Genomic DNA, 144,179 nt, shown 5'->3' on the forward strand with positions numbered 1-144,179 from the left:
ATATGACACAGGGAATAGTGAAAACAGAAGATGCTATAAGCATAGGAGAAGTCAGTAATGCTAGCCACTGAAGCTCTCCTCAGCCACCTCTTTAGGAATTATTAAATAAATCTATGGTAAATAGTAATCATTTGGTCAAATCCATTAAGTGAATAGAGAAGCAAACACTAGACTTTAAACAGTTAAATAAAATGTCAAGGAGAAAAATGGCCATAGAGATTGTACTCAAGGCTTATTCCTAATAGTATGGAGTTTTGAAGGAGCCTTCCAAAGGGCACTTTCTTGAGCTTAAAAGCAAGTATTATTTCTATGACAGCCACATCCACTCTTCCAGTGACATCCTGAGACACAAAAAGGTGACAAATATTCTGGATAGCTGCTCTCTTTCTGCTGACCCTGGTGTAAGGAGTCGAAGTATAAAATGCCAGAAACCTTTACCTCTTATGCCGAGATGCTGCATGTGCTCAGATGAAAAATAAACTCTGATTGCATTATGTCAGTAAACCATTGTTTCTTGTCATCAGAACATACACTCTATACTGATTCTAATATTTAGTTCTGCTGCCAGGACCTGTGATAGCTGAGACTCTCTACTATATGAGATGTTTATGTCACTGTATTAGAATGTCAGGGGCTTGTATAGCACCAGTGAAATAACAGGGCCAAGTAAGAAGCTTTCTAAGTTTTTTTTTGTTTGTTTGTTTGTTTTTTGGTTTTGTTTTTTTTTTTTTTTTTTGCAAAAAAACAAAGAATCAGTAAGAGAGATAGTACACTCATGCATTCCTTTACCCTTTTAAAATTTCAGTTTTTACACAAATAGCATTTAGCAAATTTAAATGACTTGCTCTTAGCCTTTGAGATCCCACTTATGTATGAGCTTGTTTGGTAAATTAATTAATTTTTATTTTGTCATTGAATTATCACATAACTCCTAAATATTAAGATCTAAAATAACATATTTAAATACATTTTAGCTCATGTTTCTAGTTCTGAGCATAATGACTGCAAACTTAGGACCCAGATTTTCTTGTGGTGTTTTTTTTTCCAAGTGCTAAATAGAGTTGAAGACTTAAACATGTACTGACCTGTTTAAGAAAAACTGGCACATCCCAAGTGCCATTAGAAAACTTTCTAATCTCATTTAGTCCTTTTCTTTTTTGATTTTCATTTCAAAGGTCTGATACCAATAAAACACTGTCATTTTAATTTCCATGATTCAAGGTTACTTGGTTTTCAAATCATCTATTTCCTTGTGCTCTATATAAAGTATTAATGAAGTCCCCTTCTATTTTTTTACGAACTATATGTTATATTCACAACATATCCTTAAAAGAGGTAGTTCTCGTTTCAATTTCCACTGGGAGTTAAATTTCAGTGGAAAAAGGAGATCTTGAATGTTAAAACCATATAGGGTTCAGTTATTTATAAAGATACATAATACTAATATGTATCTGATGATTGGCTTTGTGTCTGTGTTGATCTCAAATTGTGATCCTTGTTAGAAGTGTTGCTATTGTTGGGACTTCATTAAAATTGACTGTAGTCAAACACCATAGTCTGTGTGAACTGGGCAAAGTTTCTAAGCAAATTGCAGCTTCCTATCCACAGTAGTGGTCCAGACATCGAATACAATTACAGCATTACCATCAGAACTATTTACCTGAGTCATCCACAACCTGTATTCGGAAGCAAAAGAATAGATTCAACCTGCTATACATAGCAGGTTCCTTCCTTCTTATAGCTCTACCTAGGATCCTGTAACTACACTTTCTAAACACACCCCACAGAGCCAGACAGACTTGTGTTCAAATTTGGTAGAAGGAGGAAAAAGAAAGCATAGATTTACATGGTTAAGGGTTTAGGAAACCAGCGAAGCTGAAGGCCCTGGTACTAGCTAGCATCAGAAAGTCCCCCAGCAGGTATTTTTCTCAGTGAATGGAATCTCCACATGAGGCTGATGATATTTTAAAATGTACTTAGCATTTGGGTTTTGCTGTGGGGGAGGTTAGTTTGTTTTTGCAACTTGGTTAGTTTATGAAAAACTTGAATGTCCTTTCAACAGAGAGGGTCATCTGGTCTCAAGGCACACTGTGAAATATATTGCCCTTTGCATTTTTCTCATGCATTTCCAAAGCAACAGTGACTCCTATAGATACTGGGCATGTTTCTCTCTTCCTCCTGCCTCTTTCAGGTGCTCCTCTGCTAGTAACAACTTTTGCAGCTGTATGTTTCCTGTTACTTATTGTGTTCTATGTGTACTTCTGCCAGCTCCTATAGCCATGCTATCCTAACTTGAGAGCTTTATATTTTATTTTTTTCAGGAAAGGCTATCACTCACAAAATACTAAGTCTCCAATGTCATTGCATTTCTTATATCAGACAAATGAGGTAATACCAGTACTCTATGTTGGGTTCTTTTTGATTTTTAGAAACTCTATTATTTAGAAATTTAGAAACTCTGCTGAAGTCATGTGCCTCATTTAGCCAGAATATATATCTCTTTCCTTCTTTGGAGTTTTAGAATGATTCTACAATTTTAAGCTACTAAATTATTTTCCAGTGTTATTTAGATTGCAAATATAAGGTTAAATCCAAAATGCATGTGCTATTTTAAACATAGTTCTTCTGCCAGCTGACTGCAAGCTTTCTATTAGTTGGTAGTTCAACTTGCCCCAATCTGTGTTGAGGAATGTGATATGGGTTTGAAAATTATGCATTCAAATGTAAGCACTGGGCAGTGGTGGTGGTCTTTTATACCCAGCACTTGGGAGGTAGAGGCAGACAGATCTTTATAAGAATAAGACCAGACTAATGTACAAATCTAGTTCCAGGATAGCCAGGGCTGTTACATAGGGAAACTCTGTCTCACAAAAGCAAAACAAAACAAACAAGCAAACAAACAAAAAACTAAAAAACAAAAAATAAATTTAAAAAAAGTCAATGAGACAGAGGAAATTTCAAAAATTAGAGGCTTAATCAACAAGGATGCTGACAATCTGTGACTGATGTAATCAATAGGAAGTGGCTGGATTCCTTGACATGTGATTCTCAATATTTACTTGTTTTTAGTTGATAGTGGCTGTGATGGTTTGAATAAGAATGCTCAACTTGGCTGCCTGCTCCCATGGTATTTTGTCACTACAATAGAAAATAAATTAAGATATAAGTTGGTACCAGGAAGGTTGCCCATTTCTATGATTAAAAACAAGGCAACAAATAAAAAAAAAAAGAATTTAATTTAGGACTCAATTTCAGAGGGTGCGAGTTGATGACAATCACAGTTTGGACACATGATAGCAAGCAGGCAGGCAGGTTGTTGGAGTAATAAATGAGAGTTTGAATCCTGATCTATAAACAAGAGACAGAACAACAGAGCATGCTCACTGAGAATGCCAGGGATTTCAGAAACCTGAAAGTTTACCTGCAATGCCATATCTTTTCCAATAACACTATACCTTGTAATCCTTTCCAAACAATTCCACCAACTGTGGCCCAAGTATTTAAATATATGAGCCCATGAGGGCCATTGTGATTCAAACTGCCACAGTTATTACAGTATAGAAAAAATATTTTAGCCAGACAAAGTATAGGGAGAGTTCATTAAGGTTGTGGTATAGAAAGGCAACTTGGAAAGAGAAATTCTTACAATGTACTAGGTAACACAGATATCAGAGCCATGCTGGGAAGCACAACAGAAAAGAAAACAAAACAAACTTCATTTCTTCATAATCACTATTACAGAGTGGAATGTTTACCACACTCATTGGTCATGAAGCAGATTTGTCATAAGATCTGCACATTGCAATTTCGTGGTATATTTGTATATTGTGTGAAGATGAATTGCTGTGATTGGTGTAATAAAAATGTGGAATGGGCAATAGATAGGCAGGAAATATGTATTGTACTTCAGGGGAGAGAGAGAAATTTGGGAGGAAAAAGTAGGAGTCACCAACTAGACATAGAGAAAGTAACATGAGCAGTATGGAGATAAGAAGTAATGAGACACACAACAGAATAGATCAAGATAAATGGGGTAATTTAAGTCATAAAAGATAGAGATGAACACACCTAAGTAATAAGCTGAATTTTCATCATTCATTTGGCCCTCAAACCTTGAAAATGAAATGCTTGATACTGTTCTGTACTCTAGTGTGGCCTAAATTTATACCAGAAGATGAAAAACAAAAATGGCCTCTGGAGGGAAATATCCTCTTTATGCAGAAGGAGCAATGTAGATTTGTTAAGTTTTTAAGGTTGCCTGCTTCCAATTATAGTTGTAAGCTAAATGGCTGTGGCACAGTCCTTCAAATATCTGGTACCTCCTACTCTATTCAAAAAAGATTTCAAAATTGATATGGGTTATTTCAGATATGCAGATCAGATTGATCTTACTGTACCATAGATACTGAATTTTATGTACAATATATTAAAGGTATTAGTAAATTACTCTTCAAAACCATACATGCCATCTCTGAATATTCTGAGGAAATGACAAAATACTGTTCTCCCCCCAATATCTCTCTCCAATATATGATTCCACTAGTCTGAACAAAGCTATAAAGTTTTTAAGGAGAAAGATATTTTTTCTTCTTCCAGTCTGTTTTCAATTAACTCAACAATAAGTCTACAATTACACAGATAAATTTACATATTAATGCTGTTATTTCATGATAAAGAAACTTCTGCCTACACTAGATGGGAACAAATAGAGTGAATCACACTTGGACAATGTGCAGAGTGTGAGCGATCTTGGAACACTCAATCCTAAATAGGCTGTCTCCATCAAATCCCTCCTCTAGAGCTGAGGAAGCCCTACTAAAGAGAAAAGGAAAAAAAGTTATCAGTGTCAGAGTGTCTAGAGGACACCAAGTAATCAAAGCTTTCTAAACAGAACAGAACTGGCACACATGAACTCACAGAGACTATGACAGCATCGACAAGGCCTATGTGGGTTTGCATAGCAGGCAGGGCCTCAGCATTGAGAGAAGAAGAGGACACAAGTTCTAATTCCTCACCCAGATAACCACAATGCATGAAAATTACTTTTCTCCAGTGGAATCTCAGTGGGCATATAAACCAGTCTTAAGGGCAGACTCCAGGTGCAGCAGTGGATGACTAACAGGAAACAAATTTAATGGCATTTTTGGAGGTTCATTGTCTCATGATGGTTGTCAAAATTTTACCATTTTTTAAAACGTTGTATCTCTGCATCTACATTATTTTCTTGTGCTCTTTGTTTGGCTCTTTTTCTTGTCTTTAATTTTATAATATTATTTTATTAACATTATTCTAGATCTCTTTTTGTATTCTAATGAGAGACAGGAAGAAAGTGTATATACTTGGGTGGAGATATGGTGAAGATTTAGGAAGACTTGGAGGAAGGATACTCATAATCAGAATATAATCTAAAATATGCCTATTTTTAATAAAAAGAATACACCAGACACACATTACTAAAAGAGGAAAAAGGAAACCAAGAGAGTTAATACAAAATGGAACAACTAAAATGACAATATGCTTGTTTATATGGATGTAAATATGACTATATCTTAGATAAAATGTGGTAACTCTTGTTCTAAGAGAATTACAAGTCCCTAAAATTTTAATGGTTAAAAATCATTATGTTCAGAATAAATGTCTGTTTAAATAAATAGGTTCTCTTAGGTAATTGGTCTACTATTGGTAACATTTATAATGTTATATATAACATTATATATGGAACAAAAATTATATATCTCATCATATTAACTGCTTTTGATAATAAATCTTATCAAAATTAACATTTATTAAAAAGTATTTGGGTTTTACCTAATCTTTAAGTGCGTGTTTCATAAATACTGAAAATACCAGACTAGTGTAAGTATGCTTCAGGATATGCAATAAAGTAACTTGTAGTTCTGTGCCATGTTGATAGAGGACCCTTTCTTTTGAGATCAGTCATGTTCCAGTGCACTATGAGATATCTTGCAAAGGATGATGCAACTCTTTGGCAAGGTATATTCTTCCTGATCAGAAAGGCTATGGAAACTCATAAGTTAGACTGTAGTATTTATTTTAAATAGTCAAGATGAAAAGTTTTCAACATAGACAAAACATTTTGTAAAGAGGTAAAAGATACTTAAGGGCCAGAACCCCAGCTGTCTTTAGCAATAATCATAAAATGTTAGTCTTGGCCACATGTATGGTCTTAAACATCCAACGGTAAAGAATTGCCAGAGGTGTAAAGAATTGTCTTACCTTTATATTGCATCCATAGGAGATGTTTAATTAGTCTTTTCTCAGTAGGGATAGGGATATTCTTGATTCAAGACATTTCCACTTTGACTCAATTTCAACACATCAGTGCCCGCATTGACCTGTAGCCAAGATCCATTTTTTTTTATAATCCATCATTTTTCTAACCTAGAAGATATTTTTTTTCTCTTTAAGATCCATCTTGAAGAGACCTCATTCACACAGTGTTTCTAGACACTTCACAAATATCATAATACCTAACAAGAATCTTCGGTTTATCACTCAGGTGAAGCCTGAAATGCACAAAGAGAGATAGACTGGGGTAGGGGAAAGGAAGCCTGAGAAATCACACATATATGTATGCTCCTGTGAGCATATCAATGCATTCTACTGGGCTGTGATTCTTTGTTCCTAGTTGTTCTGGTCCTCTGCCTAGCTTGTATAATGATGAGCTTTTGTTTGAATTCTTGTCTGCTCCTGATGGAATGAAATAATTCCCTTTATCCAAATGGCTCCAATTCTACTCCTCCCTAAAGGTTATCTTACATTTTCTCCTTTCCCCTCATGTCTCTATGCAAGTGTCAGTCAAACTCATTTTGTTTTTTACTACACTTCAAATATAAGCAGCAATGCACTATTAAAGAACCTTTAGATAGACCCACTTGGGGATACACCAGTTGTCACAATGAATGACTCCACTGAGTCCAATGAAACCATGTAGATCACTCATTTATAGTGTCCTCTTCAGAATGGTGGATACATGATGAGAAAAATGATAAATTGGATAGTTTAGGGAAAGACTTTGAAAGAATTTTTCTTTGGCTAAAATTGTGTTTCACTTTGTCTTGACTGGATATCAAGAATAACAGATAAAAGCCCTGATTCCTGCATTGTCTCCTTGCTGTCTTTTCTTGTACACCATCTGGAAAAATACCACTGCAAAGAAGCTTTAAATGAGGATGTGATTGTAATTGATTAAGACCTTCAAAACCTTATTGGTGGATTAAATGACTTGACCAACTCACTTCCCTTTGTCTTCCTCAGTTTTCTATAAAATGTCCATCTAACAATATTACAGGATCACTTTTGGGTTATCTTGTCCTCTTGTACAAGAGTTCAACCTTCTCATTTTTCTTTAAGTTTTTACCAGAAATATATAACAGTAATTTCCAAAACTCTTCTCTTTGTCACTGACATCCATTCCTGAGACAGGAAATTGGAGCCACCGAATCAGGTGAACGTTGTGTGACTGTTTGCTTCTGGAACTCCCAATCCAGAGTCAAAGCCTACCTGAAGCAGGGAAGACTTTGGGACACCCAGAGAAAGATTGCTTCCCCTGGGTCAAAATGAATTATCTGACAAGTCTTACAAAGTGTAGCAAAGATTCTTCCTTACTTTTCTACAAGGGGCTTGCTACAAAAGTTAAGCTGATAGCATGTATGATATATTAGTGAAATAGCTATGAAATTGTTACCAGATTATAGGTTATTGCTTAGTCTTCTGTCTACTGATTCTGTAATGTGGGAATTCAGTTAGATAAATGTTATAAGATCTATTTTATGAGATTTGGCAGTAACATGCAAAAAAAAAAAAAAAAAAAAAAAAAAAAGTATCCTGAAGCCAGCCAGACCTTACGAAAGCACATAAAATAAAATGATGGATCTTTATTCAAAGAAACTCTGTTGCCTATGGGCAGTGGAAATGAATGAGTAATATCCAAACACCTTCAGATTCATTGATTTGGAAAAAGGCAAATTCTGTGTATTTTTGAACAAACTTTACTTTAGAGAACACGGAGTGAAAAATATGTGGTAAACAATAAAATCAGATGTGAGGAAATAGAGCGAGATGAGAGGAGTTGGGAGGAAAAGGGGAAGTTATTTGTAGAGTTCAAACTGCTGGCAGAAAGATTCCAGAAAAATATTCAACTTAGAGATTTTTAATGTGGTCAGGAGCAATGGCTCAGTAGGTAAAGCTATCCACTCAAGCATGTGAGCTGACTTCAGATCCCTAGAGCTAATGCCAAGCAACAGGCTGTTGCAGTTACACATATCTGTAACATTAACATGTGAGGTACAGAACTAAATAGAGATTTCTTAATAGAGAAATCTTAAATGACTGAAAGACACGTTAAAAAATGTTCAACATCTGTAGCCACCAGGGAAATGCAAATCAAAACAACTCTGAGATACCATCTTACACATACCAGAATGACTTAAATAAATACATAAATAAATAAATAAACAAATGGCAGTATATGTTTGAGAGGATGTTGGTGGTGGGAGTGCAAACGTGTAAAACCAGTTTGAAAATCAGTATGGCAGTTTCTCAGCAGAATGGGAATCAGTCTACCTCAAGATCCAGATTTTCCACTCTTGGACATATACCCAAAGGATACACATTCATACAACAGGGACATATCCTAACAGTTTTGTTTGTAATAGCCAGAACCTGGAAGCAACCTAGATGCCCCACAACTGAAGAATGGATAAAGAAAATGTGGTACATTTACACATTGGAGCATTACTTAGAGGGAAAAAAATGAAATCTAGAAATTAGCAGGCAAATGGATGGAACTGGAAAAAAACATCTTGAGTGAAGAAACACAATCACAGACAGACAAGCATGGTATGTAATCACTCATATATGGGCATTAAAAATAGATCAAAGTACTAACAGCCTACAATCTACACCACCAGAGAAATTAGGAAACAAAGAGAACCCTAAGAGAGAAATATCTGATCCTCCAGAGAAGTGGAAAGGGACAAGAACTCTTGAGAAAATTGAGAGCACAGGATGGGGGAGAGGGAAGGGAGGCAGGGTAACAAGAAGAGGAGGAGGGGGGAGATCATGAAGGATCAGGAAGACTGAATTGAGGAAGGAATAGAGGAGTGCAATAAAAGAAGTACCTTAATAAATGAAGCCATTGTAGGTTAAAAGTGAAATTTTGCACTAGGGAAATGTTGAGAGATCCACAAAGAAGACCCCAACTAAGAGTCTAGGACGTAGAGGAAAGGCTGCCTTAAATGTCCTTCCCCTATAACGAGATTGATGACTACTTTAATTGTCTTCCTAGACCCTTCATCCAGTAGCAAATGGAAGTAGAAGCAAGGCATCCACACCTAAGCAATGAGCCATAATCCTGGAATTCAGTTGTAGAGAGTAGGAGCGATGAGCACATGGGTCAAGATCATACTGGAGAAACTACAGAACAGCTGAATCAATCAATTGGGAGCACACAGACCCTGGTCGTAAAACTGAGAAACCAACATTGGACAAAACCAGGCCTTCTTAATGTGGGTGCCAGTTAGTAGTCCTGGTCAGATTATGGGACCTCTGACAGTGGAACCAATATTTGTCCCTAGTGAACAAATGTACTTCAAGAGTCTATTCCCCATAAAGGGATTCTCTCTCAGCCCAGATACACAGAGGAGGGCCTAGGCCCTTCTCCAAATGATGTGACAGACTTTCATGATCCCTCGAAGAGAGGACTCACTATCCTTGGGGACTGGGTAGGTGGTAGGATAGGATGGGAGCTCAGGGGGGCATGGAAGGATGTTTAGGAAAGGGAATAAGATTGATATGTAAAATAAAATTGTTTCTAAATTAAATGAATTTAAAAAGGAAGTAACCAAAGAATAGAAATATTAATGAACTACTTTCATTTCAACACTGTAACAATTTTTGTTTGACAGGCTTCATTAAAAAGTGATCTATTTAGTTAGAAATATTGTATCTTGCAGAAAGATAAACTAATAATCTTTAATATCACCATTGTGTAGACAGAACCCCAGTAGTCATTGTAGAAAATCGTTTATACCATACATTTGAATGAGATTTTGATCACCACATCAGACAAAGAAATTGGGTGTTGATGATAGCCATTCTTAAATATATGTCTGTATTATAATTATAGAAAAGCCTCAGATGTGTCTGGAAACATCTCATTGTTTTTGTATTTATATAAAATATTTATGTTTATAATGAATTAATCTTGAGGAAACAATTAAAGTGCTTATGTGCTCAAAAATATTTAATTGGCAAATATAATATTTCTAATAGTAGATTACTATAAGAAAACTTATAATAATAAAAATTAATAGTTTCTACTTTTAAATTAGAAGTAAATATCTATTTTTCAGAATAGAGATGGTCTTTAGAATGCAAATGTATGGTGTGAGCTGAGAGAGACACAAGGATTCCAAGGGGTATTGACCACCTGATTAGTATGTGATGTAGTATTAACTATAGAAAGCAGGGAACTGATAAATGACTCTTGTCAAGAAATGAAGTATAGAAGGAATGACATGATCATGGAGAGTCTGCTTGCTAAATTGTGAAATTCACTCTTTCTTCATTATTCAATTTCTAAAGTAAACATACTCAAATCCATCTCAGTGAATCATTTTCTTCTTCATGTAAAACTATTTTTTTTAAAGAAACTTAGGATTGATTTAAGAAATGCCCTTTCTACCTCACATATACTTAATGAAGCCAGCACACTGCAGTAGTAATAGTCCCTCACAATTAGAAGGGTCTTGTCCTTTCATTAGTACTGAAGACCATTAAAAGGTAATTGGAAGGTTCAGTATGACTTCCTTTTTGATTGCTTCACTCCAATTAATAGTAATTTGCATTAGTTATTTGGAATATTACTTTTATTAACCCTACTTGTGTTAAATTCTCAAACAGAGAATAACTATGTAGACAAGTATTAAAGTTTATTAGGCTACAATATGTTTGGCTATAGGAAAGCATTTTACATTGTACATTTTAAAGTAAAGGATAATTGTCGTACAATTCACAGACTAAGTAACAAGGAATGTCCATGGGTAAGGGAGCATGAATGTATCTCCCTAGGAAGAGGAAATGGGATAGATTTTGCAGGTGAACTGGGCATGAGCACAGGAGCATATCAAAGGGGCAGAGCGGAGAGAGAGAGTACTGCAAGAGACAACTAGAGTGCAGGAAACATTTGGGGGGCTATTGCAGAGTAAACTCCCTGGAATTTATGACAGTGGTCCTAGAAAAGACACTGGGAAATGGGGGATATGAGTCCTGAACCAGACATCTTTTACATCAAGACTCTCTACAGTGGAACTGGGAAATCAACCGAGCTACAAAACCTTCAACATACAAATTGTCCTGCCTGCAAGATGTGCTTGGGTTATATTAGCATAAAACTTATGAGTATGGCCAACTAACGACTTGTCCAACTTGAGGCTCAAAGCATAAGAAGGAGCTCATACCTGACACTTCTGGATAACCAGGAACCAGAGGCTGGACAGCCCAGAGTCCCAGAATAAAAGCAAACATCACTGGAAAATGGTCAATGACATGATGCTTAATGATATTCTGCTATCGTCATAAATTGGTGCCTAGTTCACTTGTCATTATGAGTTTATCTAGTAAGTGACTGAAGTCTAAAGAGAGACCCAGAGTCAAACACTAGGTGGATCCAGAGGAGGCACACAGAAAGGGGAAGGGTTATAGAAGACAAAATGAATAAGGATACCATGAGAATATGGCCCAAAGAATCAATTAGACAAGACCCATAGGGCTCACAGCAACTGAAGCAACAATCATGGTTCCTGTGTAGGTCTGAGCTAGGCCCTCTGCATATACATTACCATTGTGTAGCATTCTGTTTTTGTGAGAGTCTTAACATTAGGAGTGGGGTGGGTGTGACTCTTTTGCCTGCTCTTGGACTCTTTTTATCCTCTTACTAGGGTGCCTTGTCCAGCCTTGATATGAGGGTTTGTGTCTAATCTTATTACAATTTGTTATGCCATGTTTGGTTGATATTCCTGGGAGGCCAGCTCTCTATTTATTTTTTAGAAGGGAAAATGAGGAGTGGCATATCTGTGAGTGATAGGAGGTTGTGGGGTGGGAGCTGGGAGGAGTGGAGTTGTGTTGTCATTTTAATTAGATGTTATAGAGCTTTTAAATAAATATTTTAAAATATTCACAGGGAAGAATAACTCAGTTTGATTTTGTGTAAAAGACAATTTTGACTACTCTACTGGATCTGTCTTGTATAACATCTCATCTTTTGAAGCCAACCTTATACTTTGTAAAGCTCTTGCAACCATTTGCATATTTTCTGACCCCATCATGTTATGAGGAAAGTTCTCTATAGGTTTTTAGAAGATCCATACATGATTGTTTGAAGTTGTCTCTAGAGATAACCCTTGAAATATATTCTGATATTAAAATAATATTCTTGGATCTTTCAACATTTTCAGTCACATATTTTAATTTCTTGAGAAAAATTCCAAACTTTAGCACATTCTCAATCATCTCTCTATCGATCTATCTGTATTCTGGCTATTTATCTTGTAAATCTGTAATTTCACAAGAGGGTCTGTGTTTTAAAATCATTGTGAATGGTAGCTTGTTTTGTAAAATGTTGCTTGGACATATGTTCTTTTCTCTGTACATTCTATCAGTTTTAATAAATACTGTGAGATGCTCACACAAGCACCAAATGGAAAAGTATAAAATTGCCTTCAAGGCTTGTGAAATTGTAAAAATTGTCTAGGATTTAATAAGGGTAAATAACAATGGAGATACTTCTTATTCCTGACAAACATCTGTGTTCTTTAAGTAAATGTTATTTCCATTTACAGTAAACAGGTAACTAGGTTTGGGTTATCTCTACATAACCCCTTTATTAAGGGCTATGTGTGAAGAAAGTTGGTGGAAAAATGCAGAAATTTGAGGCAGTGTTCTCAGTGGAATACTGACTCTTTAGTTTCTTCATATCTATGGATGATTAATGTTATTTTGCTTGCCTTTTTGGATAACATTTTGGAGAAAGACAAAAATAAAACCAGAATGAGATATAAAGACATCTGTGAAGAGTGAGTACATCTGCTCTTCCTGCTTCAGTCAGGATGGTAAAGAAGTACTTCATGATGTTCACACAGTGCCCAAGGGAAACCAGACCTGACAACTAGCCATCAGTTTTGAAAATGATACAGTAACTGTACCAAGGAACAAACCAGACTACTAACCATGGTAAAAGTCTTCACTTGTTTGGTGCAGCTAGGACTTTCTATCCTTTTTGTAGAGGAACTCATGTCAGAAACACAACTATCTCTATCAAGAATGACAGAGCAATAGACTATGACATGGAAAGCATACATATTTTAAGATTTACTTATTGTTCCCTAACATTCAAGGGTCTATAGAGATGTAGATTCTTTCTTTTAGTCTTTGTAAACCATTTTCTGCCATCTATTATGGTACAGTTCATTTTGCTGGTTAGTCAGTGGCCATGCTTTTGTAACTCATTCTTCCCTGGTGCATGTTCTGTGATGTTTTTCCAGAAGGAAGTCTAAGAATATCTTTGAGAAACAGATCTTTTCTGAGTTATGATTATCTCTAAATTGTCACATACTTTTTATACATTGTCAACCTTTGGACATTCATCTTACAAACAGTGAGATGCATTTTTATGTTCTTTAACATAAAGACCAGGCTTCATGACTAATCATAGATTGTCCACATGTCTTGCTTGGAATGTCCTCAAATTCTTAGGATGTAGTCAAGGAAAACCACATACTCATTTTATTTCAATTTAAAAACTCCTGCTTCACATTTAAAAATCATAATTTTCTAGTCAACTGACAAATATATTGATGTGAGGCAACAATTTTTATTGGAAAGTTTTGTTAAATGGTATATAGTATAAGAATGGAAAAATACAGCTTAACTCTCCACTGACCACAAGAAGCTAAAAGTTTAAACCTTACATTCCAGACCCTGCCCCCAGCCAGTAAATAGGCAAAAGGTCACATTCTTTGTGGTTTAAGGCAGGACCTGCGAAAAGATGGACCTCTGGGGATGTAGGAATCTGATTGGTCTATGGGACTCCGGTTTGGATGGTTTAAATTAATTGTTCCACACCGCGTGGGCTCTGGATGCTATAAGATGATTGGTTTATGATGTGTGGGCTTTGTTGTAACCCTATAAAAACTGCCTTAATTCTGCCCTCGTGGTCCTTGGTCTCTAACCCTGTGTGGTACATGACTGCAGACTCCAGTGCACTTGGAATATAAAATTCCTCATGTTTTTACATCAAGACAGCTTCACGTGAGTGATTTGGGGGCAGGGGAAGCCTTTCCTGAGTTGGGGCGTGAGGGTTCATGCTCCACACTCTGAGGGTCTTTCATTAGATGAAAATAATTATAAAGTAGAAATAACTTCTTAGATATTTTGATAAAAGTGCAAGGATATAATTTAATGCTAAGAACACAGCAATGACCAATATGCATTTAGTTTCTAATAGAAGATTTTTGAGTATCACTGATCAAGATCATCTCTTGGTTACTGTTAGTAGAACACCTTCTGTTGTATGTTGTAAATGAATAGTTATTGTATAACTGCTGAGATGCTGACATATAAATGTGAGTTTATGTTTAATGGAAAATGAAATTATGTCTTTGGCTTCTATAAGTTTTTAATTTGAAGAATAAGCTTTTAATTTGAAGAATACTTGCTTCATAAATATGTATGCACATATGAACATGCACATGCTTCTGCGGATGATCCCTTACTACTTAATAGTATCATGAAAGAATCATCAAAGAAAACATACATGAGCAGGTTATATAAATGTTTTAAAGGGTAGACTTGGTGACTTGGCTTCAATCATTTTGAATGTCTTATGTGGTTTCCCTGAGTATCAAAATCAAAAACATCTTCTATTTAAGTGTCTATGCTGCACAATTACATATTGCATGTTTTATAATGGAACTAGGCCTCCTGTAACCCCACTTCCCGGAGGATTCCCCACCTAACATGGATATAGCATATCCTTGCAAGCTTCCAACCCCTGTCAGGCCTCATGAAGATTAACTGGTAAAGGATGAGGCACATGCTTTGGGTCCATCATGGTACTAAATGGTGGATGAACCCCTCATTTTTAGTGAGGGTGTAGGATCTATAAGATACTGTGAACCAATCAAGAGTAATTTCTTCACATATATAAACAATGTTATGAAATACTCCATTGTAATAAGTTTTAATCTGACAAGATAAAGTTAAAACAATCAAGATATTTAATTTGCTATGTGCCTGAATATGTATGTTTTCTTTCCTTATAGTATTCACATCACCCATTTTTTTTTATTTCCTTTGTAACCTTTTGTTATTAAGATAGCCTCCTTTTGAAATTGTGTTTGCAAATTGCATTTTGTTGCATGAAATGTAATAAAAAGAGATAGTAATTTTAGTCCCAAGAATAACAACAGTTATTTCAGATTAAAGAACTCATTATCAGGAATTGCTGTGTTTCTTACTCTATTCAATCTAGCTTTTTCAAATGATCACAAAAGTTTCATTTAATAAAATATTGATGAAAAGGCCATCAATTGAGACTTAAAATTTCCATTCATAGAAGAAGTTAATGAGACAGTAAAGTATTCAGAAATTACTGTGAAATCACCCATCCACTACTTCTATTGAATTGATTATTTTAATGGAATGTTGCTTAATACTTTTTATTACTGGACTTTCAGAAATAAACACAAATTTTTTAAGAAGACATATAATGGCAAGAGCACACCTAACAATACTTTGTGCAAAATGGGTTGCTGTAAAGGGAAGATATCCATGACATAGTTTTATTTATTTGAAAATAAGTAGAAATTTGGTGGGGGTGTTCGATAAACATTTTTAAATTTTAATTACGGTAACTTGAGTATATTTAGCTGTCAATTGGATGTGGGTAAATATGTGCATGTGTTTGTGTGTTTTGTTTGTCCGTTTTGCCTTTCCACTATGGGTTAAACACTACACGAGTTAGTGTTGACTGTCACCTTGCTTTAAAGAAAAAGGCCTTTGTAATACATGTGAGGGACTGCTTCATTTGCATTAATTGTTGTGGGAAAACCAATATTAATGGTACTATAATTATTTCCTACAAATGTAAAATTGGACTGTATAAAAGTGGAAAAGCAATCCAGACATAAGTAGCCACTGCTTTCTTATTGTTGCAGATGTGATGTGACCAGCTGTTTCAATATCCACTGCCTTGACTTCCCCTCCATGTTAGACTGCACATGGATCTACAAAATAAATTTTATTTTCCTTAATCAAAGTACTTTGTCATAGCAACAGGAAAAGAACTGAGAAACTGTACACTTATCCTTATTCTATATATCATAATTCTGCAATGCCAGAAGGATAAAATCGTAAGTTTGATGATACACAGATTTTGTACATATTCTTTCCAATTAAAGTCCATTCATTTTTGGTTATTTGTCTCATGATAACATTAAGATAAATTATGGATCATTGAATAATTAAATCATATTTGCAAAACCTCACATGAGAGTATAATCTGTTATAAGTAATAACTGACATATAATTTTGTTTGATTAAAAATAAAACTTTTGTTTTCTTTTGTTCCGGTGTGCATCATGCTTGAGTATGTTTTAACTTTGCTAAAAATAACATTAATAAAAACTTCAGTTTTAATCGTTTTATTTATAATTGTTATAACTAAGTCTTTAAAATTATTTCATTATCAAAGTCTACAATAACTGGATTTGGTCTACCAATAACCTTCTAACCTAACTTATGTCTTAAAAGTTAAAGCTAACTTTCAAAAGTCAGAAGTTCAGTAAAATGAAGTAGAATTATGGGAATTTTCAGAGGTATATCTGTGAGTTGGTATCAACACACTAATTTTGATTGAGCGTATGATACTGAGTCAAGCTTCAGAATGGAGAATGTATAGCAAGGAAATCCGTATGAAAGGCATCCCATTTCATACAAATTTCTCTTGAAATACACATTGCTGTTGAAGAGGATCTAAACTCTGATCCCAACACCCAAACCTGGTGCTTTATCTCCAGCTCCAAGAGAAGTTGTCACTTCTGCCCTCTGCATTCACCTGCGTGCACGACATACCCTGACATACATATAATTCAAAATAGTAACAAAAATAAATCTTTTTTGAAAAAATAAAAACAGTGATAAGGCTGGTGTTGCTACAAAGACCAGTGCTGAAATTTCCTTTATTTAACTCCTGATATATGTAGAATAACAATGAGAAATCAAAGGAAAAACTGGAAGAACTGCACAGATGCTGAAAGCAGATGGAAAACTTTATTTGAAAGCAGGTTAATACCACTACAGTCGGTGATTAAGATGTCTTAGTATCTAATCAGACAACTGCATCTGGTCCATTGCAATTCAGAAGCATTTTTTTAAAACTACAATATAATTTAATAATAAAATTTAAATTAGCCAAGGTAGACAGTGAGGAGAAATTCAAAAGACCCCATCAGAGTTTTTCCCCACATTTTATAACAAGAAAAGGGGCAATAAAATTTGACTTTTAATAATTAGATTCTGTATATTGTAAACTTTATGGTGGATAAAAGCTTAGTCAAATACACTGAAAGTGCAATAAGAAAATGATTACATGAATAATAAAATATACCTGAACTCCTTCCAAATTATATATGGACAAAGTAATGACAAAGTATACCTCAGGAATAATTAGAAGAAGTATATAACATTAAAGTGTTTTGAATTTGTTTACTTCGATAAGAAATATAAGGCATTATGAGTTAGTGGCTCATTAATTTTCAACATTAAGAAAATAATCATATAAGAATATTTTACTTCATAAAATTAAAAAGCGATGACATTAAATAATATTTTATACTCCACTTATAAATGACAATGTCCAACAAATTTATCTATTATAGTCTTGTAATAGGTTCAAAGTGTATGTCCAAAGATTTAAGTTTCATAAGAAAGCCTTGTTCTCAAGACATCGACCACTGTCACATTCAGGATGTGCTAAATTGTTATAATCTTGCAAATTCACCATCCTCTTCCAATTCCTTTATTCCTTTATTTATTTATTCATTAATTTATTAATTTACTCATTTATTATGTATACAATGTTCTGCCTGGATGTACACCTGCAGGCCAGAAGAGAGCATAGATCCCATTATAGATTACAGATGGTAGAGAGCCACCATGTGGTTACTGGGAATTGAACTCAGATTCTTAACCTCTTTATCCATGACTTCTAAATTTCTTTAGTATCCATCTGTTTCATGTCTCTGATGCACAACACAAATATAGTCCCCATGAATATCAAAGATTCATTAATGCCTCATTGTGTATTACATCCCTTTTCTGTCACTTATCAAGCAATCATTGATAGTGTTTGCTTAAATGCATATTACTACTGAGAAATTTCTACTATCCTTTGAACTTAAAACTTTACTTATAAAATCTTGTTTCAAAATATAATCTACAACCTGGCTTTTACCAAGCTTTCAATGGATGTCTTAAAACTGGTTTAGTTAATGATCAAATCAGCTCCACATCCTTCTCAGATAATGAGACAAAAATATATTTCAACTCACTATTTACTTGTAGAAAACAAAGTCGTGCATTGGCAATCAGTACATATTTTCAAATGTGTGTTTCCAACATATATTCCTGTGTCTAATTTAGTCTCAATTGCCTTGACTCATTTGTAGAGAAACACTATAAACTGCCCATCCTGCCATTATTCACATACTTATTATTTTTACAATGTAGTGATCTCTGCTACCACCGTGACCAGCAGAGTTGCAATGCACAGGAAGCAAAAAGGTAGTTGGGTTCAAACCTAAGTAGCCAGTGGTGGTTCAAACTTGGGAGATTGAAAACAAGTAATTTATGTATTGATATATTATTTATGATTTTTAAAGCTTTCCTGAAGATCAAAAAAGCAAAGTAATGGGCCACTAGCTCTGGCCATTACCTTAGGCATAAACGGCAGATTCTGATGACTCTCTTTAGCAAGGCTGGAGAATCTTGAGCCTTCACTGTCTTCTTATCCTGCTTAATACTGAGCCTTCCTATCTTCAATGTGACAAGGGAATCAATGTCCCCTACTGTATACTGAAGACCCTGTTTCTATCTTTTGTACCCTTTTAGTTCTGGGATTAAAAGCATGTGATCAGTTAATCTTTATATAGATTAAATTTCATATATCCCAGGGTAGCTTTGAACTGAGAGAGTTCTCTCTGCCTTTTAATTCTGAGTCCTGGGATTAAAGGTGTGTACCACCACTTCCTAGTTCCTGGCTGCTGAGATTAAATGTATGTGCTTCATTTTTGTAGCTGTGGCTGACTTTGATTTCTGGATCCTCTGCAAGTTTTAATAAATCATAAACAATGTATCACTACAGTTTATTTTTAGATATATATTAAGCACAATACAATTTTGTGAAAATGTTCATGGTTATAATTAACTCAATCTTTTGTGCACAATTAAGCTTAATTCACAACTATACTAGAATTCTTTGTACAGTATATAAGGAATCTTCCATAATGAAGGTTCTATAAATTTACAATAATTCCATGGGGTCTCTCCCACATATGGTGCAAAGATCACCAGTATATTAACCATGTCTGTTCCTGCCCCTCTGTGTTGTTAACTCATTATGCATCACTTATTTGAAGGAACAACCTTGTGTGTTTAATATTTTAGTTTCCTCTAGGGTTTATCTGTGAGCAGACAGACCTCTGTATCTCATACAGTATGATATATCTCAGGAAATAGACAAGAAAGGTAAAGTGCATATACATAATAGAAAATAAAAGTGTGAACAAAATAACAGGATGCAGGTATACATAAAAATATGACAAATACAAAAACAAGAACTCTGTAACAACAGTAAAGTTGACCTGTGCTAATACGCAAGCTGTCAATGTTTAAAAGCCACAATTCTCAGAAAATCCATAAACTCTCCTGAAATGATCAGAAATGAACCCAAGTGTACAGAACAAAACTCAATAAAAAAATTCACATGTTACATATAAAAATTTAAAATTATAAACAATACTATTAACTCTAAAATTGAAATGTTTTTCCATAAAATGACCAAGAATATCTACTAAGGTCATATGAAGAAAACGAATGCAAGAATTAACAATGTAAGTAATAAGAAATTTTGTTCACATGATTAGAAAGGTTTTTCAATTTTACTGAAATATTATATATATATATATATATATATATATATATAATATTTCATCAAAACATAAAAACTTAATCACATACTTAGGAGATTTTAACAGACTAATTAAAGTGTTTATATAGAAATTAAAAAATATAATTTTTAAAAAATTTCAAGTGTGGAGATTAATTTATTCTAAGATGTATAATTTAACTACAGCAAAGAATTCATTGATCCTAGCAAGAATATAGAAAATGGATCAGCACAATATACAAGGATAAAAGAACCAAAGATACAGAATTTATATTTCTTCAAAAACACAAATCCAAGTCAAACTAATAGAGAAATTTGAAAATGATATCAAACAAAGTGAGAAAAAAAATGGATAACTGCATAAAAATAAATCTTCACACTTTGAGAAAAGTAGGCAGAAACATGATAAAAACCAAATATAAGCCTTAGAGTATAAATCCTGTGTGAAACTGACACAACATGTTTGCATTAGGGGAAAGGAAAGGACTTAGATAATGAACATAAAGCAAAAATGAAAAAAGAAACAGATGAACCTGTTTGGTTAAATTTAAAAACTTCTGTTCTCTGTAGAAAAAAAAAAAAAAAAAAAAAAACAGTCCCAGGACTGTGAGAAAATAATTCAAATCACATATTTATACTAGAGTATAAACATTTGTATATTCACAATATTCATATTACAGTAACAGAAATTTAAAAATTCAACAAGAAAACTAACATCTCAAAAGAAATAATCAAATGATCTAAATGAATGAAAATTTTGCAGAGGTTTTGAGAGAAAGAAATAAGCAGTATACTCAATAATATTAATCAATCAGAAAATAAAATCATTGATTTACTCATTAAACAAATATCTGGTAGAGATCACTTGTTACATGTCAACACTATGTGATAGGTGAGAGGTGAGATAATCCCCCAAACTTGACAGTAGGAGCACTGGTTTAGTACTTGTGTACAAATAATAGTGATAAAAAGAATGATGTATAAAATACATACAATGATGCATGTAAACCAACAGATGAACTCAATATATAAATGAAAAGTTCTAAATATTAATGGAAGAAAATGTACTCTAAGAAGACCAGTATGTATTGAAAGACTATTTTAGAGCCATTTTAGTTTCCTGGGAACTTAGTAGTCAATGTTTTCATTTTCCTATAAATCAATAAAGCAGAAATTAATTTCTTGGATTTTAACAATAAATTTAATTATAAAATTTACATTGCTCAAATTTATAAACTATCTCAAATTTCTCTCTATGGTATTCCATTGAACTGTAAAAATAATTTTTAGTTCAAAATCACCCATCTATATCATTATTTAAGTTTATGTCAATTTGTTTATCTACTTGTATGTTAATTATTTAAAGACATATATTATTTAAAGAAGTAAATCCTAACATATTAAATTAATTATCTTCTATTCCATGTAACTTGTGAACATTAATAATGTTATTATCTATTTTATATAATATGGTATCTTATACACAACAATTTCCATAAATTTACAATTATTGCTTAACATTATATATATATGTAAATATACAAATAAATGTGTATATGTGACTATGTAAATATATGTATATTTATATAAAGTATATATTTGATATAAGCTTTAAGTCATACCCTTGGATAAATTTTTTTTCCTAATATTGGTATATAATTTTTTTGAATTATCTGTATCAAAACTTCCTGTTTAAATGTCTTAAATGTTCTTTTCCCCCCTTTTTTTATTTAAATTTGAAACAAGGTTGTTTTTCATGTCAATTCCTGTTTCCTTACCTTTCCATTCTCCCCTATCATCCCCACCAAACCTCAGAACATCCCCTTTCTGCTCCCCAAGGAGAGTGAGGCCCTCCATGGGGAGTCTTCAAAGTCTGTCATATCACATGGGGTAGGGCCTAGGCCCTTCATCATGTGTCTAGGCTGAGAAAGTATCCCTCAATGTAGGATGGACTCCCAAAGTCCATTAGTATAATAGGGATAGATTCGGTTCACTACAAGAGGCCCCATAGACTGCCCAGTCTGCCTAACTAACACCCTCATTCAGGGGGACTGTGTTGGTCCTATGCTGGTTTCCTAGCCAGCATAGGACTGGAGTTCATTAGCTTCCCCTTGTTCATGTCTGCTGCTTCTGTGGGTTTTTCCAGCCTGTGCTCATCATTCCTCCCTCTCTGTAACTGGATTCCAGGAGTTCGACTAGTGTTTAGCTGTGGATGTCTGTTTCTATTTCCACCACCTACTAGATGAAAGCTCTAGGATGGCATATAAGGTAATTGTCAATCTCATTATTGGGGAAAGACAATTAAGGCAGCCTCTCTACTATTGCTTAGATCGTTAGTTGGGTTCATCCTTGTAGATCTCTGGGCCTTTCCTTAGTGCCAGATTTCAACTTAAATCTATAATGGCTCCCTTTAATTGTACCTCTTTTCTTGTCCTCCCTGACTCAATCTTCCTGTTCCCTCATGTCCACCTCTCCCCTCCTCTATTTCTCTTTCTCCTAACTCTCTCTCCTCTCCCTCCATGCTCCCAATTTGATCAGGAGATCTTACCCCTTTCCCCTTATCCAGGGAACCATCTACGTCCCTCTTAGGGTCCTCCTTGTTTCCTAACTTTTCTGTGATGTGAATTATAGGCTGGTAATTCTTTGCTGTATGTCTACAATCCATATATGACTGAGTACATACCATGTTTGTCTTTTTGTGGTTATGCTACCTCACTCAAGATGGTTTCATCTGGTTCCATCCAGTTGTCTGAGAAATTCAAGATTCCATTGTGATTTTTTTCCACTGAATAGTACTCCATTGTGTAAGCATACCACATTTTCTCAATCCATTCTTCAGTTGAAGAGCGTCTAGTTAGTTTCCAGCCTCTGGCTATTAAATAATTCTGCTATCAACATAGTTAAACAGATGTCCATGTTGTATGAATGTGCATCTTTTGGGTACATGCCTAAGAGTAGAATGGCTGGATTTTGAGGTATACTGATTCCCATTTTCCTGAGGAACTACCATACTGTTTTCCAAAGTGGCTGTACTAGTTTGCACTCCCAGCGGCAGTAGAGAAGTGTGCCCCTTTCTGCACATCCTCTCCAGAGTAAACTGTCTTTGGTGTTTTTAATTTTAGCAATTCTGACAGGAGTAAGATTGTATCTCAGAGTTGTTTGTTCTTTACATTTATTTGCTTAGAAAAATATTATCTTTAGAGTATGTATGTATGTATGTGTGTGTATGGTATGTACACATAAGTAAACATTTACTATAGTTCATGTAAAGTCAGAGAATAACTGATTCTCTTATTCCACAGTGACAAACTCAAGTTGTCAGCCTTGCTCATCTTTTAAGAGGCTTTTTATTTTGTATTTATTTTTTAAGAGAGTCTCATTAAGTCCAAGCCAACCTCAAACATGATGTGTAGGTAAAGGCTATCTTGAATGCCTGACTTGGTACCTTCACCTCTTGGTTGTACCACCACATCCAGAAAATCTTCTCATAAAATGATTCCCAAAACATTATTTAAGAAAAGCCAGACCTATAACTTCTCATGCGAGAAAAACTGCAAAAACTAGTATATTGAATTTCCCTAATATGATCATCTTTCTAATATTCAAAGATGAGTGTTAATGTGTTTCATAGTCTAATAAGTTTCATTTTGATGAGGTTCCAGTTTGTTTTTCTGTTACTGTGATTAAAACCTTAATAAAAATCAACATTGAAGAAGAATTTATTTGACTTACACTTCCAGATCATAATACTTGAATGAAGATAGTCATGGCAGGAACCCAATGGAAAACCACAATGACAGGATATCTTTCTTATTTTGTCCACTTACATACTTAGGGATAGTGCCACCTACACTGGGCTGTGTTCTCTTCCATCAGTTAACAAGACAGGCCCAAATACCAATCTGACAAAAGCAATTCTTCAACTAAGTTCCCTCTCCCAAATATTCAAGATTCTGCCAGGTTGACAATAAATATAAACTAGGACACTCCATTACACTTTAATATAACCTTACTTGTTTGTCCCCAAGAACTTTGTAAATCTTATCATGTAAAATAAAGCACCATTTCTAATTATTTCATAATCTTTTGAAAATTCAAGACTTTAAAGTATGAATTCTCTTTAAAAATGCATTCTTTATTTGAGGGTTCCTGTAGAGAACAAATGAAATTAAATATTTCTTATTCCATACAGGAATTCCTAGCCCTTTCATGTCCTACATGAAATAAAAAAAAATCATCAAAGAGAAACCACAAATCCATCAGTATAAATCAAATCCCATAGCCCAATGAGCTCAATATTTAGCCTCTCCCAAGATTCCTTTTATGATCTTTTGGTGCCCAGGAAGCCCAGTCTTCAAGCTCTTCCATCTGTACCACAAAGAGGTGGTTTCCTAGGGTAAGGATAGTTCTACCTCATATATGCCATTGTATTTGTGGACATCTCACAGTACTGGCATTTCAAAGACTGTGAAGTCTCCACTTCATCTGAGACCACATCTCCAAACATGAAGTTTTCAGGGACTCACTTCAAGAACTTTGGACCTGCCATACAGTACCAAGTGGTAGACATTTCCATCACCATTATTGTGTAGTTCATGTTATCAAAACCAGTATTGTGTGAGTAACTCTTATATTTTGAAAATTTGACAGCTAGTTTAGTATGCATGCAGCCTTGCCATACCTAGATGTGAACCCTGTAGACTAAAATGACAGGCCTAGTGGAAATGATCATGGATGGAAAGGTTTAACAAATGTTATATGGATAACTACTCACTCCTGAAGAAGAATGTATTCTTGGTATTTCAAGTCTGCTCAAATACCCATGATTGAGGAACTCATAATCACCAGGGAGAGCTGTATTTTGCTAAATGGAAACAATATCAAACTTTCTTCTAAATATTGACTCTATATCCAAAAGTTAGTATAACTGTCAGTCTTCATCAGAAAAAAATGTCTTTGTACTAAAGAGATCAGTTAAAACAATGTATCATAACTGCTCAAATGGCATAGAAAAAATAAATGTCTAGCACGCTCATCCAAAAAGAGAGGATATCTATTTTATTTTCCTTATCTGAAGTCTCAGGGAACCTCAGACAGTGGAGCCAGGATGTATCCCTGGTGCACAAAAGGACTTTGGGAACACATCTCCCATGGAGGGATAACTGCCTTAATCTAGAGACAGGAGAGAAGCCCTAATCCCTACTTCACATGACCTGTCAGATCTACATGACCCAACTGGATGGCATTCCCCTACATATGGAATTAGGGTGGGGGGATGGGAGGGGAGGGTGGTTAGAGTGCATGGGAGAGCCAGAGAGGGTAAAAGGGAGGGAGGGAGGGAAGAAGGGAGGGAGGGAGAGTGAACTGGGATCCACATGTAAAATAATAAATTAAATTAAAAAAAAAAAAAAAAAAGCTTTGACTCCAAAATTTAAGTTCAAGGACAAGTTACTGGGAAAAAAGGATTTCTATTTTTGTTTCCACAGAAAATGAAAAGATGTGGATTCCTTCCAGACTAATGTGGTTTGATCAAGCCAGACCGCCTGAAACAGAGTTAGAGGTGATCCTTCATTCAAAACAACTGGACAAAGCAGCCTTACAGACTACAGCCAGGATTTCTGAATCTTCTTCCAAACCCCCAAGACAGCGCCCCTTACCAGCAGGAAGCAGTTTGGAAAGAACAACGCCCACATTCCGAAATATTGTCAATAAATGTTTGTTTTTATTTAAATGGACTTTGTTATATAAAATAAATTTTAAAAAAATTAAAAAAATGAAAAAAGAAAATTCAAAAAAAAAAAGAAAGAAAGAAAAGAAAAGAAAGTTGGGGCAGAAATACAGTAAAAGCCAGGGGTCAGGGAAGACTTGAGCAAACCATTTCTTTGGACATAACAGGAGCTTTGCAATTATGAACTCAGAAAAGCAGTGTTTGCCTAATCAGACTTGCCTAAAATCAAAACAGTCACTGTTCTAGTATAGACAGCAGAGGAATCTAGGAAGCCTTATTTTAGCTTCAGCTCTAGTTTTAGTTGATTACAGTGGGGGAAATCAGTTGTGTCTGGAAGTGTGCAAATGAATAACACTAGTTTGGACCTCCAGGATTACACAAAACTAAGAAATAGTGTGGTTTGGGGTACAGTATGGGAAAGAGCCATGTCGCAGTTAAAAATGAAGTGAAGAGGTTAATAGGTTAAATAACACACACACACATACAAATATATATATATATATATATATATATATATATATGTATGTATATATATATATATGTATGTATGTATGTATGTATGCGTGTATGAAATTCTCAAGGAATAAATAAGAATTGCTACATAATGAAAATAAAATACTAAATACTAAAAATTGGAACTCACAGCTGTAATCTTAGTACCTGCCATACTGAGGGAGGAGGATTTTTATAATTTTAAGATCTGCTTAGTTTACTTGAGTTTCAGACTGTTCTAGCCAATAGCATATAACCTTGTCTGGAAAACAAATACATATACATCATATTCACTTACACATACATACATACATTCATATACATACATTCACATATATATATATTCTTATATCATATATCATATATCATAAATCACACATATACAATATTCATATACTTATGCATTCCATCACATACATAGGCTCAGTTCTGTACCTCAAACATATGAAAAGCTGAGGCAGAATTACAAACTTAAGGCCTAATTGAACTACATAGAGGGTTCAAGGCCAGTGCAGGCATCTTAGAGATCACAGCTCAAAAGAAGATTCCAGAAAATGGAAAGATCTCCCATGCTATTGGATAGGTAGGATGAACAGTAAAAATGACAATATTGCCAAAAGCAATCTACAGATTCAATGCAAACCCCATTAAAATCCCACTACAATTCTTCACTGACCATGAAAGGATAATAATCAACATTATATTGAAAAACAAAAGACCCAGGATAGCCAAAACAACCCTATACAATAAAAGAACTTTGGGAGGCATCACCATTCCTGACTTTAAGCTCTACTACAGAGCTATAATTCTGAAAACAGCCTGGTATTGGCACAAAAATAGACAGGTACACCAATGGAATCGAATTGAAAATCATGATATTAACCCACACACCTATGAACACCTGATGTTCCACAAAACAGCTAAAATTATACAATGGAGCGAAGGCAGCATCTTCAACAAATAGTACTGGCACAATTGGATGAGGGTGTGTAGAATACTACAGACAGACACATGTCTGTTGCCATGCACAAAGATGAAGTCCAAATGGATCAAAGACCTCAACATCAATTCAGCCACAATGAACCTCTTAGAAGAGAAAGTAGGAGGTACCCTTGAACAAATTGGTATAGGAGACTGCTTCCTGAACATAACTCCAGGGGCACAGACACTGAGAGAAACAATTAATAAATAGGACCTCTTCAAACTGAAAGCTCCTGTAAGGCAAAGGACACAGTGGACAAGACAAAGAGGCAACCCAAACTAGGAAAAGATTTTCACTAATCCTACAATCAACAAAGGGCTGATCTCCAAAATATACAAAGAACTCGAGAAACTAGTCAACAAAACACCAAATAACCCTATTTGAAAAATGGGGTATAGAACTGAAGAAATAATTCTCAATAGAAGAAATCAAAAAGGCTGAAAGACACTTAAGAAAGTGCTCAACATCCTTAGCTATCAGGGAAATGCAAATCAAAACAACTTAGAGATAAAATCCCTACTTCTCTCTCCATTCACAGCCCTCCCCATGTTCCTCTTTTTGTGACTGGGTTACCTCATTAAGGATGGTTTCTTCAAGTGCCATCCACTTGCTTGGGAATTTCAAGGTACCATTATTTTTTTCCTGCAGTAGAATTCAATTGTGTAGATATGCCACATCTTTGTTTTCCATTCTTCAATGGAGGGGATTCTAGGTTGCTTCCAGGTTCTTGTTATTACATATAATGCTGCAATGAACATAGTTGAACAGATGTCTGTGTTACATGCATGTGGATCAGTTGGGTATATGCCTAAGAGGGGGATTACCAGGTCCTGTGGTAAACTAATTCCCATTTTCCTGAGGAACTGCCATAATGATCTCCAAAATGGCTGTATGAGTTTGCACTCCCACCAGCAGTGGAGGAGTGTTCCCCTTTCTCCACATCCTCTCCATCATGAGTTGTCATTGGTGTTTCTAATTTTAGCCATTCTGGTAACCCAGTCACAAAAAGAGGAACATGGCATGTACTCACTCAAATTTGATTTTAGACCTAGAGCAAAGGATGTCCAGCTTATAAATGACACCACCAGAAAACTAGGATACAAGGTGTATTCTAAGAGATTCATATAAAGTCTCTTACAAAACTGGGAATGGACAAGTCCCCCAGAGCTCAGGGGAAATGGGGAGGGCTGTGAATGGAGAGAGAAGTAGGAGAAAGAGAGGGGAGGAGAGGAAAAGAAGTGCGACTAAGAAGATTGAGTCTGGGTAGGATTAGAAGACTGGAGAGAGTGAGAGAGAGAAGGGAGGGAGGGAGAGACAGAGACAGACAGGGAGGGAGGGAGGGAGAAAGAGAACATAAAAGAAGGATCCAATATTGTCTAGAAGAGAAAACTGAACCTAAAGAATGTCTAGAGACCTACAAGACTGCCACCAACTAACAATTTGAGCAACCCTGGAAAGGCTACCATAAATGCCCTTCCCGGATAGTGAGATAAACAAAATACTTATCCATGGAGCCCTCAACTAATGCCTGTTGGAAACAGAAGCAAACTCCCATACCTAATCACTGCTTCAAACTAGAATCCAGACGCAGAGAGAGAGGACAAGACCAGGCTGCAGAAACACATACAGAGAACTGACCTGAACAAGGAGGAGCTAACAGGGTCCAGACTGATATCTAGGAATCCAGCATGGGACTGACTCAGGTCTCCCTGAATATGGGTCTCAGCCAGAAGGACTGAGCAGTCTAAGGGACCTCACAGTGGAACTAGGGTGTATCTCTGGTGCACAAAAGGATCTTGGGGACACATCCTGCATGGAGGGATAACTGCCTTAGCCTAGAGACAGAAAAAAACCCCTAGTCCCTACTTCAAATGTCAGATCTACATGACCCTAACTGGAGGGCATTGCTCTACATATGGAATTGTGGTGGGGGGATGGGAGAGGAGGGTGGTTAATATGCATGTGAGAGGTCAGAGAGGGTAACAGTGAGTGAGGGAGGAAAGGAGGGAAAGAGGGAGGGAAGAATGGAGGAAGGGAGGGAGAGGGAACTGGGATCGACATGTAAAATAATAAATTAAATAAAAAAAAAACCCAAAAATACAGTAACTAGACAACTGAGATATAGTACTCTAGTTAGATATAATAATAGTTATAATAGATTTCAAAGTAGAGATACCTTTGCTTACTAAATACAAGGCTCTTTAATCTCTAGTCCTGGAATAAAACCTTTTATTAGAATTTGCATTTAACTTAGGAACAGAAAAAAATAAATGACTACTTGTGTTGAAGCTATGGTTATTATCTGCAACTTCTCAATTTTTGTCTAACCAGGGATATTTTTGGAGCTATAATTTATTTCAGACCATTAGAAAAATTATTGATTTTCATTTCTACACCAGCCATCTGCTTATAATTTCATTTTCATTAAAAATTATTTATCTGTGGGGCTATGAAGCCCAGGAGGTAAGTGTACTATGATATCTATGAAATGTTTCTAGAGATTTCATTTTTAACTATATATATTGTCAAAGACCTCACAGTTGTACAAAGGCTAATTTCTTTAAAATGATTGTTACATCATTAATGAGATGCAAGCAATATGCTGCAAATGTTAATATACAAGTGTGTTCTCCTTCTAATTTTCAAGAATTGCTGTTATTTAATAGAAAGCTAGATTCCATGTTCCAGTTTTCCACTCTTACTAAGCTTTATTTCTCAGCTTTCCATGTTGATTGGGCTTGTGTGACAATTAATGTTCGGTATACACACACACACACATTTTGCAAATGGAAGTTTTGTAAGTGAAGTTGGAAGTATTTTCCATATAAATATAAAACTTCACTTTTGCTAACAAGTAGAAAATTTTCAAACACCAACACTTAACCACAGATATAACTGTTATTATTTTGACTATCAGATATTAAAATTTTAGACCTGTAAAAAATATTCCATGTTTGTGATTAGAATTATGATGATCTGTTTATTTATATTTAGTTCTTCATAATGAACAAGGTATTATTACAAATTTTTAGATATTTATTTTTATTGATATTTTATAGTTTTTGGCATATATATGTTCTATACATAATAATTTTAAATGTATGTCTATGAATCTATATCTAACATTATTTAGAAAACCTTTATTTAACATTTTTTCCTACAGATTTTATAAATTTCCTAGTCAGAAAAATTTTTTCTAATTTTCTCTATATATAATCATGCCATCTATAAGGAAGAATGGTTTAACTTAAAATGTTATCCTACCTATACATTTTTTCTTTCTGTAATATTTTACATTTTCTATAATTTTAAAAACATTTAATGACTAAATTAAGATACATAAACATTTTCAATATTTTGTTCTTAATTGTAGAGGAAATTAATATGTCATATTAAGTATAAAATTATCTTTGTGATTTTCATTTTCTTTGTTTCCTGGTTGCTAATGCTAGAATTCCAGTACTAGGCTGGGTAGAAGAGGTAAAAAGAAACACATTTTTCTTGTTTAAGCATTGAGGTATAGTGTCAAGTATTTCAGCATTATCTACTGTGTTATGTGTTCACTGTTGAGAAATGAATTTTGGTAGGCAAGGGAACACTTTTTCTTATATGGAATGTTAACCGAATCATTGGAGTATCTCAAAACGCATTCCTCAGTGTCTCTTGCTTTGATAATGTTTATTTTTCATTATTACATTTATATATTATAAGATAAATTTATGAGTGTTTTAACAGCATTTTAGAAAGAAACTATTTCATTTTTATATATGTGAATTTGTGTGTTTCTTTATGTTTATGTGTGTGTGTGTGTGTGTGTGTGTGTGTGTGTGTACTGGTGACTACAGAAACCGGAACACAGCTTTGGATACCCTAGATCTGAAGTTGCAGGTAGTTGAAGGGTCCCTGACTTGGATGCTCAGAAATGCTTGTAACTGCTCAGCCAACTCTACCCCTCAGAACCTTTCTGTCCTTCATATAATCTCACTAATCATGATACATGCTTTATAATACCTTGATAAATTAAATTATTTAAAATATTGTTGAGGATATCCCATGATACTCATACATTTATAGTTTTTTTATAATACTTTGATCTTTTTTTTTTTTGTGTGTGTGTGTGTGTGTGTGTGCATTTTCACCTATTTGATTGAAAGATTGATTGATTTTTGAGCCAGACAACTTCACAGAATCCTCAAACTCATGATCTATATGCCTAGTCCTCCCACATACTTGGACTGTAGAAATGTTTTACTACTTACAGCTTCTATTAGTTTGAAATCAGGATAAAGTTGACATATAAAATTAATTGAAAAATAGTCCCTCTTTTTCTTTTTTTTTTAGAGTCCTAAAGAATTGACCTCAGTTGTTTGGCAGTATCTATCATAGCATATACTGGTCTTGCTCTACATATCATCTTGTTAATTGTGTGCTTATTATTTAAAATATGTTACTGGTTGTGATCCATTGATATTTGAGAATTGATATGTAGATATGTTTGTTTTATCTTTCTTGTAATCTGTCTCACAAATGCAAACTTATTGACATAAATTTGCACAGTTTTTCTATATGAAGTAGAAAGTCTTTTAATTCCTTCATTTCACTCAATTTTCAGCCTCTTTTAATAAACAAAATTTGTTAGGCAATATTTATCTCATATTCCCATGTGTTAAATTGACTTAGAGAAAGAATTTTGTCCTATACTTGTGTTGAATACACTCCAGTTCATCCCATTACTTGACACAGAGACAGGTTATCAGGGCCACCACTCGGGTTAAGTCCAACACAGTTAAAATGTACACCATAGACCTCCAAAGGCCTCAAGGTTGGTTACTCTAGCTCTCAGTCAACAAGTGCATTGAAGATTTCTAGGAGCTATCCATATTCCTTGAGCCACTTCTTCCTGAAAAGTAGCTTGCCAAGGTTAACATCAGTACACATGTCAAATATAACTTCCTATATTCTTGGATAAAGAATTGTTTATTATGCTTACACCTCAAGACAAATACAGAAAGACTCTAGACCTGGCCTACCACCTGGAGACTACAGGGCCTCAGAACATAGCATGTGTAGATTTTTGTTCCAGCAAGTCCTCATGTGATAGTTTTCTCAGTGTGATTTTTTTTTTCATAGAAGATTGTTGAAGGCAAGGCCCTAAAGACATTGCAGAGTGCAAAGCAACAGTGCCTTGGGCAACAGCTGTGTATATTATTTTGGGGGAAACTTAGATGTTCCCTATCTCCTCTCACAGCAAGTTCAGGAGGATCAGCCATCTTCCAGAAAGATGAAATCACAGTTTTCAACTAATCTTTTTATAGTGTTGAGAATGGAAATGAAATCTACTTGGAAATCCCCATTCCAAGAAGCAACTAATCATATTGTTTCATTATAAAATTAAAATATGGTGTAGCTACATTATGTTCTAAAAAATTGGTGAAAAACTATTAAAATGTAGTAGAATATTATGACATTTCCATGCAGATCGCTGTTTCATTCATATTATTCACTATCATGCTATTTTGTTCCTTCATCTCTTAACAACAGTATATATATATATATATATATATATATATATATATATATCCTTACATATATATCTACACATATATATCCTTACATATAACAGAAGCTGTGGGACATTACACCATTTATCTTTATACCCACCCCCATAGCCACTCTTGCTGTACTATTCTTCCTTGTAAAACTCCTTCCTTTCCCACATGTGAGTCTTTCTACTCAATCTTTAAGTATGTTTGGCATTCTATCTTTACATAATTTTTTACGACACTGAAGTAGAATTTATTTTTTATTATGTATTTTAAGAAAATTCTAATATAAAGGTTACTTATGACTTGCAACAAAAGTATTATTTTACTAAAATTGTATTTTCTAATGGTTATAAATATTTGGTATATTTTCTCTGCCCTATATTTCTATTGTTGACCACTTATTGATTTATTTAGGATAAAGACTTAGATAATTAATTTAAAATTTTGTGCCATTTATTTACATAACCTATCTAGGATCACTGTGTGGAAGAATACAACATAGTAGAAGTAATAGTTGATTGTCACTCACTGAATTAACTTAACAGCGGTTTAACAGGTCATATTATTTATAGAGAACAGAATAATGACTATTTAGATCATGGTAGAAAAATGAATGTTGTATAAATAATAGCATTTTCTTGAATATTTCAAAGACATGTATATCAAAAATGGAAATTGACCTTTAAATTTGATCAGATGTAGTTTATGTATATGATGAAATGATTATATTTATTTATGATTAAATAAAATGAAAATATGTACCTGCTCCTGTGTAATAGAGAGTTCTTGAGGGAGAGGTTAGTAGGTAAGAACACTTGTACTGCCAGCATGACAGTTTCTGTTCAAATCGCCACAGAAAAAGCCATGTCCAGCTGTGTGAACTCCTAACCCGAGCCCTGGGGATAATCCCACACAGAGTTGCATCACACTGGGAGTTACCCAACACTGGGAGATGTCCAGCCTTGAGAGTAGCACAGCAAATTCAGGAAAAGATGGATACATAGCGCTTGATGCCTAGCATTTTCATTGGTAAAAATTCATTTAAGAAGCTGCTTCATATATTTGCCAATCTTTCAGCCTCAGCTTTGTCAAAGCATTCTTTAAACCATCTACACTGGAACAAAGACCTCAAAATCAATTCGGCCACACTGAACCTCTTACAAGTGAAAGTAGGAGGTACCCTTGAACAAATTATTATAGGAGACCTCTTCCTGAACATAACTCCAGGGGCACAGACACTGAGAGCATCAATTAATAAGTGGGACCTCTTCAAATGTAGAAGCTTCTGTAAAGCAAAAGACACAGTGGACAAGACAAAACGGCAGCCCACAGACTGGGAAAAGATCTTTACCAATCCTATTTCTGACAAAGGGATGAGCTCCAAAATATACAAAGAACTCGAGAAACTAGTCAACAAAACACCAAATAACCCTATTTAAAAAATGGTGTATAGAACTGAAGAAAGAATTCTCAATAGAGGAAATCAAAAAGGCTGAAAGACACTTAAGAAAGTGCTCAACATCCTTAGCTATCAGGGAAATGCAAATCAAAACTATTTTGAGATACCATCTTACTCCTGCCAGAATGGTTAAAATTAGAAACACCAATGACAACTCATGCTGGAGAGGATGTGGAGATAGGGGAACACTCCTCCACTGCTGGTGGGAGTGCAAACTCATACAGCCATTTTGAAGATCAGTATGGCGGTTCCTCAGGAAAATGGGAATTAGTTTATCACAGGACCCAGTAATCCCCCTCTTAGGCATATACCCAAATGATCGACATCCATGCAACAAAAACATGTGCTCAACTATGTTCATATCAGCATTATTTGTAATAGCAAGAACCTGGAAGCAACCTAGAATCCCCTCAACTGAAGAATGGATAAAGAAGATGCAGCACATCTATACAATGGAATACTACTCTGCAGAAAAAAATAATGGAATTTTGAAATTGGCAGGCAAGTAGATGGCACTTGAAGAAACAATCCTTAACAAGGTAACAAAGTCACAAAAGAGGAACATGGCATGTACTCACTCATATATGGATTTTAGACCTAGAACAAATGATCACCAGGTTATAATTGACACCACCAGAAGAACTAGGATACAAGGTTTATTCTAAGAGATTCATATAAAGTCCCTCATAGAACGGAGAAGTAACAAGTCCCCCAGAGCACAGGGGAAGTGGGGTGGGGCAGTGAATGGAGAGAGAAGTAGGAGAAAGAGAACGAGAAAAAGGAAAGCTAATAGGACTAGGAAAATTGAATCAGGGTAGGAATAGAAGATAGGACAGTGAGAGAGAGAGAGAAAAAACATAAAACAGGGAGCCAATATTGGTTTGAAGAGAAAACTGAACCTAAAGAATGTCTAGAGACCTACAAGACTGCCACCAACTAACAATTTGAGCAACCCTGGAAAGGCTACCATAAATGTCCTTCCTGGATAGTGAGATAAACAAAATACTTATCCATGGAGCCCTCATCTAATACCTATTGGAAACAGAAGCAAACACCCATACTTAAACACTGCTTCAAACTAGAATCCAGATGCAGAGGGAGAGGACAAGACCAGGCTGCAGAAACACATAGAGAGAACTGACCTGACAAGGAGGGGCTAATGGGGCCCAGACTGATATCTGGGAATCCAGCATGGGACTGACTCAGGTCTCCCTGAATATGGTTCTCAGCTAGAAGGACTGAGCAGTCTAAGGGACCTCAGACAGTGGAACCAGTGTGTATCTCTGGTGCACAAAAGGATCTTATGAACACATCCCCCATGGAGGGATAACTACCTTAACCTAGAGATACGTGAGAAGTCCTAGTCCCTACTACAAATGACTTGACAGATTTACATGACCCCACCTGGATGGCATTGCCCTACACATGGAATTGGGGTGGGAGGATGTTAGAGGAGGGTGGTCAGGGTGCATGTGAGGGGGCAGAGAGGGTAAAAGTGAGGGATGTAGGGAGGGAGGGAGGGAGAGGGAACTGGGATCGACATGTAAAATAATAACTTAAATAAAAGAAATTAAATTAAAAAATATTTCAAGTAATGTTGACCGTTAATGTAAAATAGGATTTTATGCAACCTTTACAAAATCTGAATGCAGGAAGAATTTAATGACATCATATAAAATTCGTATTTTATACATTGACATGAAAATATAATGCTACATGAGGAAGAACAAACTTGACTTCTCTTACCTGAAATTGTGATTATGAACATGTGAATGAATAAAACAGTAAGCCAGGAGACTTTATTATTTCTGAATTTGTCAATGAATTTTACATATATAAAACAATTTACTTTGTCCTGAAGTGTCTCTTTCAGAATGTGTCTAACTAAATTATTAGTTTTAGTGTAACTAAAATATTTAGTCAGAAGAGTATTGTTAAATAATTAAACATTATTTTATTGTTTCAAATAATTTTTGATAGACATTGAGACTTAGAAAGAAAAGATTTATTTATTTAGTATTTATACAGCTTTCTGCCTCCATGTGTCCATGCAAGCCAGAAGAGGGTATCAGATCTCATTACATGTGGTTGTGAGCCACCATATGGTTGCTGGGAATTAATGTTCAGGACCTTATTAAGAGCAATTTGTGCTCTTAACCTCTGAGTTAGCTCTCCAGCTCCTATTGTGGCTTTTTGTTAAATAATCTTCAGACCAGTGACAGTGGCATTAATAAATGCTGCTTTTGTTTGTCTGTTATGCTAGGGCTGAATCTATTCAGTCTTGTGAAATTAACCTTTTTGTAACACACTACCAGTGACTATTTGAAGAGGGAATTAGAAGAAATAGTTTGCTAGGAATTAGTATCATCCTGTGGATAAAATTCAAAATCATAAGGGTACAAAACTTGCATCAGTATGTCTTTAATATTATTTATTCTATTAATTTAGTTATGTTTCCTAGTAAGCTGCTACTATCATTGTGTTTCTCCCTGCTGTTGATTTGGAAGTTTTATTGCTAATCATGTTTGACTAATTTTACCATTGCTATTATTGAATTTGCTATGTTGGAGAGTCTAGTAAAACTGCTTTGTTATTGATGTGGCATTATCACAATTTACATGGCTGCAAATTTGACTTTTGCAAAGGCAAATGCTTTCAGAATATGGAATGACAAGTAGCAAAAAGTGACTCATGACAATTCAAAATTTGAAATGAAGCTCTTAAAAATATAATCTGGATTTTAATGATTGCTTTCTTGTTATCTTGTCCATTTCATAGTTTTTCATTAGTTCAGCACCAAAGGTGATCCATGATGTTTAAAATTTATGTCACTTCATTTTCATAGTAGGAGCTCATTTCAATTCCACAACCAGAAGAGTTTGAATGAACAGAAATGTTCTCAGTGAAAAAGAACAATGCTTAACAAATTAGAGCTGACAGTCAAACCACAACAAAGAAGTTTCTAAGATTATCATTTTCTGACCAAAGAATTATATGCATTGAGGTTCAATTATCTACAATGAAGAAAAACTGTTAGTTCAATTACAAATGGAAAAAATAAAATTCTTCCCTTGCTTCTTTAATGACATGGAAAGCTCATTGATGCACATGCTTAATGTGATGTCCTGTGCAAATCTTGTACATTTTAAGAGTTGAAACTGACATCCATTTAATTGTAGCCCAATGAGTATTTAAACACAAAGAGACACCCTCAAGGCCAGAAATTCCTGAATAGATGTTCTACAAGTATTAAGAGAACACAGATTGCAGCCTAGGCTACTATATCCTGCAAAACTCACAATCATTATAGATGGAGAAAACAAGATATTTAATGACAAAACCAGATTTTCCCAATATGTATCTACAAATCTAGTCCTACAGAAAGTATTGGAAAGAAAACTCCAATCCAAGAAAGGTACCTATGCCCACAAAAATGTAGGCAACAGATAATCCAACTACACCAGAAACCAAGGGTAAAGCAGAAGTAATATATTCACAATACCTCTGTCAACAACAAACCTAAATTAAACAAGCATCAACAAACAATGGTCCTTACTCACCCTTAACATTAATGGACTTAACTCATCTACAAAAAGATACAGACTAACAGAATGGATACGAAGAGTGAATCCATCCTTCTGCTGCATTCAAGAAACACATTTAAGCTTCAAAGATAGACATTACCTCAGGGTAAAGGGTTGGGAAAAGATTTTCCAATCAAATGGAACTAAATAGCAAGCAGGCGTGGCTATCCTAATATCTAACATGGTAGACCTCAAACCAAAATTAATCAAAAGAGATGAAGACTGTCATATTCATATTCATCTCAGGAGAAATCCATCAACACAAAGTCTCAGTTCTGAACATCTACGCCCCTAATACAAAGGCACCCACATTCGTAAAAGAAACACTACTAAAATTCAAAGCTCATATAAAACCTCACACATTTATAGTGGGAGACTTCAATACACCACTCTCAACACTAGACAGGACCACAAATCAGAAACTCAACAAAGAAACAAAAAAACTAACAGACGTTATGTCTCAACTGGGGTTAACAGACATCTATAGAACATTCAATCCAAAGACAAACGAATATACCTTCATTTTTGATCCACATGGAACCCTCTCTAAAATCGAACACATACTAGGTGGAATAACAAACCTCAACAGATACAAGAGAATAGGAATAGTACCCTGTATCTTATCAGACCACCATGCTTTAAAATTGGAATTCAACAACAACACAAATATCAGAAAAACTGCAAACTCATGGAAACTGAACAACATGCAATTGCACCACACCTGGGTCAAAGAAGAAATAAAGAAAGAAATTAAGGACTTTCTAATATTCAATGAGAATGAGGACACAACATACCCGAACTTATGGGACACCTTGAAAGCAGTGCTATGAGGGAAGTTCATTGCATTAAGTTCCCATATGAAGAAATCAGAGAATAGTCACATAAAAGAAATAACAGAGAAACTGAAAGCCTTAGAACAGAGGAAGCGAACTCACCCCTTAGGAGTAGACAGCAGGAAAAAATAAACTTGAGGGCTGAAATCAACAAAATAGAAACCAGGAAAACAATACAAAAAAATCAATGCAATGAAGAGTTGCTTTTTCTGGGAAAATCAACAAGATAAACAAACCTTTATCTAAATTAACAAAGAAGCAGAGAGTGAACATTAAAATTAACAAAATCAGAAACAAAAAGGGGAAATAACAATGGACACAGAGGAAATCCAGACAATTTTCAGGTCATACTTTGAAAATCTGTATTCCACAATAATTGAAAATTCAAAGGAAATGGACAAATTTCTAGAGAACTATCTCTTACTAAAATTAAATCAGGAACAAAAAAACAACTTAAATAGACCTACAACCCACAATGAAATATAAGCAGGCATCGAAAGCAGTCCAACCAAAAAAAGCCCAGAGCCAGTTGGCTTCAGTGCAGAATTCTACCAGAAATTCAAGGCAGAACTAATACCAATACTCCTCAAATTTTTCCACAAATAGAAACAGAAGGTTCCATATCACACTCTTTCTATGAGGCCACAATAATCTTGGTATGCAAGCCTCACAAAGACACAACTAAGAAAGAAAACTACTGACCAATATCCCTGACAAACATTGATGCAAAAAATACTCAATAAAATACTGGAAAACAGAATCCAAGAATACATTAGAGAAATCATCCAACATGATGAAGTAGCTTTCATCCCTGGATTTCAGGGATGGTTTAATCTAATACCATGATCCACCATATAAACAAACTGAAAAAGAAAAAATCATATGATCATCTCCCTAAATTCGGAAAAAGCCTTCGACAAAATTCAACACCCTTTCAGGATCAAGGTCTTGGACAGATCAGGGATAACAGGAACATTCCTAAACATAATAAGAACAATATACAGGAAACCAACAGCCAATATCAAACTAAATTGAGAAAAACTTAATGTGATTCCTCTAAAATCAGGAACAAGACAAGGCTGCCCTCTCTCTTGGTATCTCTTCAATATTGTACTTGAAGTTCTAGCTAAATATATAAGACAAAAAAAGGAGACAAAGGGGATCCAAATTGGAAAGGAAGAAGTCAAACGGTCTCTATTTGTAGATGAGAAGACAGTTTAATGACTCTACCAGGTCACTCCTACAGGTGATAACACATTCAGCAAACTAGCAGGATACAAAATAAACTAAAGAAAAAAAAATCAGTAGTCCTACTTTTTTCAGAAGACAAAGAGACAGAGAAACAAATCAGAGAAACATCACCCTTTACAAAGGCCACAAGCAACATAAAACATCTTGGTGTAATGCTTACCAAACAAGTAAAAGACCTATATAATAAGAACTTTGTGGCTCTAAAGAAAGAAATTAAAGAACATACCAGAAAATGGAAAGTTATCCCATGCTCTTGGATAGGTAGGATAAACATAATAAAAATGGCAATCTTGACAAAAGCAATCTACAGATTCAATGCACTCCCCATTTAAATCCCACCACAATTCCTCACTGACCTGGAAAGGATAATAATCAACTTTATATGGAAAAACAAAAGACCCAGGAGAGCCAAAACAACCCTGTGCAATAAAAGAACTTCAGGAAGCTTCCAGATACAGAGAGAGAGTATAAGACTAGGTTGCAGAAACACATGAAGACCTCTGTCCTGAACAAGGAGGAGCTAATGGGCCTCCAGACTGATAGCTTGGAAGCCAGCATGGGACTGACTCAGGTCGCCCTGAATATGCGTCTCAGACAGAAGGACAGAGCAGTCTAAGGGACCTCAGACAGTGGAGCCAGGATGTATCCCTGGTGCACATAAGGACCTTGTGAACATATCCCCCATGGAGGGATAACTGCCTTAACCTAGGGCCAGGAGAGAAGCCCTAGTCACTACTTCACATGACCTGTCAGATCTACATGACCCCAACTGGATGGCATTCCCCTACATATGGAATTCAGGTGGGCAGATGGGGGGGTGGTAAGGGTGTATGTGAGACGGCAGAGAGGGAAAAGGGAGGGAGGGCAGAAAGGAGGGAAAGAGGGAGGGAGGGAGCGTGAACTGGGATGGACATGTAAAATAATAAATGAAATTTAAAAAAAAGCTTTGACTCCAAAATTTTAGTTCAAGGACAAGTTACTGGAGAAAAGTATTTCTATTTTTGTTTCTACAGAAAATGAAAAGCTGTGGATTCCTTCCAGACTAATGTGGTTTGATCAAGCCATACTGCCTGAAACAGAGTACCAGGTGATCCTACATTCAAAACAGTTGGATAAAGCAGCCTTGCAATCTACAGTCAGGTTTTCTGCATCTTCTTAGAATCCCCCATGACAGCACCCCTTACCAACAGGAATTAGTTTGGAAACGACGATGCTGATATTCCCAAATATTGTCTATAAATTTGTTTTCATTTAAATGGACTTGGTTATATAAAATAAATAAACACAAGGAGACCCAGTCTCGCTGATAGTCTGCCTTGTATTTCTCTAGACTCTGAAACCTAGAAGTTGGGTGATGGTTTGTAACTACATGTTAATAGATCTGTTGCCTTTCTATTTCTGACATTACAGATAGTAATACATCTAGAAATTGTTTATGTGTACACATACATAATAATTTTCTTTCATTGGGAAATGAACTTGTACATACTGTTATGAGAACTGGGTAGGATCACAACAAAGAATGTTGAGCTTTGACAGCCTGCCTACAAAAACAATGCTGATAGTTCTAATTGACTGCTCACAAAGTGACACATATTTTCAAATGATATTTTCTAAAAGATAAAATTAATGAAGCTTCGTTTAGTGATATAATTGGAGAGTAATGTGTTACAATATGGTAAGATACAAAGAATTGAACTGGCCTCTTTATAGTTTCTTAGTGTGTGTGATAAAATATGTGTTCCCATAAAAGTAATTTCCTTACCCTTAAGTGTTAATAAGCCTAGCAACCATCTTCACACTGATAGAATCATTTAGTAAATTATTTCTAATTAATAGAAGTGACAAATTTGGTTTCATGGTTAGAGCTTAGGGGAGCTTTCTTTCATCTTTCTCTTTTTTAATGGTGTGTTATAGGGACAGCCAGTAGACATCATGCCATGAAATTCAAGAAGTCCCATGAATAGATTCAAGTGGCAAAGGAAATAAAGACCCCTGTCTATACCAACAATTACCTGAGGACTCATGTGAACAATAACAAGGGAGTGGACACCAGAGAAATTTTAAACTCTGGAATAATATATTAATGCCTCTTGTTTTGTGCCAATGTTTTTAAAGGAAATTTGTTATTGAGAAACAGATTTTTCTAGAGCATCTATTATTGGCATCATTTTCCTCCTAGGTTCCTTTGACTTCTTATGCTACTCTTTTAGGTGCAGGGATACCTCATGCAGAGCTGCAGATGGATACCTTTGGGGGGAAAGCAAACCACCACTGTGCTCCATATGACTCCTGTTGAAGCCTACTGAAATGCATGTCACATATTGCCCCTGCTGGCTGCCCTACCCAGCCAGATTGTTTTAAATTAAAGCTTTTTTCCCCCTACAATATATCATCAGGGAATTATACTTACTTGTTATAAAGCACTTGGAACCTGATGTCTGTCGAAGACTCATCACACAATCACAACACAGTCTTTATTTCACAAATCCCCAATCTCCTGTATCTTGTCCTTTGTATATGTGTGATTATTTTAACTCCCAAAATTTGCAAATGAACTCCCATACAAAATGCCATTCTGCAGCAATACATTTACCCCTAATAAGTAGGAAATGTATTGCTAGTTTACAACTTTAGCTATACCTACATGTATTTATGTATATTAACAAATGAAGCAAGTGTTTTTCAGCATTATTTTGTATAAAGCTATCTATATTTCCCTTCGAAGAGACTTATAATCTGATGAGCCTCAAACACTATATTGGAGATATATATCCTATCTTTTATAGGACAACACATCATAGTAACAACAGCCAAAAGCAGTGTATTAGAAATAACAGAAATGGGAGGCCCTGCTTGTGTGTTGTCTCCATCATCATATCCACATTTTTCATAGTGATTGTCAGGGAATGCTGACTTTTCTTAGAGTGATTCTTCAACTCAGTTCTGATTAAAAGGCACATAGTAAATGATCAGAATAACTACTTCAAATAATTTTATTAAATATATTTGTTACTTAGATTGTACCAAAATATTTTAGCAGTCCCTGATAGTTAAGAAAACAATACCTTTCACTGTATGAAATATGTCTGTAAAGGAAAATACATAGTTTGAGTCAATTGAACAATTGTTTTATTATAAACTTGGCATTCTTTCTCTGACATATATTTCCATAAAAGTATCTGATATCATTTCCATAATTAAACAGGAAGTTTTAACCAGAGTCTATAAACACAGTCAATAGAGATGAAAGCCCATCACTACATGTATCTGTAAACAAATTATGTCTTTTGCTTTCTTGCTGTCCTATTTCAAGTTTTGTCCATTAATTCATTCTATTTAATGCTATATTTCAGTTTTAAATAAGGTGACATAGTATAATTTTCATATTTCTTAAATGGTATGTTAATAGAAATATATATATGTGCTATTTTAAATTTATTTAGTGTAATTGCAAGATGAATTTTAGAACTGATTTCAGTTGCTTTTCAATTCGACATCATACATAAAATTAGTCTAAATAGATACAAATAACTTTTTAAAAGATAGAATTGCAAAATTACACCTTTACACTCTCATGTTAGAAGGTGTTGAAATGTTTTTTTATTTTCTATTATAGGTCTCAGATAAACATTTATTCAACTTTTTACGTACTCTTTCCCCAGAAAATTCCAAATAATATATAACTCAATTTATAGGTAATATTTCATAACTAAACATTTAATTCACCAAATGCTGGCTCCAATAATGACTTTGATAGTACCATTGCTTCCTGTATTTATGAAACAATATTAAGATGATATTAGTTCATCTCTTAATTAATGAATGAAATAAAATAAATGTAGTCCAATGGTTGGGACTGAGTAATGGCTCAGGGATTAGGAGTACTTGCTTCTTTTGCAGAAGATGTAGGTTCAGCTGTGAATACTCATATCAGGCAACTTGCAACCGTATGTAACTTCAGTTACAAGGATCTGACTACTTCTTCTGTCTTCTGAAAAGTTCCTGTATACATGTATTGAAAATATATATACTCAGCCATAAACACACACATGCATACACACAGAAAGACAGACACACACATACACACACACACACACACACACACACACACACACACACTAAATTAAGCAAATTTAAAAAATAATAAGCTGTCGTTCACTAATCAAAAAGAAAGCATTATTTGAGGTAATGTGAAATGTAAAGATTATATTGGCTAAGTTTAAAAATACCACAATGTTGGTAAGTCTTATTCATGTCCTATAGGACCTCAATAACTAATTAAAAATACATTGTTTTAAATGAAAAAGATGATAATTCTTGAAATATTCAGGTAACCAAAATGTATACACATTAGTACATGTATAGATTTATGTATGTATACAGTGACTCAATATGAATGTAAGAGTTCTCCATATCTAATAAAACTTTGGCCATATTGTTCCATTGTAAATGGTATATAATAAATAGGACAGCACCATTAATATAAAAGTATACTTGCTGATTTTCTCATCACAACAGAAAGGAGTAGTATAATCTCCAGTAGCATCTTTAGACAATATTCTACCATTAGTGTGCTTCTCTATAGACTCTTACAGACCTTTCTACTGTATTAGTTTTATGTGAAAATAACTATTACCCTGTATCATCATATCAAAAGACATTATTTATACTTTATGATAAGTATATGCCTCCTTAAATATTATTTCCAAAGATGAATTATAAAGACAATATGATTGTGATTAGGAATATCTTCCCTCAGCATTTTTGTATGATGAACAAATATGATTCATATTTTATATTTGATTATACACACATACACACACACACGCACACACCCTTCTTCAAACATGTATGAAAGCATAGACATCCACAATTATATACCCTCCTGTTCAAAATAATTCATTATCATTGCAGTTTGCTAATACAGCCATGTTTGGAAGGACAGTCAGGTCATCCCAGATGCAGACATATGTAATTATCTTTCATGGGTGATCAGTCACAGAATTAAAGAGTATACAGAAATGTTTTTTAGAGTTCTCCATAGAGAATGTCCAGGCCCTATCAATTGCCTAGAAGTACATCTAATTGTCATGCACTGCTGAGCATTATCTTATTTTTTTCCCATGGAAATCAATAATGGCCTCTGTGGGATCCTAGATTTGAGTTTTAATATGTTTAGACAATAACTGTCTGTGTAGCAGAATTATGCAAAGAGGTAAACATATTTTGAATCAATCAACATCTAGATTACCAGTTTAGTTTATTGAATTTTGAGCCTTTGTTTTTCTGTTAAATAGAGCAAAAATTTAAAAAGTTAATAAATATTCTGAAAATGCTTTCAGGATGGATTTTTATCCTCATTAAAATTATTTACAAAAACTAAATGGATCTAAAAAATTTACACTTGTCCCTCTTGTTCATTGAGAATTTTTCCCATTTTATACTTAGATGGTATGTATATTACCTATATAACAAAAATATATTGTATAATCATTCATTAACCACTTTTAATCACAGCAGATTATAATGTCAACATATGTGTACCTTTCATTTCAAATCATGTAAAATAAAAGTAAAATTGACTTGTAATCTGTGTGTAGAATCTAAAATACCAATGTTAATTGAGAGTAGATGATGCAGATCCATAAAATTGATAGAATATTAAATGCTTCATTTCTGACAGTGTTAAGTGCCTATATGAATTATTTCAAAATATGAAACAGAATATCAATATACTATTAAAAACAAGCATCCCAAATCTCCCTGAAATCATATAATATTGTAAACTCTATGAATCTTGAATTACTGCAAAGGGAGTTCAAATAAAGAGAAGGATTATAAACACCTAGCAAAATGTCTTCTAATATGAACATTTATACATAGCTATAGATTATTGTTTTGAAAGCTTGACAAAACATAGGTGTTTTGGTACAGGCCTATGATCAAGCTTCTTTGGGGGCTGTGACAGAAGGATCAGTAGATCAAGGTCTTTAAGGACTAGAGAGTGACCTCAAAGCACATGGAATACTTCAGTGATACTCTGTCTAAAAATAAAAGGTAACAAGAAGAAAGGGATGTGTCAGTGCTATACTACTTGCCTAACATGCACAAATACTGACTTTTTAAAAATCTGGATTAAGCATTCAAAATTTACTACACGTTATCTGTATCCATTCAACCTGCTTGATTGAGAAAATTGATTGAGAAAATTTTAATATGAAGAACATAATATAAGAATAAAAATGTCCCACTTATTTGATTTTGGCACTTCATTTTCAAAGAAAGGTTCACAGGGATATTGTTTGATTAAATGGATTCTAGGAAATATTAGTTTTATATTTATATGGTGACCCAAGTTTAGAATTTAAGTCAGCTTCTAGAAATCAAACTACTTAAAAAAAATAAGCATTGCTTATTTCAAATCATGATATTAAAGCCTTAGACAACATTTAAGAATGTATTTATTTCTTATTTCAGATGAGATGGAGTAAATGCTAGAATGGTTATATGGGATCCAAGAGTCAATATTCATTTCAGATAAGAATTAGTTCAATGAAAAATATTAGGATAGAGGTATATAACGAAGCGAAGCACAACTTTAGTAATTTATAATGATTTTCATGTCCAATACACATGGTTGAGTATATGATATCTACTTATCCCTATAGGTGGACACAAGATATGAAGCAAATGAAGCTAATAAGAAATGGCCTCTTCAAACTTAGAAGCTTCAGCAAGGCAAAGGACACAGTGGACAAGACCAAACGGCAGCCCACAGACTGAGAAAATATTTTCACCAATCCTATATCCATCAAAGGGCTGATCTCCAAAATGTAAAAAGAACTCAAGAAACTAGTCAACAAAACACAAAATAAACCTATTTAAAAATGGGTACAGAACTGAAGAAAGAATTCTCAATAGAGGAAATCAAAAAAGCTGAAAGACACTTAAGTACTCCACATCCTTAGCTATCAGGGAAATTCAAATCAAAACAACTTTGAGATACCATCTTACTCCTGCCAGAATGGCTAAATTAGAAACACCAATGATGACTCATGCTGAAAAGGATGTGGAGAAAGGGGAACACTCCTCCACTGCTGGTGGGAGTGTAATCTCATACAGCCATTTTGTAGATCAGTATGGCAGAATTAGTTTACCACAGGACACAGCACTCCCCCTCTTAGGCATATACCCAAATGTTCCACATCCATGCAACAAAGACATCTGTTCAACTATGTTCACAGAAGCACTTTTTATAATAGCAAGATCCTGGAAGAAACCTAGATGCACCTCAACTGAAGAATGGATAATGAAGATGTGGTATATCTACACAATGGAATACTACTCTGCAGAAAAAAAAATCACAGTATCTTGAAATTCGCAGGCAAGTGGATGGCACTTGAAGAAACCATCCTGAATGAGGTAACCCAGTCACAAAAACAGGAACATAGTATGCACTCACTCATATATGGATTTTAGACCTAGATCAAAGAATCACCAGCCTATAATTCATACCACCATAGAAACTAGGATACAAGTTGTACTATAAGAGCTTGATATAATGTCTCTCACAGAAGAGGGAAGAGACAAGTCCCCCAGAGCACAGGGGAAGTGGGGGGGCAGCTAATAGAGAGAGAAGTAGGAGAAAACCAGGGGGAAGAAAGGAAAACATGTGTGACCAGGAAGATTGAGCTCTGTTAGGAATAGAAGACAGGAGAAAGAGAGAGAGAGAGAGAGAGAGAGAGAGAGAGAGAGAGAGAGAGAGAGACTTAAAGGAGGGAGCCAATATTGGTTTGAAGATGAAATTGAACACACAGAAAGTTTTAGGGAACTACAAGACTGCCACCAACTAACAATTTCAGCTTCAGTGGAAAGTCTACCATAAATGCCTTTCCTGGATATTGAGATCAACAACTAACTTATCCATGGATCCCTCATCTAATACCTGTTGGAAACAGGAGCAAAGACCCATACATAAACACTGAGTCAAACTAGAACCGAGATGCAGATGGAGAGAAGACCAGGCTGCAGAAACACATAGGGACAGCTTACCTGAACAAAGAGGAGCTAATGGCCCCCAGACTGATAGCTGGGAATCCAGCATGGGACTGACTCAGGCCCCACTGAATATGGGTCTCAGCCAGAAGGACTGAGCAGTCTAAGTATCCTTAGACAGTGGAGCCAGGATGTATCTCTGGTACACAAAAGGACCTTGCTAATACATTCCCCATGGAGGGATAAATGCCTTAACCTAGGGACAGGAGAGAAGCCCTAGTCCCTACTTCACATGACCTGTAAGATCTACATGACCCGAACTTGATGGCATTCCCCTACACATGGAATTCGGGTGGGGGATAGGAGGGGAGGGTGGCTAGGGTGCATGTGAGAGGGCAGAGATGGTAAAGTGAGTGAGTGAGTGAGGGAGGGAGGGAGAGGGTACTATGTCAACATGTAAAATAATAAATTAAAAAAAATGCTTTGACTCTAAAATTTAAGTTGAAGGACAAGTTACTGGGGAAAAGGATTTCTAATTTTGTTTCCACAGAAAATGAAAAGCAGTGGATTCCTTCCAGACTAATGTGGATTGATCAAGCCAGACCGCTTGAAACAGAGTACCAGGCGATCCTATATTCAAAACTTCTGGACAAAGCAGCCTTACAGACTACAACCAGGATTTCTGCATCTTCTTACAATCCCCCATGACAGTGCACCTTACCAGCAGTAAGTAGTTTAAAAAGAACAATGCCCAAATTCCCAAATATTGTCTATAAATGTTTGTTTTCATTTAAATGGACTTGGTTATAAAATAAATAAATAAATAAATAAATATTAAAAAGAAAAGAAATGGTACAAAAGGATGAGCAACAGGAAAATGGCATTCTACTAAAGTAAAACAAGGCAAAGGAATTTTCTAATCTAAACTGGGTGTTGTAGGCAGGATAAATAAAACCAAATAAGACAAATACTGATGAAAATTCTGGACATTTAATGGTCTTTCTTTAAAGAGTACAACTCCAACTTCAATACACCACTCTCAACACTAGACAGGACCACAAATCAGAAACTCAACAAAGAAACAAAAGAATTAACAGAAGTTATGTCTCAACTGGGGCTAACAGACATCTATAGAACATTCCATCCAAAGATAAAAGAATATACCTTCTTCTGCTCCACATGGAACCTTCTCTAAAATCGACCACATACTAGGAGACATAACAAACCTCAACAGATACAAGAGAATAGAAATAGTCCCCTGTATCTTATCGGACCACCATGCTTTAAAATTGGAATTCAACAACAATACAAATAGCAGAAAACCTGCAAACTCATGGAAACTTAACAATGTGCAATTGCACCACTCCTGGGTCAAAGAAGAAATAAAGAAAGAAATTAAAGACTTTCTAATATTCAACGAGAATGAGGATACAACATACCCGAACTTATGGGACACCTTGAAAGCAGTGCTACGAGGGAAGTTCATTGCACTAAGTGCCCATATGAAGAAAACAGAGGATAGTCACATAAATGAATTAACAGCGCAACTGAAAACCTTAGAACAGAGAGAAGCGAATTCACCCCGCAGGAGCAGACGCCAGGAAATAATCAACTTGAGGGCTGAAATCAACAAAATAGAAACCAGGAAAACAATACAAAAAATCAATGCAACAAAGAGTTGGTTTTTTGAGAAAATCAACAAGATTGATAAACCTTTATCCAAATTAACGAAAAAGCAGAGACAGAACATGCAAATTAACAAAATCAGAAACGAAATGGGGAACATAACAACAGACACAGAGGAAATCCAGACAATTTTCAGGTCATACTTCGAAAATCTGTATTCCACAAAAATTGAAAATTCAAAGGAAATGGACAAGTTTCTGGATAACTATCACTTACCAAAATTAAATCAAGAACAGACAAACAACTTAAATAGACCTATAACCCGAAATGAAATAGAAGCAGTCATCGAAAGCCTTCCAACGAAAAAAAGTCCAGGGCCAGATGGATTCAGTGCAAAATTCTACCAGACATTCAAGGAAGAACTAATACCACTACTCCTCAAACTGTTCCACAAGATAGAAACAGAAGGTTTATTGCCAATCTCTTTTTATGAGGCCACAATAACTTTGGTACCCAAACCTCACAAAGACACAACTAAGAAAGAAAACTACAGACCAATATCCCTGATGAACATCGATGCAAAAATACTCAATAAAATAATGGCAAACCGAATTCAAAAATACATCAGAGAAATCATCCACCATGATCAAGTAGGCTTCATACCTGGATTGCAGGGATGGTTTAACATACGAAAATCTATCAACGTGATCCACCATATAAACAAACTGAAAAAGAAAAACCATATGATTATCTCCCTAGATGCAGAAAAAGCCTTCGATAAAATTCAACACCCTTTCATGATAAAGGTATTAGAGAGGTCAGGGATAACAGGAACATACCTAAACATAATAAGAGCAATATACAGCAAACCAACTGCCAACATCAAACTGAATGGAGAGAAACTTAAGCCAATTCCTCTAAAATCAGGAACAAGACAAGGCTGTCCTCTCTCTCCATATCTCTTCAATATCGTACTAGAAGTTCTAGCTAATGCTATAAGACAACAAAAGGAGATCAAGGGCATCCAAATTGGAAAGGAAGAAGTCAAACTGTCTCTATTTGCAGATGATATGATAGTTTACATAAGCGACCCAATAAACTCTACCAGGGAACTCCTACAGCTGATAAACACCTTCAGCAAACTAGCAGGATACAAGATAAACTCAAAAAAATCAGTAGCCCTATTTTTTTCAGACGACAAAGAGGCAGAGAAAGAAATCAGAGAAACATCACCCTTTACAATAGCCACAAGCAACATAAAGTATCTTGGTGTAACGCTTACCAAACAAGTAAAAGATCTATATAATAAGAACTTTGTGACTCTAAAGAAAGAAATTAAAGAAGATACCAGAAAATGGAAAGACCTCCCATGCTCTTGGATAGGTAGGATAAACATAGTAAAAATGGCAATCTTACCAAAAGCAATCTACAGATTCAATGCAATCCCCATTAAAATCCCACCACAATTCTTCTCCGACCTTGAAAGGATAATAATCAACTTTATATGGAAAAACAAAAGACCCAGGATAGCCAAAACAACCCTATACAATAAAAGAACATCAGGAGGCATCACCATTCCTGACTTTAAGCTCTACTACAGAGCTATAGTTCTGAAAACAGCCTGGTATTGGCATAAAAATAGACAGGTAGACCAATGGAATCGAATTGAAAATCCTGATATTAATCCACGCACCTATGAACACCTGATTTTCGACAAAACAGCTAAAATTATACAATGGGGCAAAGACAGCATCTTCAACAAATGGTGCTGGCACAATTGGATGAGGGTGTGTAGAAGACTGCAGATAGACCCATGTCTGTCGCCATGCACAAAACTCAAGTCCAAATGGATCAAAGACCTCAACATCAATCCAGCCACATTGAACCTCTTAGAAGAGAAAGTAGGAGGTACCCTTGAACAAATTGGTATAGGAGACCGCTTCTTGAACATAATTCCAGGGGCACAGACACTGAAAGAAACAATTAATAAATGGGACCTCTTCAAACTTAGAAGCTTCTGTAAGGCAAAGGACACAGTTGACAAGACCAAATGGCAGCGCACTGACTGGGAAAAGATTTTCACTAATCCTATATCCGACAAAGGGCTGACCTCCAAAATATACAAAGAACTCAAGAAACTAGTCAACAAAACACCAAATAACCCTATTAAAAAATGGGGTACAGAACTGAAGAAAGAATTCTCAATGGAGGAAATCAAAAAGGCTGAAAGACACTTAAGAAAATGCTCCACATCCTTAGCTATCAGGGAAATGCAAATCAAAACAACTTTGAGATACCATCTTACCCCTGCCAGAATGGCTAAAATTAGAAACACCAGTGATGACTTATGTTGGAGAGGATGTGGAGAAAGGGGAACACTCCTCCACTGCTGGTGGGAGTGCAAACTCATACAGCCACTTTGGAGATCAGTATGGCGGTTCCTCAGGAAAATGGGAATTAGTTTACCACAGGACCCGGCAATCCCCCTCTTAGGCATATACCCAAAGGATTCACATCAATGCAACAAAGACATCTGTTCAACTATGTTCATAGCAGCACTATTTGTAATAGCAAGAACCTGGAAGCAACCTAGATGCCCTTCAATTGAAGAATGGTTAATGAAGATGTGGCACATCTACACAATGGAATACTACTCTGCAGAAAAAAATAATGGTATCTTGAAATTCGCAGGCAAGTGGATGGCACTTGAAGAAACCATCCTGAATGAGGTAACCCAGTCACAAAAAGAGGAACACAGTATGTACTCACTCATATATGGATTTTAGACCTAGATCAAATGATCACCAGCCTATAATTCACATCACCAGAGGAAATAGGATACAAGTTGTATTCTAAGAGATTCATATAAAGTCCCTCACAGAACTGGGAAGGGACAAGTCCCCCAGACCTCAGGTATAGTGGGGGAGGACAGCTAATGGAGAGAGAAGTAGGAGAAAATGAGAGGGAGGAGAGGAAGGCATGTGCGACCAGGAGGATTGAGCCTGGTTAGGAATGGAAAATAGGAAAGAGAGAGAGAGAGACAGAGACACAGAGAGAGAACATAAAAGAGGGAGCCAATATTGGTTTGAAGATAAAGTTGAACACAAAGAAAGGTCGAGGGAACTACAAGACTGCTCCCAACTAACAATCTCAGCTTCCGTGGAAAGGCTATCATAAATGCCCTTCCCGGAGAGTGAGATCAACAACTAACTTCTCCATGGAGTCCTCAACTAATGCCTGTTGAAAACAGGAGCAAACACCCATACATAAACACTGAGTCAAACTAGAACCCAGAAGCAGATGGAGAGGACAAGACCATGCGGTAGAAGTACATAGAGACAGCTTACCTGAACAAGGAGGAGCTAAGGGCCACTAGACTGATAGCTGAGAAGCCAACAGGGGTCTGACTTGGACCCCCCTGAATATGGGTCTCAGCCAGAAGGTCTGAGCAGTCTAAGAGACCTCAGACAGTGGAGCCAGGATGTATCCCTGGTGCACAAAAGGACTTTGCAAACATATCCCCCATGGAGGGATAACTGCCTTATTCTAGAGATAGGAGAGAAGCCCTAGTCCCTACTTCACAGGACCTGTCAGATCTACATGACCCCAACTGGATGGCATTCCCCTACATATTGTATTGTGGTGGGGGGTTGGGAGGGGAGGGTGTTTAGAGTGCATGGGAGAGGGTAGAGAGGGCAAAAGGGAGGGAAGGAGGGAGGGAGGGCTTGGGGGGGGGAGGGAGGGAGGGAGGGAGAGGGAACTGGGATCGACATGTAAAATAATAAAAAAAAAAAAAAAAAAAAAAAAACGCTTTGACTCCAAAATTTAAGTTGAAGAACAAGTTACTGGGGAAAAGTATTTCTATTTTTGTTTCCACAGAAAATGAAAAGATGTGGATTCCTTCCAGACTAATGTGGTTTGATCACACCAGACCGCCTGAAACAGAGTACAAGCTGATCCTACATTCCAAACAGCTGGACAAAACAGCCCTACAGACTACAGCTAGGATATCTGAATCTTCTTCGAATCCCCCAAGACAGCGCCCCTTACCAGCAGGAAGTAGTTTGGAAAGAACGACGCCCAAATTCCCAAATATTGTGTATAAATGTTTGTTTTCATTCAATTGGACTTTGTTATATAAAATTAAATAAAAAATACTCAAAAAAAAAAAAAAAGAGTACAACTCCAATCTTTATCTCTCAGTGAATAAAGTGAGGGGTTTATACTATAAGACTTATATAAAAGCATGAATTCAAAATTTGATACTTGATTGGCCATCAAAAATTGTTCTTTTATACATTATTTAAAAAATTGAGGGGGGTTAATTGTGAAATCACCACTTAGTCTTGGTTATTAAACATTTGGTCCCCAGATGTGGTAATGTTTAAGAGGACTTAAGAAGTATGGCTCTAATAGTGGAAAGGCTACCATAAATGCCCTTCCGTGATAATGAGATAGATGACTAACTTATCCATTATCATAGAGCCCTCATCTAGTAGCTGATGGAAACAGAAGCAGACACCCACAACTAAACACTGAGCTGAACTGGAATCCAGATGAAGATAGGGAGGACAAGACCAGGCTACAGAAACCCATAGAGACAGCTGACCTGAACAAGGAGGACCCAATGGGCCCCCAGACTGATAGCTGGGAATTCAGCATTGTACTGACTCAGACCCCCTGAACATGGGTCTCAGCTAGAAGGCCTGGACTGTCAAATGGACCTCTGACAGTGGATGCAGGATGTATCCCTGGTGCACAAAAGGACATTGGGAGCACACACCCCAAGGACGGATACTCCTTTAGCCTAGAGGCAGGAGTGGGGGCCTAGTCCTTAGCCAAATGACTTGACAGATTTTGGTAACCCCTCCTGGAAGGCATCACCTTCCCTGTGAAGTGGTGGGGGGTGGGATAGGAGGGTGGTCAGGGGCATGGGAGGGTGAGAGAGAGGGAGGAAGGGAGGGAGGGAGAAGGAACTTGGATTCATATGTAAAATAAAAAAAAAATTTAAAACAAAAAAGAAGTATGGCTCTGCTGGAGGAAATAGGTCCCTGAGTAAGGCTTTCAGAACTTAAATCCTCATACCACTTCCAGTTCACTCTACTTCACTTTACCATGAAAGATGAGAGTGTTTTCTTCCTACTCATGTTTTCCTGCCTACTGCAACAGCCATGCTTCTCCATCATCATGGACTTTGATCCTTCTTGAACCATGAACTCAAATAAAATATACATTTTGAAGTAGTTTTATTCATATATTCTTTGAGCCTTTGGTTATATATATATATATATATATATATATATATATATATACACACATATATATATATATATATATTTGCTTTATCTAATTATGCATTCTGTAATTTGCTGTTCTTAAAGAGCATGACAATGGACATTCTAATCATTGCAGAGGTCTATTGTCTAGGTTATTCACATTGTGATTTTGTGGTGGGATCTAAGCATCTGAAATTAGATCGCTGGTAGTATTTCTAAGCAGAAGAATCTTGTTTTCCCTTCACTGAGTGGATGTTCATATATGTTTCCTGATAATTCAATTTCTCAAGTTACAAACCAATGAGTAGGTCTTGGGGTAATTGGGTGTTGATGTTCCAATGTGGTATCAAAAATAATCTTGGTTCAGCCTTGTCAGGGAACAATTCTAAGGCCAGGTTAAGATCATTGGTAATATCAGAATATTCTTACAATCAATGCACATGTGTTTGGAGAAGGTACCTAGGACTTAAACTGGGGCAGCAAATATTGGCATGGTGATAGAAGGAGTCTGGGCTCCCAACCAGGCAAGGAAGGCTTGGAAAGCAAACATGGAACACATGATCCTCAAGAGGGCCTAAAGAATGTGTATTTGGCAGCAGGAATCTAGGGTCCCTAACTGAGAGAGGAAATTGGAGGAGCAGAAAGGGTGCACAGAATAATTCCAGTCCTCGTATGTTGTGAGGTTGAGTCAAAATATGCATGCATACATACAAACCATACCATTAGGACTCATTTTACTGTTACTTATTTTTTTTTTCTCTGTAATATTTGGGTCTTCTCTACATCCCTGAGGAATTTGTATCCCAGTCTCTGGATCTTGGTCACCAAAACAATGTCATCTATGGATTGACTCTCATGTAGAGTGCCATCTCAATATTTTCTCTCTCAAGGTGTCAGTGTCTGACAGTATCACCTTCCCCTTCTCTGTCAGGAATAAAGCCTTCAAGAAAGAAGCTTTACTAAGATGATCAAGCTATCAATGTTTCTTGTCACTAAAGAAATTCCAAATTACCAGGTCAATGTTTCTGAGAGGTTAAGTCAGCTACTTATACAACTCACTCAAGAAATATTCATCATGGTGTGCAAAGAAATTTGTAGACTCTTTGAGTTTGTAAAGATGAAGCAAATGACAGGCCTTCCAGCAGAGGTAAAAAAAGAACTGCAATTGAAAGGTGATCTTGATTCATCTAAGTCTTCCTTCACTAATATAAAGCTTTATATTCTGGCTTGTCCAAAGATGTCAAGTTCCTTAACAATGTGGATATCTTTAGAACTGAAAATTTTCTTCTATATATTTATCCTTAGAGATGTGTCAGGAAATTATAAACATATGCAGTTATTACATGCTTGTGCTAATTAAAACGTAAGCATGCCAGTTGTTCAGCCAATCATTAACTGATAAATAAATGTTAATCTGTTTGACTTTGTTTTTTATCTTATGAGGCAGAAAAGCCTCCCTATTCCCTCTGCAAATGCAGAGAACCCATCTGAATATATAGTATGGTATAGTTAAGCAGCATGAATCATACTGCTGATTGTTATTACAAGGGCATCTCTCTCTCTCTTGCCATGGAGAGGCAACAATCTATGCTCTCAGAAAATGTTCCTCTTCTGAAAACTACATACCTTTTCCCTTTAGTCAATACTCTGTTTTATTCATGCATCTATCAGAATATGTTTATATTTCTTAAAATTTAACATTATTCAGCTATCTAAAGCATAACAATGAATTATTTTCAGCAAATTTGTATCTTATAGGTTGCAATCATCACTAACCCTATTTAAATTATTTCCAGTAATTCAACAGTTTTCAATTAAATAAATATGTTTTTCATCATAAATTACAACTATGTCTCACAAAGCCACCCAGCCACACACACACACACACACACACACACACACACACACACACACATATATATATATATATACTTACAAACACATGTCTTTCTTGACATTTCTTTGTCTCGTGTGCACAGAATCATGAGTAATTTATCTAGTCATTTATTTTTACCATGAAGTAGCGTATTATTTTCTTTTATATTTGAAGCATTTTTCATTGTTTATTTCTTTTATGTTTTATCCATTTGATAGTCATTTGTAATTTTTTCTGATTTTCAGCTATTTGGAATAATACTGTGAAAAAATAGCATGTGAGTCCTATGTATGCATGTATTCCTTCTTCTGTAGGTATCTAGAATTGAAAATGAATATCAAACATGTATTTTAGTTTCTAGATTTTTCAAAAGTGCTTGCAGTGTTTTAAATTAGCACAAACTAAGTGTGTTGGCTTTTACTTGCACTTGCTTGCTCATGTTACTATCAGCAATCCAAGCACTAAAGGAGTGTGCTGTAAATTTCTGATTTTACTGTTTTCCTTACTAACTAATAAGTATTTGACCTGCTGTACATTTAATATTTCATAACAGACTGCAATTCCTTGGGGAGCAGGCACATTATGATGCTTTTGCTAGTAGGGTTGTTATAAACAGCAGGTGTTAATCTTTTGGAAATTAAAGGTAAACAAATTAAATACTAGAGAAAATTTAAAATGAACATTTTGAGTAATACTGCATTATTTTAATGTATCCAAGCTATATTATTATGGGCCATAAACTATGTATACAGTCTCTCCTGTGAGATAGTCACTTTAGAGTCCATTTGTTTTGTTGACACAATTCTTATACAGACTTAGCTAGCCTCCAATTATCTACATAGTCAGGGAGAACTGAAATCATATTATTCTTGTTTACAACTCCAAAGTGTTGGCATTTGCCATTATGCCTATGTCTCCAGTAGAATTTTAGCAACCATTTTTCATGATGTGCTAATAGTATTTAGAATGAAAGGGTTAAAAATAATCTCTTGAATCTGCTCCCTTATGTAGGATGTTCATTGTGCTCTCATCAAGCCAGTGTTCAGCATGTGTTAATAAGGAGCTAATCATCGGCTACACTGACAAGAGCTGTTGATTAAAGTTTTCTGAAACCTGTTGGTTGTCAAGCCCACCAGTCCCAGTTCTTCGTTCAGGCTTCATCTGGAACAGTCCTCAGGTAACTCATAATTTCAGTTGGCTTCCCTAAAATTCTTCTCACATTATCCAAATACTTTTTAAATTAAACAACAGTTTCTGATAAACCTAAAGCAATAGTTACTGTTCTAGTACTTTTTGTTAAATTTATTCATTTATTTTATATCACAACTGCAATTTCTTCTCTCACTTCTCTTATTCCCTTCTCCTACCTCACCTCTGCCCACCCTCTCCCCAAATGCTTTCCTTCCCTGTTTCTATTCCCATATGTGTCAATAAAGCATGGCATATCAAGGTAAGGTAAGACTAAGCTCCTCCCCTCATATGATGGCTAGGTAATCTAGTGTGGTGATATATTATTTATGATTTATTAAAGTTTGCCTGAGGGTTCAGAATGCAAAGATAGACACAATTCATAGATGCCTGGCAATAGTAATACAAACCTTTAACCCTGGAGCTCATATTAGCAAGTCATAGAACCAGGCAGTGGTTTCATATACCTTGAACCCCAGGACTCAGGAGACAGGTAGATGCATATGTCTGAGATCAAAGCCACCCTGTCCTACACAATAGGAAATAGTAGTATAAATCATGCCTTTGATCCCACATTTGTGTTATGGCTTGGTGGAGAAAGGAATATAAAGCAAGAGGTACTCAGAAACAGGAGTACTCAGAAACAGGTACTCAGAAATGGAGACAGGATTTCCAATTCAGCTTGGTAAGATGGCTTGGCTGCTTTGCCTCTCTGATCATCAGCTTGAAACCTGAACTCAAATACTTCTCTTGGGTTGATGGGAGATGCCATTCTGTAAATGTTTCTCATACTGGTTAATGAATAAAACACTGTTGGCCAATAGGAAAGCAAGATAGGTGGGACTAGGAGACAACAAGGAAATAGGAAGTAGTAAGGAGGAGCCAAGATGGAGAGTCTGGAGAAAGCAGTATGCCGGCAGGCTCCCTGGTAACAGAAATACATAGATCAGCAGAAATGGGCTAATACTTAAGACAGAGCTAGCCAATAAAAAACTAATACCGGGCCAACAGATTATATCAAATACAGAGTCTTGGTATGTTAATTGGGGCTGGCGCAGTGGCGGGACAAGACCAGCCGTGGCAGGCGAAAAACCCGTACTCCTTACATTGAGTTTTTCTTATTTGTGTTACAATCCAGTATGAGCAATAGGTTCCCAAAAGCCTGCCAAAGCATCTGGACGTCACCTGCTCCCACTGCTAGAAGTTCCACTAGTAGACCAAGCTACACAACTCTCATACATATGTAGAGAAATAGGCTGGCTCCATCTGGGTTCCTTAGCTGTCATTCCAGTGTTTGTGAGCACCTATGAGCTTAGGTTGCTTGTCTCTGTGGGCCTCCTTATGATGACCTTGACCCCCTCCCTCTGGCTTGCACAGTCCTTTCTCCCTCTCTCCAACAGGATTTCCAGAGCTCAGCCCAGTGGATCTCTGCATCTTTTTCCATCACTTACTAGAAAAAAGGTCAACAATCTGGTGCAAGAGATTGGAAATTCAGACTACCTAGCCACTTTTTCTAGGATTCTTGGCAGGGGACATATTTGTAGATTCATGAGAATTTCCCTTGTACCAGATTTCGACATGATTCCAAAAGGCCCCCATCAAGAAATCTTGCATTACTCTCCCACTTTATGCTAGCCTAAACCGGATCCCTCATGTTCCAATCCCATCAGCCCGTGGTTTGGTTAGTCTATTTACTTTTCCCAGGGAAATCCATCTGTCCTTCAGGGCATACCTTATTACCTAGTCTCACCCGGGCTGTGGATTATAGCATAGTTAGCCTTTATTTGTAGATAATATCCATTAATGATTTGAAGATGTACCATGTTTTGTTTGTTTGTTTGTTTGTTTTCTGGGTCTGGGTACATTAATCTAGTTGACTTTTTTGAGTTCCATCCATTTTCCTGCTAATTTCATGATGTCATTGCTTTTAAACTGCTGAATAAACTCTACTGTGTAAATGTAACACATTTTCTTTATCTATTCTTCAGTTGAAGGACATCTAAGTTGTTTCCAGTTTCACAAGTGAATGTATTTTTGTAAGGTCTTTGATTTGATTCCACCATCAATCTGTCTGCTTTTATGCCCATACAATACTATTTTTATTACTATAGCTCTGGAATACAGCTTGAAATGAGTAGTGGTAGTATCTCAGGAATTTCCTTTATTATGCAGTATTGTTTTGTCTCTCCTAATTTTTTTTTTCCATTTGAAATTGAGTATTGTTCTTTGGAGATTTATAAAAGAATTATGTGGGAATTCTGATAGGTTTGTATTGAATCTGTAGACTTTTTTGGTAAGATGGCCATTTTTATGATGTAAATCACATTGATCCATGAGCATAGGAGATTTTCTATCCACTGATATCTTCAACTTCTTTTTTAAAACACTTGCAGTTATTGTCATATATTTCTCTTGTTTGGTTACAGTTACGCAAAGATATTTTTACATTATTTGAGACTATTGTGAAGGGTGTTGTTTCCCTAAGTTCTTTCTTACCCATTTATTGTTTGTACATAGAAGGGCTATTCTCCCTCCTGATTTTTTTTTGTTTGTTTGTTTGTTTGTTATTCTTGTATACAGCTACATTCCTGAAGGTGTTTATCAGTTTTAAGAGTTCCCTGGTATAATTTTTGGGTTTCTGTATATACTGTTATATCATCTGCAAATAGCAAAAGTTTTACTTCTTCCCTTCCAATATGTATCCCATTTGATCTCCTTTTGTTGTCTTATCACAGGTATGGTGAGAGTGGACAGCCTTGTCTTTTTCTTGATTTTAGTAGAATTGCTTTAAGTTTCTCTTCCTTTTGTTTGATAGTGGCTGTCAGTTTGCTGTATATGGCTTCTATTATGTTTAGGTATGTCCCTTGTATCTCTGAGATCTTTATCATGAAGGGGTGTTGGATTTTGTCAAAGGCTTTTACAGTATCCAATGAGACAGATATGTGTTTTTTCCTTCAATTTGTTTATATGGTGGATTACATTGAGAAATTTTCATATATTGACCCATCCTTGTAGTTCTTGAATAAGCCTCCTTGATTATGGTCAATAGTTTTTTTGATGTGTTCTTGGATTTGGTTTTATCAACATTTTATTGATTTTTACATCAATGATCATGAGTGGAACTATCTGTTTATTCTTTTTGCTTGACATACCAGGGTGATTGCAGCCTCATAAATGGATGTAGAATGTTCTTTATGTTTATTTTGTGTGGAACAATCTGAGCAGTAATGGCATAGGCTCTACCTTCAAATCCTGATAGAATTCAGTGTTAAAGCAATCTTGCCCTGGGCTTCTGTTATTTATTTATTTATTTATTTATTTATTTATTTATTTATTTATGCTTGGGAGTCTTTTTAGGATTTATTCTACTATCTTAAGAGTCATAAGTCTAGTTAAATTTTTATGTGGCCTTGATTTTATTTTAGTATGTGACAATCAAGAGGATTGTCCACTTCTTTTATATCTTCAATTTTTTTGAAGTCTGAACTAACAGTAATTCAGAGCTGTTTAGTTTCAATAAGTTTGTAGGATTTCTGTAGTTTGTGTTGTTGTTGGTCTCTAATTTTATCCCATGATATCCAATAAGATACAGGTAACTCCAATATTTTTTGTATCTGTTGAGATCTTCTTTTTTGAACAAGTATGTGAACAATTTTAGAGTTCCATGAGTTACTGCAAAGAGGGTATAGTCTTTTACATTTGGGTCAACGTTCTGTAGATGTCTTTTAGGTCCATTTAAGTTATAACATCTGTTACTTCTCTTATTTTTCTGTTTGACTCTATATGAGTAGAGTGTTAAAGTTTCCCACTTCAATTTGTGGAGTTTGATGTGTGAATTAAGATTTAGTAATTTTTTGCTTTGTTTTTGTTTATTTTGTCGGAAATGTGTATGCTCTTGTATTTGTGGCATAGATGTACAGAATTGAGACTTCATCTTAACAAAATTTTCCTTGATGAATATGAAATGTCCTTCTCCATCTATTTTAATAAATTGTCGTTTGAATTCTACCTTGTTAGATATTAGGAAAGCTATACTGGCTTTTTTCTTAGGAAAATCTTTCATTACTCTGAGGTAATGTGTGTTCTGGACGTTAGGGTATGTTTTTTTTTGTATGTGACAGAAAAATGGATTCTGCTTTAATAACCATTCTGATTGACTGTATCTTTTTATTGGTTAATTGAGTCCATTGATATTAAGAGATAATAGTGACCAGCGAATGTTAATACTTGCTACTTTGGATAGCTGGTCATAGTGTGCATATGTGTGTCTTTTCTTTTTTTGTTTTTGTTTTCCTTTTTGTTTGTTCTGTTTGTTTTGTTTGTTTGTGTGTGTGAGTGAGAAAGAGAGAAAGAGAGAGCGAGACAGACAGAGACACAGAGAGAGAAAGAGATTATCTATTGCCTGTGTTTTTGTAGATGTAGCTAACTTCCCTGGGTTAGAGTATTCCTTCTAATACCTTCCAGAGGGTTAGATTTGTGTATAGATATTGTTTAAATTCGATTTGTCATGAAATATCTTGTTTTCTCTGTCTCTGTACTTGAAATGTTTGCTGTGTATAGTATCCTGGGCTAGTATCTGTGGTCTCTTTTGGCATGCAAAATGTCTGTCCAGGCCCTTTTCTAGCTTTTAAAGTCTCCATTAAGAAGTCAGGTGCAATTTTCATAGGTCTACCTTTATATGTTAATTGGCCTTTTTGCTTTGTAGCTTTAAATATTCTTTATTTATTCTGTATATTTGGTATTTTGACTATTATATAGTCAGGAGAGTTTTTGTTGTTTGTTTTTCTTCAGTCTATTTGGTGATTTGTAAGCTTTTTGTACCTTTATAGACTTCTTTTGGGGTTGGGGAATTTTTCTTATATTATTTTGTTGAATATATTTTCTGTGCCTTTGAGCTGGGATTCTTTTTCTTCTTCTATTCTTATTTTTCATAGTCTTTGTCTTTTCATAGTATCTCTGATTTCCTGGATCTTTCGTGTCAGGAATCTTTCAGATTTAACATTTTCTTTGACCGCTAAATCTGTTTCTTCTTTCCTATCTTCACTGCCTGAGATTCTTTCTTCCATCTCTTGTATTCTGTTGGTGATGCTTGCATCTGTAGTTCCTATTCACTTACCCAGATTTTCCATTTACAGAATTCCCTTGGGTTGTGTTTTCTTCATTGCTTCCATTTACATTTTCAGGTCTTGAATGGTTTCCTTAATGTGTATGATATTTTTTTTCTTGGTTTTCATAGCATTCTTTGATATTTCTTCCAATTTTTGTTTATCTATTCCTCCATTTCTTTAAAAGAATTTTTCATTTCCTCTTTAAGTGCCTCTATCATCTTCACAAATATATTTTAAAGATCATCATGTTTTTAAAATGTATTTATTTTACACACTAAACACAGTTTCCCCTTCATTCCTCATCCATCTCCATTCAGAAGGGTTAAGACTGATGGGAATCAACAAATCATGGTATATCAAGTTGTGGAAGGACCAAGCTCCTCACAATCACATCAAGGCTGAGCCAGCTTGTGTGTCAGGGACAGGTCTTGATCCTATTGCTAGGTGCCCCACAAACAGACGAAGCTGCACAATTCTTACCTAGATACAGAGGAGAGATGTCTCAGCACCTGAGATGTTTTCTTGTGCTTCCTCTGTGTTACAATGTTCTTATCTTGGTGTCATTGGATTCCCGGGTTCTGGTGGTACCATAATGCCATTTATGTTATTGAATGTGTTCTTACATTCATGTTTAGATATCTAGAATTTGGATGATTATAGGTCTGGATGTTGATTCTTGTTCTTGTGCTTGTCTTTATTGGATGTGTGTTTAGTTTGTTTGTTTTCTGTTTCCTCTATTGTATTCTAGTTTAAAAGGCCAAGGGTTCTTGTTCTGGTCTACAGGGAAACAGATTCCAGTGGATGGTAGCAGTTCAATTGGCTCACTGGTCACCCACCTGCTTGCTGGCTTGGAGGGAATTCACCAGAGCTATGGAATTCCAACAGAGTTGCAGACAGAGCCTAACTACCCTGTTGATACTGAGATTGAGAGGCATGGCAATAGATGTGCCCTGATGCTTGGGGTCTGAGATTGGGGTAATTCAGATTGGAGGCTAGTCCCTCACTTATTAGATTGGTGTGGGCTGTACTTGTGCCTATGGAGTCTGCTAGGGTTGGTGAGAAATTGTAGACACTGGGAGCATAATGAGGTGGGCTGATCTAGGCAGTGGAGTGGGTCTTGGGGGAAAATGAATCTAGTGGGAGTCTATGGTGGCAGTCTATCTGGCAGGCAGGTCTCTCAACCACTTCGTCCTAGTGTTTTACAAGGACATAGCAGTGTGTTGATGATTCCCTAGTTTACACATTAAACACCCTAAGGCACAAAAATCCATATAACTCATTTGGTATTTCACAATTCTTAAGTATAAAGCACTTGAATTAATATCAAAATGTGTCTAATCCCTAACGTCTTACTATTTTCTTGTGTTGAACACTGCACTTCTTTCTATTTGCCTGAACCCAGAATGGTTCAATACACAGAACTTAGATGTATTAAGGTAGATGGCCTCTCTCTGAATTGTTACATGATCAAATTTCCATTCCCACACTCCTCAAAATTTTGAGTGCAGGAGACTATAGACTTCAATTGCCACTTCCATGCTTGGGTTCCAGCTGTATCTTCAAATCTATGTCTTTGTTAGCTTGAGAACATGAATAGTAAAAGTCCTGAATAAGCTATTTGCCTCCTGGGTGTGACTAAAAACCTGATTGCCATCATGGATCGCCACCCTGCCTGGTGTTATTGATATTTTAACAACAAGAAATACTCAAAGTCTCACTGCTGTCAAAGTGTCGCTGATGCTAAAATTCAAATCTTTGATTTTGGACTGAAGAAGGCAAAAGTTTGTTAATTCCCACTTTGTGGCCACATGATGTCAATGAATAAGAGGAGCTATCTTCCAAAGCTCTAGAGGCTGTCAATATTTGTGCCGACAAATACATGATAAAGAGTTGTGGCAAGGATGAGGCTCCACCCTTTCCATGGCATTGGAATCAACAAGAAATTGCCCTGCTCAGGAGCTGACAGGCTCCAGATGGGTATGCGTGGTGCCTTTGGGAAGACCCAGGGCACAATGGCCAGGGTTCACATTAGCCAGGTTATCATGTCCATCCGCATCAAGCTGCAGAATGAGAAACATATGATAAAGGCTCTTCATAGAGAAAAATTCAGTTCCCTGTATGCCAGAATATCCACATCACAAAGAAAGGGGCTTTGCTAAGTTTAATTCAGATGAATGTGAAGACATGGTTGCTGAGAAACTGCTTATGCCTGATGGCTGTGAGGTCAAATATTTCTCTAATTGTGGTCCCCAGAAAAAGTGGTAAGTCCTGCACTCCTGAGAACTTTCACCTGAGTGCTCTCTTGTACCCTTCCAAATCATGTTCAGCACTAAATTTCATATCCAGTCTGCTTGAAAAAGAAGTCCTGCATAAAATAAGCTACTTTTCATTTATCCTATTTCTCAAAGAAATTCAAGGACAACTAAAAAGAAGCAACATCACTTAGACTACTATTCTTTCAAGGGGCCTCAAGTGCAAAACCCTCAGAGAACACATTACGACCCACTAATAATAGTGTGTTCATAACCACTATTAATACCTTGTGACAACACTTCTAATGTCAAAACTGGGGCAAGAACTAAAGGGGTAGGAACATAAAACAAAATTATTTTGAAAATTTCAGGAAATTTTCTTCAATTCTGATTCTTAAGAAGTATTTATGCAAAACATAAATAAAAATTACTTGGAACAAATGTAGGTATGATTGAATATTAATTTTATATTACCTACATAAAGAAATATCTTATAAATATGGGTCTTGGGGTGGAAGAAACTACTCAGGTGTTAAGAGAACTCACTGCCTTTTCAGACAACTGGAGTTCAGTTCTCACGACCAAAGTCAGCCAGCATATACTGACCTCACTCCAGTTCCAGAACCTCTGACACTCTTCTGACCTACAATGGATTCAATAACCCTATGCATATACTTATGTATACATACATAAATAATAAAACCAATCTTAAATAGAAAAACTCATGCCTTAGAGTATTGTCTAGGAAAGTATATCGGCCAGGATTAGAATTTTAATTAAAAAAAAAAAAAAAAAAGGATACATAGCCTAAGATAAAATCATATTTATTTTTAAATGTTTTTATATATTTTAATTCAAATTAAAAAGAAGCTTGCTTTACATATCAATCCCAGTTTCCACACCCACCCATTCTCCTCTGTTTACCCCACCAACTCTCATCCTATCTCCTTTTTGTTCCCAGGGAAGTTGAGGCCTTCCATGGGAACTTTTCAAAGATTGTCATATCATTTGGAGCAGGGATCTGGCCCTACCCCATGTGTCTAGGCTGAGGGAGTATCCCTCTATGTGGAATGGGCTGCTAAAGTCCATTCATATATTAGGAATAAATACTGATCCACTACCAGAGGCCCAGTCCTCCCAACTAACAACACATTCATGGCCATATGCTGGTTTCCCAGCTATCAGACTGGAGTCCATGAGCTTCCCCTTGTTCAGGTCATCAGTTTCTGTGGGTTTCTCCAGCCTGGTCTTGACCCCTTTGCCCATTACCCCTCCTTCTCTGAAACTGGGTTCTGAGAGTTGGGCTCAGTGTTTAGCTTTGGTTGTTCGCTTCTGCTTCTATCAGCTACTAGATGAAGGCTCCATAATGACATGTAAAGTAGTCATCAATATCATTATCAGGGAAGGGCATTTGAGGTATTCTCTCCACTCTTGCTTAGATTGTTAGTTATAGTTATGGTTATCCTTGTAGATGTCTGGAAATTTCCTTAGGGCTAGATTTCTCTTAAAACTTATAATGGCTCCCTCTCTTGTTATATCTCTTTGCTTGATCTCTATTCTTTTCCTGACTCAATCTTTCTGCTCCATTATGCCCACCTCTGCCCTCCTCTTCTACCTAACCCCCTCAATGCTCCAAATTCACTTGGGAGATCTTGTCCCTTTCCCCTTCTCCAGGGGACTATGTATGTCTCTCTGAGGGACCTCCTCAATTTCTAGCTTTTCTGGTGGTGTGGATTAAGTTGGCTCCATCCTGGAGATGCAGAGATGGTTCAATATATGAAAATCCACCAATGTAATCCACCACATAAACAAACTGAAAAAAGAAAAACCACATGAGCATTTCCCTAGATGCTGAAAAAATCCTTTGACAAAATCCAGCACCTCTTCATGATTGAAGTATTGGAGATATCAGGGATAACAGGAACATGCATAAACATAATAAAAGCAATATACAGCAAACCAAGAGCCAACATCAGACTTAATGAATAGAAAATCAATGTGATTCCTCTAAAATCAGGAAAAAGACAAGTCTGTCCATTCTCTCCACATCTCTTCAATATTGTGCTTGAGGTTCTAGCTAGAGCAATAAGAAAACAAAAAGAGATCTAGGGAATACAAATTGGAAAGGAAGAAATCAAACTCTCACTATTTGCATATGGTATGATAGTTTACATAAGTTACCAGAAAAACTCTACCAGGGAACTCCTACAGCTGATAAACACATTCAGCAAAGTGGCAGGATACAAGAAAAAAAAAGTAGCCCCACTATATACAGACAATAAAGAGAAAGAAATCAGACAAACATCACCTTTTACAATAGCTACAAACAGCATAAAGTATCTTGGGGTAATGCTAACCAAACAAGTGAAAGGCTTATATAGCAAGAATTTTGAGTCTTTAAAGAAAGAAGTTAAATAAGATACCAGAATATGTAACAATCTCCCATGCTCTTGGATAGGTAGGACCAATAGAGTAAAAATGGCAATCTTGCCCAAATCAGTCTACAGATTCAGTGCAATCCCCATCAAAATCCCAGCACAATTCTTCACAGATCTTAAAGAATAATAATCAACTTCATATAGAAAAAAAAAAAAAGACCCAGAATAGCTCATACAACCTTGTACACTAAAATCTTATTTCTAAATGGGCATACATTTCTTATGACAGATTTTTATTTGTCCTGTTTTTTTCCCCATATGCTATTCACCTAACTCTTGGGTTATTTCAACTTCTCTGTAAATTTCTTTACCATTACTTAGCAAAAGACACTTCATTTTCTATATTATTTCTATATAATTATTTTGGACTTACAATTTCTCATTCATATAGATGTCATTAGATGTTCACAATTATTAGAATAGGCCAGCTCCACAGAGCTATGCTCACACTGGCCAGTCTTTCCATCAAGGGATTGTGAGGTTCCTGTATGATTGCGAGGACTCAGACTGTGCCTGCTACACACCTTTGCTCCTCAGATGGAATCCTTGATCTGTATTATAGGTACTTCAGGTTCTTTGTACACCTCTTAATTTTCTCTTCCACCCAGAACTTCCCTTAGCAGTGTCCATTATCCTTATTTCTTCCCTTCTGGTCATGAATCATTCCAGTAGCTAAGGCTGGCCTTGCTTTTATCTTAAAAAAGATATTCTGTGGTACTCATACATAGACATCCCTTGTTAGTTTTTCATTTGCTGTTAAATTATAGTCTTTTTGAACCTATTTATGTGCCTAGGGTTCCTGTTGTAGAGAACAAAAGTATTATTTCAAGCAGAGATGTGGACAAGAAATAATGAGATGGCACATTTGACTCTGTTGATATAAAAAACAATTACTAGGTTAAGTAATTTTCACTTAAGTTATCCATTGCTGCTAATATGACATTTACAAATGGTAAATATATTTCTGTAGCTTGTTTATGAAAGTGTGTTAACATAGCTTCTTTATACTTGTGATAACTGACAATAGGAAAAAATAAAATTGAGCTTTAAGATGACCTAGACAAACTTTTAAAAGAGTTCTTTTCTGGATAAAATTAAATAATTCTGAGTATTTAAAAAGTCTCCAGTATCCAAGGAAATGAAACAAAACAGATCTGACATTTTTTGTAGCATGGGTACCCAAGACATGGGAGCACATAACATGTACACACACACACACACACACACACACACACATACATACACCCAAAAACCTAATATATTATGATGTAAGGAAGGATACTTTTTATATTTAATCATTTTAATTTTTAATTTTTATCTATGAATTAAATTTAAGTTGGAGGTAGATAATTTTTCACTTTTCATCTAGGAAATAATTAAAATGGAAGATTACAAAAAGAACTTCAGATGGCCAGGCATTGAGATGTCTCAGTCATTTCTAGAGTTTATATATTATCCTTCTGTGGTCTTTGAAGGAGTTGAAGATGGATAGTTATGGTTATAGTTTCCCTTAGTTAGGATTAAAGATAAGTTAGTTTAGACACACAAAGATAGGATAGATGATGGAATATTTTCTTCAAATCTTACTAAATGTTAATGGACTAAATATTGTTAACTGTGATTCTTATTTGATAACTGTTGTGTGATATATTTTGCTATGTTAAGGTTAAAATCCTTCTTTTTATTTAGACAGAAAAGAGGAGATGATGGGAGATGTCGTTCTGTATATGTTTCTCATACTGGTTAATGAATAAAGCACTGTTGGCCAATAGGAAAGGAAGATAGGAGGGACTCAGAGACAAGGAGAAAATAGGAAGTAGGAAGGAGGAGAGAAGATGGAGAGTCTGGAGAGAATAGAACCACCAGCCACCTCTCGCTGGTAAGACCACATGGAAATACATAGAAATGGGTTAATACTTAAGACAGAGCTAGCCTATGAGAAACTAGTAATGAGCCAACATAATTCTATCAAATACAGAGTCTCAGTGTGTTAATTGGCGCTGGCACTGTGGCGGGACAAGACCATGTGGTGGGAGGAAAAACATACTCCTTACACACCAGCCTATAACTCACACTGCCAGAGAAACTAGGATACAAGGTGTATTCTAAGAGATTCATATAAGGTCCCTCACAGAAGGGGAAAGGTACAAGATCTCCTGAGCATAAGGGGTGTGGGGGTCAGTAAGTAGAGAAGGAATTAGGAGAAAGAGAAGGAGAAAAAAGGAAAGCTAATGGGACTAGGTTAAATGAGTCAGGGGAGAAATAGATGAAAGGAAAAGAGGGGAGAGAGAGAGAGAGAGAGAGAGAGAGAGAGAGAGAGAGAGAGAGAGAGAGACCATACAAAAGGGAGCCATATAGGTTTGAATAGAAAACTGAACCTAGAGAAAAGTCTAGAGAACTACAAGACTGACCACAATTAACAATTTGAGCAACAGTGGAAAGGCTACCATAAAGCCCTTCCCTGATAATGAGAACAATGACTAATCTATCCATCATTTTAGAACTCTCATCTACTAGATGATGTAAACAGAAGCAGACACCCACAACTACTGAGCTAAGCTGGAATCCAGATGCAGAGAGGGAGGACAAGACAAGGCTACAGAAACACATAGAGGCATTTGACCTGAACAAGGACTGACTCAGACCCCCTGAACATGACTCTCAGTTAGAAGGCCTGGACAATCTAAGTGATCTCAGACAGTGGAACCAGGATGTATTCCTGGTGCACAAAAGGACTTTGGGACACATCCCCCATGGAGAGATACTCCCTTAACCTAGAGACAGGAGATAAGTCCTAGTACCTACTTCAAATGGCTTGACAGATTTACATGACCCTCCTGGAAGGCATCACCCTTCCCGTGGAGTGGGAGGAGGTGTGAGGGGGCTTGGTGAGGCATGAGAGGGTGGGAGAGAGGAGAAGAGAGAGGGAGGGAGAGGGAACTGGTATCAATATGTAAAATAAAAATAAAAAAGGAAAAATAAAAAATAAGGGAGCAAACAAAAAAAGCAACAATTACTCATAATGACAAAGTCCAAGTTTCATAATCTATGGACAAAGATAAACATGTAGAAAATCCTTCAAATTTGATGATTCTGTGAATTAATGAAAATCTTATGGCAGTCCAATTGGTCCAGTAAGGCCACACAAACTTGTAGACCCATCCAAACATGGAAGGAGCGAACCAACTCTATAAATTTGTCTCATGTACCCACCTGCATATGCACACACACACACACACACACACACACACACACACACACACACACACAAAATGACAAAATTTTAGAAAGAATATTATATGAACCTTTATTGTAGTGATGAGCTATATAATCATCTTTATAATCTTTTTATAGTTGGATTTAAAAATTCCAATGTCCCATTAAGACGTATGGCATTCAAAATCATCCCCAAACCTCATGACTCATGCATAGGTAGATTGAAACTTCCTGAGAAAATAAATCCTTAACAAAAATCACAGTTGGTTCCTTTATACAGAACACTCAGTATATATGTGTCTTTTTTTCTTCTCTTAGATACTACTGACTAAAATCTTAATACAAAGTATCACAAGCAACTTTTGAATTTGAATATTTATTCTACAAAAGTGAATGTATCTAACATGTTCAGAATTCCACATGGATCATAAGGAAAATGCAATCTGCATTTTATGTGTTCATTCCACCCTCCACATGCTTGCTCCCATTACTGGCCTCATTAATAATTGCTTTCTGTATGGTTCCAGGCTTAGAAGTTCTTTGAATATCACCTAAGAGTAAGTCAATTTTGATATACTGAAATGTAAAGTCTAGGAATCATAAGTAAATAATTAGAAATTTATGTTTGAATCTTTAAGTGTTCAAGAAATTCAGATATATGAAATTCAATTTCTCCAACATTTTATTGTTGGTCTGGCAGCACATCCATTTTACATGGTTGTTATGCTTTTACAAATGAATGGCAGCAAAGTCTGTTGTCTAACTCCTCTCTCCTGATATGAGTCAAGAGTATTGCTGCCACTAAAGGCTTGTTTCAGTTGTAGATGTCATCACATTTCACTCACTTAATCTATTATTTTCCCAGAAAACTTGGGGAATGATGAACTAATTCCAAATGGTCTAACCAACTGTGGGCACAGAAGAAATTAGTATTGACTCACTGTTTCAATGAGATGATAAGAGAGTTAGAACCATCAATCTTCTATAACCAGGCCAGGCTCCTAGTGGTGGGAATTGGACCCAAACCTAGCCCAAAAACTTTGATATCCAATCACTGAGTCATACTTCCAAGTTCTGTAAAAGAAAGCAAGCTGTAGCCTCCCTTTCTGCCCCCATTTCTAGCTGCTCATACAGATATTCTCTTCCAGACTTCCTGCCTCCACCTCATCCCTTTATCTCAGACTTTACATGTTTCCCCTAAACACAAAAGAATATTTCTTTTCTCAGCTCCTCATATAATTTACTTCAAAATTCATCCCATACTCAGATACAAAAATCAAAACAACATCCTGCACTCTATTTTACTACATGGGTTTAAGCTAAAATAGAAAATTAACTCATAAAAAGTCAGTAGGTTTGCTATATAGAAATTACAAACAGACTGAGAATGAAATCAGAGAAAGAATACCTTTCACAATAGTCTCTAGACATGTAAAATATAATAGGGTAATTCTAAATAAACAAGTGAAATGTGTGATTAAACATTAAGACATTAAAGAAAAAAATCAACAAAATATCAGAAGATAGAAAGGTTTCCTATGTTCATGAACAAAGAGAAATAATATTATAAAACTGGCCATATTACCAAAAGCAATCTATAGATTCAATGTAATAGTCTATTTGGCCTCTGACTGTGGAACCATTATTTACCCCTAGTGCAAGGGCTTTGGGAGCCCATTTCCTATGGAGAGATAATCTCTAAGCCTAGAAACATGGGGTAATGCTTAGGCCCTGACCCAACTTTGATGATCCCCCATAGGATGCCTCACCCTCCCTGGGGAGTGGATTAGGTGTGGAGTAAGGGATTGATAGGGGGCATGGGAGGCAGTGGGGAAAGCAAACTGGGATTGGTACATAAAATAATATTTTTAAAATTTAAATTAAAAAATAATATCTCAATATAGGGTTCAATGACCTACTTTTCAGCCAACCTAAGAAAAAAATAATGCTCACCTCCTTGGTGGAGGATTTACATGTATACATAAAGATAATATGAAAATCCAAGTATTGAAGTTAACCTTTAAACTTACTGGGATCAATAAGCTGGGAACAGTACACATGATGACTTTATACTCTTAAGGCATGAAATTTTCATACAAAAAGAAGAAAGTATTTGTTTACCAGTAGAACAAAAAAGTTATTAGTTTATTTTAATTGTTAGTTTTTTTTTTTTTTTGTGTGTGTGTGTGTGTTTGGTAAATCTCTTCAGTATAAACACAGTCCTAATCCAAAAACTGGGTTCATTTCTTTTAAAGAATAACTTATTTGTGAAAATTGTGAAGACTGCATAACATTCTTGATATTTAAAATTTCAAATGCTAAATTCTGATGTGCTGAATTGTGTAAATAACTGGAAAATAATAATCATAATCATAGTAATAGTAATAAATACACATATATTGTCTGAACTTTCAGGATATCTGAATGTCACTATAGATTTTCTCTTATTCACATGACCTGTATCTTTAGAAAAAGAAAATTTGTTCACAGAATCACACACAGCAGAATGAAAATATAAAGGCATTGGGGAAATCATATGCATAAACATGAACACCTGAAGTTGTCTGAGTAGACAAAATTCACAGGAGAAATGATCTACCATGATCCTCAGCAGGATCTGACACCACACACCCCTGATGTTAAACTTTTTACCTGTGTAACTGTGAAATGTATATTTATGTTGGTTTTAGCTTTTGGTGCAGCATCTCTCAATATAGCTACTTTGGCCTGGAACTCACTATGTAGATAAAACTGACAAAGAACACAGATCCTCTGTCTCTGTCTAAGACACACAGTTAATGCTGCTTGTTAAGGAGATATGATGCCACCAAAATAACATGATATTGTGTTTTAGGTGTAAGAATATATTGAGGATCCCTTCTTGTTCCCTACTTGTCTAAAAGGTAGTATCCTTTACTTAGTATATTGCCTTACTGGGTGCTAAAGAACCTTACTTTGTTTTAGAAGTCATGATGGAGAAAGAAGTTCCCTATACTATTGTAGAGAACAACATATTCAGCTGTACTACTTATTGGCCATGAAGTAGATATGTCATGAGATCCATACACTGCAGTTATGGGATATTTGTATATTGTGTGAAGATATATTGCTGTGATTGCTGTAATAGAAAGCTGAATGACCAATAGCTAGGGAGGAAGAATAGATAGTACTTTATGACAGAGAGAGAAATCTTAGAAGAAAGGATGAGTTAGCAGTTAAATGCAGAGGAAGTGGAATGGATAGTATGAAGATGAGGTAAAGAGCCTTCTGGCAGAAGATAGACTAATATGCATGGGTTAATTTATGTTATAAAAGCTAGTTGGCACAAGTCAAAGCTAAAGTCTCTGTGTCATTATTTGTGAGCTGGTGGCTCTCCCCAAAAGTTCAAATACACTGCAAGGGATTAAATTTTGTTTTCTTGCCTCTGGTTGCTTTGACTATATGCTGTATCCGTTAACTGTGGCTTACAAAATGCTTGTTCTCAACAATCATGAGGCACATACTAATCTTTTTTCTTGATTGTGCTTACTTGCCTTTTAACCTTCACTATATAACCTAGACACAAAGTAAATGGTGAAACAACATCAAAAAAAAAAAAAAAAAAAAAAAGAAAAAGAAAAAGCATTTAGGCAAGTTATATTAATAAGAGAGCTGTGCAATTAATAGACTGCAAAGAAAACACATCTTTGGGTTTCTGTGAATTATAAGTAATGAAATAAAACAGTTTTAAGCTGTGTTCTACTCAAAGCATGTTTTCTTCCTCAATATTTGTATATGTTTTCATTACAACTCTAATCTTTATTATAGGTCTGAACCAATTTTAATTTACACATTTAATATTTGCATACTTTTGCTTACCAACAGTGTAATCCATTGGCAAATATGTAAAGCTCTTCCCCTGAGGGAATGAGAGTTAAGATGAATCTGAAAACACCCATGTAGGAAAGACGAATTCTTTTCCACAAAGCTGAGGGACATTCTGGGATCAAATAATTTTGCAGACAAAAAAACAGTAAGTCTATGATGTAAGGGAAATATAAAAATACCATTACCAGTGAAGCAAAAAGAGTTAGGAAGATATGTGTTTTTGAAAAATATCAGAACGAAGAGGAAACCAGCAGTGAGTAAGACATCAAGAAAAAGGTTTTCCAAATCTGTTCTCAGGTAAACAAACTGAAGTGCTTTCAAAAGCTACCAATGCTTGAGTTGTACTGAGGACTAGTTAAACCAGAACATCTGCATATACTCCTTATTTTTAATATAAATTTTGTAGTAGTATTCTAGTGTACAGCAAATACAGAGAATAAATAACCCAGAAAATGGACAGATTTTGAAGAATTTGTTTGCAGTAAATAATCCTACTTTATGTCATGTATATCTGAACAAGCAGTAGTCACAAACCAAGACAAGAAAATCAGTTTCAAAATGTCTTTTCAAAGTGCTGACTTCAACTTTATTATCTCATTTATTATTTATTTATTTATTTAATTATTTATTTGGGTAGTCTGTGTATGTATGCCGTGTGTGGGTACATAGAGGACAAAATAAGGTTTCATTTTCCCTGGAGCTGGAGATACAAGAGGCTGTATGCCATCTGCCATGGGTCCCAGGACAAACCCAGTGATGTAAACAGCAAGGGGTTTTAAATGCTGCTCCATCTCCTTATCCCATCAACTTCAACCTTAATGCTAATGAGTAGCTCCATCAATTTCTTTTATATATGTATAGAAATTGCTCTAGTGTCATGAGTCAGAAAACAAAACTCCTTAAAAAGCATAAATAAACTTGCTTTAAGTCTTAACAATACATTTCTTCTGTTCTAAATTCACTGTACTTTTTAAAGTTTTATTTTAAGTTATTTTACTTTTAGTTATATATGTGGAAGTGCCCATGTGTTGAGATTCTTATAGAGGTCAGACGTGGGCTTCACATTCCTGGATCTGGAGTTACACATGATTGTGGAACAATTGGGAGAGAACTACATGTCATTAAACACTGAGATAGCCATCCAGCCCTGCTATAGTTTTAAGTTGTAATATATTAAAGTTTAAATAAGAGGATAAGGAAATGTACAATAAGATTCAATTGTAGTACAGATATTCTAATAATTAAATGATACTAGGTTTGTGAAATATACCATGCATCACAATCCAATTTTATTCCTTAAAAATGTTGTAAGCGAAGGCTCTAGGATAGCTTATAAGGTAGTCATTAATCTCATTATCGGGGGAAGGGCATTTAAGGTAGCCTCTTCACTATTGCTTAGATTGTTAGTTGGGGTCATCCTTATAGACCTCTGGGCATATCCCTAGGGCCAGATTTCTCTTAAAAACTATAATGGATCCCTATATTATGGCATCTCTTTTCTTGCTCTCTTCTGTTATAACATATTTTTACATAATTAAAATAATATTCCACAACAAGGTTGTTCCTACTTTTATTGGGGAGCATTTTTACTGATACACAGTTTTCTTATAAAAGTTACTTTTGAAGTATCTACATCTTAATGGTTTTAGTTACATTAGAATCATAAATCTCTCACAATTGTGCAATTTAATGTTATATTTATCCACTACCAAGGCATCTCAGGCTCACTATTAACCATCTTTCAACTGCTACAAGGTTATCCAATAAAATTTTATTTTCTTTTAGTTTTTCTGTCTAAACCATTCATATAAATGAAATCACACAAATGTAAACTTTAGTGATTCACTTCCTCCAATTAATGTGTTTCGATATGGCAATATATTCCAATAACATGTTTTTTGTGTAGTAATACTTTGTTGTGTATGTACATTACATTCTACTGCCATAGTCATATATTTGTGAAATAAGACATATCCATTTTTGAAATACTAAAATGGGGTTGATAAAAATCTTCGCTTTGCTAAGTAACAGAGGCTTTCAATTAATATTCTTGACCATATACTTGGAAGTGATGTTGTTGCCTGACTTATAGTTTGAAGAACTATAAAATTATTTTTCCATACATCTTCATTCCTTTAGTAGTATTAAAGACATTAAATTATTAAAGATATTAAATCTTATTCAGGAAAATATGTTTTTTAAATATTTTTCATCCTTCATTAACATTATTAATGTTAGATAGTAGAATGTTATGGGTTATTTATTATCATTTTTATTATTAGATACATAAGGCCATATTCATGCATATCTGTAATGCATTTCAGTAACTCACATACCTCTCTAACATGCTCTTTCATACTCCCCTCACAAAATCTTTTTCTCTTAGAAAGTATTGCTGATATCATTTGCACATATATATCTTAAGGTATCTATGGACTATCTAGCAATCTTAAATTAGAGAAAGCATGCTAAGTCTCACTTTATATGATTATGTTATATTCTGTAAATCGCATAACTTAACATTTGTCTTTTCTGTTTTGAAATGTATTCTTCTCTCATACATTATATTCCCAACTATGGTTCCCCTCCCTGTGCTCCTCCCAGACCCACCTTTACTTCTCCTCTCCCCCAGATGCACATCTCCTCTGTCTCCTATCAGAAAAGATCAGGCCTTCCAGGAATATAAATGTGGAAAAATAATATTGGGAATATATAATTCATTTTATATATTCCTTCTTCTATTGGTGCACATGTAGTTTAATTCTAGATCTTGGATAATGTAAAAACTGTTACAATAATTTTGATGCCCTGTATCATAGTGGATATTAAAGCTCTAATTTTTTGATAATATATGGGTTTTTTTTTAAAAAACATACCTTTACCATTTAAATTATTTCTCAATTTTGCTAATGTTCAGAAATAGAAATAATTTTATTTTTGTATTAGCTAATTCCAGTTGTGTAATTCAAGGTCACAATATTCATTTTTATTTTGTTTTCTGGAAGGAATTTTCAATTTTAGTCAAATTTCTTTCTATTTTTCACATTGAGTTATTTAATGAATATATAAAAATTCCCTTCATTTTGCTGCATCTAATTCAGTTACCTCAGATTTATTATCTTTTTTTTAAATCTATTCCTCCTTTAAGTTACATGAAGTCACTTTCGACAATCACCTGCTCAGAAATATCAAGGACTAGTTCTGAATTCATGATAATCTGTCATTAATCGATATATTTATGATTATTCTTATGTCAAAAGTCAAACTATTTGATTAATATATTTTAAATTATATGTTTAAAATGGGAATAGCAAACAAAGTAATCTCCTGTTTCAAAACTAACATGGAAATTCTGGCTCTCTTGTAATTTCATTTGAACATTAGGATAAGATTCTCAATTATAAGAAAAAAGGAAGTGTGTCTTTTGTAGAAATTGTGTCAAATTCCTATAAATGTATAAATCCAAATTTAAAGTCATTTGGGGAATGTCTTTAATAACAATATTATTCTTTCAAACCATTGCTGTGGGGTATCTTATAATGTACATCAGATCTCTTAAGTTTCTTCAATAATTAATAGTACAGTTCTGTTATGTTTGGTCATAATTGTAAAGTGAATTGTTTCCTTGATTTGTTATATTGAATGGAGAGATATGCTATGGTTTTGTATTCTTAAAAGCTATACATAATGTTTTTATTAGTTCCTCAATATTGGAGAAATGTCAGTCCTCTGTTTTCTGGATGCCCTTGATTTCTTGAACTTGAATAAATGTTTTTTTTTAGAATGTAGGAAACCTTGTTGAATAAAAATGATGAAGAGGGCATTCTGCTGTGTTGCAGATCACCTAAGGAAAGGAATTCCTCATTAATCAAACATGTCTTATCCTATCATGTGCTAGGATTATTGTATTATCATTTTGCTCTTAAAAAGAAAAATGCTTATTTGTGTGGACAGTTGTGCAATAATAAGGTACTTGTGAAAGTCAGAAAACAACTTGTAGAAGTTGAGTCATCAAAACATTAGTTTTATTAGCAAGCACTTTGACCCACAGAGCCATTTCACTAGCTCTATGTTGCTTTCAGAGCATGAAAGAATCCTGAAACTTTTTAAGTGATTTTTTTTTCTGTGACAACTAAGATGTTTTATTTTTTGCCACATTATGTTATGAAAATCAAGACCATTGATTGGCACTTAAATTATGTTTATTGGTTACTAGTCTCATGTCTGTGACAAAAAATACCTAATGGAAAAACTTGAAGGACAGATTAATCTGCTTTACAGTTCCAGTCTCTCCTTTTGTTCTTGACATTTGTTCCCATGATGACAAGTTAGAGACAAAGAACTTGGGATAGAACAGGAGATACAGAAAAGCTTCAAGGCCTGCCTCCACCACAAACTTCCGCAAACCAGGATCTACTCTCTAAAGGCTCTACTACATTTAGCATGGTGCAATTAACTTGGAAGCAAGCACTCAATATACATTAGACTCAACCACAGCAAACAACATTAATTTGTTCAGAAGAGTATATTTTGGAGGATTAGATGACCATATTTCTTTGTGTCTCATATAGATTTCCCTAAGTGTACCTATGCAAAGATAAAACTGCAGTCTCTTTCTCTCATTAAAAGGCCACCAGTTCTGTTGACTTATATCCTTACAAAAGTATTTTAGCTTAACTATTACATAGAAAGTACTTACAGTTTGAATATAACACCATATTTCTTGAAGTTCATATCTTCAAGAAATGATATTTCTACAAAAGTGATTGCATCATAAAAGCACTAAATTCATTAATAGGTTAAATAATTGAAAAGTTCACAACATATTGGTGTATTGGACATGAGAAAATTTAAGCAATTCAAGAACACCACTTAGAAAACTCCAACCCATCTAGGGTCTAATTGTTCTTTGGCTGAGAATTTTTCTTGAACATCCCAGACTAAGAAAAATGGTTAGAATTGACCTTGTACTGCAACCTCTGTGTGGCACAATGAACTCTCTTTTATATATATTTTCTAACAAATTTTTGTTTCACTAATGAAATTTCTATCTAATTTCTATATTCAAAGATTAACATGAATTTAAAGTGGGGCATAATTAGTCCATAGAATCAATGGTATAACATTGGTTTTTATTAAATCAGCATTTTTCTTTTCTTTTTTTCCCCTGATATAAAATTTTTCTTATTTGACATATCAATACCAATTTCCTCTCCATCCCTCCCATGCCCCCGAATTCCCCCTCCCATCCCATTCACCCCCAAACTCCACAGGAAGGGTGATGCCTTCGAGGAGGAATCATCAAAATCTGTCAAGTCATTTGGGGTAGGGTCTAGGCCCTCCCTTCTGCCTCTAGGCTAAAGGAGTGTCTCTCCATAGGGAATTTGTTTCCAAAGTCCTTTTGTGCACCAGGGATACATCCTGGTTCCACTTGCAGAGGTCCCTTAGACTGTCCAGGCCTTCTAACTGAGACCCATGTTTAGGGGGTCTGAGTCAGTCCAATGCTGGTTTCCCAGCTATCAGTCTGGGAGCCCATTAGCTCCCCCTTGTTCAGGTCAGCTGTCTCTGCGGGTTTCTGTAGCTTGGTCTTGACCCCTTTGCTCATCATTTCTCCCTCTCTTCAACTGGATTCCGGGAGTTTTGCTCAGTGTTTAGCTGTGGGTGTCTGCTTCTGTTTCCATCAGCTACTAGATGAGGGTTCTATGAAGACATATAAGTTAGTTATCAATGTCATTATCAGGGAAGTGCATTTAAGGAAGCCTTTCTACTGTTGCTCAGATTGTTAATTGTCATCATCCATTAGTCCTCTGGATATTTTTCTAGAGCCAATTTACTCTTGAAACCTATAATGGCTCCCTCTATTATGGTATCTGTTTCTTTTCTTTTCTTTTTTTTTTTTTTTTCCTTTTGCCTATTTGTCCCCCGACTGAATCTTCCTAGTCCACATGTTTTTTCTCCTCTCCTTCCCTTCTTTTTCTCCTGAATCCCTCTCCACTCACTGCCCCCAACAATCCCAATATACTCAGGAGATCTTGTTCATTTCCCCTTTTGTGAGGGACCTTGTATGAGACTCTTAGGTTCCTCCTTGTATCCTAGTTTCTCTGGCGGTGTGAATTGTAGGCTGGTGATTCTTTGCTCTATGTCAAAACCCCATATATGAGTGAGTATAAACCTCATTCAGGATGGTTTCTTCAAGTTCCAACCATTTGCCTGAGGATTTCAAGATTTCATTCTTTTTGTTTTGTTTTGTTTTTTCCCCAGCTGAGTAGTATTACATTATATAAATGTGCCACATCTTTTTTTTATCCATTCTTCAGTTGAGGGGCATCTTGGTTGCTTCGAGGTTCTTTTGATTACAAATAATGTTGTTATGAATGTAATGAAACACGTGTCTTTTTTGCACGGATGTGGATCATTTGGATATAAGCATAAAAACGGAATTGCAGGTCCTGTGGTAGACCGATTCCCATTTTCCTGAGGAACCACCATGCTGATCTCCAAAATGGCTGTACAAGTTTATACTCCCACCTGCAGTGGAGGAGTGTTCCCTTTTCTCCACATCCTCTCCATTATAAGATGCTTTGATGTTTCTAATTTTAGCCATTCTGACAGGAGTAAGATTGTTTCTCAGAGTTGCTTTAATATGCATTTCCCTGACAACTAAGGCTCTTGAGAACTTTCTTAAGTGACTTTCTGCCATTTTGGATTTCTATATTGAGAATTCTCTATTCAGTTCTATACCCCACTTTTTTAATAGGTTATTTTCGTGTTTTGGTGACTAGTTTCTTGAGTTCTTTGTATATTTTGGAAATCATCCCTCTGTCAGATGTGTGGTTGGTGAAGAGCTTTTCCCTGTATGTATGCTGCTATTTGGACTTGTATTTGGGCATAGATGTTCAGAATTGAGTCTTTGTACTGATGGATTTTTTTTTTCCTGAGATGAATATGAAATGACCTTCTTTTTCTCTTTTGATTATTTCGGTTTGAAGTCTAACTTTTTAGATATTAGGATAGCAACTCCTCCCTGCTTCTTTTATCCATTTGACTGGAAGATGTTTTCCCAACCATATACCCTAAAGTAGTGTCTGTCTTTTAAGCTTAGATGTGTTTCTTGTATGCAGGAGAAGGATGGATTCTGTCTTCATATCCATTCTTTTTGTCTGTGTCTTTTATAGGTGAGTTAAGAACATTAATATTGAGGGAAAGTAAGGACCACTGATTGTTAATTCTTGTTTGTTTTAGATTTGTTGTTGATGGTGGTATTTTGAGTATATTTGCCCTGCCTTTTCTTTGGGGTTCTGGTAAAGTGGGATTATCTATTGCTTATGTCTTTATGAGTGTAATTATCTTCCTTGAGTTGGAGTTTTCCTTCCAGAACTTTCTGTAAGGCCAGAAATGTGGATGTGTATGTAGTGGGATATTCACTTTGTCTCCTTCTGTGGCACTGACCATGCCCATTGAGGGTCGGAGCCAGGGGCAGAAGTGACCTGTGAAAGGAGGTCTGAGAAGGAGCCTGGGAATGCTGTCTTGCTGGAGGGTCATGGAGAGAAGAGCATCCGGTGGAACTTGCTGGTGTTCATCTATCTAAGTTGTAAGTTATATCTCCCTGAATAAACATCTATTTGGCCTATTTGTTTATCCTGATCCTTATTTAACTGCAATATATGTATTTTGAAAATTTTGCTTTCTCATTGAATATCTTGTTTTCTCCATCTATAGTGATTGAGAGTTTTCCTGGATATAGTAGCCTGGGCTGGCATACGTGGACTCTTAGTATTTGTAGATCCTCTATCTAGGACCATCTGGCCTTGAGTGTTTCCATGGAGAACAGGTGTAATTTTGATAAGTCTGCCTTTATATGTTACCTGTCCTTTTTCCTTTGCTGCTCTTAATAGTCTTTCTTTATTCTGTATGTTATGTGTTTTCATTATTATGTGGTATGGGGACTTTATTTTGGTCCAGTCTATTTGGTGTTCAGTATGCTTCTTGTATTTTCAGTGGCATGTCCTTCTTCAGATTGGGGAAGTTTTCTTCAGTGATTTCTGTTGAATATGTTTTCTGTACATTTGAGCTGTGATCCTTTACCTTCTTCTATGCCTATTATTCTTAGGTTTGACCTTTTAATGGCATCCCACATTTCCTGGATGTTTTGTGTTAAGGATTTGTTGGATTTAAGATTTACTTTGGTCGATGAATCTATTTCCTCTAGTTTATCTTCAGTGCCTGTTATAGTTGCATCTGTAGTTCTTGATCTTTTTTTTCTAAACTGAATGTTGTTTTAGAAATATTTATAGTCATTTTTAAATATTGCCAGAATTTATTTATAAGGAAATTGATTTTTTGTCTTATGATCCTCTTTCTTGACTTACACATCAATTTTTCACCTGTTTGAGGAGATATTGAAGGTTTTTAATTAATTTTATGGTTTTGAATACTGATTTTTTGTGATTTCTTAATTCATTGAAGTTTCATACATGCATATATTTCAATAAAATCCACTACCTATCCTTTCCCTCCAACTTATTCTCTCTTATCACAATAAATTTTCTTTCCAACGACATATGCTTACTCTCTTTTTCTCCTTATAACCAAATAAAACCACTTAGTGCTGCCTGTATGTGTGTAGATGGTAGAACAACTATTAAATCCTTGCTAGCCTGAAAAGGTCATATTTTGAAGAAAATTACTCTCCATAACCCAATGGTTACCAAAAGCTTCTCGGCTCCTGGCATATATTCCTCAGCCCTTCTCCATGCTGAGATTTTGGTTGAGTTAATCTTATACAGGTCATGCATGTACAACCATAGGCACTGTCATTTCTTGTGTGCAATGGGCTTGTGGTAAATGATAAATAATGTTTCTCTTCTCTGCAGATGACTATTGCCTCTTATCTTTTATGACTGTTCCATTTCTTCTTCTGCAACGATCCCCAAGCCTTTGACTTAAGATATAATATATATATATATATATATATATATATATATATATATATATTTAGTATATTAGTAAATATTCCATGTCTTAATATCTGTATAATAGTCCGATTTGCATATCTGTATTATTTCCATGTGTGACAAATTGAAGAATCTGTCATTATTTTAATGATTGAAAAGAGGTACACTAGTCTATGGATATAGAGATGAGGATGTGAGGGAAAGTTTATTGCTATGTCCATTTAGGAGAGTAGGGATACTAGATCCCTCTATAGGATATGACTTAACCATTTACAGATGTTTGGTCTAGTAAATAGTAGCAGATATAAGCTTCTTCTTATAGACATGGTGGCTTCAAAACTGAGCATGTAACTGTTGGTATCCCACTGCATCATTACTACTACCACTTCAGGAGGCATATCCTACCAGGTCATTCATTATTGTGGCATTTAGGATTGATGTGTGAATAAGGATGCCAATTATTTTTTCTCCTGAAAACCACAAATAGTATTTATTTTTGCCACTATGAAAAGTCAAGTTAGGACTGATACTTCCAGATTTATACCAGTTGGATTTCTCCACATTTTATGACTCAAATATGCTGTGTCTTTGACAACAGTGTCTTATCCTCAAATTTTGAAAGATAAGAGTAACAGTAGCAGCCTGTAATATTTGAAAGTTATGTTTAGGACCTCTCTGACCAACAAAGCCAAAGAGGTAACTCATGCCTACTTTTTGCCGTTTTCTTTGATAGTCTGTGCTGTCTGGGAATGACTTTGTCCCTTTTCTATGGGATAATTCTATTCAAACTTTAAAAAATATAGTTATATGTAAATTATTTAAGAAACCTTAATTACCACATGGCATTGACAAAGTTGAGGGAATATTTTTAAATTACTAAATTATTTTCCTTATTTATACTGTCTACTTAGTATAGGAGAGCAAACACCTACAGAGAATGTTCTTCTGAAACTTTTTGTGTAAGATCTCTAATGATATAATTTTTTATTTCAGCCAAGATTTTTCAGAAGTTATAACTTTAAATGTGTGATTTTAAAGTAAAGTGACTACTAGTTTGATCTATTCTTCTATTCTATTATTTATGTACTTTACTCTCAACTTTATAATTTCCAAATTTTCATCTTATATAGTTTATTGTATTTTTGTCTTTGTTTCTTTCTTCAGTTAGAATTTTAGGAAATTGATTTAGAATTAGTTATTATTAATCGGAGAATATATAACTGCATATTCTCTGTATGCAAAAATATTTTAACTAAATTAAAAATGTTCTAAATGTTTTATAATTTTCATTTTTCTTGTTTTGTAGTTTCATGTATCTTACAATAATGTGTAATCAATAATTTGAGTTGTTTCTTGATCTACTGATTGCTTAAATGTTTCACCTAACAAGTCTCAATGTTTATTTCAATTTGAGTTTTTTATGTATAGTCTAAATTATTTGTAATTTATACTGCTTTTTATTTACTATGACTTCATTTTTCATACAGTAAGTGGCCTTCTATTGGAATTGTTTTATGTATACTTGAGGATACCTTGTGATCTGCTCTTCTCTGCATGTAACTATTTGGTTTACTTACTATTTGGTGTTTTATGAATCCTGTTTCCTTACAATTGTATTCTGCAAATGATCTGTACATTATTAAGATAAGTGTCTTTTGTAGCCTTTTCTGGTTTCATGTCCTATTGTTACAATGATGGTTGTACAGAAACCACTGCAGTGATTTAATTTAAAAAAATAATTATTTTCCTCTCCCTCTATCTCTAAGTGGGATTGTATTTTATTAGTAAACTTATTTAACCATATATTTTTCATATTGCAGGTCCTCAAGTACACCTCAACTCAGTTGGCAACTTGTTGCATGGTTCACCCCAAAACTCCATGAAATTTTTTATTTAAATAAAAGTCAATCTTATATTATACACCAATTCCCTCTCCCTCTCTCTCCTATCCTTCCATCTCTCCCAAACCCCAATATCTCCCGGTCCCAACCCCCATCCTTTCCTCAGGGAGAGTGAGGCCTCACATGAGTGATCATCAAAGTCTGACACATCATATAGGGCAGGACTGACATCCTCTCCCCTGTATCTAAGTTGAGAGAGTGTCCCTCTGTAGTGAATGGGCTCCAAATGCCCATTCATTCACTAGTGATAAATATTTGTTTCACTGTCATTGGCCCCATAGATAACCCAATGCCCTCCAAATTGATACCCATGTTCAGGGGGCCTGGTTCAGTCCCGGTTCCTTAGCTGTCAGTCTGTAGTCTTTAAGCTCCATGACAATTTTTAAAAGATTGTGTGTACATATGATTCTTCAGGTTTTATTTTTATTATTTTAACTATCTTCATATTAACATGAATTTTGTCATTTAAAATTTCAAATTAGTTAAATATGTTTTTTTTTTTCTTTCTAGTTGGGGGACTTTGTGTCTTTTTACACAAGCCTATGTTCTGCATATTTTGAACATAATTATGATACTTTGACTATTAAAGTGAAGATTACCTTTTTTCCCATGATTTATGAATCTTTTGTTTCATTTTTTATTAGACATTAAATGTTCATATTACTTGCTTATATTAAATAACTTTTATTAAAAATCAGTTGTGTTACACAACAAAATGTGAGATTGGAGATTTCACCATCTCACAAGGACTGTACTTCAACATCAATTTTATTTTTATTTTTTTTGTTTTGTATATAGTCTCTGTACAATTTTTTTGGTAACTTTTAAATCTTCTTTGTTCAATGATAATTCCCTTCAGTAAAATTGTAATTGAATATAATTTAGGTTGAATGGCTTATTTTAGATTGAAATTTTTTATTCATATGTGAGGCTTTTCCCAAATATTAAGTGTATTTTTCTGTCTACATATACATATGTAAAGTTGTATATTTTAGTAGAATTTTATCATTTTGCTTTTCCAGACAACAAATATTTATTAACACTTTAGTCTATGGATTTTCTATTTGTGATTACAATGAATTTTCGCTATATCTCTCACTCTTGTGTTTTATGAAATACATTCTTAATTTTTGCTCATGCAAGGCTCCTAGGCAAATCTCATTTATTGTGTCTGCTACTGAAATATTTACTAACTGAAGAGAGTTAAAAATGAAATCTGGAAATTAAATAATTACAGTTTCACCAAAAATTTTCTTGAGAGTATATATTATTCAAAAAGTGAAAATATCATTAGAGTTTATAGAATCATTATTATGTTATATATAAAATTCTTAATAAGCATTTATAATTATGAAAATCACATATTTAAGGTCTTTACTATCATATAGCAGAGCCAGTATATTGCAGAAGTAGGTCTTTCTTCCAGTCTACTTCTTATGGTAATCTTAAGTAGTCATTTTAAAAGAAAGGACAATAGATTTAAGGTTAATAATTTGGGAAAAAATGTAGGAGTGATATATCCCAATGGTCTTATCTGGCTCGACTTTATTTATTCTGAATTGATTTTTAGCTAAACATGCTTTGTGGTCTTAATATCACATGTATATGCCAGCACTGAAACTTCAGGTTAACATTATTGCAAAAATTTACTTGTTTTTTTTAGAAAATGCTCATGAATTCATTAGCTGACTTAGTTATCACTGCACTTTGTGTTGTGTTTTGTGAAAGGAGCCATGTGTTGTATCTTTATAATGGCTATGAAGGTATCACAAATTGCAGATCATCAGGCAAATATGAAAATCATTTAGGGCTTCTGAAAATGGATAAACAACAACATATTCACAACAGTCCAGATGGTAAATGTCTATCCTTTTTATTTCATACCTCAGTGCTAAAATATTCTGTTCAACATGTATCCCACTCACCAAGGTAGTTTTCAAATAAAATACTGCATTTGTTTATGATGGTGTATTACGAGTAGGTTTTCCTGCTGTTCTGGACCCACTGCAACACCAGCCCCAATAACACACAGAGACTATGTATTACATATAATTCTGTTGGCCAGTTACTTGTTTCTTATCAGCTAGCTCTGTCTTAATTATCAACCCATTTCTATTAATCTAAGTATTTCCACGTGGTCTCATCTTTCTGGAGAGTGGGCCAGTGGTTCTGCTCTCTCCTGTCTCTACATGCTGACTTCTCCTTACTAATTTCCTCAAAATCTCCTTGTCTCCTAGTCCCGCCTATCCTGCTTTCCTATTGGCCAACAGTGCTTTATTCATTAACCAGTATGAGAAACATCTCCCATCATCTCTTCTTTTATGTCTAAATAAAAGAAGGGTTTTAACCTTAACATAGCAAGACACAACAATTATAAAATAAGAATCACAGTTAACAATATTTAGTCCATTAACATTTAGTAAGATTTAAAGACATATTTTATCATCTATCCTATCTTTGTGACTCTAAAGACTTATATGTACCTTATCTTTAATCCTAACTAAGGAAAACTATAACCATAACTATTTGTCTTCAACTCCATCAAAGACATTATATTCTCTTAGTTTGATATCAAATGATAAGCCATATTTATATAATAATGGAGATGAATGATACACATGCTAGTTTATTCTGTGCTCTTTAGTGAGGTTGGTTCTGAGCCCATGACAAACATTCCAGGATGTCAAAAACAACTTCATTAGACTAAGAAAACTACTACAAGAGCTTCCAAAGAACAAAGAGTGCCTTCAACAAGAGGTACCAAATCCACATTCAAACTAGTAATATATTTTAAATGCTCAAAGTACGCCAGTTTATATAGATAAAGTAGATAGATCAATGTTTGTAAGTTACAAGGGACTGAAGTAATAGGGAATGCTGATGATGGGTTTGGAATTTATTGTTTATGAATATGAGGAAATTAGGTCACTTGATAGTTTCAGAAGTACATAAAATCCACTATAGAATAAACTTTAAAGGGCTGGGTTTATCATGGTGTGAATTATATTATATATTATATTATATAATTATTAAGATATAAAAAAGAGGTTAAGATATGGCTCAATGATAGAGAGTTCACCTTGCTTTTAGGATCTCTGTACATGATTCAGAACTTAAGTATATTGAAGTAAAAAGCAGCAATAAAAGCCTGGAGAGATAACTCAGGTGTTAAGAGAGTTAGTGATCTTGAAGATGATAATGTTAATAATTTGTGCTGGTTACTTTTGTCAATTTGTTAGAATACTAGACATATTTGAGAACAGGAAATCTTAACTAAGAAAAGACAAATGAAGCTGGTCTGTAGAGAGGACTATGGGACATATTCCTGATTAATAACTGATGTGGGTGCTGGTAGGATTAGGCAGTAGCCAGTAGTCCTTTCTGGCCTCTGTATCAACCTCTGCAAACTGGTTTTTGTGCTATTTGAGTTCCTACCTTGGCTTCCCTCAGTGATATAGTGAAATGTGGAACTATAAACTTAAATAAACCCTTTCCTTACCAAATTGCTTTTGGTCATAGTGTTTTATCACAGCAGTATAAACCATAACTAAATCAGATCATGAAACTCACGAAGAAAGACATATAATCTTTAACTCTAATCCCAGGAAAATCAATATTCTTTTCAGGTATCTGTAGCCATTTGTATAACACACACACACACACACACACACACACACACACACACACACACACACACACACTATAGACTTCTGCAGACACACGAGTGTACATTGCCAGTATGATAAATTAATATAGATTTAATATTGAACGTCTAGGTGTCAGCCAAAAGTAGGGCTGTTTAGGATGAGTCATTTTCTAGCACCTTTACTCTGAAGGTGTATTACTTATGGATGACTAGGTGCCATCAAAGAAAAGTCATGTACAGTACTTAATATATGCTTTCCTTCAAATGTCATAGTTTATGCGATTATTCTGATTATAATAAGACAGTCAATACTACTGAACAGAAAAGTGGGTTTAGCAAACTGCAAACAGTGTCAAGTACATCAGAAAAATACAATAGCTCAATCATGTTGGCAGACACATTCACACAAACATATGACTAGTATTATGGTGGTGAAAATTAAATTAGTGCCTTTTCCAAATATTTAAACAAAGGAAAATTACAAAATGTATCTTTTTGCAACAGACTATTTTTACACTTATAAATAAGGTAGATTTTTACATATAAGAGGCTTATAGACCTTTCTTTTTTCTCTTTGATAATGTACACATTTGACAAGGCATTGGATTAATGCAACTCCCTCTTCAGAGAAAATAATAATAAAACTTACTAAAATTTATCAGTCTACTATGGCTTTCATAATTTATCTGTAGAAAAATATTGTCTTTTAACAATGAACTTGTACTTGTTACTGTTTCACCCTTATAAAACAAAATTAATGATTTTAAGTCAGTCATTGTTATTTAAAATATTTATTTTATTTTTCATTATGTGTTTATGTGTCTTCTGCTCTGTGTGTGTGTGTGTGTGTGTGTGTGTGTGTATGTATGTATGTGCACAGCTATGGGTGTAGGTAGTGAGGAGTTCAAAGTTATCAGGGCCCCCTGAGGCAGGAGTTACAGGCAGTTGTGCCTGACAAGCATTCTGGGAATTTAATTTACATTCTCTGCAAAAGCAAAATATGCTATTAACAGCAGAGCCATCTCTCCATCCCCAGTGAAGGAACTATTAAACTTGGAAAGTCTTCATAGAAGAGGCTTTAAGAATTCCAAGAATTTAATTTCATTGTTATCTTAAAACTGGTATTAAATGAGTTTATTTGATGTGAGTTTGGAAGTAACTTACTCTTGGCACTTGAAGAACACAAGGAATTGAACATTTTATGCACTGTATTTATAACAAAAATAATACTTAGCAATGTGTATCTAAATTCCTTTTCTATACAGAAAATCAAGCATTCAAAAGTGTAATACATAGACAGTTGATCAGTGGCTTTATAACTATCTCTCAAATGCTGAAACTTTCTACCTCTGTGTAATTTCTAGAACACAGACTTTAACTCATCTACAGTGAAGTCATCTTGTTGATGAAATCTACTGGAAGTTAGACTTAAAAAATAGGGAGATATTTAGGAACAAAATAATGTGAAATAGTAGAAAATTCAAACTTTCATTGAGAAAATTTCATTGACTAATAGTTTCACTGTACTGACAGTCTACTGATATGTGACTCATGAAAGATTAGTTGGGGAAAATTAGTTAAGAAGGAATGTTTAGGGAAATTGATATTTATATTGCCCAGTGCCTAACATGGGGACCATGAAGATATCTCTGCATTATTAAAATATTAGCTCAGCCTTTTATATATTAAAACAATAGGTTTCCATCAGTAATCATTGAAGAAAATCCTGGTGTATTATAACACTATGTTTGCTGGAGAGCATATGTGTTGCTTCCATAAATCATGTCTCTTTACTGTAAAAGAAATCAGTCTTGTTTTTAAATGATCATCTCTCTGTACATACAAGGCATTTATGAACTAAAGCATTTAATATTTTTCTGTGAATTAAAGGACATATTCAACTGTGTCTATAACCTCTTATAAAATACTACACGAGTTATCCTTTGTGTCAAATGTAACCTGCTTTTAACACTATACAGTTTTGTCAGATTATTTTGGGTCAGTAGATGCCCTAAGAGGTAGATGAGATCTCTAGGATGAAAAGGAGAAGGGAGTGAAACTCACTGTGTGAACTCTCAAAAAATTAAGCAAAATAGTTTTTAAAACTTAAACCACAGTCAACAGACATACACATGTGCTTAGGAAACAAGTGCCAGTAAAGTGCTTGCTGTGCAGATATGAGCACCCCAGTTTGTAGTTCTGTCACCCCAATAAAATCTGATCATGACTGCATGTTCTGTCCCTCCAGCACTGGAGAAGGGGAGATTGGGGGATCCCATGGCACCAGTCTGCCATGCTGAGGCCAGGAGCTCTGCATTCCCTGATACAGTCTGTCTCAGAAAAGTCAGGTGGGAGGATGTAAAGGACACCTGAGACTAACTTCTGGCCTGCTTCAAAGGAAACACACGATACACATGTGTACTCTCACACATATGTGTGCATACACATAAACATAAATATATAGCATATATACACAGGAATGTAAACACATATAATTTATATGCATAATAGAGGGATTAAATGACTTGATTACTTAAAACTGTAGACTTCAAACCACATAATTTGACGGAAATCCATTTTTCAACCAAAACACCAGCACTGAACTAGAAATAATTTCTAACATCCTCTGATCATGCATAAGTACACACTAGTAAAATCAAACAAGCTTGTGAACTTGCTATAAAAACAAATGATTTAACAAATACTTCAGATTCAAATTATAGAATTAAAATATATATTTTGTACTTAAAATTTTGAGTACATACATATTTGCTCAATGATTAATGTGCTGTGTGTTATGTTCAAATGAGGTTATTTCAGTGTTTATGTTGATAAAAGGTGTGTGACACCTATATCTCTTACAAATGGAGCTAATCAACATATAAGCAAATACAGAGAATATTAAATTTATCAATGAATTCACATGAGAAATCTTTGTCCTTCTCCTTTCAGTGTTTGCTAACTAGATCTTCCCCTACGGAACTCAGATTGCTAAGCTATTTTACCTATCAGTTCTCCTCAAATACAATTCCTTTTAAATATTTAACAAAGACACCTGTGGATAATTTTCCAGAAAAAGCATAGATCATCCCTGAAGCAGCAATTAAATGTTCAAACCTCCCTCTGTGAATTGTTCCTTTTCAATGAGACCTTCCCTTCTTGAAAGAACATTTCCCCCACATCTAAAAAGTGTGAGAGTGACATTTGTAGCCAATTAATCACAGGTGACTATTTGCTGGAATTTCACCACCACAAGATGTTATCCAGACTCTGTTGACTTATAAAAAAAGCTATATTTGAAATCCATATAAGCATCTGCAGCAAGACCAGTAACCTGTCAGTAATATCCAGAGTTATCTTGCCCTAATATTTAAATGTCTCATCATTCAACTTACAATAATATTATAAAATGCTCAAACATATGTCATTAAAAATGTATACTCCATGATTTAAGATTTAATTTGCTTGTATGTATCGGTTTATGCATGTATGTATGTGACTGCTTGTCTGCATGTGTACCACCACCTGCATTCAGGTGGCCAGAAGAAGGCATCAGATTCCCTGTCCTGGTACCTAGGTGATCATCATCTTCTGATTGTGGGTGCTAGGAATGCCACTCATTTGCTCTGCAAGACCAATAATTGCTTTTAACCTCTGAGCCATCTGCCCAGATGAATTGTATAGTTTTCTTGGTTCTAATAGATTACAACACCTTTTTCCCACCTTGACTCTGTGATAAGGTAAAAGAAGAAGCTTTCTCACTAGTGTGTTAGCTCAGGGGGTAAACATGTCTACCATCAAGACAGTGAGAGTTTGATTTCCAAAACTCACAATGGAAAAACAGAACGAACTCCTACAAAATTGTTCTCTAAATTCTACCTGTTCACTATGGTACAGGCTCACATGCATACATGCAAAATAAATGTAAAACTTATTTAAAACTAAGTTACAAAAGAGCACTCTTAAGCCACCTAGATAAAAGACTATTTCTGTTCATGTATGAATATGTCTCTTGCATGGTTTATGACATTAATGCCATTCTAGATATTTTCTCCATTATCTTTAAAATATTCAGAATATTCCTATGGATTTTGTTCATCTTAAGATCAAATATATCCAGATATGACAGTGTGGGACTTTCTTTAATCACATTATTGGGAGGTGAAACTGGATCTCTGTGTGTGAATTCTAGGCCAGTCTGGTCTAAAAAATGGGTTTCAGGCCAGTCAAGGTTATGTAGCAAAACCCCTGTTACAAAACAAATCAAAAGAAAACAAAAGGGATTAAACTACGTTTTAAAAGCAAACAATTAGTTGATATTTGAAAAATCAGTTTTCAGTAATGGGTGTTTCTATCTCAGTAGTTTCACAGTCATTATTTGATCTAATCAAATTTTATTAGCCTGTATGTGCTAAGCATCTGTAAATGAAGACATGATAAATCTATAGCCAAGGCCAGGAGACTATTTTTGGCTTTATGTAAATACTTATCTAAAATTCAGTGGATTTTGTCAAGCATTTTAGTGACCCCAATAGACTTAAGTGTAAGAAGCAGGTACTGGATATTGCTATATGTTCCATAGAACTCAAGAATCTACTTTTAAAAAAAAATAAATAAACTGAGTCTTATAGAAAGAAACACATGAATGTGTGTATAAGACATTTTAATTTTGCCAACTGTCAAGCAAAATTCATAGCAGGAACGTATTTTTATCATTTTATTTTGGTAACTTATTTTCTAAAATAAGTTAAAATAAATAGCAAAGCTTTGGATAGAGATGTATGTTAACATTCTTCATAAGGATTATAATCATTTGTAAAGAGCAAAATAAATTCCATACTTTTACTAAAACATGGGCTCTATCATAACGTTTCCATAATATATGTATATATGATGCTTTTCTTTTCTTGTATTTATCTCCAAAAGAACTCTTTCACCTCTCTTCTCATTGGTCACTTTCTTCCCCTAAATACGGTGTCTTCTATTTTCATGACGCATTATCACAAACACGCACACACACACACACACACACACACACACACACACACACTATCTATCATCTATCTATCTTAAACCTAGACTACAATATAAAAAACTTAAAGTGAAGCATATAATCAGAATTCTTTTAAGCCATTAAATTCCATGAGCCATAAGCTCACACAGTAATTACATAGACAACCCAGCAGTTGTGCCAGAGGTTTTGCATAACAGATTTAAACCAATATGAAGGTTTTATTTAGCATTATAGCCTCTTGAATAGAAGTGCCTGTTTCTTGCTGCAAATTCTTCTAGTAGTTTGTTTTTGTTTTTGTTTTTTTTTTTTTTTTGTTTGTAACAAACTTAGAATTTATTTCCCTGAGGTTAGCACTATCGGGCCATTTATTAGGTATAATGTCTCCCATGCATCTGGAGTTTAGTGATTTCCTTCCCTAGCTTTGTATGACACCTATTCTCCACTATCAGGTTCTCCATTACATCCCTTTGCTATGCGTGAGACATTTTTCCCACTACCATGTCTTTGTTCCCGTTTCAATTGAAGAGATCTGCCTTCCTGCAATTATGTTTGACATGCATTTTGTCAGTGTTTAGGACTCCAGGAAAAAGCATTCTATCTAAGCCATTCCCAAATAACCAAGGATATAGAATTAATATTTGTCCAAAGCTGTTGATTCATAGCTACCAAGATAGAGAGAAAAAATAAGCATGCTCTAGCCTTACCTCACTGGCAGACAGAGAAAAATAATATAACTAACCCTGAACTAAAACATTCTTAAACATTTTGCAAGTATCTTCATCCCAGATTATTAACTCAAGATCTTAGATCAGATATTTACTGCTTGTGTTTCCCTTGAGAAGATATTGACAAAGGTAGTCAGCCCATTTGCTCATCCCCAGGAACAAGTAAACTTTCCCAAAAGCCTGTACCACCACTAAAGCTAGAGCAAAGCTAGAGAACTGAAAGGAGTAGGAGCCATGATCTGTTTCTTGTGCAAACTAAACCTAGATCCTTTTTTTTTTTTTTACTTATATTCTTAAGCAATGGATATGAAAGCTTCTCCTAGCAGTCTTAGTTTATTGCTCCATTGTAAATTTTCAATGTTTTGCTGATTCTGAGAAACTCAATCCTCACAAATATTGCAAACAGATTACTGTTGCAAATGTATATATACCATAAACCAAGGATTGGGGTAGAAGAAAAAGAATGGATAGAAAGATCATGTTGTAAGTAGATGTTTTTCCCAGAGATTTTAACTCCTTCACTTGTTTGTGTTTCCTCTTTTTTGAACCCAGAGAGAAGAATTTAGAAACTGGACTTCTGAAGTTTTGAATAACTAAAGTTATAAATATACATGAAATTTATTAGAAATAGAAAGAGCTCTTGGCTCTTGGGGGGGGGGCTCACAAATCCAATTCCAGAGGATCAAATTCCCTTTTCTATAACTCTGCAGATACCAAATATGCATATAATGAGCATATGTACATATAAGCATAAACTAAAAAGGAAGGAAGAAACTCTGTGAACAAATTAAATTTAGTATGATTTATTTTATCCAGTAAAGGTCCTAGTATTATACATTATTATGTCATGTAGAATTGCTGCACAGAGCCCTTCTACTGATAGACAGAAAAATAAATTACTACAAAACAACACTATCCATCACAGCTTTTCACTAACCTTATGTAGATGTGTCCTATGTATGGTTGCATCTGAACTGCAGTGATTTTCTGCCTTTCTCTGCTTACACTGAAGTAAGACTGAAGATTAAATGTAGCTTATGGTCCAGTACATTCTTCTGTGTAAGATTTTAACTTGAAGAGATAGATTTTGGTCAAATATAACTCAAGAGTATCAATATGTATTATAATTTGCATTAAGCACCTCACTACAATATTTAGCATAATTTTCATCAAGCATATCACTAAGTTATTTATAATCACAAAATAGAATGTAATATCATAAAATTCTTCAAAACAAGATTAGTATACATTAAAATAAAATATTTCAGAACTTAAATATTTATATTTTGGACATTTAAGAATGTGTGTAAGATCAGCTGCCTCTATGTGATTCTGCAACCTGGTCTTGTCCTCTCCCTCTGCATATGGATTTTAGTTCGACTCAGTGTTTAGATATAGGTGTTTGCTTCTGTTTCAGGCAGGTACTCTCAGGCCCACCTGAATATGGGTCTCAGCTAGAAGGACTGAGCAGTCTAAGGGACCTCAGACAGTGGAACCAGTATGTATTCCTGGTGCACAAAAGGACCTTGTGGACATATCCCCCATGGAGGGATACTGCCTTAAACTAGAGACAGGAGAGAAGTCCTAGTCCCTACTTCAAATGACTTGACAGATTTACATGTCCTCACCTGGATGGCATTTCCCTACATGTGGAATTGGGACGGAGGGGATGGGAGGGGAGGGTGGTCAGGGTGCATGCAAGAGGGCAGAAAGGGTGAGAGGGAGGGAGAGGAAGGAAAGAGAGGGAACTGGGATCGACATTAAAATAAAAAATAAATAATTAAATAAAAAAGAATGTATGTAATGTCAACTCAGATAGAAAGTATTAAGTTAAAAATAATATGAGCAGCCAGAATTGGTGGTACATGCTCCTACTCCCAGCACTCAGAAGGCAGAGGCAGAGGCAGGCTGATCTCTGTGAGTTTGAAGACAGCCAGGACAGGCTTCAAAGCTACACAGAGAAACCCTGTCACAAAACACATCCCCCAGAAAAGTTGAAATTAATTCTAATAAGATACTGTTTATTACCTTTAACAATATTCAGATCAATAACTGTTTACTTCTATGTTGACAGGTAGTTAAATCCATGTTAGAATTCCCATGTTTTCTCCTAATTTTTTGTTAAAGGTGATTGATCACCACAGTAACTACACATCACATAGAACTACTGCCACAATCTCTTGAGTTTCTCAATAGGGAAAAACTTTGAAATTCAAAGCTTTTCTAGCTTCTATTTTTGAATTAAATGTACTTGTTCCTTTCTAAAAACAAATTATTTCTTAGTTGGCAGAAAATGAATAGATCAATTAATCCAAGCTAATATGATAATGAGTATAGCAGGGAAGCCTTTATTATACTAAGGCATGGAAAATAAGCCCCGTTTATTTATTCATTGTAGATTGCATCTCATACTAGATGTGTGGTCAGGCTTCCCACGGAATTGCATGAATGATTTCTAATAAAGGGACATTAGTCTGAAAAAATATCTTTCAGACAGGGCTTTTTATCTGTCTGTTTATTCACAGCTACTATTATCTTTATTAATTTTTCCCACTGTTACTTGCATAACTATTAAAACACACACTCACACACACACACACACACACACACACACTATAGCAGTCTATTTCTGTGTATTGCTTCCTCCAACTCTATCAGCTACTGCTTTCTCTTACTCATTTTTTTTCTATTTGTCTGTCTAGAGGATTGAAATACAATAGATATAATGAAATCAAACAAATGGTAAGGGGTTTCTCCTCATCCCTAGGGCTTCTGCCTATTCAGATATTTTTCAAATAACTTTATTCAATTATGTGAAGTGTAAGGGGATAGCATCTTAGAGAATTGGGCAGAATGCAATCACATTTGTGAATGAGATAAGAAGCAGTAAATTTCAGTTTGCTTCACAGCCTCCTGAGGAAAAGACACACACACACACACACACACACACACACACACACATACAGCGAGAGAAAGAGAGAGAGAGAGAGAGAGAGAGAGAGAGAGAGAGAGAGAGAGAGAGTCCCTGTAGATATTGATACAGGAAAGTAAAGTACAATGAAAGGCTACAAAAGTTAAAAGCTACTGCTCTAAGTTGAATATGATATTATAATGAGATAGATTTCTGGATTTAGTAAGTCCCTCTCTCACTACCTTGTTACCTTTCATTGTTATACAGCCTAGAATTCATGAATAAAAGTAGTTACAAAAACAGACTTAGATTATAGCATGAAGTAGATATCCAGAGCTGTTCACCTGAAGAATGAACGAACAGAGAAACCCCAGAACAAGGGAAAAGGAGATCTAAAACTAAGGGTGATGCAAGGATTTAATAAAATGTGTATTCTTAAAATTGTGTAAAACAAAATGCATGACATTTTAATATTTTAATCCCCTAAGTAGTTAATTAAATAATAATGCTGTTTGTTCATAGGCAAATTCCTTATAGAACAAACAAAGCAAAAATAAAACATTTTATTCCTTTATCTATTGCCAACTACTTATCAGTTTCTCAAATTATCTTCAAAACATAATTCAAATTGATTTTCTATTTGATATTTAATTATCTAAATCAATATTTTTATTTATATGTAATATACATTTGACTCCCAGTAAACTCCTCCTTGTCCCATCCACATGGAAGCCATAAAAATAGGCATGTCTGTGTCATCAGCACAGAAAACTTGTAAATCACTTTTATACTAAAATTCTCTGAAACTTTTCTAATTACACTTGGAATGAAATCAAATAGATGTAAATAGCATCTCTTTCAATTAGACTATATCTTTGTTTTGACTTATTCTGATTTTGAAGTAGCCTTCTATTCATTTCTCTATCCCCCCTTGCTTTTAATCTCACTGCATATACATTGGAATATTCTTTGCTGATATATCTTGTAATAAATTCATTTAGTTTTCTCCAATATCTAATATTTTAAGTGAAGCCCATTGCATTAATAAAATTATATGAAATTTAATAAATTAATCCAGTGAAATTTTCCATGGATTCATCTCTTTGTTGTCAATTTGCTCTCTTCGTTATAACACTTTTAAGTGATTTTCTGATACTTTCAAATTTCAGATACTTAACAGACTTAATTCTGCTACCTTATTTTTCTCTTGTTGCTAATATTATTTCTTCTATATAGGTATTCATAGAAATTACAACATTCCATGTTCTAGTTATTTAACATGTCTAAGGTTCCATGTTATTTTTTTTCTTGAAATGAAATATTGCTGTGTTTTACTACCTAGAAAATATTACTTGAAATCTATGAGGTCTGACCTGACTCCATCCATTTCTCTCTCTTTGTACCTGAGTAGTAGATGTCCACATTCCTTCAATAGAGATACAATGTGTAGATGTAGGTCTATTTTTAAGAGAACAGGCAGAGAGATGTTGGAATGATCTACATCTTCAAATTTTAAAATAAAGGCTGTGTGTGTGTGTGTGTATTTTGCCTTTATATATGTCTGTTCACCATGCATATACATCCACATACAAAGTCAGACACTAATATATAGAGCTCGAAATGTTTGATGAAAACTCACCTAAAGGGTCATCAGTCACAATACGTGGGTCATTGGTGTCATTGTAAAGATATTGAAGACAAACAGCAAAACTTTTTGTTTTGCTTTTATTGTGTATTCTTTTTAGATGTTTTAGAGTCTTTCCTGATACAATATCTTCCTTCAAAGAGTAGCTTGGAGGATTCTTGGTGTGGGTGGGGTGCTGCAAATGATTGACATGTTTACTCTTATCCTGTAAGCCCTGTTTGTGGAAATTGCTGTCCTGTAATAATGAACTCTGCTGGCCAGTGCTGAAATTCTCAGGCATTAACTTTACAACAGAAGCTTCAGTTATAGGGATGGAGAGAAAGGTCCATAGTTAAGAGCATTCACAGTTTTAGCATAGGACTTATGACCTCAAATGATTGCTAACAGCCTCATGTGACTCTGATTCAAAGGGGGTCAAATGCTCTTTTCTGTTATCTGTGGCCAATGAGTGACTAAAGTATGCATACCTGAAAGCAGGCAAAACACACACACACACACACACACACATAAATAAATGAATAGGTAGACATATAAATAGAAATATAAATTAATAAATAATTTAAAGTCATTATTAAAAAGATAAGATTCAGTTCATTCAAAATTGTGTCCTTCTGTTCTATCTAAAGTAGACCTCAACTTTAACATAGAAATTTCATGACAAAACAAAATGTCTTGTTAGACACACAATATACCATAATTGTAGCCACTACTACAAAAATTCAAGTATTGTGTTTAATCCTTTTCTTCCTCCCTCCCATGCCCCCCAACCACCCTACTATCCCATTCCCCTCACACCCTTTATATCCAATATATTATTTTAAACATATAAGTACCTAAACAATTGAAGGTTCACTTTTATTAAACTGACCTTTATAGGGTCATTTGTACAGTAGCTATGTCTATTGTGTGTTAGATTTTAAAACTGAATAAATAATATCATGTTCTTTTTCTTTTTGTAAATTCTTTCTGACTATTTCTATCTGCTATACAAAGAACATAATGACCTACACTTTAAGAACTTTTTTAGCCTTCACTGATACAATTCAGCAATTTTCACATGACACTTTGAAGATATGTCACAGTCAATCTATCAGAGTACAGATTTTTCATGTTTATTATTAAATCCCCTAAAACCATTGACTCATGCTGTCCTTGACATAATAAATTTCTTGTTCCTTAAAAAGTTGCTACAGATGTTCAGTAAAGCAAAATTATGCTTACAACTTCAATCTTTGACATAAAAATGCAATTTTTACCTAAGTTTGGTGTGTGTGTTTATTATGCACAGTTACATCTTCCTGAGCTCAAACACAGCAGTCAAGAGAAATACATTTCTTCCTCTTCCGGTGCAAGGCTTTTTAAACTTTAAGTCATAGTATAAAAGGCATATTGTTTCACTAGAAAATGAATTAAAAGGAAATAAATCTTAGTATACCTGAACATGGAGTATCTGAACCCTCAACCAAAAGTAGAATAATTACCTGTTTAAAGATTAACTACTATCCACAGAAACTTTCACTGAGTAAATCAGAAATGGATATGATATAATATATAATAAGATATAATATTTGTCTGACTACTGGTATCAAGTAATTTTTTTACATATGTCAAATATCAGCACTCATTCCAACATGTACCTTACTGAACAGATGCCTCTTCTAAAGAAAAAATCTGTCACTAGTCTATCTAAACGTATTGCTTTGTCCTTAGTTCCTTGGTGTTGAGCTCAGGGTCCCAGTAGCCTCTATAATCTACCTTGTCCAAGAGAAATGGAAAATATGTAATCTAGAACCAAAATTGGTCTCTAAATACTTGCATGATGCTAATTATATAAACCAGGCTAACTTAAACTCTGCCTCTGATCACCAAGAGTTATGCTGAACATCTTGGTGAGAAGGAATGAACAGCTTGAGGCATTATCATTTACCTTGACTATTTGGATATACTATTCAGAGTAGAACAATAGCTCATATTTCAATTAATATATAAGGCATCATATTAAATTCTATTTATCAACATTCAAGTCCCATGAACATACTCAATTACTTTTAAAGTTATTTAAGATGTGTCTCCAAAAGATAAATTCAATAGTATAAGTTTATTTTATTCATTTAACTATAGAAATTTTTTTAACCAGGACAAATAATGAACTATTAAAGGGAAATAAACCATTCTTGATTTTATATGATACTCATCTTATTTGCAAAGTAACTGGTTTTTATCAGGACAAAAGTAGAAACAAAAGTCAGCTGTGTCCATTTTCAGCTATCCACTATAACAAGAATATTTACATTCATTGTTTAACTTACTCTTACCGAGAAATATTACCCAGGAAAAATGAGATCAAGGCAGTCCATAAATTTAAAGATAAACAGTATTAAAACTTATATTTATTTCACACTGTCTTTTGTATTATACAAATATATACATATATATATATTATTTTCAACAATATTATAAAATATTTGCATGAGTTAGTGTATAAATTTGTGCTTACATGAACACATAATGCATGATGTGATTGCAAGTGTATGGCTAGCTGCATTCACAGAACTTTAATGGGGACAGTAACTCTCTCTAAAGCAGTAGATAGCTCTCAAGATCCTAATTCGTTTGCATAATAGCTAAAATGAAGAAAGATAGGTTATGAAGATAATGAAGATTAGATATCTTTTTGTCATTTGAATTCTTTCTTTCTTTCTTTTTCTTTCCTTTCATTTATTCTTCTCTCATACAATACCTCCCTATCCTCTCTCCATTCCTCCAAACCCCCTCCTACCTCTGCTCCCCCCCCCCAGATCCACTACCCTTCTATTTTTGCAGAAAAGAGCAACCCTCCTAGGGATTATCAACTGAACAGAACATAACAAGGTATAGTAAGAATAGGCACATATCACATATCAAGGATAGATGAGGCAACCCAACAGGAACCTTCTTGTGCCCATACTCTATGTTTTGAAGAACCCAGTGAAAGAAGACTTTCAAAGAAGTTCAGGCAGCATGACCTTAATATTTCCTTCCTAAGAAATACAGTTAATTTCTAGATATTTAATGTAACACACTGTGGGAGCTTAAACTCCAGGTTTGAAGTTTTTGAAAAGCTTTATTTACCAAGTAAAACAAGAATGGCCTGTTTCTGTTAAGCCTTAATCAAATAGTGATCTACTGAACCTAAAACTGTGTTTGCTCACACTTCACCAGTACCTAGAACTGTGTCTTTGATTCTCATCATGACTAGAATTTTAAGAGACAATATTAACAATATTAAATAAAGGTAGTTGTTGAGAAATGTGCATTATGATAACACTAATATACAATGTATTGTCTTACTAAACAGAGTAGGTAAAAATATAGAAACACAAATGAACTCAATTTGAAACATATTTAGTAGAGCTGTGCTTTTTTTCAGAGGATGAGAAATACGTTTTATTTTAATTTTTTTATTTTACTATTATAAATAATTTGTCAAATTTTAATATATTTGGATCATATTCTTCTGTTGTACCCAAGTACCTCCTAATCCCTTCTTTCTCCATATCCAACAACTTTAATTTCTTTATCAAAAATGTAAACAAAATCCCAACAACACAAAACTCCCCAAAAGGACAAATCTGCCCCCTCAAATAAATCCTTCCAAACTATAACCAAAAAAGTACACACACACACACACACACACACACACACACACAGAGAGAGAGAGAGAGAGAGAGAGAGAGAGAGAACAATGTGGAGTCCTTTATATGTTGGTAAACTACTGGTATACATTAGGCCTGTCCTGGGTTGGTTGATCTATTCAGTATTACTACTGGATAAAAGGGATCCCACTCCCTGCAGATCTAGTGGTTGGCATTTCATTCATTCATTCATTCATTCATTCATTCATTTTTCAAATTCATAATAAGATAAAAAAACAACTAATAAGATAGAACAAAAACTGTCACAGCAAAGTAGGACCAAACAACCAATAAAGGAAAAAAAGCCAATGAGAAGTCTCAAAAATCAGAATCCCACTAATTAGCACACTCAATTAAACTAGAAACCATAATATATTTGATTGCTACAAACTGGCAGGTCTTGTGCATATTGCTTCATGTCTTGTTTGCTTGGTTGGTGTCTTCCAATAACTCTTGCTCCTACACTCATTCTCCATTCTATTTTTGCGGGGTTCCATGAGCTATGAAGAGAGGTATTTGATGAAGAAACAATGAGAATATATACTGTACTTCAATATTAAACTGTCTGAAAGAGAAAGGCAGATAGAATACAAAATACAAAAGCCATAGGACAGAAAATAAAACAAGGCTTTTTAACACAATTAACACTGGATGTATTTCTCAGCAGATTTTCAGTTAAAATAGAATTGAATCTGGTGTTGGTGGGAGGTTGTTCAAAGAGAATAATATATTTCTAATATTTCATTGTTAGCAGTAGCAAGAAATTATTATAAATGACAATATAGAAAATACAACATACAAACAAGAAACAACAGCAACAAAAACATTAAGTCGCAAGGTAATGTTCTCTCCTGATCACTTCATTCTGAGAATCCAGTAGTGGTGTCAGAAGGCTCTAATGAAAGCTGAACTGAAGAATCACAGATAAAGTGAAAAAAATCAAGAGTTAGAACTTCAGAGTTCTTCCACATGGCAGAACTCTGATGTGAGCAATAGGCTGAGGTGAGGCCTGCAGCCTCTCCAGAAGCAAATACATTTATTATACAGAGTCTTGACATTCCACTGAAAAGCACACTAACAGCTCTATCCCATCTTTGGCGACAGAATGAACACACTGAGTAATACAACCAATAACAGCCATACTTTCAAATGTTTGTCTTCACAAATAATTTACTAAAGTTAACAAAAATTAAAGAAGAAAGAGGGGTTGGCTTGTTTGCCTTGGAGTCATATCAGAATGTTAGCAGAGACTAATGTAATAGAAAACCCTAGACTTGTTACTTGGCTTGGTAGTATAGTAGTACTATCCTACTCTTACAGAGGATCTGAGTTTGGTTCTCAACAACCACCTGCAGTGACTCATAATGCCTACATCTCCAGATCCAGGGTATCAAGTGCCGGCTTCCAGTATTTGTTGCAACCTGTGCTAATGTGAGTACACCACACAACACACACATACACACACACACACACACACACACACACACACACACACACACACAGAGAGAGAGAGAGAGAGAGAGAGAGAGAATTTAAATTTTAGAATGGAGATTGAACCTTAAGTGTTATAAAAGCTGAAAACATGGATAGAAAAGGTGAGAAAGTAAAGATGCAACACTCTAAAATCTCCCAGGAATCAAATATGACATGAACATAAAAGCAGTGATAAAACAAATGAAATTAAAACTACATAAATTAAAAAAAATGAATTCAGTAATATTACACAAGTCAGAGACCACCAAAAATACAATATAATTAGGTGTCTTGTGTGCCTTTAAACCAGGAAATCACTCTACAATCAAACTGTGTATCCACACAAAGAATTATATTCCAATCAGATTTCACCCAAAACCAGGATGCTAGATGACACTTAAGTGATATAATTAAACTATTTAAATAAAGTACAATCCTATGTCTAAGTAAATTAAATAATAGACTACAGGGAGAAAAACTTATTATTTCTGTAATAATTTCTTAAATTCTCAGTAGATAAGAAATTACTTTGGAAGTTAGAAAATTAAAAGGTGCATTGATTGGACCTCCTGAAACTGAGAAGCTTCTGTAAGGCAAAGCACACAGTCAAAAAGACAAAACAGCAACCCAGAGTATGGGACAAGATCTTCACCAACCCCACATCTGACAGAGGGCCAGTCTCTAAATTATACAAAGAACTGAAGAAGCTAGTCACCAAAACACCAAAAAATTCAATTAAAAAGCAGGGTACAGAACTAAATGGAGAATTCTCAATAGAGGAACCTAAAAGGCTGAAAGACACTTAAGAAATTGCTTAACATCCTTAGCCATCAGGTATATGCAAATCAAAAGAACTTGGAGATACCATCTTACTCCTGTCAAAATGCTTAAAAACAGTTTATGCTGGAGAGGATGTGGAGAAAGGGAAACACTCTTCCACTACTGGTGAGAACAAACTCATACAGCTACTTTGGAAATCAGTATGGCCGTTCATCAGGAAAATGAGAATCAGTGGAAGATTCAGAAATTCCACTCTTTGGCATATACCCAAAAGATGCACATTCATGCAACAAAGACATCTGTTTAACTATGTTCATAGCAGCATTATTTGTAATAGCCAGAACCTGGAAACAACCTAACCTAGATACATCTCAACTGAAGAATAGATAAAGAAAATGTAGTACATTTACACAATGGAGTACTACTCGGCTGAAAAACAAAACAATGGAATCTTGAAATTTGCAGGCAAATGAATGGAACTAGAAGTAACTATCCTGAGTGAGGTAACCCAGTCACAAAAAGATGAGCATTTTATGCACTCACTCATATATGGATTTTAGACATAGAACAAAGGAGTATCAGCCTAAAATTCACACAGCCAGAGAAGCTAGGAAACGAGGAGGCCACAGAAGAAGAAAGGGAAAAAAATCTCATGAGCATGAGCATATTGGGACCTAGGGGATGGGGGAGGATAGGGAGTAATAAGAATGGAAGGGGAGAAGAGAAGGGGAGAAGAGATCATGAGGGAACAGAAGATTGAGTTGGGGGAAGAATCGAGGAGAGCAAGAAAAGACATACCATTAAAGAGGGAGCCATTATAGGTTTGAAGAGAAATCTAGCACTAGAGAAATGTCCAGAGACCTACAGGAATAACCCCAACTAACAATCTAAATAATACTGGGAGAGGCTACGTTAAATTCTCTTCCTTGATAATGAGATTGATGAATACCTTGTATGCCATTATAGAGCCTTCATTCAGAAACTGATGGAAACAGAAGTAGACACCCACAGCTAAACACTGAGCTGAACTCCTGAAAACAAGTTGCAGAGAGGAAGAAGTGATGAGCAAAGGCGTCAAGACCAGACTGGAGAAACCCACACAGAAAGCTGACCTGAGTAAGGAGGAGCTCATGGACCCCAAGCTGATAGCTGGAAAAGCAACTGACCCAGACTCCCTGAATGCGGATCTCAGTTATGAGGCCTGGGTAGTATATGGGACCTCTGACAGTGGAACCAGGATGTATCCCTGGTGCAAGAATGGACTTCAGGAGCCCATTCCCCATAGACAGATACCCCCTTAGCCTAGAGACAGGAAGGAGGGCCTAGACCCTACTCCAAATGACTTGACAGATTTTGATCAACCCTCCTGGAAGGCATCACTCTCCCTGTGGATGGGGTGAGGGAATGGGTTGGAAGGGGGTGTGGGGAGTAAGGAAGGGAGGGAGGGAGAAGGACTGGGATCAATATGTAAAATAAGGAAAAAAAAAACTCAAAAGGAAAAAACCTGCACTGAACATGGACTAAGATTTAAAGGGAAACCGAATACTTATTAGAAGTGTAAAAATCATTGTATTATTAAATATTTGTGAACTATTAAAATCTGATTATATAAAATTGTGAACCTTTACGTACAATAACTACTGACCTGACATAGGATACTCAATATGAATAGTGTCACAGATGAGCTCTAAAAGAAATATAAAAATAAGGTCAGATGTTGGCGGTGCGCTCCTTTAATCCAAGCACTAGTGAGGCATAGACAGCTGGATCTCTGTAACTTTGAGGCCAGCCTGGTCTACAGACAGATTTCCAGGACATGCTGGAAAACCATACACAGAAAACCCTTTCTATGGAAAAAAAACTATAAATGTATGTATGTATGTATGTATGTATGTATGTAGGTAAGTATATAAAGGTTTTAAGAATGAAGAACACTCAAAAGAAAGAAGCAACACATAAGGCTTAAATAACAGAAAAAATAGGATTGAATGCTGTTTGAATACCCTGTTGTGTTAAAAATACCTTTTTAAAACAGGAAAAAATGTTGACAATGCAACAGTATAAATGATTGAATCAGTAAATTATTGGTAGCTGTAACAGAAAAAAATAAACCACAAATTATGCTAAAAAAAAGTATTGACTACAATGAGATATAGGCAAAGGAGTATGAACAAATCAAGAACCATTATTCATCATGATGAACTTGTAAATATGAACTAATGTATAGTTGAAATTTGTAGGAAAAACAACTTAGTTATACTAATATGCATAATAAGCAATGTATTTCAAAATGAATTTTGTTTGCAATACTAAAATGTAATTTCTGATGAGACTATCTCCATTCAATTTTTAAAGCAGTAATTTATAAGGCTAGTAGACTTGTGTTTATCTGACCTCCACTGTTACTTGTTTTTACTACTAAATTATTACATATCAATTCTAACACTTAATTAAATATTGAATGATACAATCTCTAAATGTTTGTTTCCCTTGGGAGAATGTTGTTGCTAAGTATGGAAAGGATTAAAGCATCAATTTAAATATAATTACAAAACTATGATGTGTAATGATTTAATAATACTTAAAATCACCATGATATAATCCAAGTGCATTGTATTAGAAAAATGTATTAAAATATAAACTATTAAGAGAGATGGTTGTGTTCAATTGGCATTTTCAAATTTATTGATTGTACATGGGAAGAATCAACAGTGAGTTTACATTAATATCAATAAATGTGCTTTCCCACTCCAAAAGAGAGTCTACATAATAATTGTGGAGTGTTTTATAAACATTCCAGAAAGACCAAATGAATTAAATGACTTACTTCAAATAGAAGAGTGATGTGTGTTGAGTTACTGTATTTTAAGTTAACACACAATCTGCACTACCCACACCAGAGATGTAATTGATTTTAATTGTATCCTTAGTGTATAATTTTCCCATTTAAAGGTTACTCCAATTACTATTGGAAATGAAAATGTGTGAGGGAAGATGGAACTGTACACAGAACAGAAATTGCAGCATATGTTAAACTGTATAGAACTACATAAATTGTCATTCCATTGTTATAAATACTTTGGAAGTAAAATTTAAATTAAAGGCAATGACAGTCTGCTATCCTGTGCAGTCATGCTGCTTCTCATTCACACTGGATAACAACTGAAAAAGAGTTTTGAGGCTGCATCATTAACAATGTGCACCTACATTACTAGATTACTGGAGTGCTAATTCTGGAGGCAATTTGACTGCAACAGCAGGTAACTTATTTTTAATTTAGTTTTGCAAATGCTCCTAGTGACACAGATCTGGTATGTGAACCATTTCACGCAGAAGCTATGCAATGTGAAATTTTAAGTTGTCGACTAATTTTAGTAGTCACTAGGTCATATACATGATACCATTAATCTACTAAAACAATAGCAGATGTTTGTAAAGTCATGTTTTTATGATTTTCTTTCAAAATTTGTACTTAAAAATATTAAGAATAGTTTGAATCAAGCAAATTGAGTAAATTGAAATATATTGACAGGGAAATTTTTCTAGAACTGTATTCCAATAAATAGAGTCATTACATATCTTAACAATAACAATTACCAAAAAAATATTCAAAATAGCAATAAGAACTTTTCTCAATGGAAACATAGAATCCATGGATCTGATGCAGAGGGTAGGTAGGATAAGGGGACCAAAACAAGTGGAGGAAAAGGAGGTTGTGGTCAGGATTTACTGTATGAAAGAATAAATTTTAAAATTAAATAAATATATTACAGAAAAAAAGAAACTCCCACTTGGAAAAGAATGTCTAAAACATACAAAATGGTTTTGTGGATTCTTTAGGAACTAAATGAAGAAAAAGTAGATTTAAGGAAAATATGGGTAAGAAGTCTGTTTTGGTGCTATTATAACTTGACTCCTCATTGTCAGGGCAGCCAACATTTTGTTTACGCTAATTATTTAGTAGCTTCCAGGTATGGCAATTTAAGAACAAAATTTTCCTCTGAAACCACAACACACTTAACAGGAAGAGGATTTAACAAGTAATGCCCTTATATGGAAATTTTCACATCTAAGCTCCTCCTCCTATTACATATTCTAACCACTAACATTTTACCAACTTCTCCTGTAACAGGAACTTTTCATACTTTTTTGTTCATGATTTTATAATGTCATCTAAATTGCTAAAATAGAATTGAATTCAGAAATTATGAATTAATTTTCCGTACAATTTTCCTTGCCCTAGAATCTTGTATAAATGTATTTTCAAGATTATTTGAAATCTTTGTTTCATATTTTCTAGATTTCAGGTATTTCAAACTGCTAAATTCACAGGTCAGTTACTTACTTGCAAAAGTATTTCATGTATTTTCCTTGATCTAATTAATTTTGAAAAAATATTGCATCAGTCTATTGTCCCAGAGAATTTTAGAAGTTTATCTTTGTAAATAAGTTCATTTACTCATTTTACATAACATGAATTCATCAGAAAAATATTAAAAGCTCAAGAAAACTGAATAGACATTGCCTAACTACCTAATAGTATCCTTTGTATACTTCTGTATTATATAGCTATTTGCTTGCATGTATTTGGCACTTCAGTATTTTAATTACCTTATAGATATTATTGAATAATTTCAATACTGATTATAATATATAATCATTTCTAATAGATTTTTTTATTATTTAATAAGTAATTATCAAGTATTCTATATAGAAAATGTAGACTATATAAACATATAATATTATTAGTAACCCACTATCCAAAGGAAAGATAATATTAGACTTAATATTTTCATATATATGGATACATAAAATAGTTATCTTTATAAAAATTACTGCTTGTCATGAATATAAATTATATATGTATGTATATAAGTGAACTTGTCTATCCATATATATGGACATAAATGTGTATAATATTGTTATATTAAGTAACTTCACTCATGCTTTGGTTTTATTTTACTTTGTTTTCTGCACTATGGAGCACTGAGAGTATGTCTTTGCCAATGCTAGACAATCATTCTACCACTAGACGACATCAACTCCCTGTTTTTAAATTAATTTTAAATATGAATGATTAGTTATTTACCTAATAGTAATGACTATTTGTTACTACTTTCACATGGTCTACCATCTGTTTTTATCGAGTTCTTTTTCAAAATGCATGCAATATTCACTACTTATAATATAACTTCAAATAGCAATCACAAAAAACAAATATATAGAAATTTTACAATAAATTATAAAATCAATTATTTTTTGTTTTCCATTTCACTTTTCTCTCAAATATCCTTACTTTTCAAAAATGAGTAAGACTTCAAGCTGTGCTCTTATTTGTAATGGTAAGTATATTTTGGTGGCCATGTGGCTACACAGCATGAAGTGGCTATGATGAACCATGATGAAAAATGACAGGTGCAAAATGTGAAAAGTTTGCACACAACAACCTTCCCTTTTGAAGGTTTCAGGCTTGCCCACCGTCAGAGTACCTTAATCTGCTGTAGTTTTAAACAAGGAAGGGAATTCACCTGTTTTGCCATAAGCAATAATTAAGATCAAACAAAATATGCTTTGCAACAGTAAAACATGACATGTGAGAAAGAAAAAAAAACTTTTTCGGCAATGGCAATAGAAGTTACTTTTCCCACAAACAGCCTGTGTTATTACAAAGTGAAGCACAGTGGTAGTAACCCACAGGCAAATAGATTAAAGGAAAACAGAGCTAAGCAGGTGGTAGAGCAATATTTGTACTTCCACAGAATAAATAATTTTAAACATTCAAACAAAATTAAGGACAGGAGAAATCGCATGAGACAAGCAAAATATATTCTCAATGCCCATCATACCTCCTCAGTCATATGAGACATCCAATTTGAGGAAGAAACTAGATAGGGAAGTATTTGTAAAAGAATACTAGTTTCTAACTTGCAAACACATACACACACACACACACACACACACACACACATACACACACAATAGTTAAGCCTGATATAGCTCTTAATAGCCATGTTAAATACCACCACACTGTTGGTGTTGGTATGTGACAATTATTTGTACAAAGGGTTATTATAGTGTGTATTTTTCATAGGAAAGCCTTGTAACTGGAATTAAGACTTTGAAAGACTTCTGCAGGATGATTAAAAAGTGAATATGTATTGCAATACACAACACTTACATAAACTATCTGAACATGGGACAAGTTGACAATTAAGTTTAATCATTTCAGAAATCAAACCTAAAACCATATACTTTTTGCAAATCAATATAATTCTGTTAATTGGATCTTACAATTATTTGGTACCTACATAGATAGATCATAATTATGATAGATAATTGCATAATCTAATTAAGTCTAAGTAGAATCTAATACCCAATGACTTCAAAGTAAACCATTTGGAAGTATGTTCTGTAAGATCTTGTCCCACTGTTATGCCAGCCCCAATTAATGCACAGAGACTCTGCATTTGATATAATGCTGTTGGCCAGTCACTTGTTTCTTATTGGCTAGCTCTGTCTTAAGTATTAACCCATTTCTGTTAATCTAATATTTCCACGTGGTTATCTTACCGAGTGCCAGCTGGTGTCTAGCTCTCTCCGGACTCTCCATCTTGACTCCTCCTCACCACTTCCTTTTTCCTCCTTGTCTCCTAGTCCCTCCTATCTTCCTTTACTATTGGCCAACAGTGCTTTATTCATTAACAAGTATGAGAAACATATACAGAATGATATCTCCCATCATCTCCTCTTTTGTGTCTAAATAAAAAGAAGGGTTTTAAGTTTAACATAGCAAAATATATAACACAACAGTTAACAATATTTAGTCCATTAACATTTAGCAAGATTAAAAGAAACTATTTCATCATCTATCCTATATTTATGAGTCTAAAGTCCTATAAGTAACTTATCTTTAAGCTTAACTAAGGAAAACTATAACCATAACTATCTGTCTTCAACTCCTTCAAAGACGACAGAAGGATAGTATATAAACTCTAGAAATGACAGAGATATCTTGCCTTGTCAGTCACCTGAAGTTCTTCTGTAATCTTCCATCTTCAGCACATAGGCCATAGTGTGTCTGGCAGACTCTTCAGCAAAGCAGGAAACTTTAAACTGTCTTCTTGTATTGGCAGTTTGTCAGTCACTCTTCTCTGTTTCCTGCAGGCTGTCTGGCAGACTCTTCCATGAAGCAGGAATTCTGTAGCAATGTCCATTTTGAATCAGCAGTCACTTTTCTGTGGGTCCTGCATGTCCAGTTTATACAGCATAAAGTCAAACAGTCCAGACAATATCAGTATCTTGCCCAAATGGCTATTCTTGCCATACTGGAAGCAAACTCCATATGTGTTTCTTTAATGTCCATCCTTCTTTCTGAAGCAGGTGGTGTTGCCAGGAGCAGTTATGTCTCATTGTCAAGAAAAACTCTAAACCATTTTAAATGCCATATTCTGTAGGTCTTTGAAAGGTTTGAAGAATTCCTATCTATCTTAAATACATCTCTATATATCTAGAAAACCTAACTAACTTAACTATAAGTTTTGACTATTATAGATAAAACATAAGTTTTGACTATTAAAGGTAACTATCTATAATCTGTACTAAATTATACATTACATTTTTAAATGAGCTATATAAACACAATACCTAAACAAGAGGAGAAATATACATATCACAAAATTAACCTTAAATTGGTATCAATAAATGAAAATCCATTCCAAAACAAAGTAATCATATCTATACCATAATTCTATTTTTACCTTTAAAAAGAGATTGATTGTGATCATTAAACATTTATAACCAACCCCATTTAAATGTAAACAAACATTTATAAACAATATTTGGGAATTTGGGCATCAAACTGCTTCCTGTTGGTAAACGGCGCTGTCATTGGGATCCTAAGAAAATGCAGAAATCCTGGCTGTAGTCTGCAAGGCTGCCTTGTTCAAGCTGTTTTGAATGTTGGATCAACAGGAACACTGTTTCAGGGGTCTGGCTTGGTAAAACCACATTAGTCTAGAAGGAATCCACAGCTTTTTATTTTCTGTGGAAACAAAAATAGAAATCCTTTTCCCCAGTAACTTGTACTTAGACTTAAATTTTGGAGTCAAAGCATTTTTAAAATATATAAATTGAAATAATCCAGCAGTATTTCCTTTAACAGTTGTTTCCTCAGCAGTCAAACGACATAAAGATAACAGGACAGCATATAGTATCCACATTATTTTTGTGCTTCCCATCTTTTATGTGGCCTTTTTATTACTCTGTTTTTTCTACTTCTATTTTATTTTTTGAGACAGGGTTTCGCTGTGTAACTCTTATCTGTCCTGGAATTCACTCTGCATACCAGGTTTACTTTGCAAATCACAGAGATCTGCTTGGCTCTGTCTACTGAGTGCTGGGGTTAAAGGCATATGCCACCATAAAAGTTCCTCTTTGCCTTTTTAAAACCATTTTATTCTTTTTTTTTCCACTTCTAGGTATATTTTAAAACACACTGTAAACCTTTAGAGGTTTTTCTTAATGTGAATCTGTATTTACTATAAATCTTTATCTTTTTGTGGCCACTAGTCTATCTGTTAAACAACAACATTGCTAAAATGAAAGTCATAGTTGTTTTTGCCGTGGTTTATCAAAGATGGTGGCAGGTACCTTTACCTCCTGCAGTAAGAGCTGTGCTCACCACCACCTTGGTTTGTGCTGCCATCCAGCAGCATGTTACAGGCTTGGAGATGAGTCACTGCCATTGCCAGCCAGCTCTCATACTCACCAATAAATTGTTACAGTGCTTTTAAAAAGCTATGCTTTTTTTTTTTTTTTTTTTTTTTTTTTTTTGCTGCTTATGCTGAGTCAGGAAATTTTCCTTAAAGGAGCCGCAGAAATTTTTGCTTGTCTCTGTACAAAACAGAGTACAACCCAGAAAAATGCTGTTAACAATAAACCTTGCTTGTCTCTGTTCTTTTGTTTGTAAAACCCTTTTTTAAGCTTTTGTTAAATTTTAAGCGGAAATTCTTATTAGCCACGTGGGCGCCATATGTAAAGAGTAAGTTTTTTTTCCCCTCCCACCTCCTAGTCTTGTCCCCTAGTCCCGCCTATCTTGCTTTCCTATTGGCCAACAGTGCTTTATGCATTAAAACAGTAAGAGAAACATCCCATCAATGTTCTTGATAGAAAGTTATTGTCATACTTCTTTCATGAAAATTATACAGTTTCAACACACATGAAAGCATTTGATAATATAACAAGAATGTTGAACTTACTAAAATCATGAGTGGGAATTTAATAATACATATAATTTAACATTATAGAAAAATAATTAATGCACAGTCTGCTTTTCACAAGATGCCAGTATCTGTATTAGGATGTTGTCTTATTTTATTTTTTTCACAAAAAAGTTGTAATATGTAACACACAAAAGAGTGTTCAACAAATAATGAGGGATTCACAAAGGTTTATTTCATAAAAAGATAATCTTTGTGTGCTAATGCTTTCTCAGTGATTTTTTTTTATTTTATTCATTTATTTATTTTTTTTCTAGTTTAATGTTTTCATGTAGTTCCTCTGACTGTGTCTCTGAACCTTTGTGTGTTTCTTTTGCTTTTTTATTGGATGCTTTTCTTTTGCTTATTTTGCCCTATTTTGTTTATTTTTTATTTTTTATCGGGTTTACGAGCTTATTTTATTGTTTTTTTGTTTGTTTGTTTGTTTGTTTTATTTTTTTAGATGCCTGTTTACATTCTCATGAGAAAGAGAAAGAATATGGATTTGGGTAAGTGTGGATCAGGGGAAAATATGGGAAGAGTTGGAAATGAGAAACTGTAATTACAATGTGATTGTATGAATATATTTCAAGTTAAAATAATATATAGAAAAATATAAAGTAGTAGTCATGATTAATACTGTTGGGATGAAACATCATGACCAAAAGTAACTTAGGAAGGAAAAGCTTTATTTGTCTTATGCTTCCACATCACTCTGTCCATCATCAATGAAAACTTGGACAGGAAGTCAAACAGGGATGGAACCTGGAATCAAGAACTGATACAAGCTACTTAATGGCTTCCTCATCATGGATTACTCAGTCCACTCTTGACCACCAAACCAGTGCCAGCACCATCAACAATTATATGGGGCATCCTCCATCTATTACTAATTAAAAAAATACCCTACAGTCTTTCTTGCCCATAATGCAGCCTTATAGAGGCAATTCCCCAATAGAGGATACCTCTCCTCAAAAGACTATATTTTATGTCAAGTTGACATAAAACTAGCCAGCACATATAGATATTGAATTCTGACACATCACTGGATATGATATGGAGGATACAAACTCTTGATTTATATTTGATGTTCTTAGTTCACAATCATGGTGTAGGAGAAAGTCAATATCTAGCTGTCTTCTACCTCCCCTTGAGTGTTATGGTATGTGTCAGCCCACAAACATATACACATGAATAAAATGTAGAATGAATACAATTTTAAGAAATGTTATTACTGAAAAAGCATGCATGTAACTTGGTAGTTATGGATCAAATAATGAATTATCTCTCAATAAAGGAATAACATATTCCTTAAACCTGCATCTTCAGTTGGAAGAAACCCTGGGATAGAAGGAAAGTGTGACATTTAGGATGCACCCTGTAAATGAAGTTGTTATTTCTCATGACTATGTATGCATAGGAAATTAAAAATAATTTAGAAGAACATATGGATATTAGTGAATTTCTCAACATTCTTGAATATCAGGATAATGATTAAAATATTTCTCTTCAGTGTGGCTAGCAAGCTTTTCTATAAGGAAAAATGCACCACCCCCCAATAGAGAACAGAACTACTCAGTTGTGCATTTGCTGCACTCCCTGGACTTATGATCCATATAGTGCTCCTTATCATCATCTAAACAAAAGCCTCTGAAGTTCTAAATGGTCACAGTTGTAATTTTGTGAAACTCATCTGCCTTTAACAATGTTTCTTATTTTTATCCAAAAAGATATGCTTGCCTCACCCAAAGGTTTTGAGAAGTCCCATTGGTAAGAAATTAAGTTGCACAAAGCTAGTTTTTTTTTTTCTTTAACGTTTATGTTTGTGCTGTGATATTTTACTTAGAAAGAAATCATCAACAGGAACTTTGTAACTCTCTTGAAAAAATAAATGCTCCATTCAATTAAGAAAATGGCATTTAAGCTAATAGAATCCATTCTCTTACTAGACATTTTAGACACAAATAGAAGCATTGGACACTAAGGCAGTGACAGGTAAATGTGATATTTTGGATGACCAGAATGTTTTCCAATACAAAATATATAAAAATCAGTGATCGCCAAGTCAATGGACAGGCAGACAGTTGCCTTTGACTGGTTATCCAATTCCCCCCATCATGGCTTTTCAGACAGATGATAAACTTGATCTCTACTGTAAATTCTTTATTTCTAAATTTCCAACAAATGTCTTCAATGAAGATATAATGCATTTTATAATGCATTTAAGGGGTTGTGATCTATTGCTTTGTTTTGCATCCTTTCAGAAAATAGTTCTTTTTTTATTTTTTTTTATTTTATATAACCAAATTCATTTAAATGAAAACAAACATTTATAGACAATATTTGTGAATTTGCGCTTCATTCTTTCCAAACTACTTCCTGCTTGTAAAGGGCTCTATCTTGGGGGATTCGAAGAACATTCAGGAATCCTGGCTGTAGTCTGTAAGGCTGGTTTGTCCAGCTGTTTTGAATGTAGGATCACCTGGTATCTGTTTCAGGTGGTCTGGCTTGATCAAACCACATTAGTCTGGAAGGAATCCACAGCTTTTCATTTTCTGTGGAAACAAAAATACAAATCATTTTCCCCAGTAACTTGTCCTTTAACTTAAATTTTGGAGTCAAAGCATTTTTTTTATTTAATTTATTATTTTACATGTCAATGCCAGGTCCCTCTCCCTCCCTCCCTACTTACCTCTCCCCCTCCCTTCCTCCTTCCCACCCTTTTACCCTCTCTGCCCTCACACATGCACTCTAACCACCCTCCCTTCCCATCCCCCCATCTCAATTCCATATGTTGGGGAATGCCATCCAGTTGGGATTATGTAGGTCTGACAGGTCATGGAAAGTAGGGACTAGGGCTTCTCTCCTGTCTCTAGATTAAGGCAGTTATTCCTCCATGGGTGATGTGTTCACAAAGTCCATTTGTGCACCAGGGATACATCCTGGCTCCACTGTCTGAGGTCCCTTAGATTGTTCAGTCCTTCTGGCTGAGACCCATATTTGGGGAGCAGGCCTGACTTAGTCCCATGCTGGCTTCCCAGATATCAGTCTGGTGGCCCATTTGCTCCTCCTTGTTCAGGTAAGCTGTCTCTATGTGTTTCTGCTGCCTGGTATTGTCCTCTCCATCTGCATCTGAATTCTACTTCGACTCAGTGTTTATGTATGGGTGTTTGCTCCTGTTTCCAAAAGGCATTAGTTGAGGGCTCCATGGATTAGTTAGTTGTTGATCTCACTCTCCAGAAAGAGCATTTAGGGTAGCCTTTCCATGTAAGCTCAAATTATTATTTGGTAGCAGTCTTGTAGTTCTCTAGACCTTTCTTTGTGGTCAATAGTAGGCTTCATCCCTGGAATGCAGGGATGTTTTAACTTATGAAAATCAATCAACGTGATCCACCATATAAACAAACAGAAAAAGAAAAACCATATGATTATCTCCCTAGATGCTGAAAAAGCCTTTGACATAATTCAACACCCTTTCATGATAAAGGTCTTGGAGAGGTCAGGGATAACAGGAACATACCAAAACATAATAAGAGCCATATACAGCAAACCAACTGCCAACATCAAACTGGATGGAGAGAAACTTAAGCCAATTCCTCTAAAATCAGTAATAAGACAAGCCTGCCCTCTCTCTCCATATCTCTTCAATATAGTCCTAGAAGTCCTAGCTAATGCTATAAGAAAACAAAAGGAGATGAAGGGGATCCATATTGGAAAGGAAGAAATCAAAGTGTCTCTATTTGCAGAAGATATGATATTTTACATAAGTGAACCAATAAAATCTACCAGGGAACTCCTACAGCTGATAAACACCTACAGCAAATTAGCAGGATACATGATAAACTCAAAAAAATCAGTAGCTCTACTTTTTTCAGACGACAAAGAGACAGAGTAAAAAATCAGAGAAACATCACCCTTTACAATAGCCACAAGCAACATAAAGTATCTTGGTGTAACACCTACCAAACAAGTAAAAGACCTATATAATAAGAACTTTGTGACTCTAAAGAAAGAAATAAAAGAAGATACCAGAAAGTGGAAAGATCTCCCATGCTCTTGGATAGATAGGATAGACACAGTAAAAATGCCAATCTTGCCAAAAGCTTTCTAAAGATTCCATGCAATCCCCATTAAAATCCCACCACAATTCTTCACAGACCTTGAAAGGATAATAATCAACTTTATATGGAAAAACAAAGGACCCAGGATAGCCAAAACAACCCTATACAATAAAAGAACTTTAGGAGGCATCAACATTCCTAACTTTAATATCTACTACAGAGCTATAGTCCTGAAAACAGCCTGGTATTGGCATAAAAATAGACAGGTAGACCAATGGAATCGAATTGAAAATCCTGATATTAACCCACACACATATGAACACCTGATTTTCGACAAAACAGCTAAAATTATACAATGGGGCAAGGACAGCATCTTCAACAAATGGTGCTGGCACAATTGGATGAGGGTTTGTAGAAGACTGCAGATAGACCCATGTCTGTCACCATGCACAAAACTCAAGTCCAAATGGATCAAAGACCTCAACATCAATCCAGCCACATTGAACCTCTTAGAAGAGAAAGTAGGAGGTACACTTGAACAAATTGGTATAGGAGACTGCTTCCTGAACATAATTCCAGGGGCACAGACACTGAGAGAAACAATTAATAAATGGGACCTCTTCAAACTTAGATCCTTCTGTAAAGCAAAGGGCACAGTGGACAAGACCAAATGGCAGCCCACAGACTGGGAAAATTTTTTCACCAATCCTATATCCAACAAAGGTCTGATCTCCAAAATATACAAAGAACTCAAGAAACTAGTCAACAAAACACCAAATAACCCTATTAAAAAATGGGGTACAGAACTGAAGAAAGAATTCTCAATGGAGGAAATCAAAAAGGCTGAAAGACACTTAAGAAAATGCTCCACCTCCTTAGCTATCAGGGAAATGCAAATCAAAACAACTTTGAGATACAATCTTACTCCTGCCAGAATGGCTAAAATTAGAAACACAAATGATGACTCATGTTTGAGAGGATGTGGAGAAAGTGGAACACTCCTCCACTGCTGGTGGGAGTGCAAACTCATACAGCCATTTTGGAGATCAGTATGGTGGTTCCTCAGGAAAATGGGAATTAGTTTACCACAGGACCCAGCAAGACCCCTCTTTGGTATATACCCAAATGATCCACATCCATGCAACAAAGACATCTGTTCAACTATGTTCATAGCAGGACTATTTGTAATAGCAAGAACCTGAAAGCAACCCAGATGCCCCTCAATTGAAGAATGGTTAATGAAGATGTGGCACATCTACACAATGGCATATTACTCTGCAGAAAAAATAATGGTATCTTGAAATTTGCAGGCAAGTGGATGGCACTTGAAGAACCCATCCTGAATGAGGTAACCCAATCACAAAAAGAGGAACACAGTATGTACTCACTCATATATGGATTTTAGACCTAGATCAAATGATCACCAGCCTATAATTCACACTACCAGAGGAACTAGGATACATGGTGTATTCTAAGAGATTCATATAAAGTCCCTCACCGAACTGATAAGGGAAAAGTCCCCCAGAGCTCAGGGGATGTGGGGGGGCAGTGAATGTAGAGAGAAGTAGTAGAAAATTAGGGAGAGGAAAGGAGTGCAACCAGGAAGATTTAGCCTGGTTAGGAATAGAAGACAGGAAAGAGAGAGAGAGAGACAGAGACAGAGGCAGAGAGAGAGAGAGAGAGAGAGAGAGAGAGAGAGAGAGAGAGAGAACATAAAAGAGGGTGCTAATATTGGTTTGAAGATAAAATTGATCAGAAAATAGTTCTTAAGACTTAGTGTCTTATATGGTACTCAACTTAATGACTACTGATCCATAGCCTAGGATTTTTCATTGTCATCAGTAAGCACATAAAGAGGGGTGATTATTCATAAAGGCTGAAAACCCTGAAGCTTACTGCACAACTTTCAATCATCTTGATGGTGGGATTGGAGATTGCCTTTTCCTGGAAACCCAGACTGTCTGATCCCCTTCCAGCATAAGAGCTAGACTGAGCCTCTTATGAGCCATTTCTAGGCAATTCAGCTTATCTGTGTCTTTCAGAGTTCCTTCCTTCCATAATAATTTTTTCCCCTTATATTTTAAATTTTATTTTATTTGTGTGGGTGATTTGTTTGAATTTATGTCAGTGTACCATGTGTGTACAATGACCTTTGATGATAGGATAGTGAATTCCCTGAAACTAGATTTACAGATGATTATAAGCTACCAAATTGATGCTGAGAGTTGAACCTGGGCACCATGGAATTACAACCAGTTTTCTTAATTGCTGAGCCATCTATCCAGCTCACATGTTCTTTCTTAGTCTATTAGCAAGGTTAACATGAGACCTAGAATGTCTGAATAGCTTCAGGGGATTCCTGAAGTTTTGCATCGCTTACTTTCAGAGTTTTAAGGGGCTTATCCTTACCATGGAGGATACTATTAAACAAATATGTCTTAAATTTTTTTAAAGAGAAGAAACAGAAGTATATAATAGAAAGATGAAATCTTTACATAAGTCTATATACTAGTTGCCATTAATCATTATAGTTTTTCTTTAGGTACAAAGAATGATTAAAAACAGTCTAGAACATGAAGACGTTCATAGATACAGAGGATGAAAATATTAAAATTTGTACTGTTAATATTTTAAATAAGTTGATGCAGTCTCTAAAAATGTACAGTTTAGGAATATATTTTTTTAAAAAAAAAGAATGACAAGTAATCATTGCAATAAATTTACTGAGAAAATAATCTTTAATAACTTATATGCTAGAATTTTCATTCAAGCCTGGTTACAAGTTGTGAGTGTTTCTGTGTTTGGTTGTTTGTGGAGTGTGTGTTATTTACTGTAATTGAGAATTTAAAGAGAAAGTGATCATTTTAGTCACTCACAAAGAGAAAAGGCAATTATTTTATATTTCTGAACTGAATGCTCAGTGATGATATCTGATAATTTTCTGTTTCAGAATATTTTTTAAATGAACGGCACTTTTATATTTCTAGCAGTATGTGTGAATGTTTCCATTTCCCTATTTACTGACATGTTCCTTTGCAAATGTTGAAATGTCACAAATAGAGCAGCATGTATAGTTGTACAACATTTACATAATTATGAGTAATATTGAGCAGTGTTTAGTGTGCTTAACAAAAAATTCATGTATATTTTTGGAAGAGTTTCTATGTGAGTTATTTGCCCAAAAAGGCTGGATTTCACTTTGTTGTTGAACTGTTAGAGTTATTTAAATATCTAGATACAAAATGGTAATCAGATATTTAAGCCACTCAACTAAAGAACACATAAAGAAAATGTGATGTATTTACACAATGTAATACTACTCAGCAGTAAAATCAATGACATCCTAAAATGTGTAGACAAATGGACAAAACTAGAAGAAAAACAAAAACAAACAAACAAACAAACAAAACCATCCTGAGTGAGGTAACACAGATCCAGAAATACAAATATAGTTTAAGTGGATACCAGACATAAAGCAAAAGATATCCAGTCTACAATCCATAACCCCAGAGAAGCTAGCACCCCCTTCAAGACAAAAATGAAAGCAAATGCAGAAATCCACAATTAACCATTGGGTCAATCTCCTGGAGAACAATCAAAGTAAGGGAGGAGCAATAATATGAACAAAGAAGTCAAGACCATGATGGGAAACCTACAGAGTCATGAGTTAGCTAACCCAGGCTAGTGAGTGATCACTGACTCTGGTTTGACAAATGGGGAACCTGTATAAGACTGAACTAGACTCCCTTAATACAAGTGACAATGCTGTGGCTAGGACAATATATAAGGCCACTGAAATCTTTTCATGTGTTTGCCTTTGTCTGAAGATATTTATATACTTGATTCATTTTCACTATTATCAAAATCACACATTGCATCAACTTTATATGTTAATTAAAATAAAGTACACAAATTATAAATAGTCATAAGCACATATATTTTTCCACAAAACTTATTCTTTGATTTATTGATTTGACTAACTTTTATAGTTATTTATACATATAAAACATCTACAAACAAATTTACATAGTCATATGATTCATCAGCTTCATTTTCTGTTTTTATTTCACTTTACATTCCAACCAGAGTTCTCCCTCCCCACCCCTCTTCCTGCCCCTTTCACCTCCTTCCAACGTCCTGACCTTCTCCCTACCCCACAACCAGTTCATTCCTCCTCACTAGTAAGGACTCCCATGAAGAGTCAACACACTCTGGCACAATATGTAGGAGCAGGACGAGGCCCCTCTCCTATCCTTTAAGGCTGAGTATGGCATCCCATAGTAAGGAATGGGCTCCAACAAGCTAGCTCGTGTACCAGGTTTTATCGTGGTCCTACTACCAGGGACCACTCAGCTAGTCCAAAACTGTCTCACACATACAAGGGTCTAGTTCTGTCCCCTGGAGACTCCACAGTTATTAGGTCCACAGTTTATGAGTTTTCATGTGCTTGATTCAGCTGTCTCTATAGCTTTCTCTACCATGATCTTGACCTCCCTAGCTCTTATATTCCCTCTTCCCTCTCCTTGGCTGGATTCCCAGAGCTCAGCCTGGTTCTTGATTGTGGAACTATGTGTCTGGTTCCAATAATTACTGACTGAGGGCTCTATGATCATACTTGGGACATTCATCAATGTGATTACAGGGGTAAAGCACTTCAGGCAACCTCTCTTCTATTGCCAGTAATCTTATCTTGGGGAAACACTTTTCCACTGCTACTGGAAGTGCAAACTTGTACATCAGCTTCTTTTCAATAGTTTATTTCCAAATCTAGAGCACTTGGATATTTGGACAAATCCCACTGGCAATGCACAGGCTGGCCTTAAATTTATGAGGCATTGCCACTGGTTTCTAGTTCCCAGTCCTTATGCTTTCATGTCCAGAGTATAAGAATTATAAACTTCTGTTGCTGGATATTCTTTGTTATGACCTGGTAAAATGAATTTAAACTTAAATATAATATTTCCAAAAGCAGCTACTACCACATCACAGGGAATAAGAAATTCAAAGAACAAATTGCAGTATGTGGTTTTTTGTTTTTTTTTTTTTTTTTTTTTTTGTTTGTTTTTTTTTTTTTTTTTGTGGTGTTGTTGGATTGCTTCTTTGTTTGTTTATTTGAGACAGAATCTCCCTATAAAGCTCAAGCTAGTTTTAAATTCCTGATACTTAAGCCTCAATCTCATCAGTGTTTGGTTTACATTTGTAAAACACAGAGGAAATCTAATTATTTTCTTATATATAAGCAGATATATAAGAAACAATCACAAACTAATGTGTACTTTTGAGTGAATTATCTCCTATGTCAATGGATACATGAAGTATGAAATTATATCTTCTTTGCTTCTTAAAGTTTTAGATTACTTGGGTCTCTTGTTTATCAATGTCCATGGATTCTGTAACAGAATAAGGATTTTGGTCCATCTTAAACTCTCTAGTAATTTCCCAATGGAGTTACATTTCTTTTAATCTTTCAACAATTCTGTATGTTTTATTTTATCTTCATATTTTCATCAGACCATGGAAATCTAGTGAAAATACCATAATATGGAATCCTGAATTTTATATGCAGTGTTATTTACCACAGATCCACAGATGCCTAATCATTGTTAAGGATTCTAAACCCTTTGCATTACTTGGAGATAATTCTTTTTCCAAAGATGTCATACTGGCATTTACTATAAAAATTTTGTATGGAATCATAATCAACATATTTCTAATGCTGATAGTTTCTATCAGCAACTGCAATTGCCTGAAATAACTATATCTTACAATGAAATTTGATTATATTTAAATAATAAACACATTTAGTGATTATTATATAAATGACTTAATGGCAAGAAGATTTGACTAGTACCACATATTACTGTATCTATCACATAATCACTGTATTATATTTTATAATATATCTGACAAAATATCTGTGAGAACAACTTAGCAAAAGAGATAATTTAGTTTTTCACAATTCCAGAGAGCTATACCTACATTTACTTGGCCACATGGTTAGTAGAATGTTTCAGCTGCAGCCATAATAGTTAAGGTGGTATTCAATCCACAGTGGACATAAAGTAGAAAACATACAAAGAAAGTTTAACACACAGACAAATACATGCCTAGAACAGTCTACATTTTCTAACATGGATTCCTATTCCACAGCTCCACCACATCATCATATATAATAAAATATAGACTCCATAAATTAGTTAACCCATGAATTAGATAAAATAAATATCAATTACATAAAATATCACTTCATAACAAACACCCTCATATACATTTATGTCAATACATATATATCAATATCAAATTGATAAGAAAGATTAGTTTCCTGATATATCAAAGTGTATTCCTGTTTTGCAGTTTATCCAGATTGAGATACTATAAGGAATTATAAATAGGTAGAGTGAGTGTGTGGTAATAACAATTGGTAGAACCCTTAAAACTGTCTTTCTGTTGCTATCTTTAATTTCTGAACCCTCAAACCTAAGGTATAGAGTCTCTGTGCAGCTCCATTTCTTAGCTGTAAAAAATGAAAGACAACTGTCCATTCAACTCCTTATGGATACATGAAATGCTTGGCAAACTGAAATGATAATTTGAATGGTGATAAAATAGTGTTTCTCGGAGAACTGCTAAAAGCCTGTACTTTTAAGATTTTGTTTGAAAGGTTATACAGATATAATTCTCATAATATAATTACCATTAGCAGAGTGTTTTTAAAGGAAAATTGCTATAATTAGTAGTAATTTTCATATTATTGATTAAGGCCAAAATAATTGTCATTAAGAGTTTAATCATACAAAGATAAAATCCTGCTTGGAGGTAAATGTCTCCTTAATCAATTGGTGGGTTTAATATAAAATCATAGCATAATCAAGTGATTATACAACAAAAGTAATAAAAGAATTAATGTGACTTAAGAACAAATTGGTGAAATTCACAAAATGTCATATTATCACAACAACCTGGATAGTTTTATGAATTTGACTGTCTCCTGTTTCAACCTGTGATACCCCGAATGTAGCAACTTGATGTGGGCTTTTGTCTTGTCAAGCTAAATGTCATGTGTGTTTTTTTAACTCATAAAACAGAAATATCTTAATCTTCATGTTTCATAATTGAAGACTTATGATAAAAAGAAGTCAATTATGAAAATTAGATTTGGAAGCTTCAAAGATAAAATACAAAAGGTTTGGATAAATGTTGTTTCACTACCAGAGGACCCCTAGACTGTCCAGGCCTTCAAAAGGACATACACATTCAGAGGGTCTGTTTCCATCCTATCCTGGTTTTCAAGCTGTCAGTCTGAGGTCCATGAGCTTATCTCAACCATAGGAATAGACACTGGGAGCTCATTACCTATACCTATAGATAGACACATGGTGGAGGGCCTAGGCCCTGCCCCAAATGATGTGACAGACTTTTGATGATCCCCCATGGAAGACCTCATCATTTCTCTGGAGCAGAAGAGTGATGGGATGGGGGTTGGTGGGTGGCATGGGATGGGAGGGAAAGGGAATTGAGATTGATATATAAAATAAGATATTTTTTCTAATTTAAATAAAAAATGAAAAAATACAAAAAATTTTGAGATAGCTTCACTCTATTTTATTATGAAATCTGTCTTGAGTAATGCTGCTTCATTATAGGTGGCATAGAAAAGTTAGATGATATTTGTACAGTAACGCAATATTTTTTGAAAACATATATCCTCACTTCTGATTTGTTTTGTTTTTGTTTTGCAGCTGGTTGAGAGTGACATATTTGGTCAATGTGGTGGTTTAAGATGAACTTAAGGTGACATGAAATAATTGTGATATGGCTGAAGTTTTATGCTAAAGTTTAAATATGTCATATTTCTTAGCAAGATAACACAGTGCCTAGAATGTTAGAAAAATACCTGTAGCTTTATTGCAAACAAAATGATAATTAAAGAGGGCTTTTTTTTTGTTCAAAAGCATTAATGACAATTCACTGAGTGATCATTCATTAGATTCCAAATAACTCAGTTTTCACCAAATGATCAAGGTAATCTTAAAGCCAAAAGCAAACAAATGAAAAAAAATCCAAACAGTAACAACAAAAAGAAAGCCAACAACAACAAAAAAGCATGGCAGTTGTTTTCAGTAAACAGGATTTTAAGGTAAAAATAAAGTGTCTTAACTAAACAAGTAATTTGTTCCTAAGAAGGTCATAGTTAACTTACAAAGACAGAATACTTTTTCCAAGAAAACTGCTACAATTGATTTGAAAACTTTAGCCTTTCTACTAAAGAAATGATGGTTCTTTTTCAGTCTATCAAGATTTTCTTGTAGAATTATGTGAATATCTGATGGTTTCCCCCATAGACAAGCTCCACAAAATTGACTAAGCTTGTGTGACTTTAAGACAAACGAGTGCTTGAAGGGACTGGTCCTGTGGAAACAGCCACAGGACTTCCATTACTCAATAATGACAAATGACCTTGGTAAGAAACTTACTGAGTTTTATAAACTCACAGGAAATAATAATTAATAACAATCATGCTGCTGCTGATAATGATGATAATGTAGATGATGACTATAAGAAATACCAGTCTCCCAGGCACAAGAACACACAATACATCTCAGGATCCAGTGTATGGTCTTAACAACTTGTTAATTTCCAGATTTCTTGTCTGTATAACGTTACTAAAAATACACAGATTTGATATGAGAAACTGTCAGATTTTATACTTAAAGTATACTGAAATTGTAACACAATAAATAGAAGTTATTATTATAATTATAATCATTATAATTATCATTTTAAGAGAGATATGTTTTTGCTTTTCTTTCAAAGAACATTAAAGATAATCACAGTTGTAAATCAAATATTATACTAAACTCCTCATTGTGGCAGTTGCATGAGCACATTAATTAACACCAAAAGATTTCAAATCAATACACTGAGAACATTCTTATTTATTAGATAATCATTATACCAAAATGAAAATGCTTAAATGAAGTTTCCCTAGTTGTTGATGTTCAATGAGATGCCTGTTGTAAATTGAATAATGAAGCATATTCAGTATCCTGAATAGATTACCCAGTGTTGGTGCATAGTTATTATCTTAGAAAGAAATATCTACTAAAAAATTACACTTGTATTTTCAAATCTCCTAGCTCACATCACAGGAGCTGTAAGATTAAAAATGTTGAAAATTATGAATATAACAACACATCATAAGCTACTTTTCATGAATTATAGCAAGCAACTGATAAGAGAAGTACAAAATTTAATATCAAAGATAACTACTTACATTGAGTAATGTTAGGAAAAACAATATGAAAGATATTTCTTAATTATACTGCATCTAGGAAATATTTAAATGTGATTCCTCAGAGCCAAAATTATAAATAAATGAATCTATACTTTACAACCATTCTACTTTATTATATGCTGATGGATTTACCTTCATTTAAGGCTATTTATAACTGTCATGAAGAATATTACACTTGGTTCAATTATTTGGTTTTCAAGCTAATTACCGAATACCGACATTTTAAGCCAGCATTGTAAGCAACATTAAAAATCATTTCAAGTTTCTAAATAACAGATTCAGGGAAAAATCAACAAAAATTAGCTTCAGAACTCAAAATATGCAGGTTTAGATGAGAAAAGGCAAACTGCAATATCTTGGGGGCACAGAGCAGCTATTGTTATGATATGACTCTAATTTATGTAAAAGGACAAATGAGTCATTGCAAATCAGAGGAATGCTAGGAAATTCACAACACAATATCAGACGACTTTCATCCCAAATATTTAAACTCAGAAAATTATACTCAAAAACTGCAGGGAAGCTTTGACAAGGACGGTTTATTAGATTAAACTTTGAAATGTTTAAAGAAAGAAATACCTTATCTTAATAAGGAGTAAGATACTTAAAACATTAGTAGCAACTATCTAAATACCTTGCAGAAAAATGTTATGTGATGTAATTGCTGATATTAATTCTCCATTTCCATTTATCTCTGCTGAATATCCATATTCTTGCTTTTGACACATATCTAGTAGAATGAAGGGGCCCTCTTCAGAATCTTACTGGTATTTGTCCTTCTTTCATCAATGTGAGCTTTTAAGGATGAATTAAGGGAAGACTTGCATTATAATAATTAAGTTTATGATTTTTCCCTTAAAATTCTCATATGTTTATGAGAAAATACAATTCTAAAATGACTTCTCTTAATACTCTACTCCAGAATAACTATACACTGTGCAATTTTCCTAGTCAATGCCTGATTTGAACCCTGAAGTGGTTCTTCTCAAGTAAAACCCTACTGTATATCAGCCAATAAGCCTTTCATATCTAAAGTATAAGCCAAGATGTACAAGGATAAATGCTTACAGGACACCAGCTGAAGTAGAAACTCTGTGCAAAAGCAAACAATGAAGGACAAAGTAAAAAATCAGACATTTGCCTCAGTTGAATGTGCTTTCTTCTAAATGACACAACTAACAACTCTCTTAAGATTTCAAAATGTGGGCTGGTAATCATTTGCTCTATTTCTAAAATTCATATATGAGTGAGTAGAAGGATTACCAGCCTACAATTCACAATGCCAGCAAAGCTATGAAACAAGGAGGACCCTAAGGGAGACATACATGGTTTCACGGTGAAATGGAAAGGGAGATCTCCTGAGCAAATTGGGAGCATGGAAGGAGGAGAGAGGGAGTTATAAGAAAGAGAAGGGGAGAAGAGAAGAGGAGAAGTGGGCATGAGAGAGCAGGAGGATTGAGACAGGGAAAGAATAGAGGAGAACAAGAAAAGAGATGCCATAATAGAGGGAGCCATTATAGATTTAAGGAGAAATCTGGCACGAGGGAAATGCCTAGAGAACTACAGGATGAACCCAACTAACAACCTAAGCAATAGTGGAGAGGGTACCTTTAATGCCCTTCCATCATAATGAGATTGTTAACTACCTTATATGACATCCTAGAGCCTTCATTTAGTAGCTGATGGAAGCAGACACCCGCAGCTAAACCCTAGCCAAACTCCTGTAATCCAGTTAGAGAGATGGAAGAGTGATGAGCAAAGAGGTTAAGACCTGGCTGGAGAAACCCACAGAAACAGCTGACCTGAACAAGTGGGAGCTCATGGACTCCAGTCTGATAACTGGGAAACCAGCTTTGGACTGACCCAAATCCCCTGAATGTGGGTGTTAATTAATGGGACTGGAAAATCTATGGGGCCTACAGTAATGTATCAGTGTTTATCTCTAGTATATGAAAGGAGTTAGGGGGCCCATTCCACATAGCCACATGGGTAGTGCCTAGGTCCTGTTCCAAATGATATGACAGATATTGAAGACTACCCATGGAAGGCCTCAACCTCCCTGGAGAGCAGAAAGGGGATGGTTTGGTAGGGCTGATAGGGGAAGATGGGAGGTTTAAGGAACTGGGATTGACATATAAAACAACCTTGTTTCAAATTTAAATAAAAATGGGGAAAAATAATTCAGAATGGAGACAGTACTTCACAGATTCCTATGTGTCTGGGTGCTTTAATTGACTTCTACAGAGTCCTCAGATCTTAACAAGCTAAGGACACACTGTGAAAAGAACAAACACTAAGATCACAGCCTTCTAAATCTCTACTAACTCTCTTGCATGATTTTATTTTTTATCTAATATTGTCTGTCACTTAAAAAAATCTTTCTTACTAGAATGGAAAAACAACAGTCTCAATGCGAAATGTATCAAAGATGGAATTAATAAGATTTATTTTAAGTCAAAGAAGCACGGAGTTTTAGTGAGTTTTATGCTTAGCCATTCTCATGAGAAAAGTATATTAAAAGTTGTAATTTCATCCTATGTAGTGAGATTAATGACATCAAAATTGTCAGGTTCTTAGTACACTGAGAGTATGATTAATGTACATCAGTATATCATAACTATATACAAAGGGAGAAGTTTTGAGAGATACATTGGACCTAGTAATTCCAGAATTCCAGGTTATATCTATCACCTGTCCATTGCTTGAATTCTTCACCAAAGCATAATACTATTTTCTTTTGTTTCTAGTGAGATGAGGTTAATTAGGTAATAAGAAAAACAACAGAAAATTTACTTTTATTCACTTTCAAGGAAACTTCATAGAAATAAGAAAATTATATTATGCCCATAGTAAATGAAATAATTTAAGTAAATTCTAAAGTGCCTGAATATAAATCTACTGCTTTGGAATGATGTTTTGAAAAGTAGAGCTATTTCATCTACAGACATATTTCATTTATAAAATTCAATTATAAGACTGCAATTCACTGATAAATAGATAAAATTGTGCTGTAGATTGCAGAACTGAAGAGGTACAACTGCCCAAATCTCCTGGGAACCAGAACAGCCCAGGTTAACAGAAACAGATTTTTCCCTACTGTATGTGTTACTGTTTTTAACTCATTGTAAATATTTCTTATTTCTTGGAGTAAGAATATTATGTAATGTTTCTTTGATTTCATAGGATTCTATAGTTAAGAAACTTTAGATATTTAAAAACTAAATCTTTGTGTTAATATTTTAATACTATGAGGTTGTATTTTAATTGGAGTATTAGTATTAATTGGGAAATTTAAAATCAAACAAGAAAGGAAAATTTAGAGATCATCACTAATATATTTTTGAAGGTATATCTATCATAGATAATCTTGTACAATTTAATAAGCCAAGAAAGAGAGACCTCATTTGAGGAACTTCTTCCATTATATTTGTCTGTGAGCATTACTGTGGGGAATTTTCTTGATTGTTAATTGATGTACCAGGGTACAGCACACTACTGGTTGTGATATTTCTTGGCAGCTTACCTTGGATTGTTCAAGAGTTGTAATTGAACAGATCAATGGAAGCCATCCGGTAAGTATATTTTCTGTTCTGGGATTTTAGTTTCTGTCTTGTCTTTCCTCAATGATGAACTGAAACCTGTAAGCCAAACAAACTCTTCCTACACTAAGATGTTTTTGTTTAGTATTTTATCACGGCAGAACAATACTACTCAGGACAGTAGCCAAGGGCAATGCTAATGGTCTGTGTTTATTTATAGATGTGGTGATATATTGTTTATGGTCTAATAAAGCTTGCCTGGAGATCAGAATGCAAAGCTAGCCATATAGAGTTCAGACATGGTGGTGCACATCTTTAATCACAGAAGCCATACTAGTTAGCCATAGAAGCTGGGCTCAGAGTGTTGCACACCTTTAATCCAACCACATAGAAAGGTATATAAAACAGGAGCAGGTCCTCAGACCTGGCAATTAATTCCCAGCCACTGAGGACAAGATCACCCCAGACTTGGTAGAGGTAAGAGCATTCTGGTGACTTGGCTATTTTGCTTTTCTGAACTTCTGCTTGACCCCCAGTATCTGTCTCTGGATTTATATTATTTGCAATACATAATGGTACTTAATGTAAATGTACAAACTCAAACTCATGGGGATGTTGCTTGCCCATGGCTTTGAAGCCACTGGCGCAGGACAGAGCTCCACTTGGAGTTCCTACTGCAGTTCTAGACTACCACCTATGTTTTATTTTACCCTGAGAGTTTGAACCAGTTTGGGATTTTCCTATACTAGCCACTCTAAACTGTCTTCAGCTGATGCTGATATGTGAGAAGCACCTGGGCTCAAAATGCCACAGTACTTATCCACCATAGACCAACTGGCTTCAGATAGCCAACTCTCTCTCTCATCTCTCTCTCTCTCTCTCTCTCTCTCTCTCTCTCTCTCTCTCTCTCTCTCCCTCCCTCCCTCCCTCCTTCCCTCCCTTCCTCCCTCTCTCTTCCTCTTCCCCTTTCCCTATAGCCCTTCTCCTTATGCTGCCCCTCTCTGCTGTCGCAGCTTCCAGACATTTATTTCATTGACATTTTCAAATAATTTGGTAAGACAAATGAGAAATTTTAAAGGAAGGTATTAGTTAGAAGAGAGAGTTCTTTCCCCCATTAAAAAGTGGGACACACTATTACAATGGAGAGAATTAAGTCTCTTTGTGATTATAAAATATATGACTTAAAATTGGAACTAGTAAATGAACAATAATCAACTTAACTATGATTGACATAATGTAAGTTATCATTTTGATAATTTTTGTCGTCAGTTTGATAATTTTTGGTTTATCTATACAAAAAAAAATGTTGGTTGATATGAGTTCCAAGATACAGGTCTTTGAAAAAATCTATTAAAGCAGATCATATATTCAAATCAAATTTAAAGAATGAAGTTCAGCATTGCCTTATAAATTTAGAGAGGAACAGCCTAAGGTTTTCAGACAACCAAACATAATATATCTAGGAACCTTACAGGAATTACCAAATAATAAATAATAAAAGCTTTATAAAAGCTAACTGGAATCCTATACCAATGTTAGATTTAAAGAGATTCAAGGAATTGGTAGTCTTATATGGCATGCATTAATAATTTGTGAAGCTGATGTTAAACTGATGGTCAGTTTGGAATACAGTTAGCCTTAAGACTAGATAGACTTGGTCAATGCTATCTTAGAGCCTGGTCCATAATTACAATATGGTACCTGATTCAGAGAATATGCTAAGATTATTGAACAGTGATATAAAGTTAGAGAGAAGAAAATATCCCATTATCATTTTCTTGAAGAAGAGTATTATGCTACACTATAAAGGCAATCTCTATATGATGACCATACCCTAGCTTTAAGCCAATAAACTTTGAATGCTTGGACAGAATTGGCGAAGTAGGAGGAAAATTGAATCATTTACGGAAGTTATACAGGGCCTGAAGGAAGCCTTCAGGGATTTTTATAAATATTTGCATCATCAGAAATACAATGATACCAGATTCAGAAGCTAGACAAATAATAACAGAATTCTTCCTTTCCAATTCTTAAAGCAAAAAAATGATTAGGATTTTAAAGGCAAGGTCAGCACCTTTCGAGGTATGGTTTCCAGGTACAATAAATATTGAATTTCTTGACCATGGTGATGCATGGATAAAAGAGGTGATTTCAAGAGATTTGAAGAAAAAATAAAAATGTCAAGGGTGTTTTTCTTTGTTTGTTTTTGTGTTTTGAATTTTTATTTTTGTAGTGAAAAGTTCACCTTAAGAGGGACTGTAAACAGGAAATTCTTAGAAATAATGATTTTTCTAAGCATAATACAAACAGAATGTCCCTCCCTTCTAAATTATGCAGAAGGTGTAGCAAGAAGGACATTGTACTAATGAATGCAGATCAAGAAGAGACATTCAAGTCAATACTTTGCCATTGGGAAACACTTTGAGGGGCCTCTTGCAGATTACCATGCCCAATCTGGTTCAGTCATTTTCTGTCATCCTAGAAATACTCAGAGTATTTAAATAATCAAATGCCTATTGTAAGAAACCATACTGTTCTGGAGGTAGACAGCTTTAAAAGATAAAACAAAAATTTCATGAGAAACCATAAATTAACTTGATAAAGATTAGATCAGGACACAGCCCAAAGTTAGGGTTGTCTAAGTGTTTTGTTTTAGTCTTTTCAGGAAAATAAAAACAATGATCTTGTAAAACTTAAAGACCTTTAGACAAATTATCATCCAAAGAAGAAGGGAAAACTACCTGGAGAAAATTGCCAAGAAAAGGAATATTGGTTTGAAGATAAAATTGAACACAAAGAAAGGTTTGGAGAACTACAAGACTGCCACCAACTAACAATTTGAGCATCCTTGGAAAGACTACTATAAATGCCCTTCCTGGATAGTAAGATCAACAACTGACATATCCATGAAGCCCTCATCTAATACCTATTGGAAACAGGATCAAACACCCATACATAAACACTGAGTCGAACTAGAACCCAGATGCAGATGGAGAGGACAAGACTAGGCTGCAGAAACACATAGAGACAGCTTACCTGAACAAGGAGGAGCTAACAGCCCCCAGACTAATAGCTTGGAAGCCAGCATGGGACTGACTCAGGCCCCCCTGAATATGGGTCTCAGCCAGAAGGACTGAGCAGTCTAAGGATCCTCAGACAGTGGAGCCAGGATGTATCTCTGGTACACAAAAGGACCTTGCTAACACATTCCCCATGGAAGGATAACTGCCTTAACCTAGAGACAGGAGAGAAGCCCTAGTCCCTTCTTCACATGACCTGTCAGATCTACATGACCCCAACTGGATGGCATTCCCCTACACATGGAATTCATGTGGGGGGATGGGAGAGGGAGGGTGGCTAGAGTGCATGTGAGAGGGCAGAGAGGGTAAAAGGGAGTGAGGGAGGGAGGGGGTACTATGTCTACATGTAAAATAATAAATTAAAAAAATGCTTTGACTTCAAAATTTAAGTTCAAAGACAAGCTACTTGGGAAAAGAATTTCTATTTTTGTTTCCACAGAAAATGAAAAGCAGTGGATTCCTTCCAGACTAATGTGGTTTGATCAAGCCAGACCACCTGAAACAGAGTACCAGGTGATCCTACATTCAAAACAGCTGGACAAAGCAGTCTTGCAGACTACAGCCAGGATTTCTGCATCTTCTTAGAATCCCCCATGACAGCACCCCTTACCAGCAGGAAGTAGTTTGGAAAGAACGATGCCCAAATTCCCAAATATTGTCTATAAATGTTGTTTTTTTTCATTTAAATGGACTAGGTTATTAAAAAAATAAAAAGAAAAAAGGAATAATCTTACCTAATGCAATAACAGAAGTCTTCAAAAAGATGATGGGATCCTGTAACATGGAAAATAAAAGACTGAGAGACAGATATTGGTATTCAAGGCTCAAGATGATGATCAGAAAAAGAAAGCACCCAAGACACTAGTTCTTACCTCTACACAGCTGACATGGAAATCCTGTCTCCATGAATCCTCAGAGGCAAAAATCTCTCAGTTCCTGTATTCTCCTGTCTTTTATTCCTTTCTCTACCCAGCCATATCACACCAGCCTCAACCTCCCTAGTACAGGAATTATAAGCAAGTGATCCCAGGTGCTGAAATCACTTTAGTATGGGCTGTTTTCTTTTAGGACTTGATCAATTTCATGTAGTCAGTGTAGCCTTGAACTAACAGATCTGTCTACTTCTTAATCCCGAATCCTGGGATTAAGGGTGTGTTGTACCATGTCCTACCTCCATGAGATTAAAGGTATGTATCACCACTGCATGACCTCTATAGCTTGTGGCTGATTTTGCTTTCTGAATCTTCAGCAAGCTTTGAGAAATAATAAATAATATATCACCAAGGACCCCCACAATGACAATTCCACCAGGATTCTAATAACAACATGAAACTGAAAAACACCAAATAAAGATTGGTTTTGCTCTGATTGTTAGTTGGGGTCATCATTGTAGGTCTCTGAACATTTCTCTAGTGTTGATTTTCTCTTATCTATTATAGTAACTCTTTTCTTGCTCTCATCTGTTTGTCCCCAAACTCAATCTTCCTGGTCCCTCATGTTCTACTCTCTACTCCTCTTCTCCCCTTGTCTTTATCCTAACTCTCTCTCCTCTCCCTGCAACCCTGCTCCCAATATGCTCACGAGATCTTGTCCCGTCTGTGAGGGACATTGTATGACTCTATTATGGTCCTCCTTGTATCCTAGGTTCTCTGGCAATAGTGGAGAGGCTACTTTAAATGTCTTTTCCTGATAATGAGACTGAAAATTAACTTATATGGCATCCTAGTGCCCTCTTCTAGTAACTGATAGAAACAGAAACAGACGCCCACAGTTAAAAACTAAACTGACCTCCTAAAATCCAGTTGCAAAGAAGGAGGAGTGGTGAGTAAAGGGGTCAAGACAAGGTTAGAGAAACCCACAGAGACAGCTGACTTGAACAGGAGGGAGCTCATGCACCCCAGACTGATAGCTGAGAAACCAGCATTGAACTGACCAAGATCCCCTGACTTGGGTCTCAATTAGAAGGCCTGGGCAGTTAATAGGACTTCTGACAGTGGAATCAGGATGTATCCCTGGTGCACAAAAGGACTTCGGAAGCACATTCCCCATGCAGGGATACTCCCTTAACCTATAGGCAGGAAGGAGGGCCTAGGCCCTACTTCAAATGTCTTGAGAGATTTTGATGACCCCTCTTAGAATGCCTCACCCTCCCTGTGGAGTAGGTGGGGAATGGAATGGGAGGGAGACAGGAGGAGGAGAATGAGAGAATGGGAGGGAGAGTGATTTGGGATCTATATGTAAAATAAGAAAAAATAATAAAAACAAGTGTTAAAAAAATGGTTGGTTTTGGACCATCACTTTCTGAATAGTTAGCTGAGATTATCCAATCCCACAGACAATGTTTCTGAGACAACCCCAGCAATTTTCCATTAGGCACAGACAGAACAACAAGTGATACTGATGGGAGATGTCATTCTGTAAATATGTTTCTCGTACTGGTTAATGAATAAAGCAGTGTTGGCCAATAGGAAAGCAAGACAGGCAGGTCAAGGAGAGAAGGAGGGTTCGAGGAAGTAGGTGGAGGAGTCAAGATGGAGAGTCTACAGAGAGCAGCCTCTTCCTGGTACGATAAGACCACATGGAAAAACTTAAAAATGGGTTAATAATTAAGACAGAGTTAGCCGATAAAAAAAACTAGTACCTAGCCAACAGCATTATATCAAATACAGAGTCTCTGTGTGTTTATTGTGGCTGGCTGTGCAGTGATAAAAGACTGGCGGTGGGCGGATAAACCATTCTCCTTACATGATAAAGCTTGATAATTAACACAATTTTACCTGTTCAGGAACCCCTAAAGATACTGTTGCTCCAAGACAGCAGGGAATAACTTTAAGAACATGATGCCCGCTTTTCCAAGAGGTGAGGAGGGTGGTTTTGGTCCTTAATTGTGTTATGTATATTTGTCATTGTTTATGGGGTTGATTACAAGTTGTTATAGGTTACAGTCAGGAAGAAAGTTGGAAAAATGGAATTAGATTCAGTTATTTTTTAAAAGGGGGGAAGAATAGAAGAGAAGATTATTGGCTATCTGAAAGTAAAAGGTGGGAATATATATATATATATATATATATATATATATATATATATATACACACACACATATATATATGTATATGATAAAAAGGTAGATTATAAATGTACATCTAAACTAGTAGTGACTACTAGTTTTAAATATTTTGCATTGAATTAGAATTTGTAGATTGTATACAAATTGTTTATACTAACACAAATTTGAGAATAACTTGTTATAACATAGTTTCCTTATATTTTTAATACTGTTCAGTTGTGTACATACACAGTTCACTTAATAATGTATTGCAAATTTCTAGTTCTTGAATGTTGTCACCAACTATATAAGATAATAAGGAAATGTGGTTGAGTAATTAGTCACCTATCATAATTGAACATATTAGGTATGTTTTCAAGGTGAAACAGATATATTTTAAATAAACAGGTCATCTTCATACACTTCAGAGACCTACACAAATGGGCATTTAAGATGTTTTAAAAACATAGCTTCTTTTTTTTTTATGGCAGTGGAACATGTTGGCTCCTGACAGTACCAATCTACTTCAGAGAAGATGATGCACATCAAACATGCTACTCATAGAGTTTTTGTGCTGTGTGGCAAAAGTAAGCCACTGAACAAGAAAGTGCCTTTGCCTTGACTGCTGACAGTATGCTGTCCAAATTGGACAGGCAGAACACAAAAGAGAGTGATGATAAAAATGTGCCAAGACAAGGAAGAACAGTGCTTCCATAATCCTGTTTCATAAAAAGTCATTTGGATATGGTAGGCTTATAGGCCAAAGGATGTCCCAATGTTACAGAGGAAGCTTGTGTGACTGTCCAGCCAGCCAGTCAGCTCTTTTTGTCCTTCCCCACATGTTTTGAAGTTGCTTGCTCACACTTACTGATACTTAGTTAATATAATTTCCTTCTTGGGTCTCTGAGGCAGTTGAAGACTAGATAGTGTTAATTATAGTTATAGTTTTTCTTGTTTAACTGACTTAGAAAAGAAGCTCACTAAAGAGGTATAAAATGTAAAAGTTTGAGAGACATTAAAAGATAATTTGATAATGCAAATTAGAATAGATAATAAATTAGGTACAAGACTTTGACAACTCACCAAAAAAGGAAAAATAATGTAGTAGTTTCTGTAGTTTCTGTGATTTTATAAAATCCAAATGTACTAAACTTTGTTGATGTACTTATTGCCTGTATATATTGCATATAGTTATTTTACTTATTGAACATGGTTTGTCATATTTTGGTAGCCCTTTTTGTATTGAATAAAAAGGGAGTTAAGGTGATACATTGTTTGTGATCTAATAAAGCTTGCCTGGAGATCAGAATGCAAAGCTAACCACATCCATAATGGCCAGGCTGTGGTGGAATATGTCTTTAATCCCAGCACTTGAGAGTTATGTAGGATAGGAACTGTGTCTCTGACCCAGCAATTTATCTCTAGCCCTGTTGAAATCAGGATTTCCCAGCCTTGGTAGATGAAAGAGCTCTCTGGTAGCTTGGCTGTTTTGAGCTTGGCTGTTTTGCTTTTCTAATATTCAGCTTGAACCTCAGTATCTGTGTGTGGGTTTATATTATCCGTAGTACACGTAGACTTATGTGGACTCCATGACTAAAAACCCATGGGGTTGTATCCCATATTTCATAATATAAATTTTAGTTTAACTATCCATATATTCTGGTAACACCATTGTCAACCCAGGAAGAGTAAGTCTAATCATTTTTTTAATTACATTTTAAAATTAGCTCACTAACTAGTGAGTTTACATAAAACTTTTTCATGTCTTTACTTTCGTTAACACACTCACTACTTTCTCTCCTCAGTCCCTAACTCTGTGTAACCTTTTAATCCTCAGTATTTATCATTCTTTCATTACACATGTATTTTACTATCTCTCCAATTGTTTAATTTTACATTGGGTTACATAGGAGTGGTTTAACCTTCTTCACTAGCTGATTTTCTCTACATTACTGTATTCCTCTTGAATATGATTATGCATTAGACCGATGGGGTGATATTATTTTTTTTAATCCTCCAAGTTATTGAAATTTTGCCAAATTATGCTGTGACTAATAGATGTTATATTTGCATTGAAGAAAGACTCATAGTGTCATGGAGTATACTTTAAAGTAAGAGCTGAGATCTCATCCAAGATCTCTTTAGTTAGCATGTTTGCCAATACAAATACCTTAACTCTCCATGTCAGTTTCATTTTCCTTGACAGAAAATTTGGTGGCACATTGCTTTCTACTAAGATGATTTTTGTTATTTTCTGTTTATTTGGAATTTGCCTATTTGTCCATCACCTGAGGATAAATAGATTATCCTCTAAAGGAATCATAATAATTTTCATTGTAATAAGGAAGTGGTGTGTGATTGCAATGTGGCAAAAATGCATTAAAATTAAAAGCATATTTCCAGAGGTTTGAGCACCCGGTAGAAAAATCATGCAAAAGAGGCAATATTGCATATTTCTGTTATGATACAAACAAGTAAATGAACACTCTACTGTACCTTTACTGCTTCATTTACCTACAGCAGTTTAATAGGTTGTAGTCAGGAAAAAAAGTGGTTGAGTAAACTTTATATTTTCTGTTGGATAGTCTGTTACATATATGAACAAAATTAACATGTGTCATGAATTAAACATATCATTTAATTGCCAGTGGAAAATTTTCATTTACTCATTAAGACACATTTACTCATTGTTACATAACAATAATATTTCACATCTAATAAGAATCATACTTATAGAAACTTAGGCATGGTTGTTTCATGTTATCCCTGCACCTCCAGGTCTAAAGCAGGATAGGGTTGTCTTACAAACACCATAAGTCAAATAAAAATCAAAGAACAAAACAAGAGCTATATTTGAAGCAATTAGGTTGTAAATTTCTGTCATAGATTGCACACAGGTAAATCTGATGAAAAACTCTGATTAAGTGTTGCACAAATTTGATGGTGCCATTTGGATTCCCAGATCATATCCCAAGTAGAAATGAGAACTGACTCCTGAATTTATCGTCTAAACACGTCAATATCTCATACATACCTACCACAATAACAAATATATTAAAAATTAAAACAAATTGCTGTAGCAAGTTTTAGTGAATATCACATGCTGAAGAATATGAGAAAACAGAAGTAAAAGTATAACAAATATGAACACAGTTAAAACATACATATCAGTTCAACAGACTCTTGGAATTTAAGAATGTACTTAGTAGTTTCTGTGCATTGCCTTGGTGTCATATTACTTAATTTTTACAGGAATGTTATTTTTAAATAACAAAAAATATTTTAAGTAATAAGAATTATTTTAAATAATAAGAATATTTTAAAAATCCTTCTATAAGAACTTTGAATCTTGGAAACACTAAGGGCCTCTGGTCAAGGACTGAGCAGCCATAAAAATGTTCTGTCAAAACTATATTCCTATGTGGTAAGTTGAACTATAAATAAGTAACCTTACTAAGGACAATAATTTAGATGTACTTATTGAAATAATATTTTCCAAAACATCTATCCTTATAATATAATGTACATTATGGAAAATTATAACAACAAATATACAAAAAGGAAAAATATTAAAGTGTGTATTGATTGAATTTAAAAGATTTGTTCATAGAATAAATTGGCATATTTGAATATTGAAGAATCAGACAAGATAGGTATATGTTGTTTGAGTATCAATGATAAGTAACAAATATTATGGAAAGGTGTATATGTATTTATTTAGAGTTTATAATTGAGATGGTACCATTATGGAGACTAAATGAAATCATTTTTCTTTAGAAACTGTTGCCACTACCTATATAAGCATGAAAAATTACCCATATAATTTAATATGGTTCTATACTAATAAAATTTATAAAAATTCATAATAGAAAGTATATTCTAGCTCCTATGTCAGTTAAAGATAAAATAAAAAAAATAGTACTTTCATTCAATTTCTAAGGAAAAAACATTCTTATAAAAGCTCATACAAATACTCAAAGGGTCAAGTATATTCATAGACATAACATTCTGAAGTAACGTTAATTTAAAGATTATACAGAAGAAAGGAAAAGGTGGACTTAAATCATGTTGAATACCATGATACTAGTTAGCATCTAGAAAGCAACCCCTCCATCAACTTGAGAATACACATGGGCCTCAAGTGTCCACGACATGCTGTCTTAGTTTGCTTTCTTTTGCTCTAATAGAACACTGAAAAACAGCTTAGAGGGAAAGGCTTTTATTTATTCTTGCACTTTCATTTAACAGTCAATCATCAAGGGAAGTCATAGCAGGTACTCAGAGAAGGATCCTAGACACAGAAACTGAAACAAAAACCACAAAAAGCATGTTGCTTGCTGGCTTCCTTCTTGGCTCATGTTCAACTATCTTTTTTTTTTTTTTTTTTTAAAGCACAGGCCATTTGACTAGGATCAGTACTCTTGTTCCTCTTTCATAAATTAAAATCAAGAAAATTCTCCACACATGTGCTTACAGGCAAATAAAATGGAGGCAATTTCTCTATTGAGGTACCTTCTTCTCAGATGTCTGCTTCTACTTTGTTTCAATTTGTAAAAATATAACTAATACAAACATTATCCAGTATAAATAAAATTTAGGACAGAAACTGTCTTAAGTAATAAAAACAATGTCAAAATCATTTAAGTATCTTCTCTGATCACCATGGCACAACACTTAGAATAATAATAGGAGAATCTTTGTAAAAGTCACAAATGAGGAAATTAAACTGTGTATCCTTTCACCTACCCATTAGCCAACAGAAAAATTACAATAAAAATTTTAATAAAAAGAATGAGAGTGATCAGTGTGCATTAATACATGTGCCACCTAGTCTAAAACAAATTTAATATTTTTTTGAACCCACGATGACAACAACACAGGGAAGCATAACATAACAAAACCCTATGAATATACCAAAAGCAGGTCTGAGAAGGAATTTGATAGTACCAAATATCATCAAGGGGCTGCAGAAGGTGCCTCGACTGTGAAGAGTGCATACAGCCTTTGCAGAGGACCTGAGTTTTATTAACTTTATTCCCAGTACTCACCTGGGCAACACCAGCTCTGGTTAATCCAATAACTTGCTTGTTTCCTTGGTCATCAGCATGCATGTGCACACAGACACATATATGCATTTATAAAATACAATAAGTATTTTAAATGTGTTTGTCAAAAACTAGAGAAACAATCACTACAGAAACAATCAAGCAAAGCTGCTGCAAATGTTAAGAATTATGGTTGAGCTTTCTATTTTGGTCTGACATGCTTTCTGAATACTGAATACTTCATACTGTCTCAATTCTTACATCTTTGTACTAATTTTAAATTAAAAATTAAAATGCTGTATTTATTGAAAATATTAAACAAAATAAAATTCATAAGTAATGTTATTTTGAAATAGGAAGAAAATCCATGAGTATATCTACTCTGGAGTCTTCTTCAATAAAAAACCATTCTTGCATTTGCTCTCAGGATAACCTTGTGTTATGTGCTGCCTCAGGAAATGGTATCTGCAGGGTCCTCATGTTGTGAATAATGATGTTAACACATGAACAGTTTATATGCTCTTGCGGAGTTAATGACATCTCAATAAAGATTTAAAAGTTAGTAGAAAGGAGAAGGGAAATCATTATGTCCTTTTTAGTACTCTAGTCATAGCATATGAATGTACTTAGCCCTTTATCTGCGTAATAGTCACATGAATTAAAATTACTCAATGCCTGATGCTCAGTACAGGGGCTAGCTAGTATCATGCCCAGTTCTGCTGCAGGATTATATCATTATCCATACCTACCCAACTGGTAACCCTGCTGATGCATTGAACAGTAAAAGCATATACATGATTAAATTGTTAAGATACATTAGTAATAATGTGAATCTGTACTATGCATTTGTTTTGGCTTCCCATGTGGGTGAAATAGAATAAAAAAAAAAAAAAAAAAAAAAAAAAAATAAGAGCATGCCGGAAAGAATCATAGACTAATTTAAAACATGAAGGCTTGCATTAAAAAGCTCAAAGGCTCTATGATGGCATTTAAAGTAGTCGCCAATCTCATTACAGGGGAAGGGCAAGCTTTCATCCAGTAGCTGACAGAGGCAGAAATGTAGATTCACAGGTAAGCACTGAGCCAAACTCCTGGAATCCAAGGAGGAGTGATGAACAAAGGGGTCAAGACCATGCTGAGGAAGCTTATACAAACAGCTGACCTG

At 35.0% G+C, this 144,179-nt stretch overlaps 1 pseudogene; it reads left to right on the top strand.

The window, feature by feature from the left end:
- Positions 1 to 64,850: 64,850 nt before the first annotated feature.
- On the top strand, positions 64,851 to 65,460 carry LOC127224500 (60S ribosomal protein L10-like; annotated as a pseudogene).
- Positions 65,461 to 144,179: the final 78,719 nt, after the last annotated feature.

The sequence above is a fragment of the Phodopus roborovskii genome, unplaced genomic scaffold (assembly GCF_943737965.1).
Source record: "Phodopus roborovskii unplaced genomic scaffold, PHOROB, whole genome shotgun sequence".
In the NCBI taxonomy this organism is placed as follows: domain Eukaryota; kingdom Metazoa; phylum Chordata; class Mammalia; order Rodentia; family Cricetidae; genus Phodopus; species Phodopus roborovskii.